This window comes from Balaenoptera acutorostrata, chromosome 8 (genome assembly GCF_949987535.1).
Source record: "Balaenoptera acutorostrata chromosome 8, mBalAcu1.1, whole genome shotgun sequence".
Taxonomy (NCBI): domain Eukaryota; kingdom Metazoa; phylum Chordata; class Mammalia; order Artiodactyla; family Balaenopteridae; genus Balaenoptera; species Balaenoptera acutorostrata.
This window is the reverse complement of record NC_080071.1, coordinates 66955400-67077295: the sequence shown is the minus strand read 5'-3', so window position 1 is coordinate 67077295 and position 121896 is coordinate 66955400. Positions and strand designations below refer to the sequence as shown.

General features: G+C 37.8%; 1 protein-coding gene and 2 long non-coding RNA genes across 6 annotated transcripts; 1 reads left to right on the top strand and 2 right to left on the bottom strand.

Moving 5' to 3' along the window:
* Positions 1–2215: 2215 nt before the first annotated feature.
* Positions 2216–4608, bottom strand: LOC103018436 (gamma-crystallin F-like). Its single transcript, XM_007188011.2, has 3 exons — positions 4600–4608; positions 4277–4519; positions 2216–2493 (listed from the first exon to the last, which is right to left on the bottom strand). The coding sequence occupies exons 1-3, from the start codon at positions 4606–4608 to the stop codon at positions 2221–2223; spliced, it is 525 nt and encodes a 174-aa protein (XP_007188073.2). The 3' UTR covers positions 2216–2220.
* An 18276-nt stretch (positions 4609–22884) lies between these two features.
* LOC102997451 (uncharacterized) lies at positions 22885–80122 on the bottom strand. Of its 3 annotated transcripts, XR_009009115.1 has the most exons (6): positions 79869–80122; positions 77061–77183; positions 76090–76244; positions 35750–35858; positions 27885–27985; positions 22885–24897 (listed from the first exon to the last, which is right to left on the bottom strand). It is a non-coding gene; the product is annotated as an uncharacterized LOC102997451 (long non-coding RNA). The 3 variants fall into 3 exon arrangements; XR_451502.2 differs by lacking the exon at positions 27885–27985; XR_009009116.1 differs by lacking the exon at positions 27885–27985 and having other exon boundaries at positions 22885–24242.
* Positions 80123–80272: 150 nt separating this feature from the next.
* Positions 80273–82942, top strand: LOC130708730 (uncharacterized). 2 transcript variants are annotated; one of them, XR_009009086.1, is made up of 4 exons: positions 80273–80452; positions 81094–81199; positions 81989–82128; positions 82774–82942. It is a non-coding gene; the product is annotated as an uncharacterized LOC130708730 (long non-coding RNA). The 2 variants fall into 2 exon arrangements; XR_009009085.1 differs by having other exon boundaries at positions 82696–82942.
* The last annotated feature ends 38954 nt before the right edge of the window (positions 82943–121896 follow it).

Genomic DNA, 121896 nt, shown 5'->3' with positions numbered 1-121896 from the left:
TTCTAAATACTAGCATGTGATGTTGCTCAACAGTGGTTAATATATTGATTTGGCCAGAGTAGTTAAAGAGTCAAAGATGATTATTTTTAGCCAGTTATTTTTCAAGCTCTTTATAAAATCTATAGCAATGACAACAGTGTTTGAAAAGTTAGGGGAGGGAAACATGGCAGCTTCCAGAATGAAAATGCTATAAATGAAGGGCCATCCCTGGACAGGGAGAGGGAGAGGAGGGGAAATTAGCTGAGGAAAGAAGGGACTTGTATCTGTAGAAGGGAGAGTAACTCACATGTGTTGTTGAAACTTCAAATTCAGTGTAGTTAATGGAACACCCATATGATGAGACAAGATGGGGACCCACTCCCCCACTACCTCAGTCAGTGATAAGTGAAAATTATAATTTCACTGAGTATCTCCTCATAAGGCAATGGATGTTCAATGACTATGAAACACTTAAACATGTTCTCTGCCATCTCCTAATTTTTAGGATTTCATATAAGTCAAGTTTCAGACTGAGCTGTATCTGCATACAAATTACAACTCACCTTTTTAGTCTGGGGGTCCGATCAATAGAATTATAAAAAGAGGCATAAATGTAATCTTAATTTTTCTAGTAACCAAATTAAAATAGGTAAAAGAAACAAGTAAAATCAACTTTAATAACAGATTTTATTAAACCTAATATATCCAATATATTATCAGTTCAACATTAAATTAATTTGAAAAATATTCAGATATTTTGCTTTCTACTTTTCATACTAAGTCTTTGAAATCTGGTGTGTATTTTACACTTATGACACATCTTCATTTGGACTTAGCCAAATGGAGTCTAGCCAAATAGAGTCATGTGATAGTCACTACTGTATTAGCACAGATCTAAATGTCCTTAGAGCTTCTTCAAATATTTTGTAATGTGCATGTGTGTTAGGGAAGTAAAATGTTAAATAATTTGACTACTTTATTCCTTTAATATTTAGGATTTAGGGAACAACTTATTTCTTAGCTGCTAGTTATGTATATATTTTCAAGTAGAAAATAATTTGCAGTGGTTCTTTCCTAATCATGGCCATTCAGTTCACCAAGAACTTATTTCAACAAGAGGTTGCCATTTTCACAATTAACTCAAACCCCTCAGCTGGGAAGTAATTTGTTTTTTCTCAACTATGTGTAAACATCTGAAATCGAGAAGTCTAGTCAATTAAAGAAAATCCAGTAGGGTAATAGAATACCTACTTAGATTTCATTTGATAAACTTCATCTTCCTGCAAAGAAATTTTGAATTCAATTACATGATTAGTTCCCACGTTACCTTTTTCTTTCTTGGTGCTATGATTACTATCAAATGTTGATTAATGAGCTAGAGGTAATAAAAATTGATCCAAGTCTGGTGATAGTATCAGCATAGCCAATAGTAGATTTAAGAACTTTGCATGATTGTATGTTATTTTCCTGATCACGTACCTTATGTCTTTACTTCTGTCCCACTGTGCTCATTTTTATCAGTGCACGCTACCTGAATGCTTTGTACCTCCCTTAAGTAGAAAAATGTTTGGAAGAGTCCTTTGGGCTGTTCATTAAGGTGGCACTTGATTCTTATACTTGTGCTCTGGATATGCATATATTAGTAAATCGATTCAGGCAGTCACATGTATTTACACCGAAGATGTGTCAGACACACCTGTCTCTATCTAACTCTGTCTCCCTCTGCAATTTCACTTAGCCATCTTACTGAATGCAAACTCCAAAAGGGAATTCTCCTAAGAAAAGGGTACTAAAAAGGTGACCAGCTGTTTCACCAGCAAGCTTACAGAACAGTTTCCTAGAAACTATTATACGATATGCAAAGCTAAAATGTGTAAGTGATTTAAAAATAATAACTCATTTAATCCACACCACAAACTTACAAAATGAAGAGTATTACTACACCGAGTTTTACAAATTAGGAAACTGAGGCACAGAAATGCTAAGTAACTTGCCGACCACCTAAAGCTAGTAAGTGGATGTGGACCCAGGCATTCTGGCTCCAGAGCCTGTCCTCTCAACTGCTACCCCACACCACCCTTTCCACTGACACTTGTAAGAAAATCCACATTATTCCCAGTTTTATTTTTTCTGAGCCCTTCCAATGAGTCTGAAAGGAAAAGAGGACCACGTTACTGCATCAAACACACAGGAAATATTTTATTCGCTTTCAGATGGAGAAAACGGTAGAGTAAAAATATTTCAATAGAAATCCACGGCCCTCCTCAAGGAGCCCACTCTGGCATCCAGGGCCCCCCAGTCGTGGTAGTGCCTGTAGTCTCCCGGCCTCAGTAGGTACTGCCGCCCCCGGTAGTTGGGCATCTCGTAGAGGACCCACCAGCCCTCCAGCACGTGGAGGGAGTGGATCTCACTGAAGTGGAAGCGGTCGCGGAGCGAGGAGCAGTCTTCCGTGAGCTCCACCATCTGGCCTCGGTAGTCCTCCCGCTCGTAGATCCTCAGCCGGTGGGAGCTGGTCTGGGTTCAGCAATCAGCAGATGGGAAGAGTCGGAAAACCTAGCCTTTAGCAACCAGTCACTCACACCGCTGGGGGAATGGGCATCTTTTTAAATCTTTTCTATATCAAAGATGACAAATTAAAAAGACAGCCAACAACAGGGCCACTGGGTATAGTTGGGTAGATTGTACACTGCCAAACTGAAGAGGGGGCCATTCACATAGATCAAGATATGCATGGTGCTCCATAGTTTTCTAGGGCCACAACCTACATGAATCATATTCAGTACCTACTTAGTACCATTCTTAAGTGACAATTTTTATATATAATTTGTGCTCTCCCCTTTATAGACTTAAACGGTGGTCTGGAGCTCTCCTTGGAGGATATAAAAATAATTAGATATTAAAATAAAAAGACAAATCTATCCCTGGCAAAAGGCATTATTTTCAATCTCGATAGCATTAGAAGAGGCTGGGGAGAGAGGAAGTGGAATTGCTTTCCCCAAAGTGAAGCACAGATGGTGGCAGTCCAGCCCAGGCAACTCCTTAATCCCTTCCTTTCTGCTTTGAGTCCTGCTGTTCTAAAATCCTGAAAAGCAGGAGCCATCGTAACGATTAGCTTTCAGTTCTCACCTCTAATATATGGTCTGGCAAAACACTTTTAGGTAATTAATAAAAATAGAAGCTCAAGATCATGCAGGAGGCTTGTCTAGATCAATAGATTATAAAACCTTTAGAAAAATGGAAGGGCACGCTGTCAGTCCTGGGCAAATCCTGTCTGTCTCTTCCAGAGCACTTGTTCTTTTATCTGCTTGTTCCTTCCCAGCAGGTATGCACTCAAGTCCTTCTTCCTTCTTCCACCATTAAATCCTCGTTAGGAAAGGTTCTCATAAGCAATTCATTCTGAGGTATAAAAAACTGCTAATAAGGTATCTTCCATGGTTTGCAGAGGACGCACATGTGCGTTATCTAATTTGATCTTCACAACAGCCTGACACACGTGGAGCAACCATTCTAAGTCTTTCCTCCTTTTATGAGAAACTAATGGCTAGAGCTTTCAGGCTGTAATCAAAGAGTCAGGGCTGGAAAGTGGAGGCCCAGATTTCCAGGCTCCTAATGCCAGTCTGGGTCCTATCAAGGCTTCAACCCTCTGAGGGGGTTTCAAACTTCCCCAGAGTGGTACATTTTCCACAGGACTCTGTCATAGGCAAATTAAAGCATCCCTAACTGGAATTCCAGGCTACTCGGGCTTTACTTGGGTAGCAGTGAGCTTTGCAGGTGCTACTGGAATCACATTGTTAGTTATTTGTTTTGCCTAATCAAAAAGCAGAACTTGAGGGACCCTTGATGTTCATAATGGTTAATATTTGGAGGAGGGCATAGTTTGCCAGGTGCTGGGCAATCTCCTTTTGACCTCATCACAGCTCGATGAACCAACTGCCCTTATTAACCCCGCTTTACAGATGAGGAAGGAGAGAAGTAGCCCAATAACTAGCCTAAGGCCACCTGAGTGTGAGGAGTTCACCTGTTGCTTATTCCTCAGCGGTGGCACAGACACTCTAACACCGTGCACCACTTTTGCCCAGTAGAGGTGAGTTTAATTTTAGCAAAGGCGAATGCAATTTCAATTAAGAGCATTGCATCACTCAATTTTTCAGTGGAAAGAAACCTTAAAGATATTAATAAAGGGAAAGAGAACCGGTTAGAGCCAGCAAAAGAAGGCCACCGTCCTGCAGCCTGACCACTGCGTCTGGAGCACTGGTGTGACCCGAGGGCACGGCAGGCCCAGGGGAACCGGACTCACCTGGGGGATGAGGCGGCAGGAGCGGACGGAGTCGTTGAGGCCCATCCACTGCTGGTAGTCGGGGTAGTCGCCGCGCCGCAGGAAGTACTGGCTGCCCGAGTAGTTGGGCTGCTCGTAGAGCATCCAGCAGCCGCTGTCCACCCGGATGGAGTTGCAGCGGCTGAAGCAGGGCTGCAGGTTGGAGTGGTCGCTGCTGCACTCGTAGTGGCGGCCCTGGAAGCCCCGGTCCTCGTAGAAGGTGATCTGCAGGGAAGGGAAGGACAGGGCTCAGAGGCCTGGCCTCCAGCCCGGCTGCGGGCCCCTCCCGCCGGCGCGGGGCTCACCTTCCCCATGGCTGCTGGATGCGGGGACGCGAGTTCAGTGCGGAGGGGCGGGCGCGCGGGTCTATATAGCAGGAGGGCTGCTGCGTTGGCAGGAACGACACAAAAGGGGCCCCCGGGTGAGGAGGATTTCCTCTCTCTCTTCTATATAATGACGGCGGGGGTGGGCGGGGGAATTATTGTATGTTTTCTCTTAGACTCTCCAGAGCTTTCGAACTGATGACCCGCGTAAAACTGTCACTTGGTGCCTCTGGGGCCTTTAAATGAAGTCTATTCAGGAGATTGGAAGCGAGCAAAAGCGCCTAACCGGGTTAATACTTGCAATGAAATATTTTTTAACCTTACTGAATTTCGAAATGATCTCTTTTTGGGGAACAACACCGGGTAGTGACCGGGTCAGAGGTCAGGATGGGCTCCAGCGGGAGGCGTTTAGATGAGAGAGCATTTCCCTGGTGTGAGGATGTGGGACGTGGGATGCACCTGCCTTCTCCGCAGGACGTCTGAAGGAGGATGGGATTCTCCTCTAAGAGGACCTCCTACCAGCCTCCCCGCTGCTGAGCGGGTGCAGCAGACAGCACACCCGAGGAAAGGTGATGGGGGTTGGACCCCAGGAATCCCTGTGTAAGCACCTGGCTCGGCTCTGCTCCCTGGAGACTGGACCAGGGCCACCTCCCGACTCAGCCGCTACCTCTAGCCCACTGGCAGGAAGCCCGCAACTTTGGAGTTCATGAGGGGACCAACGGGTGGTTGTTAGTCACAGGTAAATTTTTATTTAATATTTTTGCTGAGTGCTAAGCTTATTTGTTTGGATCTAGCTACTGACAAATGCAAGTTAACCTGCAGATGTAACAAACTTTTAAATGCCACCACTTTGCAAAGCTTCTGCCTTCTCTACCTTCCCCAGCCCTGGGCAAGCCCTGGGCACTCGCTAGTTAAGGCTCTGACTCCAGGGGCTGCAGGCTTCCTCCCTCCCCTCAAAGTCCCCCTTTCCTCCCCTCACCCCCAGCAGCTCCTGGTGCCCTCCTTTCTTTAGAGCAGGCTTTCTCAACCTCAGTTCTACTGTGACGTTTCAGGCTGAAAAACTCTCTCTTGTGGGGGGCCGTTCTGTACATTGTAGGATATTTAACAACATCCTGTCCACTACCCACTAGATGCCAGCAGCACCTGCTTCCTTCCTCCCCAAGTTATGACAACCGAAAGTGTGTTCAGTTATTTCCAAAAGCCTCCACGGGGCACAAAATCAATCCCTGTTGAAAACCACTGATCTAAAAGTGCTGGCCGTATACCTGGCATTCTCACCAGCAGTTACCCCACTGCATTAATGAGATCATTTGCAGGCTGTGTTTGTGGAACTGCAGAAATTCCTCAGAGATGCTCTGGGGCCACTCAAAAGAGCAAGGAGGAGGGAAAAAGGGAGTGTGCCTATCTTATCCCCTACTTTAACCAGAGCGTTTTCACTTGTACCTGTTTTATATAAAACCTTGTTTGAAAACAGGGTTTTATCACTAGATGATGATAATTTAAAAAAAAATAAATTTGAAGACCATTGGTTTAAGGTATTGTGATTCTCATAATGCCCTTCAAAATACAAATATTTTACCTACTAACCACAGTACATAATGAAATTGTTTTCCCTTTACAGATCAGTATAGATGAGTTTCCCAGGACAGCTTGCTAATTTCTTGTGAAAAGATCTTGAGAGAACAAAACACAGCCCTGATAAATCCTGATGTGATAGAGTCTGGAAACATTGGATCATGGCACTAGGCCAAAGAGAAAAAGAATGAGATGGCTATCACATGGATAGTTCTGGACGACCAGAGATTAGCCTGTGAACAGTGCACTGGGGAAGCGGGTCTGTGAAGGGCTGGCAAAGAGAATGCACTAAAACTGGGCTTTGACAAATTCACAAATTCACAATCTGGTCTAGAAGCTGCAGTTTGGGGCTCTAATCTTCATCTGAAGATTAACTTAGGGTTTTATTGGTTTGTTTGTTCTTTAGATCGTTGACGATTAGTACAGTTATTCATGATCCTTTTTTAATTTCACCATTACCCTCCATCTTCTAACCTGCTGAGTTTAGTGCTGAGTAGATTTCTTCTTAAGTAACACTTTTCAGGAGACCGAAAATGGATAGCATCAATTTATATTAGTTAGGAAATCATGGGGAAAGATTTTAGTACTGTATGAACAGAAAAAGACAGGTAGTATAGAGACACTGGGCACAGAGGTTAGCTAGAATATAGTCTGTTCTTATCCTGTGTACTCCAAATGTGCTACTAAGGCATTTAAGATTTTCGTCGAAGCTCTTGGGGAAAAACAACATCAGTCTTTTAGAAAATAATGCAGGGTAAAGTGGGGGAATTGAAGGACTGTCAAATAAGGCATGTAATACTAAGTATGTTGGCAAGAAAATGTGAAAAACTTGAATCACCAGAGTCTGTCTTCTAAAGGTTTTCCCAAAAGAATGTGGCAAACTTTCTTCCAGCTGAGTTATTATTTGAACCTTTTGATCAATGTTTATTTTCCCAAGATATGTGTATCAAATAATGAATTTCCTAGTAATTGTATTCTTTCTTGAAGTATTTTTAAGGCATCCTGAGAGTAAAATATTATTACTTAAAGCCAACAAATTATATTTTTACTCTAAATCATATACTATACCATGAAGTTCTGCAATTGAGTTTGTTTCAATCAAAAGCAGCTGCAATTCCCTAACACTGGTCACAGAAAGGTACCAAGGTTCTCAAGGGAGCTAAGTATATACATACAAAGCCTGAGATATTAATCAGTTGAGACAAAGGAAACTCTTTCCATCACAATTGTCTTCTATCAAGGCCTTACAAACCAGCTGCATATTTAGTATGAGAATATTTGATTTTTAAAAAATATCTTTATTGGAGTATAATTGCTTTACAATGGTGTGTTAGTTTCTGCTTTGTAACAAAGTGAATCAGCTATACACATATCCCCATATCTCCTCCCTCTTGCGTCTCCCCCCTACCCTCCCTATCCCACCCCTCTAGGTGATCACAAAGCACCTGATCTCCATGTGCTATGCGGCTGCTTCCCACTAGCTATCTATTTTACATTTGGTAGTGTATATATGTCCATGCCACTCTCTCACTTTGTCACAACTTACCCTTCCCCCTTCCCGTGTACTCAAGTCCATTCTCTACGTCTGTGTCTTTATTCCTGTCCTGCCCCTAGGTTCTTCAGAACGTTTTTTTTTTTTTTTTAGATTCCATATATATGTGTTAGCATACAGTATTTGTTTTTCTGTTTCTGACTTACTTCACTCTGTATGACAGACTATAGGTCCATCTAACCTCACTACAAATAACTCAATTCCGTTTCGTTTTATGGCTGAGTAATATTCCATTGTATATATGGGCCACATCTTCTTTATCCATTCATCCGATGATGGACACTTAGGTTGCTTCCATGTCCTGACTATTGTAAATAGAGCTGCAATGAACATTGTGGTACATGACTCTTTTTAAATTATGGTTTTCTCAGGTTAATGCCCAGTAGTGGGATTGCTGGGTCATATGGTAGTTCTATTTTTAGTTTTTTAAGGAACCTCCATACTGTTCTCCGTAGTGGCTGTATCAATTTACATTCCCACGAGCAATGCAGGAGGGTTCACTTTTCTCCACACCCTCTCCAGCATTTAGAATATTTGCTTTGAATAAATTTATAGTATTCATGCTAAGAGCAGAAAATAATTTGAAAGCAATTCATGCTTGATCAATTTGTGAGAGCAGTTGTGAAATACAGACTGTAAAAAAACATGTATAAAATATCTGCCCTTTATGTCAGCATGCTAAGATAGATGCTAAAATGAAATAAAGTTTCCAATTTCAAGGCAATAAGAAGAGGAAAGAAGAAGTACATTGCATCATATGGATTTTAAGTTATTCAAATTCTACATACATCTGTGATAAAAAATATATTTACTAGAGCAACTTCCCCCATGGTCCAGTGGTTAAGATTCCACCTTCCAATGCAGGGGGCACGGGTTCAATCCCTGGTCAGGGAACTAAGACCCCACGTGCTGCACAGTGCTGGCCAAAAATTAAAAAATATATATATATATAAAATATATATATATTATATATTATTATTAAGTTTAACAGATAAATTTACTCTTCCCTCATATTATATATATATATATATATATATATATATATATACTGGAAAAGAATTCTACCCCAAAATGGCAGGGGAGAAAATAAAGTTAAATTTAAAGTGTAAGATTAAGAGAAGAAAAAGAAATAAAAGAAATCCAAATCAGAAAAGAAGTAAAGCTGTCACTGTTTGCAGATGGCATGATACTATACATAGAGAATCCTAAAGATGCTACCAGAAAACTACTAGAGCTAATCAAGGAATTTGGTAAAGTAGCAGGATACAGAATTAAAGCACAGAAATCTCTTGCATTCCTATACACTAATGATGAAAAATCTGAAAGTGAAATTAAGGAAACACTCCCATTTACCATTGCAACAAAAAGAATAAAATACCTAGGAATAAACCTACCTAGGGAGACAAAAGACCTGTATGCAGAGAACTATAAGACACTGATGAAAGAAATCAAAGATGATACAAACAGATGGAGAGGTATACCATGTTCTTGGATTGGAGGAATCAACATTGTGAAAATGACTATACTACCCAAAGCAATCTACAGGTTCAATGCAATCCCTATCAAACTACCACTGGCATTTTTCACAGAACTAGAACAAATAATTTCACAATTTGTATGGAAACACAAAAGACCCCGAATAGCCAAAGCAATCTGGAGAAAGAAAAACGGAGCTGGAGGAATCAGGTGCCCTGACTTCAGACTATACTACAAAGCTACAGTAATCAAGACAGTATGGTACTGGCACAAAAACAGAAATGTACATTAATGGAACAGGATAGAAAGCCCAGAGATAAACCCAAGCACATATGGTCACCTTATTTTTGATAAAGGAGGCAAGAATATACAATGGAGAAAAGACAGTCTCTTCAATAAGTGGTGCTGGGAAAACTGGACAGCTACATGTAAAAGAATGAAATTAGAACACTCCCTATCGTGATACACAAAAATAAACTCAAAATGGATTAAAGACCTAAATGTAAGGCCAGACACTATCAAACACTTAGAGGAAAACATAGGCAGAAAACTCTATGACATAAACCACAGCAAGATCCTTTTTGACCCAGCTCCTAGAGAAATGGAAATAAAACCAAAAATAAACAAATGAGACCTAATGAAACTTAAAAGCTTTTGCATAGCAAAGGAAACCATAAACAAGACCAAAAGACAACCCTCAGAATGGGAGAAAATATTTGCAAATGAAGCAACTGACAAAGGATTAGTATCCAAAATTTACAAGCAGCTCATGCAGCTCAATAACAAAAAAACAAACAACCCAATCCAAAAATGGGCAGAAGACCTAAATAGACATTTCTCCAAAGAAGATATACAGGTTGCCAACAAACACATGAAAGAATGCTCAACATCATTAATCATTAGAGCAGTGCAAATCAAAACTACAATGAGATATCATCTCATACTGGTCAGAATGACCATCATCAAAAAATCTACAAACAATAAATGCTGGAGAGGGTGTGGAGAAAAGGGAACCCTCTTGCACTGTTGGTGGGAATGTAAATTGATACAGCCACTATGGAGAACAGTATGGAGGTTCCTTAAAAAACTAAAAATAGAACTACCATACGACCCAGCAATCCCACTACTGGGCATATACCCTAAGAAAACCATAATTCAAAAAGAGTCATGTACCAAAATGTTCATTGCAGCTCTATTTACAATAGCCAGGACGTGGAAGCAACCTAAATGTCCATCTTCGGATGAATGGATAAAGAAGATGTGGCCCATATATACAATGGAATATTACTCAGCCATAAAAAGAAATGACATGGAGGTATTTGTAATGAGGTGGATGGAGGTAGAGTCTGTCATACAGAGTGAAGTAAGTCAGAAAGAGAAAAACAAATACAGTATGCTAACACATGTATATGGAATCTAAGGGGAAAAAAAAAAAAGGTCATGAAGAACCTAGTGGCAAGATGGGAATAAAGACACAGACCTACTAGAGAATGGACTTGAGGCTATGGGAAGGGGGAAGGGTAAGTTGTGACAAAGTGAGAGAGTGGCATGGACATATATACACTACCAAATGTAAAATAGATAGCTAGTGGGAAGCAACCGCATAGCACAGGGAGATCAGCTCTGTGCTTTGTGACCATATAGAGGGGTGGGATAGGGAGGGTGGGAGGGAGGGAGATGCAAGAGGGAAGAGATATGGGAACGTATGTATATGTATAACTGATTCACTTTGTTATAAAGCAGAAACTAACACACCATTGTAAAACAATTATACTCCAATAAAGATGTTAAAAAAAAAGATAAAGAACACTCCCTAACACCATACACAAAAATAAACTCAAAATGGATTAAAGACCTAAACGTTAGGCCAGACACTATCAAACTCTTAGAGGAAAACATAGGCAGAACACTCTACGACATAAATCACAGCAAGATCCTTTTTGACCCACCTCCTAGAGAAATGGAAATAAAAATAAACAAATGGGACCTAATGAAACTTAAAAGCTTTTGCACAGCAAAGGAGACGATAAACAAAATGAAAAGGCAACCCTCAGAATGGGAGAAGGTATTTGCAAATGAAGCAACTGACAAGGGATTAATCTCCAAAATTTACAAGCAGCTCATGCAGCTCAATATCAAAAAAACAAACAACCCAATTCAAAAATGGGCAGAAGACCTAAATAGACATTTCTCCAAAGAAGATATACAGATTGCCAACAAACACATCAAAGAATGCTCAACATCATTCATCATTAGAGAAATGCAAATCAAAACTACAATGAGGGCTTCCCTGGTGGCGCAGTGGTTGAGAATCTGCCTGCCAATGCAGGGGACATGGGTTCAAGCCCTGGTCTGGGGGATCCCACATGCCACAGAGCAACTAGGCCCGTGAGCCACAACTACTGAGCCTGCGCTCCACAACAAGAGAGGCTGCGATAGTGAGAGGCCCACGCACCGCAGTGAAGAGTGGCCCCCACTTGCCACAACTAGAGAAAGCCCTCGCAGAGAAACGAAGACACAACACAGCCAAAAATAAAATAAATAAATACAAAATAAATAAATAAAATTTTAAAAAATGTTAAAAAAAAAAACTACAAGGAGATATCATCTCACACCTGTCAGAATGGCCATCATCAAAAAATCTAGGCCACCACTAGGTGACCACCTAGAGGGGTGGGATAGGGAGGGTGGGAAGGAGGGAGACGCAAGAGGGAAGAGATATAGGGATATGTATATTTATAGCTGATTCACTTTGTTATAAAGCAGAAACTAAGACACCATTGTAAAGCAACAATACTCCAATAAAGATGTTAAAAAAATAAAATAAAGAAATAAAACTCATTCATCTGACCTTAAAAAAACAAAATGAATAAAATAAAGTGTAAGATTATTTTTTCTATGTTAAATTGCTAAATTATTTTTTTCCAAAAGGATTAAAGCATAATATATTTTAAATATCCTATGTCAAATAATTTAATAAAACCAAGAAAAAAGATATTAAAAATAGGGAGCGAAATTGGTGAATTTTTTTATTGGAAAATTTTAGCCATTATCTTTCTTTACCAAATAGTCATAAACAGTTTAACCAGAAATTATAGAAGACTTCTGAAAATGAAGTCATCTTAAAATATTAAGATCTAAGCAAAATAAAAACATAAGCCAAGAAACACTGCAAAGAAATCATGAGTCATATTTCACCTTTCATTTCTTTGTGCTGTTTTCACTCATGTCCTAAAAAGCATCATCCTTTTGACAAAATATAAATAAGAAAGTCTAATCATATTATAGCCTAGAGAAAATTTTTGTCAATTGTTTATTCTTTTTTTCTCTAAGAGCTTTTTTGTATGTCATTATTAAATAAATAGTTATGTAAATCAACCTCGACAAAATGAAATCTACATTTTTTTCTGAGAAAGAAAATGAAAAAATACTAATATAATTGGCCTAGATATCAAAAAATACCAGAAGTTTTTCATTTATAATAGGAAAATTTTTTAAAAATTGGCTGCCACAACAGAAAATAATACTGAATTCTAACATTAAACAATATTGCTTACTAAAACACTGCAACAGAATATATGATAATATATTTTAAAACATTTGAGTTGTGATATATATTAATATGATGTATGATGAAAATACATTTAGTATTATAATTAGCTCTACATTAGTAAATAACTCACAAAACCTCTCTGGTTTACTTTTTCTACGAAATGAGGGTGTTCAGTTTAGAGATATCAGAAGCTTTAAAGGTTATCTTTATCACATAAAATTCTATTCATCACTAGTAAAAGAGAAACAAGTGTCAGCTAGTACAAAAATAGCCAGACATGTTTCATGATCCTTTTTTTTAAACTGAAAATTAGGATACGAAAAAATTGTACTTTCTGTTGTTCTGTCAGATTATTATTTAGTTTAACAGATAAATTAACTCTTCCCTCATATGCAAATTACCTTAACAGAGAACTACTGCATCTTAGAGAAATTTATTTCAGACTCCTATCATCTTAGTGCTGAGACAATCAAATTACCTTATCTTAGAGAACAAGAACATAAAGCAGCAGCTAAAATAATTGAATGATTCTTCTGACAGTCCCACCCTAGTTAATATCTAATTTCTAAAATTCTTCTCAGACTTCTTCCTATTAAATTGTTTCCATCAGAACAAAGTATACCTCATCTATCCAAACTTGAATTAAATCTCCATGATTATAAAACCCACCTCAAAAGAGGAGCTAAACTTTATCCTTTTACTATTATGATTTGGAAAGAAAAGTTTATTCTTACTGAACGTTTGTACTACTGTCCTAGATGTTTGGAATAATTGTTGTGCAAAATAGGTGGAGATCCCCACCCTCTTGAATTTTATTCTAGCCAGTGAAGATGGATGTTAAAAGTAGACAAAATAACTAAATTATAATTTTAATGTAATAAGTCATGTGAAAGCTAGAAAAAGAAGGTTTTCCCACAATGGATGGTGAGATAATGAACTAATATTGGCCCTATGGGAGCTCCTAGAATCATTTAACCTGCTTCTTTCTGGTATTTATTTCTCTACGTTTGATTCAGCATTATGAAATATTCTTACTTTTTCCTTTTCAAATAACTATTTACCAGTGTAACAATCAACCCTCCTTCCTTACTAACCTTATCCAATGAAGAAGAATGTCATGGCTGTGTTCATTCAATATATGTCCATTCACAAAATGGATCTTTTGAAACTTCCTTTACCAAATTCTAGATTAATATTGTTTATTGATAGGACTTATCATGAAAATGAAATAATAAGCAATGAGTTAATATGCAAAAAAAAGAGTTAATATACAATAACTATTCTAGACTTTCTTATAGTATCCAATTCTTTATGAAAAGCATATTTTGTTTAATTTGGCCAAACATGTGTCACTCTACAAAGCATGTTAATGTGTTAAATAGTAAGACTAAACATATACACTGATAGCTAGTATGATTTTGGAGTAGTTCATGACTTTGGAATGCTAAGGAATCAATGAGCTTTTCATTTCTAACTCCTCTGTTGACTCTTTAAAAAGTAAATAACAAATTCATGAATTTAAAAGTTACTTTAAGAGCTACAGGAAATTCTTTAGTAGATCAAAAGCTAAATATGCTGGTTAATTAAAATGTTTGTAAAACTGGAAGACAAATCCATGGAAAGCTTATTATTTCCTTTGTAAGTGCACAAAATATCACAAAATAACAGTGGGAGTAATCAGTTTAAAAAGTTTATGATGATGAGATTGAGAAAAACCAGAACAGTCAACAGATGGCCCCAGATAAGCTCAAATAGACACTTGCCAAAACCCTCCATGAAATATCTCCATTGGCTGGGCTATCAAACACTAAAAGTTTTCTAGGAAAACAGAGAATATGGCAATCCATTCTGCATTTCTAGCTTACATAATTTTGGAAGAACTTTAACTGTGGTTGGTAATAGAATGATGTCCTATTGTAGAATTTGAGCATCTCCAAACAGATTTTATGCAATCGTCTCCTTCTGTGGGTTATCAAATCAATATATACTTGTCATCCTATGTTTATTTTCTGGGTGGATATCTAAACTCCATTGTTGATCTGTTAAGAGAAAGCAAGATTGAATAGTTGCTGGTTTATGTCTAAGTGTGGTTATGCCCATTACAAGGAAAGAGAGTTAATAACATTTGTGGATATTTTAGAAAACATTGATAAATTTAATTTGACTCTTCCTTGAGCTGTTCCTTGGCAGTAGTTCAATTAACATATTAAAGAAATATTATCCTTTCAAAAATATAATTTTACACTTAAATCTTTTAAATGTCAACCTCCCACACAATGACAGTTACTTATTGTTCCATTGTCTTTTCGCCCAGTATTAATTAATTATTTTTAAAATTTATTTGTTCTGGGTGAAAACGTTGTACAGATCATAACCTATAATTTTTAATTTGAAAATATAAAAGTAGAATTCATGATTTTTGTTTTTTTCCAAAGTTGCTTCCCCTTGTCAAGCTTAATTGAAAATCTAATAAGAATAAGGGAAAATAAAGTTAACTAAAAGACAGGGACAAAATACTATGAAGGTAAACCTTCAGATTAGCTGCAGTTATGCACATAATTTCTGATTAGGGTAGGGTACTGCTGAAATCGATTAGAAAACATTATGCTCATTCTTGATTTAGTTGTTTTCCTTGAAAAATTGTCAAAAATATTATTCATGTAAGTTTGGAAAATATGTTTGCCGCCTATGAAAAGCACATATTGAATAGCTGAAGAAGTTAATTCTGTTTTGCTTCTCTTGACTTGTGCAAAATAGGTCAGACCTCTCAGTTATCCTGACCCACCTAAAAAGGTGATCTTCCTGGGCACATGCATGGCCTCGTAGCACAGTGGCTGGGAGGAGAGAGGTCTTCGTGGGCAGCCCAGTACTTCAAGGCTGTATGGATCCGCCAGGATAGGGTCAAATTCAGACCTGCTTTTGTAAATAGAGTTTTGTAAAGATGTTTTTGTGACTAAACTTTTACAGGTACTTTCCTTTGTTTCCATATTGCCTTTGGCTGCCTTCATCCCACTATGGCATAGTTGCATAGTTGCAACAGAGATCATGTGGCCACGAAGCCTAAATTATTGGGTTGGCCCTTTAGAGAAAAAGTTTGAAGACTCCTGATCTGGGGTGAGAAATTTCACTGAGTGTTTTGTTTGTTTGTTTTTGTTTTCCCTTGAGGCATGCCATAATGCTTCATTTTTCGTTATATAAAGGACATGTTCTTAGAAAAACAGGATTCATAGTAATTTAGTGCAATTTAAAAGAAAAACATAGCTTTCCAGGTAGGTGGAACATCACCCCATGAGAGCACCATTCTTAATAACCTTAGTAGCTATAATATTCTGAGTAATTTTTTTAGTCTCTCTGAACTTCAGTTACCTGATCTATAAAATGAGACTAACAATAACTGCTTTGCAGGTCTTTTGTGAAGATGAAATGAGATAATCTGTGAACAGGCTAGAAGGAGCCTTGTGGGGAGTGAACACATGTTAATCCCCCCTCACCTGTTCCAGATGCACCAAAGGCCCCCAGAATCCAAATCTGACAAATTCTCATTTTTTGATGGCACAGGCTTTTGTGTGTTTGTGTGTGTGAATTTCTAAATTTTTGCAATTTCTAAGGCAACATTGGTGACACAGAGATGAAGATCCTTTCCCACAGCATGACTGGCGGGCCCTAATGAGCTGGTGGGGGAAGCGGAGTACTAGCATTTCTGGAAATGTTTGGGGGGGGGGGAATGGGGGCAGGGCGGGGGAGGGGGGAAAAGTCATTTCTTCAGGGCCTAACCTGATTAATAAGGTGATGAGTTTGAGATCATATGGGGGTGGATTTCTCTGCTTTCTCTTTGCTTCCTGAGGATTCTGGGTTTCCTGGGTTATTTTTTTTTTTTATTAAGGAATATATTCTGTATATACTATTGGCAAATGATCACCACACTGTCTAGTTAACATCTGTTACCATACATAGTTACAATTGTTTTTTTCTTGTGAGTGGTGTGAACCTGCAGAGCATGAACTCTCCCATGTCTCCTTGGTGCAGCCCACCCTGCACTCCACCAGCTTCACACTTATGGTTGTGACTGCAACCTGGCTGTGGGCATGAACCAGAAGACTTTGCTCTGAACAAGAACCCAAGTTAGCCTAGAAAAACCTAGTCAGCTGTCTCTGCATACAACTGCTGTGGGCTAGTCTGGGAGGATGGGATTAAAATGAGCAGAAAATGGAGATGACATTCATATAAAATACTAGAATAGAATAGATGATGATAATGAAAACATTTCTGCAGATATAAATATCTGCAACAACACACACACAAAGAAAACTGAATATATTGCTCAAATCTAAATTAAATATTGACAAAGAAATTGCAGATATAAAAAAATTGAATAAAAAATTTTTAACCTGGAACATAAATGAACCAAATTTTCATTATCTTTTTGTTAATAGTTATGTTCAGTTTTTAAGAGTTGGGAAAGAGATATAAATCTCAGGTAAGTTTCTCCAGGAAGGAAACTTTTAGCAGCTGTGTCCTGCTTCATTAATCCCCCCAATGAAGCCAACTTTTCTGTTTCACAGAACAGTTGAGGATGGGTCATTGCCCAGAAAGCTGATTTAGATACTAGTACATCCAGGACTGAGCTGGAATTTCTGCCCAGGAACTAAAGAAGCTGTAGAAAGTCTTCTGTTCTGAGCTGGGCATTACCCTTCAGCAAAAATTGATCGGACCAAATTTACTAAAGAACCATCAGACTGGTAAAGCAATGGTTGAAGGGCTTAGAAACTTCTAGGATGCAGAAAAAAGACAGCAATGCAGGGACATCATAGTTGTGTTGAAATGTGTTAAGAAATGTCACTGTTAGGCACGTTCCGAAGTGTAGAACTGACAACATGAGTAGAAAACAAAGAGTGATGTTAGCTCATAGTAGAACTTTTAACAAGGCTGCCCAGAGCTGGTGTGGCATACTTTATGAGGGAGTGAGTTATTTTTCAGTAGAGATAAATCAACATGCTATATCTTAACAATCAACATGAGAGGGTAGATGGGATTTAAGTGTCTGATGAATGGTTAGACTACATGACCTTTAAGAAATCTTTCTACTCTGAGATGCTAGGATTCCAAAAATAGTTAATTAACCCAAGAAAACCTTTGAACTGCTCTGTAATGGTTCCTCAGGAAGGAGGGAATTAACCCCTAAAGATATCTAAATCCAGAAATCTGCACAGATACAAGCTTATAATGAACAATTGGAATCAAGTAAAGGAGCTAAGGCAGTTCTAATGTGTACAGGATTTGGAGTAATTCAATTCATAGAATAAGGTTCTCTGTGAGCAGGATACTCTGAGAATTATGAAGTGGGAGTGAAGGTTGGAAATTAGGGAGAAACAATTAAAAGGGCCATGACTACACGTCTGCTCAGTGAAGAGCGTAATGTCACGATTCCAGGCCAGAAGGTGACTTTGGTGACTCAGAAGCTGCAGAAAGATTTTGTTCTCCACCAAATAACAGTCTCCGTCCCATGCTCCCCATCTTTGCATGTAAAGGTAAAATACGATTTTGTTCATCAAAAGAACAAAAACGTACATATGTGCTAAAAATTGAGATTCTTTTCCAGATTTTTCTAATTGTAAAACTCTATAACTTAATCAAAGTTGAATTATTCTTGCATGTGTGTGTGTCTCTGTGTGTGTGTGTCCCTTCTTAGTGGCTTCCCTAAGCACTTATGATTCCTTGAGGTTTTGTGGGAGAAAGGAAAAATACTAATTATTTAAAAATAATTTAAAAAAATATTCTGTGCATCAGTCTACTTTTCCTGACTTCTGTAAAAGCAAAGCTTATCTCACTGCAAGGGATGAAAACTCAGGTCTACAGTGGTCAAGTATGAAACATCAAGTGGGCAGCTGCCTGCACTACAAAGCACCTGCCTAGTGACATTGCCTTTCAATCAGTGTGCAGGTCTGTAGGACCAAACAAAACACCTCAGAAGGCTGGTTGACCTAAGAGTCATTGGTTTGCAGCAAAAAGGTTTCTAATGTTTAGTTCTTCTTAGAAATAAAACGAGGAACTGCCTAGCAAGAAAAATTGGCTAAGGCTCACAAAGGTGGATGAGTAGCAAAAACTCCTCAACAAAAATGGCGAGAATTAAAAGGCTAAATGAGCTAGTGTTGCTTTTCCCAGTTAGCTGTTCCACCAGTTCATGGTCATGTACTCTAGACTGTATGGTGATGGTCTTGAAGTGTTGCAGCTGAAGGGATAGGGTGATCGGTAGAAGGGAGAGCTCCACACGTGAGGTTCTCACTTTTACAGACGCTGCTGGAACCCAAAGAGCTTAAGTGACATGTGCCAGGAGAACCAGGTCTAGAACCCAGTTACCATGTGTCTCAGAGTAGCTTATTATTTGATACTAGAGACTGGAATAGAAATTTGCTCTTCCTTTTGTTTCTATGAAGAAGAATCTCACTTTAGGTGAGTGTCTATGATAATCAGTCATTGGCTTGGGTCTTCTCCTTTTTGGTCACCTTCTTCCTTACTGCCCGGTTGCTTGGAATTAGAACTATATTAGGTCTATCAGTAACAGGACCAGGACAGATAAGAACCAGGTGACAATTTTGGCGAGTGTCGAAAAACAGGTAGATGTCCTTTTGTTTTGTTTTAACTTTTTCTTAATTGCTTTGGATTCATTAGAGAAATATCATACCACTGACATTTCAGCCAGTTACAGGAGAACTTTGGCAATGCCTTCAGACCCTTCTGTGGTCTTTTAGTCAAATTCTATTCAATCTAATTCCTGTTAAGATTTTCAGCAGTATTAAATTTATCTCAGGCATGTTCCCCATTATCTTTGTTGCCTTAATGAATAATGTTTTATCATAGAAACTGACTTAACTAAATGTTATTCTTTATTTTCTTTATTACTTGCAGAATTGCAAGATACATCAAAAATACTTTATGACTTACTGTCCCCATTTAATTGAGCTAATTCCTCCTCTAATTCATAATGAAGTTATGTTTTAGTGTCATTATGAATATTGACTAGATTTCCCATACCATATATCAGTAAGTTATATTATGAGATTTGTGCCTAAAACTTTTAGGTACTATGATCTCAGAGCATGTAAATCTTCTAAGAATAAAGCTTTAGCCATTATTTAGGTCTGTTATTTCTGGTTGCCACCATTCATGCATTAGTTCTCCTCTGAAGAATTTAATTCTCTGAGAATTTACGTTATGCTGATTTCTAACATGTAAAACCAGAATTGTAAATGTGTTTTGATTTAATTAAGGCCTACAGCATTTTGATCAAATTTGTTGAATTAAAATAGCTATAGACCTTCAAATGTGGATTCAGGATGATTTTATAAAAGTTTCTTTACCCAAAAAAACTTCTTGGCACCTAAAATTCTTCTATCTCCAGCCAGTTAATCCATGGAAGAAGCCAGAATAGCCCCAGAACCAACTACCCATATTAGACTCAAAATGTATCAGGCAAAAGTCCTCAAATGTGAGGGATATTTTTAAAATTTCTTCCATTAAAAACAACAAAACACTGTTTCTATTAGTGATGTGGTCAATGGTCATGCTTCTTGTGCTGAGAAAGGTAATTTTTAGGAATAAAACTAGCAAATCAGAGATTGAAGGCCACAGTGTGGCCTGCACACATCCAGCAAGATGCTCAGCAGGTGGGAATTTGTGGTTCCTTGCTGTGTGGCTCAGGGCTGGGACAGCCTTAACTCAGTGGAATATATTTGAGCTATTTGCGGTAATCTCTATGTCTGCTTTCCTCTCCAGACCCTACGCAATCATGTGGGTTTCATGGATCATCAAAGCAACATGCTTAATTTCCTCCACATATTTTAACAAAATGTTTGGTGCCTCTCCAAATTATAAGTAAAATTAATCCGTATTAATTTGTTGAGCTATTGTTTGATATTCAAATGGAGAGCATTCAAAATTCAACATTTTTGAGCTGAAAGATATCTCAAAGATAATCTAATCCAGCCCCAGCATTTCATTAAGGAGAAACCCAAAGCCCAGATGATGTAACTTTTCCATTATCTCACCGCTAGTGTGTGACAGAAGCAGGAACACTGATCAACATTTTTTCATTCTCTCTTTGGTTGGTCTGTGACAAATCATGCAGACTCAGGCATGAGCCCTGTCCTTCTGGATATCACTATTTAAGAAAAGAAAAACAAGAGTAGCCACTCTGCATATATATTATTTAGTATTTAGTCACATGCCCTACACAATTTTTTATTATTATAGTTTCTTCAGTGCAGTATTGCCAGGGACTTATTTCTCTTTTCCTTCCCTCCTGAAAAACATCAGAAATGCAGGAAATATGTTGTTGCCATAAAGTATATGAGGCATAATTCTCAAAAAAATACATACCTTAAATATCAAATGTGTAAACTTCATAGGAATCCTATGGCTGTCATGAGAATATGCCTTGCAGACCACCAACTACTGAAACAGTCATTGCCCATGGGCCCAGCTGCTACACTGAAGTTCATCACTACGTTCTGATGACTGACAGCAGCAGGGGTACTCAGGCAGGCCCATTGATAGAGACATGGGACTCGTCTGATGACTGAATTTGGCTCATGGACTCCCCGATGGCCTTGTTGAACCTTCCTTAGATTTCACCACTGTGGAGAGGGCTGCATGCTAGTGTGGGGTACTTCCTCCCATCCTGCCCTCTTCATTTCCTTCACTCAGGTTCACACTTGCTCACAGTCTGACAGCTCTCCCAGTCCTTTCTCAGCACCTTCTCTATCTTCTTTCCCATTGGAATTTCCTCCAGTAAAATCTTTACACATATAACTCTCTGGGCTGGAGAGTTTAAGCATCCTCTCCAGGGTTGCCAGAAAAAAGCTATTCAACCCCATTGCTGTTATTCAACCTCTTAGTTCTTCTTCTTCTTTCTACATTTTTACCTCTGTTGACCAGATAGCAACTTCTGTCCCATTGGCTTACAGCCCAATAGCCATCCTGCCCACATCGAACATACCTCTGCAATATATACATCATTAGATTTCAATTTTACTACACAAATCTGTTTACCTAGCGGGGCTCTGTAGGCAATCCATCTGCCTCCAGGATAGGATTAGAAGGCTTTTAATGGCAGCAGAAGGAAATACTTTTAGTCTGTTCTAAAGTAGCAGTTATCTTTAGCCATAATTTAGAAAAGCAACAATATTTAATAAATAGGAGCTTTAAACAGATCCATCTCCATAGACCTTTTGGATTTGAAATTATAATAAAAATCTTTAAAGTCAAATAATACGCAAGCAGAGTAGAATGCACAGAGCTCAGAAGCATTAAAAATATTGTATGAATACAAAGGTCTATTATTTACTGAATAACAGGAATAAGAATGAGTCTCTAAGAGTAGGAAATGTATTACAATTAGGGTCCGCTGGGTGGCTACCCAGAGATGGCCACTAGAGGAACCACCGGGGAAATAACATCACTGGGGTCCAGCAAAAAGATGGACGTGAGAAGTAATGAGCAGACTGTGCAATATCAGAACAACCACAGTGGGAAAATAATAGCACTCACATCTAATGCCCTAAGTTATTACTTGGAAAAAGGGAAAATGAAAGGCTCGTCTGTGAGATTAAGGGAGGTGCATAATGTTAACAGCCTGCTATCAAAGCATGGGGGAAATCACCTCTGTAATTCCAGCTTTCTGTCTGATACTGAAAACATTAATGGCATCAGGTCCCTTTGCACTGCCTTTCGTGTGAGATGCTCTGTATTTTAAAGATCATTAAAGCCATAGGATAATTACTGAATCTGAATTAAAAGAAGCGAAATAGTTATGAAAGGAAGGAAATCATTCCATGCAGTCATCAATTCCAAAATCTATTCAACTTTACAGTGAAGGGAAGGACATTCTTCCCTTTTCACAGGCACTTGGATTTTCCACTGGCCTGGCTTCGACTCTCATTTACTCACTAACCAGATTCAATTTATGGGAGCTCCAGCTACACCAGTTTTCTTTTCAGAAAAATCTTCTTAGAAATAGTGTGGATATTTTTTAGGTGTGATTTTCTATGGAGGTAAAAGCTAGTATGGGTCAAAGATATAAGTAATAATAACAACAAACTGATACAGCTGCACACCGCTTTAAAGTATTTATTTGTATTTACTCTTGTATTCTTCACAATAACCCTTTAAGATATTATTCTTATGCCCATTTTATAGAAGCAAAATTGACACATAGGGAGGTGAAGGAATTTAATCATAATCACACATTTTGATCACAGAAAATCACATCCTATGTGGCATTCGCAAAATGTAGTCAAGCTGAGCAATCTGATTCTGAATCTTGCACTCTTTCCTCTGGGACCCTAAAGTTCATGCTTTCTCAGCACTGTCACGTCTCAAAATAGCCCTTTGCTCTACATTATTTCTCAAGCTCTCTTTCCAAGGGCTGCTTCCCACCTGCTCTCAAATACTCTGTTCTCTTCACTTCTAAAAAAATATTCATTTGAATCCACCACCTATATGTGGGCTGGCCTGTACTACCCACTTTCCTTCAAGTGTATAACTCGCTGAAGATGTTCTCTTTACCTGATATGTCCACCCTCCCCCTACGCCATCTCTTTCTTAACGGACCCTGCCTATGCCATCCCTGAATCTCCCCATCCACACCTAAATAGCTTCTTCTGTCTGAAACCACCTGTGACCTTCTGCTAACCAAATCCAGGGGATTTATCCTTGAGTTAACTCCCAAAAGCATCTGACACTATGCCCTTCTCATTACTTTCGATTCTTCATCTGGAAGTTATATCATAAGCTATCCTCTCCCAGATTTGTTTCTTTCTTTTCTAATTTTAGTTTTTCTGTTTCCTTTTCTGTTTTCTCACTGTGGGTATTTTCAAATGCTCTCTCCTTTGTTCTGGGTATTTCTCTCTATAGTTTTGCTTTCTCTTCATGTTCTGACTTGGTCTTCCCAAAATCTACATCTCCACAAGGTGTGACTAAATCAGTTACAAAGCAACTAAATGAGGAACTTTGGGTAAGGACTGAGCATCATATATTTTAAAATCTACCCAAGTGATTGGAATGTACAGGCAGAGTTGAGAAACACTGACAGAGGTCTACCTCTTGAGATTTTAAATCTATTTTATTTATTTATTTTTAAAAATAAATTTATTTATTTATTTATGACTGTGCTGGGTCTTCACTGCTGTGCGCAGGCTTTCTCTCGTTGCGGTGAGCGGGGGCTACTCTTCGTTGCGGTGTGCAGGCTTTTCATTGCAGTGGCTTCTCATGTTGCAGAGCACAGGCTCTAGGCGTGCAGGCTTCAGTAGTTGTGGCATGCGGGCTCAGTAGTTGTGGCTTGCGGGTTCTAGAGCACAGGCTCAGTAGTTGTGGCACACGGGCTTAGTTGCTCTGCGGCATGTGGGATCTTCCAGACCAGGGCACAAACCCGTGTCCCCTGAATTGGCAGGCGGATTCTTAACCACTGCACCACTAGGGAAGTCCCATAAATTTTATTGTTAAGGGAATAAGTCATTAGATAATTTACAGTGTAATCACCTATTATAACCAGCAGTAGGGCATAGGGAGAAAGAGCTTCTGGGGGAGGCAATGGTTCCTGTTGTTAAAGGTTCTTCCCATGTATAAGCCACAGCATTCATTATTTTAGTTCAGTAAATGGATTAGATCATCATCCAATGAACAGGGTCCCTCTTGTATGCCATGTTACCAGAGATAGGAAAAATCATCTCTTTACTAGATTTCCATGGACATAGACTCCAGAATATATACTCTGCTGAAAATTAGGGGAGATGGGTGTGTTTGGTAATGCCCAATAGAAACAATTGTAAAGAGAATGTTAGATAAAATATATCATTATATATATTTTGGCCCATCCTATAATCATGTTTCATTGCTTTCTAAAGACTTTCACTTATCTCTTTTGAGAGCCTCCTTCCTTTGGCTTCATCCAAATGCCATCTTTCCCACTTTATTTTATTGGGCTGTTTAGCTCTGAAATCTCTTCTCAGCTACAAGCCCAACATTGCATACTAAAAGATTCTGCTATGCCCTGCCACATGAGAACAGCAACAGCAAAAATAAATAAACTGGAAGATGCTTTGAAATTTTCATATTGTCGCACCAGTGCCTGTAAGAAACAGACTTATATTATCCATTAATACAAATCATGAGATATCCTTTAGAATATAAAAGGAGTCACAATCAAGTTTGGTTTAAAAAACTAATTGTTCTCTGACTTACAAAGATTTGTTTTTAATTATAGATATAGAAAATGTTAATAATGTTTATCTCTAGGTAAGGCAGTAGGGATTTTTATGCTTTATTACATTTTCATGTATTTTTGGAATATTTTACAATAAATGTATGTAAATTTTATAACCAGAAAAACCATGACTGTGAAAAACACTCTAGTCCTATTTTTTCAACTGCGCTTCAGTTCTCTATTTCCAAATTACTGCAGGATACTTCCACAAGAGTGATCAGAATTAATGAATCCCCCTGACCTTTCAGATCAGCCCCCTTTCCTAGTACTTCATGTAGTCTCCTTTAAATTTTTCTCCCTTTCATCTTTCATTCATGCCCCCATCCATTCACCCATTCAATAGGGATTTATTGAACTTCATTACAAAAAACACTGGGCTCAGTGTTTAGGCAGTCTATAAAAATCTTAACTGTGGAAGCGACCTTCAAGATGGCGGAGGAGTAAGACCTGGAGATCACCTTCCTCCCCACAAATACAACAAAAATACATCGACATGTGGAAAAACTCCTACAGAACACCTACTGAACGCTGGCAGAAGACCTCAGACTTCCCAAAAGGCAAGAAACTCCCCACGTACCTGGGTAGGGCAAAAGAAAAAAGAAAAAACAGAGACAAAAGAATAGGGACAGGACCTGCACCTTGGGGAGGGAGCTGTGAAGGAGGAAAGGTTTCCACACACTAGGAAGCCCCTTCACTGGAGGAGATGGGGGGCGGTGGGCAGGGGGGAAGCTTCGGAGCCACAGAGGAGAGCGCAGCAACAGCGGTGCGGAGGGCAAAGGGGAGAGATTCCTGCACAGAGGATCAGGCCGACCAGCCCTCACCAGCCTGAGAGGCTTGTCTGCTCACCCGCCGGGGCAGGCGGGGTCTGGGAGCTGAGGGTTGGGCTTTGGAGGTCGGATCCCAGGGAGAGGACTGGGGTTGGCTGCGTGAACACAGCCTGAAGGGGCTACTGTGCCACAGCTAGCCGGGAGGGAGTCTGGAAAAAAGTCTGGACCTCCCTAAGAGGCAAGAGACCATTGTTTCGGGGTGCGTGAGGAGAGGGGATTAAGAGCACCACTCAAAGGAGCTCCAGAGACAGGTGCAAGCTGCAGCTATCAGCGCGGGCACCAGAGACAGGCATGAGATGCTAAGGCTACTGCTGCCGCCACCAAGAAGCCTGTGTGCAAGCACAGGTCACTATCCACACCTTGCCTCCCAGGGAGCCTGTACAGCCCGCCACTGCCAGGGTCCCGTGATCCAGGGACAACTTCCCCGGGAGAACACACGGCGCACCTCAGGCTGGTGCAACATCACACCAGCCTCTGCCACCGCAGGCTGGCCCCGCATTCCGTACCCTGTCCTCCCACTGGCCTGAGTGACCCAGAGCCCCCTAGTCAGCTGCTTCTTTAACCCCGTCCTGTCTGAGGGAAGAACAGACACCAGGGGGTGGCCTACATGCAGAGGTGGGGCCAAATCCAAAGCTGAACCCCAGGAGCGGTGCGAACAAAGAAGAGAAAGGGAAATTTCTCCCAGCAGCCTCAGGAGCAGCAGATTAAATTTCCACAATTAACTTGATATACCCTGCGTCTGTGGAATACCTGAAGAGACAACGAGTCATCCCAAATTTGAGGCCATGGACTTTGGGAGCAACTGTAGACTTCGGGTTTGCTGTCTGCAACTGACTAGTTTCTGATTTTTATGTTTATCTTACTATAGTTTTTAGCACTTGTTATCATTGGTGGATTTGTTTATTGATTTTGTTGCTCTCTTCTTTTTTTTAAGTTTTTAATTTTTTTATTTTACTAATTATTTTTATTTTAATAACTTTATTTTATTTTATATTATTTATTTTTTTTTCTTTCTTTCTTTTTTTTCTCTCTTTTCTGCTGAGCTGTGTGGCTGACAGGGTCCTGATGCTGGGTGGCTGAGTGTCAGGCCTGAGCCTCTGAGGTGGGAGAGCCAAATTCAAGACATTGGACCACCAGAGGCCTCCTGCCCCAAGTAATATCAATCAGCGAGAGCTCTCACAGAGATCTCCGTCTCAACACTAAGACCCAGCTCCACTCAACGACCAGCAAGCTCCAGTGCTGGACACCCCATGCCAAACAACTAGCAAGACAGGAACACAACCGAACCCATTAGCAGAGACGCTGCCTAAAATCATGATAAGTTCACAGACAAACCTAAAAAAAACCACTGGATGCGGTCCTGCCCACCAGAAAGACCAGATCCAGCCTCATCCACCAGAACACAGGCACCAGTCCCCTCCACTAGGAAGCCTACACAACCCACTGAACCAACCTTACCCACTGGGGGCAGACACCAAAAACAACGGGAACTACAAACCTGCAGCTTGCAAAAAGGAGACCCCAAACACAGTAAGTTAAGCAAAATGAGAAGACAGAGAAATATGCAGCAGATGAAGGAGGAAAGTAAAAACCCACCAGAACAAACAAATGAAGAGGAAATAGGCAATCTACCTGAAAAAGAATTCAGAGTAATGATAGTAAAGATGATCCAAAATCTTGGAACCAGAATGGAGAAAATACCAGAAACGTTTAACAAGGACCTAGAAGAACTAAAGAGCAAACAATGATGAACAACAAAATAAATGAAATTAAAAATTCTCTAGAGGAATCAATAGCAGAATAACTGAGGCAGAAGAACGGATGAGTGACCTAGAAGATAAAATAGTGGAAATAACTACTGCAGAGTAGAATAAAGAAAAAAGAATGAAAAGAATTGAGGACAGTCTCAGAGACCTCTGGGGAAACATTAAACACACCAACATTCGAATTATAGGGGTCCCAGAAGAAGAAGAGCAAAAAAAAGGACTGAGGAAATACTTGAAGAGATTATAGTTGAAAACTTACCTAATATGGGAAAGGAAGTAGTCGATCAAATCCAGGAAGCACACAGAATCCCACACAGGAAAAATCCAAGGAGAAACATGCCAAGACACATATTAATCAACCTATCAAAAGTTAAATGCAAAGAAAAAAATATTAAAAGCACCAAGGGAAAAGCAACAAATAACATACAAGGGAATCCCCATAGATCTGCTGATCATTCAGCAGAAACTCTGGAAGCCAGAAGGGAGTAGGAAGACATATTTAAAGTGACTAAAGGGAAAATACTACAACCAAGATTACTCTACTCAGCAAGGATCTCATTCAGATTTGATGGAAAAATTAAAAACTGTACAGACAAGCAAAAGCTAAGAGAATTCAGCACCACCAAACCAGCTTTACAACAAATGCTAAAGGAACTTCTCTAGGCAGGAAACACAAGAGAAGGAAAAGACCTACAAAAACAAACCCAAAACAATTAAGAAAATGGTAATAGGAACATACATATTGATAACTACCTTAAATGTAAATGGATTAAATGCTCCAACCAAAAGACATAGACTGGCTGAATGGATACAAAAATAAGACCCATACATATGCTGTCTACAAGAGACCCACTTCAGACCTAGGAACACAAACAGACTGAAATTGAGGGTATGGAAAAAGATATTCCATGCAAATGGAAATCAAAAGAAAGCTGGAGTAGCAATTCTCATATCAGACAAAATAGACTTTAAAATAAAGTCTATTACAAGTGACAAAGAAGGACACTACATAATGATCAAGGGATCAATCCAAGAAGAAGATATAACAATTGTTAATATTTATGCACATAACATAGGAGCACCTCAATACATAAGGCAAATGCTAACAGCCATAAAAGGAGAGATTGACAGTAACAATAATTGTAGGGGTGTTTAACATCCCACTTTCACCAATGGACAGATCATCAAAAATGAAAATAAATAACGAAAAACAAGCTTTAAATGACACATTAAACAAGATGGACTTAATTAACATTTATAGGACAGTCCATCCAAAAACCACAGAATACACTTTCTTCTCAAGTGCTCATGGAACATTTTCCAGGAGAGATCATATTTGGGTCACAAATCAAGCCTTGGTAAATTTAAGAAAATTGAAATCATATCAAGTATCTTTTCTGACCACAATGTTATGAGACTAGATAACAATTACAGGAAAAAAATGTAAAAAATACAAACACATTGAGGCTAACCAATACACTACTAAATACCCAAGAGATCACTGAAGTAATCAAAGAGGAAATCAAAAAATACCGAGAAACAAATGACAATGAAAACACGATGACCCAAAACCTATGGGATGCAGCAAAAGCAGTTCTAAGAGGGAAGTTTATAGCAACACAATCCTACCTCAAGATACAAGAAATATTTCAAATAAACAACCTAACCTTACACCTAAAGCAATTAGTGAAAGAAGAACAAAAAAACCCCCAAAGTTAGCAGAGGAAAAGAAATCATAAAGATCAGATCAGAAATAAATGGAAAAGAAATGAAGGAAACAATAGCAAAGATCAATAAAACTAAAAGCAGGTTCTTTGAGAAGATAAACAAAATTGATAAACCATTAGCTAGACTCATCAAGAAAAAAAGGGAGAAGACTCAGATCAACAGAATTAGAAATGAAAAAGGAAAAGTAACAACTGACACTGCAGAAATATGAAGGATCATAAGAGATTACTACAAGCCACTCTATGCCTATAAAATGGACAACCTGGAAGAAATGGACACATTCTTAGAAAACCACAGCCTTCCAAGACTGAACCAGGAAAAATAGAAAATATAAACAGACCAATCACAAGCACTGAAATTGAAACTGTGATTAAAAATCTTCCAACAAGCAAAAGCCCAGGACCAGATGGCTTCACAGGTGAATTCTATAAAACATTTAGAGAAGAGCTAACACCTATCCTTCTCAAACTCTTCCAAAATATAGCAGAGGGAGAAACACTCCCAAACTCATTTTACGAGACCACCATCACCCTGATACCAAAACCAGACAAAGATGTCACAAAAAAGAAAACTACAGGCCAATATCACTGAAGAACATAGATGCAAAAATGCTCAACAAAATACTAGCAAACAGAATCCAACAGCACACATGAAGGATCATACACTGTAATCAAGTGGGGTTTATCCCAGGAATGCAAGGATTCTTCAATATATGCAAATCAATCAATGTGATACACCATATTAACAAATTGAAGGATAAAAACCATGTAATCATCTTAATAGTTGCAGAAAAAGCTTTCGAGAAAATGTAACACCCATTTATGATAAAAACCCTCCAGAATGTAGGCACACAGGGAACTTACCTCAACATAATAAAGGCCGTATATGACAAACCCACAGCCAACATCGTTCTCAATGGTGAAAACCTGAAACCATTTCCACTAAGATCAGGAAGAAAAGGTTGCCCACTCTCACCGCTATTAGTCAACATAGTTTTGCAACTTTTAGCCACAGCAATCAGAGAATAAAATAAATAAAAGGAATACAAATCAGAAAGAAAAACTGAAACTGTCACTGTTTGCAGATGACATAATACTACGCATAGAGGATCCTAAAGTTGCTACCAGAAAACTACTAGAGCTAATCAAGGAATTTGGTAAAGTAGCAGGATACAAAATTAATGCACAGAAATCTCTTGCGTTCCTATACACTAATGATGAAAAATCTGAAAGTGAAATTAAGGAAACACTCCCATTTACCACTGCAACAAAAAGAATAAATACCTCGGAATAAACCTACCTAAGGAGACCAAAGACCTGTATGCAGAAAACTATAAGATACTGATGAAAGAAATCAAAGATGATACAAAAAGATGGAGAGATGTACCATGTTCTTGGATTGGAAGAATCAACATTGTGAAAATGACTATACTACCCAAAGCAATCTACAGATTGAATGCAATCCCTATCAAACTATCAATGGCATTTTTCACAGAACTAGAACAAAAAAGTTCACAATTTATATGGAAACACAAAAGACCCTGTATAGCCAAAGCAATATTGAGAAATAAAAATGGAGTTGGAGGAATCAGGCTCCCTGACTTCACACTATACTACAAAGTTACAGTAATCAAGACAGTATGGTACTGGCACAAAAACAGAAATATAGATCAATGAAACAGGATAGAAAGCCCAGAGATAAACCCACACTCATTTGGTCACCTTATCTTTGATAACGAAGGTAGGAATATACAATGGAGAAAAGATAGCCTCTTCAATAACTGGAGCTGGGAAAACTGGACAGCTACATGTAAAAGAATGAAATTAGAGTACTCCCTAACACCATACACAAAAATAAACTCAAAATGGATTAAAAACCTAAATGTAAGGCCAGACACTGTAAAACTCTTACAGGAAAACATAGGCAGAACACTCTATGACATAAATCACAGCAAGATCCTTTTTGACCCGCCTCCTAGAGAAATGGAAATAAAAACAAAAAAATCCCAATGGGACCTAATGAATCTTTAAAGCTTTTGCACAGCAAAGGAAACCATAAACAAGACGAAATGACAACCCTCAGAATGGGAGAAAATATTTACAAGTGAAGCAACTGACAAAGGATTAATATCCAAAATTTACAAGCAGCTCATTCAGCTCAATATCAAAAAAACAAGCAACCCAATCAAAAAATGGGCCGAAGACCTAAATAGACATTTCTCCAAAGAAGATATACAGAGTGCTAACAAACCCATGAAAGGATGCTCGACATCATTAATCATTAGAGAAATGCAAATTAAGACTACAATGAGGTATCATCTCACACAGAATGGCCATTATCAAAAAATCTACAAACAATAAATGCTGGAGAGGGTGTGGAGAAAAGCGAACCCTTTTGCACTGTTGGTGGGAATGTAAATTGATACAGCCACTATGGGAAACAGTATGGAGGTTCCTTAAAAAACTAAAAATAGAACTACCATATGACCCAGCAATCCCACTACTGGGCATATTCCCTGAGAAAACCATAATTCTAAAAGAGTCATGTACCACAATTTTTATTGCAGAACTATTTACAATAGCCAGGACATGGAAGCAACCTAAGTGTCCATCAACAGATGAATGGATAAAGAAGATGTGGCATGTATACACAATGGAGTATTACTCAGCCATAAAAAGAAACAAAATAGAGTTATTTGTAGTGAGGTGGATGGACCTAGAGTATGTCATACAGAGTGAAATACGTGAGAAAGAGAAAAACAAATACTGTTTGCTAACATATATGTATGGAATCTAAAAAAAAAAAAATGGTTCTGAAGAACCTTGGGGCAGGACAGGAATGAAGACGCAGATGTAGAAAATGGACTTTAGGACACGGGGAGGGGAAAGGGTAAGCTGGCATGAAGTGAGAAAGTGGCATTGACATATATACACTACCAAATGTAAAATAGATAGCTAGTGGGAAGCAGCAGCATAGCACAGGGAGATCAGCTCGGTGCTTTGTGACCACCTAGAGGGGTGGGATAGGGAGGGTGGCAGGGAGACGCAAGGGGGGGGGATATGGGGATATATGTATACTTATAGCTGATTCACTTTGTTATACAGCAGAAACTAACACAACATTGTAAAGCAATTATACTCCAGTAAAGATGTTAAAAAAGTAAAATAAAATAAAAATAAAAATCTTAATTATTTCTTTCTTTTTAAGTGTCTACCTCCAAGAAAAAACAAGAGTCTCTATGTTCAAATCTCAGCTCCTCCACAAACTCTAAAGACTGAGTAAGGAACAAGTGGGAAAGTTTTAAATCACCCACATTTTCTAAAGTGTAGACAAAACGTGAGCTACTGGAGAGGTAAAATCCTAAGGAAGGTTTCTTGCTAGAGGAAAGTAAGAAAATCCAGTTTCAACTCTCAGGTAGATGTCAATAGAAACCTGGCGTCTTTAGAAAATATCTCCGTGCTTCTAATGCAGAGGGCGCGGGTTCTATCCCCGGTTGGGAAGCTAGGATCCCAGGATCCCACATGCCTAGCAGCCAAAAAAAAAGCCCTCATGCCCATTCCCACCCCCAGACCCAGGCAACCACTAATCTACTTTAGAAAAAAAAAAAAAGGTTTTTTTTTGTTTGCTATTTTTTTCTCCAATTTTATGGTTCTCTTCCTAAAGAAAAATAAAAACAGAGACTTGAGGATGGATTTTTTTTTTCTAAAAATTCAGATTCAGCAAGTGAGTCTTTAAAAATAAAGATGGCTAACAGACTCAATCATTTTTCCATACATAGCGGTTCCTGTGTTCTATTCAACACCTCAGGTCACATGATGGGCTGAGGCTTGAGATTTCTAGAGTTCACAATCCTCATCACAGAGAAACACATATGCCCCTCAATATCCAAATGCTGAGGACATTTTCTAACTTATCTTATCTCTAGGGTGCTTTCACAGACCATCTGAAGGTCTGCTCTGAGACAGTGGTCTTTTAATCCAGCTAACAAATTGCTTAGTTCTTAGAGGGAATGCTTCAATATGAATAAGCAAATGATACTTTTTGTGCAAATTAAATATCATTTCAAACCCCTTTTCATACTTTCACTTTATTAAACCCATTCAAATGATCTCCTCACTGGATATTTTTATTTGGCACTATCAGTGTAAACAAAATGTGTTACAGTAAATATTTGTTAACCAAATTTGCTATCACCCCACAATGGAAGAAAGAACTGCTCTTAGAGTATTTTGATTTGTGAATCTGGCTTGTTTTCATATGAGGCCATTTGCTGCCTTTAGTGGTCACTGATGATTCACTGATTCATGGTTCTACACCAGATAGAACTTATTTATCTCCACACGTAGACAGACCCAGTCATTCCTGTTATGTCTTCACGTGTACAATGACATTTGAAAAATAATTTAACAAAAGCTTAGCATCAAAATGTTAATTCAAAAAACATTTTTTATTGTTTGTTCAACTCATGTTCAATAAACAGAAAGGAGTAAGATAAAAAGAGAAAGGAGGAAAGAGCGCATCATGTGAAAATGTGAAGGAGCTTTCCATCACATTACCCACCAAAATCTCTCTCTCTCACACATACACATACACACAACACACACACACACACACACACTCAAGCTCACACTTCTTAGGGGCTCCATCACTCTTTTGTTCTCTCACACTCTTTAAGAATGACACAGTCATTATAAAATAAAGACACAGTCATAGTAAAAAAAAAAAAAAAAAAAAAGAGCCACATCACAGTTTTCTCTAATAAAAATCTAATTAATAAAAAACCAAGTTTCCAAACAATTATGAAGGGCTGTAACACTCCATAGTTCCTCTATACACCCTTAAATCAGGATACCTTGTATGCAGGTATGACCACATCAGGATATTGGGAGCAAAGAGAAAAATTAAACCTACTTTTCCTTGACCGTATTTCCTGTTCAGAAGCCCTCTTAGAAATTCTTAAAAATATATTGATATAAAATATTTACCAAAGAATAGTTTTTCTTTTCTTATCAAATTAATTCCCACTTCATCACTGATGGGTAAGGAAGAAGATGAGGCAAAGGGCATGACAAAGTCAATGCCGGAGCACATGTGCCTGATACACAGGGGCAGAGCTGGTTTGAGGTTATCGAAGGCCTACACAGTCTTCTGGAATAACAGTGTGATTATGAAATCCCAGTCTTTCTACCATGCCTAAACCAGGATGAATACGACAAGTTTTCTGAAATGTATGGATTACCTGAAAAGATATTTTGTTGATCCTACTTTGCTTCCAAATAAAGTATAACAAGGAGAAAATAAAGTCATTCAGACAGAAAAGCATTGGTCACTGTTTACTTCCAGGGTTGTTCCCCAGACTGTGATTTCAAGAGTTCTGACCTGGACATCACGTTGTCTCAAGGCCTTTTTTTCAGCTCTCTGTCCAGCCTGCCCTCTCTCTCCTCACTGACCTCACAGGTTGATAACAGCAGCCCTTGCCTCTGGTTCTGTGACTCTCAGGAAGTGAGTCCTCTCTTGCCGTCTCAGCCTGTAGCTATTCTCTGCTGGCACACCAGTCAACCACTCATTTAGGAGATCATTTATTTTTACTTTTGCATTGTCTTCCTGATCAGTGAAAAAGAAGCTTTCTTGGTGGTAAGACAAATATGATGCAGTAAATGTTTTAAAGTATATTTTGCTTATTTCAGGAAAATATGGATCGACAACAATGTTAAGGACCTCTGCCCTGATGGTAACCCCAAATGACCACACCATCCCCGAGTGCAGTAACTGTCATCATATCTTCTGTACTGTTTAGAAAGAAAAGGAGAGGCCAACATTCACCCCAATGGGAATGTGGGCAAGGAGCTCTCCAAGGTCATGCCCATTATGAACTCGCAGCAGCATAGGTCATGGTTTGTCTATTAAAGTGTTAATATTAAATAAGTATTTTGCCAAGTCAGTGATTTTTTTTCCAAATCCTCTGGCCACTATGCAATAAGCATGACATTAATATTTTTTAAGCAATCCAAATCATAATAAATCTCTTTAAAAAAGAGAGACAAATCACAAACCCTTAACAGATAGGCAGCTATTTCTTTGATTCATGTATCTGATAATCCATTCTAAAAATGGCTCTGAAGTTGCCAATAATTTTGTTTTATGCTCATGGAAGAGATCATGGATTGAGAATTGTGGCTTCTTCCCTTGAATGGAGGAACAAAGGTCAACCATTTAATTACAGTGCCATTGCCTAGGCTAGGGTATTATGGTGTGGTTGAAAAAGCAGTTCTAAAGAACTAACTATATGTATCTCAACTCTATTTCAGTTATAGTCAAATATCTCTGCTATGATAATAAAATGAAGGTTTACAAGTTCCCTTAAGGAAAAGCAATGGTTTTGCTTATTAAAATTACCGTTGTTGGGGATTTGCACAACAGGAAGCACTGGGTAGCTGCTCACAGCCAAGTTCACACTCTTCTTAGACATCACCTTGTACATTACTTCTTGGCATATTTATTTCTCCTGAAATAGAAAAAAAGTGAACACAGTTTGTGAGTCAGCTGAGAAATTCAATGAAACAAACAAGCCAACAGCCAACAGCAGCCACAACCACAAAGGCTCATGCTGCAAGGCTAGGTGATGTCAAGCCCAGGTGATTGCAGAGGTCTCCTAGCACTCTGTCATCCTCTTTGGCTCCCTCAGAGCTGTTCCCAGCATGGCCACTAGGAGGAGATAGCTGTTCCCAGCTTTGTCTAACTTAAAGCTCTTCAGTAGCTAGCTTCTCATCTCCTTTAGGACAAAGACCAAGTTCTTTCAGAGAGCCGCTAGGCTTTCTGCAGGTCAGGTGCTCTCTCTCTCTCTCTCTCTTCTTGGCTTATTGCAGCCTTCTGAACTCTTTGCTTTGTGGGTTCTAGTCACATGCCTTCTCTCAGCATCTTGATCTCATGGCCCTCCTGCTGCAGGGCTATTGCACACACATCTGCACAACCCCTATGCACCCCCATATAGAACATTCCCCAATCAACCCTGTTCCCCATCCTCCTCTGTTTATTCTTTTGATCTCAACTGACATTGTTTCTCAGGGAAGCCCTCTGTGACATCCCATTCCAGATCAGTCTTTTGTATTAAACTGTCAGAGAATGACCAGGCTCTCCTTTATAACACTCATTTCAGGTATGATAAACTTATTCTTTTCATTATTTGATAAATTCTCTGCCCCCCAATAAATATATGAGTTCCATGAATCCCCATTATATAAGAGAGTGACTGACACATTAGTGGCACTAAATAAATATTGGATGAAAGAACATGGAAAGTAATAATTGGCAAATATCATAGCAAGACATTTTCTCTAGATTTATACTATAGTCTGAATTAACCAGCCTTCCTTCTTGGCACAAAATGCCTCTTGGCAAAGGTAAGATTTTCCTCAGGAAGTTTCCAGCAAGACTTCAGTTGGCAGAATGATGGAGTTAACAGGTTAATGCCATGCAGTTCATTAAATTCTTAGCACAGGACACAGCCACAAATTTCAGAGAAACTAGAAGAAAGATATTTTGTTTTTATTCATTACACGCATAATGTAAATTCAGAAATTTTCCACCTTCTCTTCCCATAGAAGCTAATACCACATTTTAGATTACCTAGTTTTAGAGATTATAGAATTCCACACTTTCAGTGACCCCAGAGGCAAAGAAACTGTCCATTGACAAAGAGTCATTTTTGTACCACAAGGGAGGAAAATAGGGGAGAAGATTCTTGGCCAAATTTTAGGACACTTTTGCAGCAGCTCTTGTTCCCCTCTCCTAAGTCTGCACCCTGAATGAAGGACGTTTTTCAGGGTTCCAGCTAATCAGGGACCACTTGCACACTCCCATTATAGTTTCAGTCACCATAGGATCCGTTGTCTCCCACCGTCACACACCAGGCCACCAGCTTAACTATTCTAACTGAATTCTTCTTGCCCTGTCTAGCTTCACCTGGGATTGCCCCCTTCATCCGCCTGCAGGCTTCTGCCTCTCTGATTTTGGTCCGGTTGGTTGCCCTACAACCTCAGATCTCAGATGAGTTCAAGAAAAATCACAACCTCTCAGGTTGTTCAGATTTTTGCTGTTGTTTTTATAAGGATGGGAGTGACATTCTTTCTTGTTCCCTGCTTTCCCATGTGGACACTGGAATTCAATAATTGATGTTTGAATGCAAAGTCAAACTAATTCCAGGAAAATCCCTAATGTTACATTATTATTTTTATATATTACCCTATTTGGTTTGCTTATATCTTGTTGAGCATTTTGTGTGTCAATATTCCTGGCATTGGTTTATATTTTGCTTTCCTAGAAATGTTCTTTATTGATTTGGTCACAAGTTTATGATGCTCTTATAAAGTGAATAAAGATGTCCCTCCTCTTCTATATTCTAAAGGAGTTATAACTTGGGTATTTATACTTCAAAAGTTTTATAGAATTCACCAGTGAAGTAATCTAAGTCTAAAGTTTTTTTGTGGGAAGATTTCTAATTACAATTCAATTTCTTTCTTTCTTTCTTTTTTTACAACTTTCTTTTTTTTATTTTATTTTATTTATTTATTTATTTATTTATTATTTTTTATTTTTGGCTGTGTTGGGTCTTCGTTTCTGTGCGAGGGCTTTCTCTAGTTGCGGCAAGTGGGGGCCACTCTTCATCGCGGTGCGCGGGCCTCTCACTATCGCGGCCTCTCTTGTTGCGGAGCACAGGCTCCAGATGCGCAGGCTCAGTAATTGTGGCTCACGGGCCTAGTTGCTCCGCGGCATGTGGGATCTTCCCAGACCAGGGCTCGAACCCGTGTCCCCTGCATTGGCAGGCAGATTCTCAACCACTGCACCACCAGGGAAGCCCCAATTTCTTTCTTGATACAAGAATTGTTGTGTCAATTTTGGTAAATTGTGTCTCACACTCTGGGCTTCCCTGTGCTCCAGGATCTTTCCTTCTCAAGTCTTGGCTTAATTCCAAACAGGTTTTTTTTTTGACATTTTGCCCTAAATTCTTAATTGTTCTTGGAGGGAAAATCGGTCTTAACAAGATAGTTCACTGTTGTTGGAATTTCAAAATCATAAAATCTTAATATGTTGAGCTATGTTACAAGCACCACTGTGAGGGTATGTGTGTGTGTATTAAAAGATTCATTCAGAGATAAATTAAAAGACTCATTCAGGGAAGTCCCTGGAAACAGCCTGAGGGAAAGTGTGGCCTTTATGTGACCACCTTAGTGGCTCTACAGGAGTGGCTGATGGATGCTGTCAGTCAGCTCTGTTCCCTGTAGAATGTTCTAGATGGGAGAAGTAGGTGGCTCAGCTCCTTGGTCACCATGGAAAGGGGACCAGGATTAAGATCACTTTTTTTTGTATGCCTGGTAACTTTTTATTGAATGCCACATAAAGTTTATGAAAAGTTGTGGAGATAAACAGAGGCTAGGGGTATTATCTTCCTTCAAATAGGAGTTCCCTTTGTTTCTGAAAACAAAGTAGGATAAAGGTATCAAATCAACTTAACCCAATCGATGACTGAAGAGAGTTGAACATTAACTTCAGTCTTGAGGGCTGGTCTATTTCTGTTTTTCAGTTATTCTTAGCACACAACCCCTTGGGAGTCCTAAAGCCGACATTTACCATGGCACTTCCTGCTTAGCAATTTTGGACCTCCTATTTTTCCCACTAACCCCATAAGGCTGCTAAAGTCCTATTCACATTCTCTGTCTCTTGGTTGCTCATTTCACAACAAATTCCTCAAGAAGAAAAACAGTGTCGAATACTGCACTTACCCTCTGGGTTTCCTTTCACTGCAGGATTTTGGCCCCTAAAGGTTTCCCTTGACTTTAAACATTTCTTTTGAAGTTTTCTCCTAGATTTTCTAATTGTTCTTGGTTGGAAAAATTGGTCTTAAACATGTTAGTTAACTATTTCTGAAATGATATGTTACTTTGTTTTTGTATTAAAACTGATAATATTTTATGTTGGAATGAATATATGCATTTGCACAGAAATATGTATGTTGTAAAGAAAACATGCATATAGTATACATATATATATGCTCTCTATATAGAGTATATATTCCAAGTGTGTGTGTATGTGTGTTTATATATATTGTTGCATATATACTCTATACTTGTATATATAGACTAACATACTAAGTATATACACTTGGTTTATAACATTATATATACTTAGTATATATGCTTGATTTATAACATTCCATGTTGTGCTTTCTTTGTCAGATCTTGGTATTCAGTTATAGTCATTTACTATACTTTCCTCTATATAAATATACTTATGCCTTAAAAATGAATTTAAACTACATCTTGAAATCAAGACATTTTAAACTTTACAATAATTATAATAATTATGGGGGACAGAGGAAACTTCCCACTAATTTATCCATAAATTATAAAAAATTTCTCTGCTTCTGTAACATTTTTCTCTGATATTTATCGAAGACCAATTATATCTATGTTGTTGCTATTCCATTATTTGCTCTCCATAACTAGTGTTTTTCTATTTTTATTCCTTTGACCTTAACCTGACATATTTTTAAGTATATGTTCTATATCACTATTGAAATTTCTATACTACATTATCGGCACATTTTTTTCCTTTTTCAAACTAGGTAGACTCAATGACACTGAATTACTTAAAATCTGTACTTATTTCATCCATGTCCCATTTCATTTGCTTTTGCTTCCCTTGCTCCTATCCCATGGAGTCTTAATTTCATCCGGTTTCCTTCCATGCCATCTTTTCCCCTCACCTTAGTATTATTGTACTCTTTATTTTTTTTTTGCATGTCTGAAAAGTTGTGTACTTTTTTGAAGATGCTAAAGAATTATGTAAATTGTCTTTTGGTTTTAACATTTTCAGTCTCCTTTTCATATCCTCACTTCCCACCCCCCCACCTTTTCCCTATGTATTTCCTCTTGGACTCTGTTTTTTCCCCTTTACTCATTTTCTAGCATGATAATACTTTCTTGATCCTGGTGTTGACCAAAAGATAAGGTAAACAAATATCATTCTGACTTGTTTATTTTGCCTACAGCTTTAATAGCATCTTTAGATGTAAGAGAGTATAGGTTGCTGTCCACAGCTCTCAGTAAAATTATCCATTTTTAATTGTTAACTCTACTTAGGGTATTTCTCCCAAATTCATATTTTAATTCTTTGGTACTCTGTTTCTAAAATCTAATTCTTAGCTAAATTTATATCAATCAACATGATTTCTTCATTTTTCATCCATAAGAAAAATCACAATATTTTTCATAGCTCCTCTTCTTAACTGAATCTTAGGGCTAATTTGAATTCTGAATACAGAAGAAGTCAATCTTTGTTGATTCTAAATTGGTTCACCCACCTGTATTGCTTAGATATTTTTCCTTTTTTCTCTCCGTGCAGAATTACACTTTATTTAATTCTTGTTCTTAGAATAATTCTAGAAAGTAATTGTCAGGGTACTGCATTTTAATATGACAAATAACATACTCAGCAGAATTCAAGGGAAAAGTAATTTCTTTTACTGAATGACTCACGTGGCAAGTGATCATTCTAACCTTGGTCATTTTTGAGTCTTATTTTTAAATAAATTTTAAATTTTAGAATAGCTTTAGATTTCCAGAAAGGTTGTGATATAGTACAGACAGTCCTATCCACTATACAGCATACCAAGTTTCTCTTATTATTAACAGCTTACATTAGTATGGTACATTTGTCACAATTAAGTAATATTTTTGACCCCCTTCACCCATGAAGTAATATTAATATATTATTATTAACTAAAGCCCAGACCCTATTCTGATTTTCTTAATTTATATCTGTGCTTTTTCTATTCCAAGATTCCATTCAGGATACTATCTTACAATTAGTCTTCATATCTCCTTGGCTTCCTCTTGGCTGTGACAGGTCCTCAGCTTTTCCTTTTGATTGAAGACCTCAACAGTTCTGAGGAACACTGGCTAGGTATTTTGTAGATTGTCCCTCAACTGGGAATTCATGTAATTAAATTGGGTTTACAGGCTTTTGGAAGGAAGACCACAGAGATATCATCATCTCAAGAGTATATACAATTAACATGACTTACCACTGTTCATGTTAACCTTGATCCTCTGGCTGAGTCAGTGTTCACCAAGATTCTCTACTATAATGTTACTCTTTCTTTGTTTCTTCCTTTCCATACTAGACTTTTTGGAAGGAAGGCACTATGTGCAGCCCACACTTAGGCAGCAGGGAATTATGCTCATCTCCTTGAGGGTGGAGTATCTACATGGATTATCTGAAATACCTCTGTATAGGAGATTTGTCTAATTTTCTCTGTTTATTTATTCAATCATGTATTTATATAAGTATGCACTCATGGATATTTATTTTATATTTGGATTATAATCCAATACTATTTTACATATTTTGTTGCTTAACTGTTCTAGTTTTGGCCATTGGATACTCTTTCAGGTGGCTCCTGAGTCCTTTTGGCATACCATCAGTATTGTGCTTTTTTCTTTTTCCTTTTAAAGCACTTCCTTTCTTTCAGGATAGAAGATGTTCCAGGATTATCTTGCATATTCCTTATCCTGCCCTAGAATCACCATTTTCTGCAAGGAACGTTGGTTCATTTGATTGCAAAATGTTATTAGAAACCAAGATCTGGATTCTAGATACAGTTACTGTACTGGTGTATTTTGTTTCTCAGCCTATCATCTGACATTGAAAGTCAGCGTATATTTCTATACTAACCCCCATATAAATACATAGCTCTAAATATTTCTAGATAGATATTCACCTGTATCTATGTTATGCTGAACATGAGTTCATACTGATATTTCCAACCCTAAGCCTCCTCCCTTTGCTCATCTATGACCTCCCAGTCTAACAGTAGGAAACCTGTCTCCCACCCACCTCCATTCATTTACCTAATTGTTCAGTGCCAGTCTGTATGTAGTGCATTATCAGAATTATTAATCTGAACCCCGTGTGACACACCTTTAGAAAACCTTATGTATTGTGCCTTCTGCTTTTAGTCTGACATTGTTTCTAGTAAAAGATACTCAGGTAAATAGATCTTTAGTGTGAGGATTTCTGATAATCCTGCTGGTGGTTGGGCTGTGCTTAATATTTGCTGCAGCTGTAGGTGGTAAAGGCTTCAAACTCCTTTAGTGTCTGTTTTTGTCACCCTTCTTGACTTTGGACTTCCTCAGATACTCTCCCTCAGAACAAGTCTGTGATTTGCAAACCTTTCAGCTATAATCCACTCTTCTTAGACTAGAGCCTTGTTGGTATGGTGTTAAGGTGGGCGATGGGGAGGAGTGTTCTATAATCTTCTGTGCAAATCTCAGTCTTCTAGTGGGCCAGGATCGCAGGGCTGTGACCTTCATCAGGCTTACTCGTTGTTATAGCTTTTTCCCTCTGTCCCCTACATCTTTCCTAGCTGCTCTGGATCCCTGTTGACCATTCTTGTTTTCACTCAGGTGAGAGGTGAGGGTTGCAGGGGGTTGGAGTGAGAGGAATTTCTTTCCACCAGCTTGATAAGGCTCTGGCAAAGTCCTTTTCCCTGCAGAGCAGGACTTTGTTCTAGAGAGCCTCTGAATGTATTTTTAAAATATTACTCTCCCTTCCTCTTCTCAGGGACATGAGGGAATCTTTTTCTGGGATCTTCATTATAAGAACGTGGTATGGTTCCTTGATATAAAGCCCACAGAACTGTGGGGTGCCTTGAAGACTGCTGCCCTCAGGAGCTTCTCACACTAGTCTACACTCAACCACCAGAAAATTGGCAAAATCGTCACTTATGTGGTTTTACTTATTTATAGCTCTATTGGCCCCAGCTCCAGGTAAGATATTGGCTGTATCTCTCTGGATGGCATTTGTTTCTCCAAATTTCAGGTTGGTGGTTTGCCTTGTGACCTTATGTCTCTGAGGGGTCCAAGAAAAGTCAATGATTTTCAGTTTCTGTATTTTTTTTCTTATTATAAGGATGGGAAGGAATGTTGGAGCTGAAATGAGAAGTTCTCGTATTGATTGTTTTTTAAGAAATAAACCCTCATGTATTTTTATTGTTTCCAGATGCATATTAATTATACTATCTTATAGCTCCAAAAAGGTCACCTGTCTGAGATGAATGGATAAAGAAGATGTGGCACATATATACAGTGGAATATTACTCAGCCATAAAAAGAAATGAAATTGAGCTATTTGTAGTGAGGTGGACGGACCTAGTCTGTCATACAGACTGAAGTAAGTCAGAAAGAGAAAAACAAATACCGTATGCTAACACATATATATGGAATCAAAAAAAAAATTGGTCACAAAGAACCTAGGGGCAAGACGGGAATAAAGACGCAGACCTACTAGAGAATGGACTTGAGGACACAGGGAGGGGGAAGGGTAAGCTGGGACAAAGTGAGAGAGTGGCATGGACATATATATACTACCAAATGTAAAATAGATAGCTAGTGGGAAGCAGCCGCATAGCACAGGGAGATCAGCTCGGTGCTTTGTGACCACCTAGAGCCGTGGAACAGGGAGGGTGAGAGGGAGGGAGATGCAAGAGGGAAGAGATATGGGGACATATGTATATGTATAGCTGATTCACTTTGTTATAAAGCAGAAACTAACACACCATTGTAAAGCAATTATACTCCAATAAAGATGTTAAAAAATAAAAGTCACCTGTCTGAATTTATATTAATATCAATGTGAAAAATCTGCAAAATCTTAGTATACATTATTGTGCCTTAAGTATTTTGTACTTGAAAGTGTAGTATTTATGTGCTATTTCTATAAATAATAATTATCTGCTGACAAAGATTAGCCGGGTTACCTCAAGATTTCATAGCATACATCGAGTTCTCTATGACAGTCATTTTAACAGTGAAAAGAACCTGTTTTTAAATAATAATGAGAGCAGGATGACTACGGTATGGCATTTTGAGTCCTAACTCATAAAGGATTTGTAATTTAATATTCCTCCAAGGTATATATCTATAGAGTACATTTATATACTTCTGCTCATATTGTAATTATGTTGTAAGCTCAGATTTTGGGGATTCTTGTCATCCCTTAGACTGCATTACACTCATCTGATTAGTTAATATTTCTATTTTTCTTAGAAACACCAAATCTTCAATTAAAGGAGTAATCGGGTGATTAATATTAAGTGGAACTGGAATAGAAAATGTAACAAAAATATTCTATTTTCTATGTTTACACTTTACATTTTCTATGTTTAAAACATCTGCACATCTTGTATTATCTGTTGGGAAGATCATTCTCAACTCCAATCTTATTAAAAAAAAAAAAAGAAGAAGAGAGCAAGGAAAGAAGATAGAAAGAAGGGAGAGAGGGAGGGAGGGAGGAAGGAAGAAAACCCTTAGATTATAAGCAGGAGTGCAGACATTATTATCTTTCTGTGGTCCTCTCTGACCAGCCTGCACAAATGCAAACATACGTGTTCTGTCTTCTATACTCCCACCAACTATTTCACTTTACCCTTTACCACGTTGTATGGAAACCACTGTTTGCATCAACTTTCTACTGACTGAGCTGTTTGAGAGCAGAAAGCATGTGTTTTCTCCAAGACCTCTAATAAATATGATGGTGACATCTGTTAACACCAAATGAATAGCTTTGAGATGAAAGAATGAACTTAGACTGAAAACTATCAAGGGACTGTAACTAAACTTTTTGGAGAATCTTTAGACAAATTTAAAGAAATTAAATTCTTGTCTCTGCCTTATAACATTGATTTTGAAAGAGTTAAACATTTGTATTCCAAGTTTATCTGGAATGAAAAGGTGAACATTTGTTGTTGGAATACTTGGATTTCCGATATAGACTCAAGCTTTCACAATGACTTGGAGAATTGCAAATATATTGTTCCCCATCATCTCTTGAGCTACAAAATTGAATTAAAAGTACAATTGAATATAATGAAGATATGTAGTCTTGCCAGTCATTTCCAAAACTTTAGTAGCTTATAGCTTTTACATCCTCATCTTTCTTTCTGTGATTCCTTTACTTGTAATGTTTCTTCCCCACCAGATCATACACGGTATCCTCAAAACATCTTGCTTTCCGCGTCTCTTTGAAGGTTGGGTTTTTCTTTTTTTATTTAAGTTGATTTAAGTTGATTGTTTCTAACATTTCTACATAAAATGTTATATGACAAGGGGTCACAATAAACTGAAAGTGGCATGAGGAACGAGATTTCCCAAAACACTTTATTTTACCATAGACACTGAATTAAATCCATACTAAGTACTTCCAAGGGCAACTACCCAGGTAAAGGGAGACAAAATATGACACTGTACCTGTGTCTCCAGAACCCAGTAATTGAAGACAACTTGCCATGGATATGAGTTTAATAGAAGTAAACATTAGGTGGAAAGAGCCTAACAGAGAAGAAGGACTCAGTGAGACTAATTGGGAAGCCACATATTTAGGCTAATTAATGGGCTTGGTATTTTATTGCTGGTAAGTGTTAAAGAAGAAGATTCCTAGTTTTCTGATTAGAGAATTTTTGAGAAAAAGTTGATGTTTACGAACTTTCTCATCAGGAAACACTGTCCATTCCCTTGTATTCAATAAATTGCTCACAGATTGTGACTAGAGATTCTTAGAGTTGTTAAAAACCAAGTCACTGCTAACATGGTGGGAACAGATGTCTCTGGGGTGAGAACAATTTCTGCACTCGCAGGTGGTGTTCATATTTGTGGCAACACTGGCAACAGGAAGTGTGTGAAGGATGATGATACAGGAGACAGAAGGTTCACATGACAAATAAAAGTGATGCCGAATAATAAATGTGTCTACACATTTTTAGACAGTGATGTTTGCTCCAAAAATCTGAGAATAAGTCAATCATCAAGACTAAGCAGGTTAACGAGCTTGATACACAGATTCAAATGCTTTTGAGGTATTGCTTATGGATCATGAATTTCTTTTAACCCTAAATAGATATTTATTACTTGCTACTGAACTGCCAAATGTCATAAGCAGGTGGATTATGCTAGTGAGTCACATTATGCACACCTGTGAATGTGTCTCTGAAAAATATGTTAATTTATCATTTTGAGGTGAATGGGATTTCTAAGTGTGTGAGTAAAAGATGAAGTCTGGATGATTAGTCTTTAGAGAAAAGATGAGGATAAATTGATTGGTATGATCTCAGAAACCTTTTTAGAAGAAAATAATCTGATTTAAGGAAGAGAATTTAAATAATTTATTTCTTGTAATTAATTCTTCCTTTACCTTTGTGTTTGAATGATGACCATTTTGTATCTTCTAATTTCTTTAGTAGGCAAAAGGTAAATTGAAAGCTGTTTATTTTTTTCTTTTTAAATGTTGGGGTTAATGCTCTTAGAAAAACAAGCTTGCTATTATCAGCTTAAATTTTTCATATTTTGTCATAAATTTGTCTTAAGGAAATGATATTTCTGGCAAAATTGAGTTACAAAACTTAAACAGAAGTAATTGAGGATTTGATTCAGAGGTAAATGCATGATTCATTTAACTACTCAATAATTCACTTCAATTTAACCATATTATGTGGATAGTAGCAGAGTGTAGAAGTGAATCAGATAACCTTAGTTATTTTACTTTGGGAGCAGTTTTATTGACTTTATCTGTTGCTAACAACACTTTTATTACATTCATGACTGCTCAACTTCAATTTAAGAGAAAATATAACATGAAAGTTTTGATACAAAAGATCTATGAAATACAAAGGTGTCTTGTCAGTGCTTCATCTAAGAGAGTTTTGCTAAATACCAGCAAGGTGGGAAATGAAATTACCTCTTAAAACAAAGTAGTCTGCCTTTATATCAATTAATAATTGATTACATTTTTCATTCACCCAGTGAAGAAGAAACAGGCCATCTGCACTTATAACCATAAAACAAACTTGGCAAGTTCTCAAGGAAAAAGAAAGTCTTGCCTTTTAATTTGGGATTTTATATTCTATTTTTGTGAAATTATTAAAAAAAAAAAAAAACCTTTAGGGAACGTCACCAAGATGGTGGACATAGGAGGCTGCTGAATTTCCCTTCTCCCACAGATGCACCGAATATACAGCTACATACAAACCAATTCCCTCTGACAGAAATCCAGAGACTAGCTGAGTAACTCCTGGGTATCAAGCAAATGAGAAACTACCCGCATCAAAACTGGTAGGAAAGGCTGAGACACACTCTCGCTGTAAACCTCACCCACGGCCCAGCGCCTTACAACCTGGAGGGAACCCCAGCTCACGGCTCCTCCCTGAGAAGCTGAAGGTTTGGACCACACCTATGGCACCTCGACTTTAAAGGCTGCTACCTGAGGGACAGGGCCCCAGATCTCCTGGGTGCGTTCCCAAGTCCCACAGGACTACAGCAAACAAAGAAGCAGTTGTTGTTCAGGCCCCCAAGCACTCTCCTCAGCTATCTCCCCTCCAAAGCCCCCCAACTCCTAACCCCTCAATCCCCCACCCACCGACCCCCACCTCAGTGCAGAAGGAACAGCAAGAACACCCATCTCCCAGTTTTTTTTCCTGGAGGAATTTATATGCTCTCCTATCTTCTAATCAGCCTGCATTTTAGAGCTGACTAGTCTCCTCCCAAGAGCCTGCAAAAACTGTTGGGCAATTCCCCCTCCTTTCTCCCTTTGGCTGACTCTAATGATATAACCAAGTAGCCAGAACTCCTGGGAAAGAGTTTGTCCACACCACTAGCACACCAAATTTTACGTCTGCCACCCCAGGGACGGGCCCCCAAATCACCAACTCTGAGAGCCAGTGGGGCTTGTATTCATGAGTCCGAAGGACTATAGCAAAGAAACAGTTTTCCAACAGGCACACAAGCACTCTGCACAGCTACACACCCAGGTTCAGCCCAGAAGGAGCAGGCAAAAATCACTTCTCTCCCAGTTTCTCTCTCAAAGGATTTTGACCGCCTTTCCCAGCTATTGCCAGAGGATCCAGCTTCTAATTAACCTGCATCTAGGTGCTGACTGTTGTGCTTCTGAGAGCCTACAAGAGCCAGTGGGCACTTCCCCGGCTGTCTTCCCTGGCTCACTCCAACATTAAAACCAAATCTCCAGCATCAACCTGGAAGGAGCTTGTCCACACATCTAGCACCCTAACTTTTGTGGATTCCGCCAGAGAGAAGGACCCTCCAATTACCTAGCTCTGATAGCCAATGAGGCTCAGCATACATGAATCCCACAGAATCATATCAAACAAAAAGGAGTTTTCAAATGGGTACACAAGCCCCTTCTGCAGCTGTCCCCCCGGCCCAGGGCAGAGGGAGAAAGTGAAAATGTTCATCTCCCAGTTTCTCCTTGGAAGGAATTTGACTACATACTTTACTAGCCGCTGCCTGAGATTCTGGTTTCTCATCAGCCTGCATGTAGGAGCTGACTAGGATTCTCCCAGGATCCTGATAGAGCTGGTGAACACAACCTCCACTAAGCCCCCAAGCTCACTCCAACAGTAAAACCACATCTCCATGGGCTTCTCCCTGAAGCAGATTGCTTCCACATCTAGCACCCCAACTGTTACAGCTGCCACCTCGTTCTGGTTGCTGATGGGGCTTGGCATTCACGAGTCCCTGGGGACCGTGCAAAATAAAAAGGTGGCTTTAATTATGTGCACAAGCACTCTGAGCAACACTTCCCTCTGGCTCAGCGCAGAGTGAATAAGCAAAAACACCCAGCTCTCAGGTTTGGTCTGTCCCCTGTGAGGGACTAGACTGCATATCTAACATCCTGACTTTCCCAGCTGCTGCCTGAAGGTCGGGCTCCCTCCCCACAACATCCTATTGATGTAACTTTATTTTTGATAATATTTGTTTTGTGAATGATTTGATAAATCATATCGTTCAGAGAACTTTGGATTTGACTAGTTGTAAGCCATTTTGTCATTCTTTGTCTGACCAATATACCACTTCCATTTCTATATGGAGGAATTTCCCAGTTATGTGTTTAGACCGTGTGAACGTGTCCTGAATTGCTGCTTGCGCTGAGATACATCTTTTCCCACTTCTAGGCTCTCCATTTATTACAAGGGCTGGATGTTTGGGAACTACATTTCCCAGAACCCCTTTCCAGCAGAGTTCTGCCTGTATTTAAACAATAAGGCATTACACAAAATTTAGAAAGTTGAAAGAACACAGAAGCTCTTTTTTCTCTTCCAGCAGCAATGAGCTTCAGGAGACACTGTTTTAAGAGCATCATCTAAGAATTCCACCACAAATTGCCTACCCAAATACTCAGGCAGCTGCCCTTCTGGACCCTAAAACATATTGGTACATCTTGAGTGTCTGAAGGATAGAAGGAAAATGTGAAACTGGAGGTAGTGCCCCTTACTCTCTAATCTCATGCTCTCCAGTTGTTTTCTAAGCACCTAAATTCCTGTCCTAAACACTATCCTATCTGAAATACCTAGATTCAGTACTCCTCTGTTGACTATAAACTGGCTGATACAAAGGAATTCCCCACTTTGCCTTGTAGAAGTACTGTAGGCAAATCCTACTTTTCCTTACCATTTTAGACAGGGCTTAAGCACTTTAACTATCCTACTCTCATCTCCTTCCTGGGAGGCAAGGATAAAGAAGCAGTATCCATCAGTTGATGTGGTATCCAGGCTAACAAATTACTGATAGGTTTCTAAATGAAAAGTATTGCTGTGCTTTTTTAACTTTTTATATCTACCCAAGTTTGGCCAATTTTCCAAGCCTGGTTTTCTACTCCATTATCAATGTTATATATTTCTAGTACATTTCCTTTTCTTTTCCTTAAGAAAATCAGGGCCAGTTTCTGTTGCTTGCAACCAAGTTTGTTGATGATACAAAAGGAGAAAAAAAAGTCAGATCAATAGACCCATTGTTTTACTTATATATTTATTTATTTATTTTTGGCTGCGTTGGCTCTTCGTTGCTGCGCGCGGGCTTTCTCTAGTTGCGGCGAGTGTGGGCTACTCTTCATTGTGGTGCACGGGCTTCTCATGGCGGTGGCTTTTCTTGTTGCAGAGCACGGGCTCTAGGCGCGCGGGCTTCAGTAGCTGTGGCACGTGGGCTCAGTAGTTGTGGCTTGCAGGCTCTAGAGCGCAGGTCAGTAATTGTGGTGCATGGGCTTAGTTGCTCCGCGGCATGTGGGATCTTCCCGGACCAGGGCTCGAACCCGGGACCCCTGCATTGGCAGGCGGATTCTCAACCACTGTGCCACCAGGGAAGCCCAGATCCATTGTTAATTTTGGAATTCCTTGCAGCAAACTTTAATTTGGAAGTATTGTGCTCAGGGGAACTGAAATATGAAAGTGGTTTGTTCCATAAATGGTTTTTGTAAATTACGTCATATGAATATGGGCTTACTATCTACCCTGCTTATATGAAAGGTGGTCTCTGTTTCCAAGATATTAACATCATAATGTCAGTGTTACTTTTTCTCCTAGAGAGAGGAAAACCACAGGTCTTTAGAATCTAGCCTGGGAATATTATTAAAGGATAACAGGCAAACCTATTTTGGATGACAATAGTAAATCTTGTGCGATTGATTTATTTTCAAGTTTTCAGGGGGCTTCCTTGGTGGCGCAGTGGTTGAGAATCTGCCTGCCGATGTCAGGGGACACGGGTTCGAGCCCTGGTCTGGGAGGATCCCGCATGCTGCGGAGCAACTGGGCCCGTGAGCCACAACTACTGAGCCTGCGCGTCTGGAGCCTGTGCTCCGCAACAAGAGAGGCCGCGGTAGTGAGAGGCCCGCGCACTGCGATGAGGAGTGGCCCCCGCTCGCCGCAACTGGAGAGGGCCCTCGCACAGAGATGAAGACCCAACACAGCCAAAAATAAAATAAAAATTTATAAAGTTTTCAAAGCACTGGAAAGTAGATGATGAAATGTGTCATTTGAAAGTTCTCTAATTCAAACTTCACAATATTATTCAATATGTTTGCTTTTGACTTTTAATTCAGAACCCACCTATTACTTAATGATGATAGGCAGTTTTGAAAAATGCTTTTCAGAGTTTCAGAGTTAATTGGCTATATCTTTACTTCTGTTACTAAAACATGCTATTTGTTTTTTTTTTTTAAAGATTTATTTATTGATTGTTTGATTGATTGCTATGTTGGGTCTTTGCTTCTGTGCTAGGGCTTTCTCTAGCTGTGGCAAGTGGGGGCCACTCTTCATCGCGGTGCACGGGCCTCTCACTATTGCGGCCTCTCTTGTTCCGGAGCACAGGCTCCAGACGCGCAGGCTCAGCAGTTGTGGTTCACGGGCCCAGTTGCTCCACGGCATGTGGGATCCTCCCAGACCAGGGCTCGAACCCGTGTCCCCTGCATTGGCAGGCAGATTCTCAACCACTGCGCCACCAGGGAAGCCCCCTATTTATGTTTTTAATATTTCCTTAAAGAAAAGAAATCGCACCAATTTCTTTCCATGCTTATTGTAAGCTATATAATTTAAAATGTTACTTTTCTTTTGAGATTTTAAAGCTTTCTCAAACTGAATTCCCTATAATATAATGCCACTTAGACTTTGTCTTACTTCAAAGTACGACAAAAATCATTCTTAATGAAATCTACTTTGTATTACCATATGTCTTCATTTAAGTTTGTTTGATTTTTATTTTTCTAATTATCAATCTAATAATTTCTTTCATTTTTCTTGAGTTTATTCTTCCATTTTTACCATTTCTTCAGTTTATCTTTTAATCCACTGAATACACAACTTTTCGTATTCTCCCTATGCATGCTATTGCTTTTGTTTCAAGTTCAACACCTTTTGGTTTACAGAGAGCTGTAGCTAAACTTCCCCCCTGCCCACAAAAGAATAGGAAACTATGCTGATGTCACTTTTTTCTGTTTGTCTTTAAGTAATGTTACATTTTATCCAGCCCCATTTTTATTGAAGAAACTTTAAAAACTTGTGTCAAGGAATAATGGTATACAGCTAACTATGTTTTTGATTGACATGGGCACAGAATTATAATATGTTTAGCTTTGTGATTTTAAATCCAGGCGGATGAAGAAACAAATCAGTGAGCTCCAGACTTTACACTGCTTTTCCATATTTAACCTTTATATTTTGTTTAAAAATCTTAAAATTTTTTATATTTATTTTTATAAAAGAACACTGAGTGCGTTTCTGAATTTCCAGCTTTCATTAAGAAAAACTGAAAGTGACCCACGTGCTTCACATTATACACCGGACAGGGTTTGCAAATAGATTCCTATATATCATGAAGCCGGGCATTAACACTTAACTAGAAAATGGATGTTAGTCAGGAGTCACACGGAAACTTCAAGATGACAAATGCTCAGCCAATCAATATACAAAATTATGCATTCAGTAAATCTTTAGCTTTAGATAGAAAAAAACACAGACTAGAATAAACAGATTGGTAAGTAATTAGCAGTTGTGTTTAAATTATGAAAATATGGGTAATATGTGACCTTTGCTTTTCATGTCTTATTTTATTTTTTCAAGTTATTGAATAGTCTGTATTAACTTACACAGGAATTAGCAGGAAAGAAAGGAAAGATTCACAGTGCTCAGAATGCTGGTGGAACAGATGGCATTATTAGTCAGGTGTCAGGCAAGGATTGGAAAAACAGGCGAGTAAAAGAGGTAAGAAATAAACAGGAGAGCAGGAACTAGAATAAGAAGGAGTTGGAGAAGTTGGAGGTCTGGCATCTTCCCAGACTGATCATTTATTCAGAACCCCTAAATCAAGCCTGTTTGGTTCATAATATAATTCCTGTCCATTTAGAAACTGTATTGAGACACAGACAAGCTTGTCTCTAAGCTGGCTGCACTGTTTTGCAGAAGGAGGAAACTGTGATAAGAACACAGAGATTTCCACTATTGAGATATAGGCTGCAGATATGAACCCTGAAGTGTGGGCTACGGTGGTAATTTCGAAGAAACCGCAGGAATAAGTCAGTGCAAAGAGAAGTCCATGATATCATGTTTGACATACTAAAGAGATTTACCAAATGTCCCCAATCCTATCTGTTTGAATTCTGCTCTTTCCTCCTATACACTCCCCACCCACTGCTCACCTGTTTACTAACCTCTCATTGTTCTTTTCTCCCCCTAGTTTTATTGAGATGTAATTGACATATAACATTGTGTAAGTCTAAGGTGTATAACATGGTGATCTGATACATGTATATACTGTGAAATGATTACCACAGTAAGATTAGTTACCACATCCATCACCTCACATAGTTTTTGTTTGTTTTTGGTGGTAAGAACATTTAAGATCTACTCTGGTAGCGACATTCAACTATACAATACAGTGTTGTTTATGATAGTCACCATGCTGTATATTAGATCCCAGAATTTACTCATGTTGTAAGTAAAAATTTGTACCTTTGACCAATAGCTCCTCCATTTCCTCCACCCCCTAGCCCCTGGCAATGACCAATCTTCTCTTTGTTTTATGATTTCAGCATTTATTCACAATAGCCAAGACATGGAAACACCCGGAGTGTCTGTCGACAGATGGAGGGATAAGATATTTATATAAATAAAATGGTTAATGGTTAGTGGTTAAGTAACACCAGTGCCTTCAGAGTCAGGATATGATCTAGGATTCAAACATAGGAAATTTCCATCCAGGGACCACAGTAACCATTATGCCACTAACCATTGTGCCATCTCACCTCCTACCCATCTTCCTTCTCTCCTTTGCTGAGCTTCTCCACAGTTTGAACCTAAGTTCACAGATACTCCTACATCATGACAGCAGTTCTTATTGTAATAAATGTTAAAGAGCCTCTGGTGGAAATTTTATAGCATCAGAATCTCATCTTCATGATTGATGATGTCGTTGCTTAATTGTCTCATTTTCCAGGGTCACTGAACGCTGTCAGGCTCTATCTGCAGGAATCTGTTTGCTAAAAGGCTCAGCAAAGAACTTGATATACTGCTATTGCATCAACATAGAACTGAAAAGAACATGCAATTTTAGAGTTTTCACTTTTAAATCTTTATGTAGTTAGCTTGATACATAAAATTTATATTTGGACATTGTCCTAATAACTTTCTGTAAGAAAAACTAATTGCATTCTGAGAGATCAATTACATAAGCCTTAAATAACCAACTTGCCATGGTGAAAACCACTTATTTCATTTTCCCATAGTCATTTTTTTTTACATTATATAAAATGCGCTTAGCTCTTAATGGCAATACTTTTACTTCTTTCTATGGTAATTCACATATATTACTTAATTTTTCACATGCCATTTTTATGAGAGCTGCAGATCTCATTCCCAGATAAGAAGAAAGCATTATTATATGAAAATAAGAAAATATAAGTGAACCTAAACAAAAACGCAGTTTCTGGGCTCAGTGTCAGGGAACATGGAATAGACCTAATTTTCCCTATTCTTCCTATTAAGTACAACTAACAACCCTGGACATTATACATAAAACAAACATAAGAAGACTCTGAAAGGTTAAAAACAAGAAGACAGACCATCTAGGGACCTAAAAACCTAAATGGCATGCTGGTGAGTTCCATGGGTTTTCTTTTTGCCTTGTGTATCCCAGCCCAAGTGCTAGAGAATCTGGCAGCATGGAATTGCCGATGGGCTCAGACAAAAAAAAGTCTCAAGAAAAGAAAAGCCTGCTTTCCCTAGAAAAGAACCAGGAAAAGGGCAGCCTAGAAAGACAGAAAACTTTCAAACACAAAGAAAAACTACAGCCCCACGCCCACCTCCACCAGCAAAGGCTGAGAGGAGAGACTAGACTTCCACCCTTGCTAGGCTTTGCTGAGGTGCCTCAATCCCCGACCAAAATGGTACCAGTCAGAGAGGGTAAAGTGGGAAGCCAGGTGGTAAGCAGGCCTCCCTAACTCCCATGGCATCAGTGGAAGGAAGGAAGGAAGGAAGGCAGGAAGACAGGAAGGCAGACCTGAATAAATATAGAGTTTCTCTAGAATATACTAACTACAGCTTAATTTCTTAGTTTCACTGCAGGTCCTCAGTTATTTTCTGTTTTTAAAAAATGATCCTTAATTGACGTGTGTGTGTGAGGGAGAATGAATATATATGTATGCAAATTCAAAGAAAAAAATCATAAATATGATGCATACATCTTGCTGATTTTTTTCTAATCAAGATTCATTAAGCAGAAAGAAAAACTGTATATGAAAGAAGTTATTTCTGACCAAAACATATTCATTTATATATGAATATGAATAAACTACTAATTTGAAATTTGCATACTTTAATTATCTAATCAAATTTATATATGTTACTGTAGCACTCTCTAATTTTGCATAATAAAAATTTTGTTTCATCGTATTGGACAAAAATATTCTATATCTAAATTTTTACCATCTATCTATCTACCTATCTATCTATCATCTATCTATCTATAAATTTGACGGTTATTAGGAAGACAAAAAATATATTCAGAATAAGATGCTTCCTGTTAGATTATTGTAACTATAATTGTGCAATTTCATGAGAATTTTCATGACTCTTTCTAATAGTGAATGTATAATATAATATAATATATAACAATGTAATATACATCCATTGTAATAACTGGATTCACTTTGTCTGTATTTACTATAGCTATGAACTGAATTGTGTCTCCCTAAAATTCATATATGAAAGCCCTAATCCCCAATGTGATGGTATTAGGAGGTAGGCCCTTTGCAAGGTGATTAAGTTTAGATGAGGTCATGAAGATGGGGCCCTCTTGATGGGATTAGGGCCCTTAAAAGAGAGACACCAGAGTGCTCTCTTTCTGTTTCTCTCTCTCTCCCTTTCTCCATCTATTTCTATTTCTGTCTCTCCAATCCAGGAAAAGAGCTCTTACCAGAAACTGAATTGGCTCACCTTCAGACAATGAGAACATAAATTTCTGTGACTTAAGCCACATAGCCTGTGATATTTTGTCACAGTATCCCGAGCAGACTAAGACATTTATCATTAATCTTATGTCCACCAATTCTTTTCTTCCTTGCTTTCTAAATTAACTGCTCCCTCATCTGTGCTCCTCATTCCTCTCATTTCTGTCTCTGGATGAATATTTCTCTGAAAGTTAGTGTTTAGGAAGTATAATTAAAAACATATCTCCTTTCAGCCCTCTATAAATGTAGAAGAAAGAAAAACAGTTTCATTATTGAAAAAGCATTAAACCAGAATGTGAGGCACATCGCAGGCAGCCCACTAAAGAGGCTGCAGAGTCATAAATCTCACCTTTTTACAGCCAAGCAGTTACAACCCATTACACACATGTTCTCAAGAGAGACGACAGATAATCCTCAGGAAACGGGACTTGACAGCATCCTTTGTCACACATAGTTCATCCTAAATTCACCTGCTACCTGTGATGACCTTCTGTGTTGGTTAATTGGCTTTATTCAAAGGAAAAATAAACTTGTCACGTCTTTATGACAGGAAGCAGTTTTGCAACTTGGAACAAGGTGCCCACTGAGGTGAGGCTCCTACCTTCCCACCGAGACTGGGAGACAGGGGTGCTGTCTTCCTTGATGATTACATTTCAAAGACACAGTTTCCAGATTCTTGAGAAAGACATTCCTGGTTTGTAAAGCTGCTAAGAGGCTTATTTGGTTTTTAAAATGACTCAGATACTTTTTCAAAGAGACAGAGAAAGAACTTAAAATGACCAAGTTTTCTAAAGTAAATGCACGATGAAAAAGGAGTAAGGAAAGCTCTGTCCTTATTTTCAACGGGGAGAATTAAGCCTCTTATTTTTAATTTGTATTTGCTTACATAGTAGCATCTATCTTTTTTTTTCACCTTCAGTTTCTCCAGCTTTATTTGCCCTTACTCCTCAACATGTTTAAGTTCCATGCTTTAACTCATGAACAAAACACAAAAAAGGAGAAGGTCTTCTTCCTAAATCTGCCCCTAAAACATTCATTCCCTCTTTCACCAAGGATGTTTAATTTAGAAAACTTGCACAATTTAATAGTCTAGATGCATAATAATGACTTTGTACAGTTGAAAAGTAATTTTTCTCAAGTCAGGTTTAGAGGAATATTTAACCTACAGTAAAATTCATACTCTTTAGGTATACCTTTATATGAATTTTGGTAAGCACATGTAGTTGTGTAACCACTACCAAAATCGAGCTATAAGACGCTTCCATCACTACAAAGCCTTCCCTCTTTTCCACTTTTAGTCAATCTCCTTAATATAAGCAACAGTGTTTCCTGATTCTGTCCAGTGGCTTACGGTTTTAACTCTGTAAGAAAGAAAAGAGGGGACGGGGTGGGTTGGTGGCTCTCAGCGTCCCTTGGTCCTCCTGCCAGCCCCGGTCTTACTCTTTAGCACCTGGTGGACCATGGACAATGGTCCTCAAATAAGATTTTCTCTTCTTGTTTGGGCCACCCAGGGGTCCTATTCTATTATGTCACAGTAGCCCACACTCAGCCTTTAGCCATGTATTAACTTTATAGGCTTTCTGCTTATCTACTAATATGCCTGCTGGAAATTTTTTCTCCAGTTTCGCTACAGGGCAGGGAATTTGCTTAGCTCCTCATTCAGCGGTGCCAGAAGCCCCGCTTAGCATCAGCTTTTATGTATTCTGCTCACACATCAATCCACCTAAACATCAACTAAGCATTTCTGTCTATTATATGTCAAGAAATGTTGTAGACTACCAAGACACAGCTGTGAAAAATAGTTTTCCAGTTCTCATGAAACTTGTGGAAGGAAAATTAATTAGTTAATTTCTGGTAGCAATAAGTGCATTGAAGAAAGTAAACCAGAATGATTTGTTATGATTATGATTACAATTGATACTACAGAGAATGACAGGAGGAACATGTGTGTTTCCATATGACACAGTGTTTAAAATAGTCCTACCAAAGGTACATTTGTTCTTTTATAGGTGTCTTAGGTATCCTTTTGCTTAACATCAATTTATTCTGTTTTCTGAACAGGCTACAAACTTTTCTCACTTGCAGGACTCTTATCTTCTTTTTCTTTTATAATTCCTTGATCAGGCAATTATTTCTGTGATGTGTCTTTAAACACGTAGTTTCTTTTAATAAACATTATCTGATTTAGTGATATTTTCAAGTAATTTGATTTATTAAAATAAACAACTTTGGAGAGAAGTGAAGATGGCAGATTAGAAGGATGCAGAATTCGCGTCTCTGCACAACTAGGGCACCTACCAGGCACCGGTGGGGGACCACGGACACCAAAGGGGATGGGAGGAACCCCCAGCGAGCGGGTAGGGTGTGGGGAGTGGTGGGGAGTGAGGGGGGAGGAGAAGTGGAGGCGGGATGGGACTGGTGCCCCTGAGGGGCAGCTGGGGGAGGGGAAGGGATCCCACACCTGAAGGGGGAAATTGGGGAACCACTGGGAGGGCAGAGGATCAAAAGAGAGCATGGCCAGGCTTCCCTTCCCCACTTGGCCCCCCAGGAACCTGCTGAGATCTCGGGCCTGATCCTCTGCCCACCGAGGCCCCCTCCAGCTGCGTGGATCCTGAGGGAGTGGGAGGGAGGGAAGGGGGAGCAAAAGTAAAGGCTGGACGTCTGGGACCGGCACCCCTGAGGAGTAGCTGGGGGTGGGGAGGAGTTCCACACCCAGCAGGACCCACCCACGGTTAGGGGTCCAGGGGTAATGGGGGAGACCCTGGGGGAGACGTGGGGGGATGCGGAGGAATGGAAGGGAATGCAGCTAGTGACTTCCCTGTCCACTTAGGCACCAGGGACCCTGTTGGGCTCCCGGGCCTAAACCTCTGCCTTTGGAACCTCTCTCCTGCTGTGCAGAGCCCAAGCCCCACCCCTACACCCCACCCAGGGCCCCACCTCTACACTCAGAGACCCCCTCAGGGACACCCTCCAACCGTGCTGGGCCTAAACCTCACCCACACACCCTCACTCAGGGCCCTACTTCCAAACTCAGGAACTCCACATTCCAGAGGCAGCCCTTTGGATGTGCTGCCTCTCCGCTTCTGGGGGTGGGGGGTGGTCCTAAGCAGAGGCCCTGCCTCTGCCTAAGTTCCACTTCTGCCTAAACTCCACCCCCCCCATAGCCTAGGTGTTTTTTTTTTTTTTTCTTTTTTCCTCTTTTAGATTGGGGTTCTGTTTTGCCTTGTTGATTCATTGTTGTTGATTCATTTATATTTTTATTTTTTCTAATAAATCTTAATTTTTCTAATTTTATGTTATTCTTTATACTTTATTATTGTTCTGCTCCTTTTGGCTTGTTCCACTTTTTTTTTTTCTTCTTTCTGTTGTGGTTTTGTTTTACCTTATTTCAGTTGTTGCAATTATGTTTTTATTTTTCCTAATATATTTTTACCTTTCTAATTTTATTTTGTTTTTTATTCTTTGTTATTGTACTGCTCTTTTTTTTTTTCTTTTTTCTTTTTTCTTTTTTTATTTTTTTGCCCTACCATGTGGCTTGCAGGATCTTGGTTCCCAGGATGGAGGTCGGGCCTGAGCTCCTATGGTGGGAGCTCTGAATCCAAACCGCTGGACTAAAAGAGAACTTCAGACCCCAGGGACTATTAATCAGAGTGAGGCCTCCCAGAGGTCCCCAACTACCTGCAAACTACAGTGCTGGATGCCTCAGGCCAAATAACCAGTAAAACAGGAATACAGCCCCACACATCAAAAAAAAAAAAAAAAGAAAAAAGAAACGACAAAAAAATATGTTACAGATGAAGAAGCAAGACAGAAACCTACAAGACCAAATAAATGAGGATGAAATAAGCAACCTACCTGAAAAGGAATTCAGAGTAATGATAGTAAAGATGATCCAAAATCTCAGAAACAGAATGGAGAAAATACAAGAAACATTTAACAAGGACCTAGAAGAACTAAAGAGCAAACAAACAATGATGAACAACACAGTAACTGAAATTAAAAATACTCTAGAAGGAACCAATAACAGAATAACTGAGGCAGAAGAATGGATAAGTGACCTGGAAGTTAAAATAGTGCAAATAACTGCCACAGAGCAGAATAAAGAAAAAAGAATGAAAAGAATTGGGGACAGTCTCAGAGACCTCTGGGACAACATTAAACGCACCAATATTCAAATTATAGGGGCCCCAGAAGAAGAGGAGAAAAAGAAAGGGCCTGAGAAAATATTTGAAGAGATTATAGTTGAAAACTTCCCTAACATGGAAAAGGAAATAGTCAATCACGTCCAGGAAGTTCAGAGAATCCCATACAGGATAAACCCAAAGAGAAACACGCTGAGACACATACTAATCAAACTATCAAAAATTAAATACAAAGAAAAAATATTAAAAGCAGTAAGGGAAAACCAACAAATAACATACAAGGGAAACCCCAAAAAGTTAACAGCTGATCTTTCAGCAGAAACTCTGCAAGCCAGAAGGGAGTGGCAGGACATATTTAAAATGATGAAAGGGAAAAACCTACAATCAAGATTACTCTACCAAGTAAGGATCTCATTCAGATTTTATGGAGAAATCAAAAGCTTTATAGACAAGCAAAAACTAAGAGAATTCAGCACTACCAAACCAGCTTTACAACAAATGCTAAAGGAACTTCTCTAAAGCGGGAAACACAAGAGAAGAAAAAGACCCACAAAAATACACCCAATCAATTAAGAAAATAGTAATAGGAACATACATATCAATAATCACCTTGAATGTAAATGGATTAAATGCTCCAACCAAAAGACACAGACTGGCTGAATGGATATGAAAACAAGACCCTCATATGTGCTGTCTACAAGAAATCCACTTCAGATTAGGGACACAAGCAGACTGAAAGTGAGGGGATGGAAAAAGTTATTGCATGTAAATGGAAAACAAAAGAAAGCTGGAGTAGCAATACTCATATCAGATAAAATAGACTTTAGAATAAAGACTGTTACAAGAGATAAGGAAGGGCACTACATAATGATCAAGGGATCAATCCAAGAAGAAAACATAACAATTATAAATATTTATGCACCCAACAGATGAGCACCTCAATATATAAGGCAAATGCTAACAGCAATAAAAGGGGAAATCAACAGTAATGCAATAATAGTGGGGGACTTTAACACCCCACTTACACCAATAGACAGATCATCCAGACAGAAAATAAATAAGGAAACACAAGCTTTAAATGACACAATAGAGCAGATAGAATTAATTGATATTTTTAGGACATTCCACCCGAAAGCAGAAGAATACACTTTCTTCTCAAGTGCACATGGAATGCTCTCCAGAATAGATCACACCTTCGGTCACAAATCAAGCCCTGAAACATTTAAGAAAATTGCCATCATATCAAGCATCTTTTCCAATGAAAACGCTATGAGACGAGATATCAATTACAGGAAAAAAATCTGTAAAAAATACAAACACATGGAGGTTACTACTAAATACTAAATACACTACTAAATAACCAAGAGATCACTGAAGAAATTGAAGAGGAAAGCAAAAAAAAACCAGAAGCAAATGACAATGAAAACTTGATGACCCAAACCTATGGGATACAGCAAAAGCAGTTCTAACAGGGAAGTTTATAGCAATACAATCCTACCTCAAGAAACAAGAAACATCTCAAATAAGCAACCTAACCTTACACTTAAAGCAATTAGAAAAGGAAGAACAAAAAAACTTCAAAGTTAGCAGAAGGAAAGAAATCATAAAGATCAGATCAGAAATAAATGAAAAAGAAATGAAGGAAACTATAGCTAAGATTAATAAAACTAAAAGCTGGTTCTTTAAGAAGATAAACAAAATTGATAAACCACTAGCTAGACTCATCAAGAAAAAAAGGGAGAAGACTCAAATTAATAGAATTAGAAATGAAAAAGGAGAAGTAACAACTGACACTGCAGAAATACAAAGGATCATGAGAGATTACACCAAGCAACTCTATGCCAATAAAATGGACAACCTGGAAGAAATGGACAAATTCTTAGAAATGCACAACCTTCTGAGACTGAACCAGGAAGAAATAGAAAATATGAACAGACCAATCACAAGCACTGAAATTGAAACTGTGATTAAAAATCTTCCAACAAAGAAAAGCCCAGGACCAGATGGCTTCACAGGCGAATTCTATCAAACATTTAGAGAAGAGCTAACACCTATCCTTCTCAAACTCTTCCAAAATATTGCAGAGGGAGGAACACTCCCAAACTCATTCTACGAGGCCACCATCACCCTGATACCAAAACCAGACAAAGATGTCACAAAGAAAGAAAACTACAGGCCAATATCACTGATGAACATAGATGTAAAAATCCTCAACAAAATACTAGCAAACAGAATCCAACAGCACATTAAAAGGATCATACACCATGACCAAGTGGGGTTTATCCCAGGAATGCAAGGATTCTTCAATATACGCAAATCAATCAATGTGATACACCATATTAACAAATTGAAGGAGAAAAACCATATGATCATCTCAATAGATGCAGAGAAAGCTTTTGACAAAATTCAACACCCATTTATGATAAAAACCCTCCAGAAGGTAGGCATAGAGGGAACTTACCTCAACATAATAAAGGCCATATATGACAAACCCATAGCCAACATTGTTCTCAGTGGTGAAAAACTGAAACCATTTCCTCTAAGATCAGGAACAAGACAAGGTTGTCCACTCTCACCACTATTATTCAACATAGTTTTGGAAGTTTTACCCACAGCAATCAGAGAAGAAAAAGAAATAAAAGGAATCCAAATAGGAAAAGAAGAAGTAAAGCTGTTACTGTTTGCAGATGACATGATACTACACACAGAGGATCCTAAAGTTCCTAGCAGAAAACTACTACAGCTAATCAATGAATTTGGTAAAGTAGCAGGATACAGAATTAATGCACAGAAATCTCTTGCATTCCTATACACTAATGATGAAAAATCTGAAAGAGAAATTAAGGAAACACTCCCATTTACCATTGCAACAAAAAGAATAAAGTATCTAAGAATAAACCTACCTAAGGAGACAAAAGACCTGTATGCAGAAAACTGTAAGACACTGCTGAAAGAAATTAAAGATGATACAAACAGATGGAGAGATATACCATGTTATTGGATTGGAAGAATCAACATTGTGAAAATGACTATACTACCCAAAGCAATCTACAGATTCAATGCAATCCCTATCAAACTACCACTGGCATTTTTCACAGAACTAGAACAAAAATTTCACAATTTGTATGGAAACACAAAAGACCCCGAATAGCCAAAGCAATCTTGAGAAAGAAAAACAGAGCTGGAGGAATTAGGCTTCCTGACTTCAGACTATATTACAAAGCTACAGTAATCAAGACATTATGGTACTGGCACAAAAACAGAAATATAGATCAATGGAGCAGGATAGAAAGCCCAGAGATAAACCCACGCACCTATGGTCAACTAATCTATGACAAAGGAGACAAGAATATACAATGGAGAAAAGACAGCCTCTTCAATAAGTGGTGCTGGGAAAACTGGACAGCTACATGTAAAAGAATGAAATTAGAACATTCCCTAACACCATACACAAAAATAAACTCAAAACGGATTAAAGACCTGAATGTAAGGCCAGACACTGTAAAACTTTTAGAGAAAAACATAGGCAGAACACTCTATGACATAAATCACAGCAAGATCCTTTTTGACCCACCTCTAGAGAAATGGAAATGAAAACAAAAATAAACAAATGAGTCCTAATGAAACTTAAAAGCTTTTGCACAGCAAAGGAAACCATAAACAAGATGAAAAGACCACCCTCAGAATGGGAGAAAATATTTGCAAATGAAGCAACTGACAAAGGATTAATCTCCAAAATTTACAAGCAGCTTGTGCATCTCAATATCAAAAAAACAAACAACCGAATCCAAAAATGGGCAGAAGACCTAAATAGACATTTCTCCAAAGAAGATATATAGATTGCCAACAAACACATCAAAGGATGCTCAACATCACTAATCATTAGAGAAATGCAAATCAAAACTACAATGAGGTATCACCTTACACCAGTCAGAATGGCCATCATCAAAAAATCTACAAACAATAAATGCTGGAGAGGGTGTAGAGAAAAGGGAACCCTCTTGCACTGTTGGGGGAATGTAAATTGATATAGCCACTATGGAGAACAGTATGGAGGTTCCTTAAAAAACTAAAAATAGAACTACCATACGACCTAGTAATCCCATTCCTGGGCATATACCCTGAGAAAACCATAATTCAAAAAGAGTCATGTACCACAGTGTTCATATTGCAGCACTATTTACAATAGCCAGGACATGGAAGCAACCTAAGTGTCCATCGACAGATGAATGGGTAAAGAAGATGTGGCACATATATACAATGGAATATTACTCAGCCATAAAAAGAAACGAAATTGGGTTATCTGTAGTGAGGTGGATGGACCTAGGGTCTGTCTTACAGAGTGAAGTCAGAAAGAGAAAAACAAATACCATATGCTAACACATATATATGGAATCTAAAAAAAAAAAAATGGTTCTGAAGAATCTAGGGGCAGGACAGGAATAAAGTCCATTCTCTACGTCTCTACGCAGACGTAGAGAATGGACTTGAGGACACGGGGAGGGGGAAGGGTAAGCTGGGACAATGTGAGAGAGTGGCATGGACATATTTACACTACCAAGTGTGAAATAGCTAGCTAGTGGGAAGCAGCTGCATAGCACTGGGAAATCAGCTCGGTGCTTTGTGACCACCTAGAGAAGTGGGATAGGGACGGTGGGAGGGAGACACAAAAGGGAGGAGATATGGGGATATATGTATATGTATAGCTGATTCGCTTTGTTATAAAGCAGAAACTAACACACCATTGTAAAGCAATTATACTCCAATAAAAGATGTTAAAAAAATTTTAATACATGTATATACACATACTTTATAACACCACAGTAAACCAATCCCTACATTTGCCCCACAGACAATATGTAACCACTGTTGATAACTGTACTCCATCCATAAATGTGTGAGAATTTTTTCCATCACTTGAATTCTAGTTTGACTGCATACAATTATTATAGAAAATCACATTTAGTCAGGACTGTGAAGACACAGCTCCACTGTCTACCTATATCCAAACCTGGTGATAAGAAACCTGATGTCAACAGAATTCTAAATTACTCTGTGCCAAATATTTTTCTACATTTTCCTCAAATGCAGAAACATTTATAACTTTCTGTTTATCCATGTTTTTCTGAAGTTTCACCATGTTGGTCTTTTAAATGTATCTTTCTAAGTGCTAAGTAATTTCTTTCAACTTGAAGGTCAGCGTCCTTCTTATGCTTGAGTAAGTTCCTTCTACACTTTACTCTCCATCTTAGATCTATAATTGCATGCATATTGTAACTTTAAAATTTTACCTCAATAGCTCCTAATTTTGTTCTTTGCACTCTGTATCATATTCTTACAGAATCCTCCATTCTGTGTCTTCTTTCAGCTCTCTAATTCACTCTTAAGCAGTGTACATTTTACTATTCAACTCCACTTTCAAGTATTTAAAATATACATATGATATGTATAATATATAAAATTTTATGACATTTTATATTTTTCTACATAAATATTTCTATGGCATTTATATTTTTATGACATTCTGTTCTTCTTAATAAATACATCCTGAAGTATTTGTTTAAAGATATAAATTATACTTATTTTAACAGCTTTCTGTGTGCTCTTATTTAGTTAGTTTGTTTATTCCTTCTTTTGGCTGTTGGTTTTCCTCAAATATTCAATGATTCTTTATGTCCATTTCAGTGTTTGGAGTTTTCTATCTGCCCAGTTATGGATACTGTTTAGGTTTACAGTTTCTATACTCCAGTGATTACTATTTGATAGAAAGAAGACCAGAAGACATGCTGATAGGCACAGTTTGCCAATGGATATTTTCTTCCAAATTTTTCCTGGGTTTTGCCAGCAACTTGGATCATTACCCTGTTTCTTCAGCTTAAGTGTTCATCTGCAATTCTCCAGCTATTGGCAAATACATATACTAATTGCTGTTTAGCACTTCTGTATGTGGTTCATGAGTCAATATTTCTAATAAGTGCTACAGTGCTTCTCTCCCTCTCCCAACATAGGAAACATAAAAATCTGGGTATTACCTAGAGTTGCTCCTGCTTTTAACAGTGCTACTTTTATTTTGTGTGCAATTTCTTCTTTTAATCCAAATCAGTTCATTTTCTAATTTTCAGGGTTCCCCAAATGTTTAGTTTATCACTGATGGCCTTTCTCATTTTCTATGGAGTCACAGATTTTATATATATTATAGTTTTAAAGATTTTTCACAGAGCGGAGAAAAGAAGAATAACTCAGTCTGTTATTTTTATCCTGATATAATGAACTTTGAAAACTGTATTAAATAATTTTTCATGAAATTTGTATATTGTAGTATATTTTTAGTTAAAATAAAATTAATGTGCAGCCATATTTATCTAAGGTCTCGATAAATTTTTATTGTGCCATACATCAATCTTCAGACTCTGTGTGTAGTGTAGGATGCAAGGACTCTAAAATCAGAAAAGAGTCAGCTCTACATTTTATCAGGTGTGTGAATTTGAACAAGCCACCTTAATTTCCTAAGCCTGCTTTTTCCTTTAAAATGTAATGAGCAGATTTTTTGAATTTTAAGTGAATAATATATAGGATTTTTTGAATTTTAAGTGAATAATATATAGGATAGTATTTAACATAATTTCTGAGCCATGACACTCTCTCCCTCTCTCTTTCTTTCTTTTCTTTCCCCCCTCTCCTTTATTTGCTTCTTTTTTTCTACTGCTGTATGTGACATATGCCAGAATTCTCCGCAGCTAAAGTATGCATCATTTGCTCTCAAAAAGACAGTACAATGAAAACAGGGTTTATTTTAACTTTCACTATTGTTCTGAGTTCTATAAAATGTCAAAGTGGTATTATAAAAGAAAATAACTTTGAAACCAGCATGGCATGTATGAATAATTCCTTCTTGGATCTACTGAAATATCTAAATAACTATAACTCCATTGCTGCTTCTGGAACAATGTGTTTGCTTCTGTAGTTCCTTGGGATTGTACAAGATAGTTAAACAAGTCAGCACATTACTCTCTTAATTCAACATTATACTTACTTCAACATCCCCTTGTAGTTTTTTTGACATTTAGAGTCAATATGTTGTGTTTTATGAAATAACTTAGATGCATACTGAAGTACATAGAAACAGACACACATAGACACAGACACACACACACACACAAAATCATGATAGCTTGCTTAGACTACAAACTAATAAATATGAGAGCACCGTTTCAAGTCATGAAAAAGTCTTTTTGTTTTGTTAATTATCATAGACTGAGATTACACCCAAATGTGGCCAACAGCGATCAAAATTTATAAGTATCATTATTGAATGAGAAATATCAAATTGAATGAGACGCTGCTGAAACAATGCATATTATAGATGTTTAGCAATTTTTGTGAACCCAATAATTCAGAATTGTTTTAGCACCTATAATCAGTTAAGCTTGGAAAATGTGGTCAACTTTATACATCATGTTTTTAGTAAATTATACAATATCTAATGGAAATGCTTTGGGAAAGTTCTAAAATTCCAGCTTGAGAAAAACATACTAACTGCATTGTAAAAGGGAATTCAAAAGGAATGTAGCTGGATATTTACTAACATCATTAATGGGAAGAAAAAAACTAAAAGGGCATTTATTACAAAGTATACCCATGTTACTTTGATTTTTAAAAATAACCACAATATCATCCAGACAGAAAATCAATAAGGAAACACAGACCTTAAATGACACATTGCACCAGATGGTCTTAATTGATATTTATAGAGCATTCCATCCAAAACAGCAAAATACACAGTCTTTTCAAGTGCACAGGGACCATTCTCCAGGATAGATCACATGCTGGGCCACAAAGAAAGCCTTGGTAAATTTAAGGAAACTGAAATCATATCAAGCATCTTTTCTGACCACAATGCTGTGAGGCTAGAAATCAACTACAAGAAAAAACTGCAAAAGACAGAAACATGAGGAGGCTAAACAATATCCTACTAAACAACCATTGGGTCACTGAAGAAATTAAAGAGGAAATAAAAAAACACCTAGAGACAAATGAAAATGAAAACATGACAATCCAAAACCTATGGGATGCAGCAAAAGCATTTCTGAGAGGGAAGTTTTTAGTGATGCAAGCTTACCTCAGGAAACAAGAAAAATCTCAAATAAACAACCTAAACTTACACCTAAAGCAACTAGAGAAACAAGAACAAACAGAACCCAAAGTTAGTAGAAGGAAAGAAATCATAAAGATCAGAGCAGAAATAAATGAAATAGAGACAAAAAAATAAATAGAAAAGATCAATGAAACTAACATCTGGTTCTTTGAAAAGATAAAGAAAATTGATAAACCTTTAGCCAGACCCATCAAGAAGAAAAGGGAGAGGGCCCAAAACAATAAAATCAGAAATGAAAAAGGAGAAGTTACAACTGACACCATAGGAATATATAGCATCATAAGAGACTACTATGAGCAACTATACACCAATAAAATGGACAACCTAGAAGAAATGGACAAATTCTTAGAAAGGTACAATCTCCCAAGACTGAACCAGGAAGAAATAGAAAATATGAGCAGACCAACTACCAGTACCAAAATTGAATCAGTAATTTTAAAACTCCCAACAAACAAAAGTCCGGGATCAGATGGCTACACAGGTGAATTCTGCCAAACATTTAGAGAAGAGTTAGCACCTATCCTGAAACTATTCTAAAAAACTGCAGAGGGAAAAACACTTCCAAACTCATTCTGTGAGGTCACCATCACCCTGATACCAAAACCAGACAGACGTCACAAAAAAAGAAAATTATAGGCCAGTATCACTGATAATCATAAATGCAAAAATCCTCAGCAAAATCCTAGCAAACTGAATCCAACAGTACATTAAAAGGATTATACACTATGATCAAGTGGAATTTATCCCAGGGATGCCAGGATTTATCAATATCCACAGAAAAATTGGTGTGATACACCACATTAACAAATTAAAAAACAGAAACCATATCATCACCTCAATAGATGCAGAAAAAGCTTTTGACTAAATTCAACACCTATTTATGATAAAAATTCTCCAGAAAGCAGGCATAGAGGGAACCCACCTCAACATAATAAAAGTCATATATGACAAACCCACAGCTAACATCATACTCAATGGTGAAAAGCTGAAAGTGTTTCCTCTAAGATCAGGAACAAGACAAAAATGCCCATTCTCACCACTTTTATTCAAAGTAGTTTTGTAAGTCCTAGCCACAGCCACCAGAGAAGGAAAAGAAATAAAAGGAATCCAAATTGGAAAAGAAGCAGTAAAACTGTCACTGTTTGCAGATGACGTGATACTGTACATAGAAAATCCTAAAGATGCTACCAGAAAACTACTAGGGCTCATCAACAAATTTGGTAAAGTTGCAAGACACAAAATTAATACACAGAAATCTACTGCATTTCTGTACACTAATAATGAAATATAAGAAAGAGAAATTAAGGAAACAGCCACACTTACTATCATATCACAAAGAATAAAATACCTAGGAATAAACCTACCTAAGGAGGCAAAAGGCCTGAACTCTGAAAACTATAAGATGTTGGTGAAAGAAACTGAAGACCACACAAACAGACAGAAAGATATACCGTGTTCCTGGATTGGAAGAAGCAATATTGTTAAAATGACCATACTACCCGAGGCAATGTACAGATTCAACCCAATCCCTATCAAGTTACCAAAGGCATTTTTTCAGATATAGAACAAAAAATTTTTAAACTTATATGGAAACACGAAGGACCCCAAATAGACAAAACAATCTTGAGAAAGAAGAATGGAGCTGGAGGGATCATGCTCCCTGACTTCAGACTATACTACAAAGCCACAGTAATCAAAATGGTATAGTACTGGCTAAAAGCAGACACATAGATCAATGGAACAGGATAGAAAGCCCAGTAATAACTCCACGCACTTATGGTCAATTAATCTGTGACAAAAAAGCCAAGAATATATAATGGAGAAAAGACAGTCTCTTCAATAAGTGGTGCTGGGAAAAAGGGACAGCTACATGTAAAAGAATGAAATTAGAACATTCTTTAACACCATATACAAAAATAAACTCAAAATGGATTAAAGATCTAAATGTAAGACCATATACTCTAAAACTCCTAGAGGGAAACATAGGGAGAGCACTCTTTGACATAAATCACAGCAATATTTTTTTGGATCAATCCCCTAGAGTAATGGAATAAAAACAAAAATAAACAAAGGGAACCTAATTAAACTTAAAAGCTTTTGCACAGCAAAGGAAACCACAAACAAAACCAAAGACAACCTACAGACTGGGAGAAAAATATTTGCAAATGATTTGATCTATAAGGGATTAATTTCCAAAATAAACAGCTCATACAGTTCAATATCGAAAAACCCAAACAACTCAATCAAAAAATGGGCAGAAGACGTAAATAGACATTTCTCCAAAGAAGACATACAGATGGCCAACAGTTATAGGAAAAGATGCTCAATATCACTAATTATTAGAGAAATGCAAATCAAAACTACAATGAGATAACTATCACCTCACACCAGTAAGAATGGCCATCATTAAAAAGTCTATAAAAAAATAAATACTGGAGAGGGTGTGGAGGAAAAGGAACTCTCCTACACTGTTGGTGGGAATGTAAATTGGTACAGCCACTATGGAGAACAGTATGGAGGTTCCTCAAAAAACTAAAAATAGAACTATCATATGATCCTTCAATCCCACTCCTGGGAATATATCCCAAGAAAATTCTAATTCGAAAAGATACATGCACCCCAATGTTCACTGCAGCACTATTTATAAGAGCCAAGCCATGGAAGCAACATAAATGTCCATTGACAGATGAATGGATAAAGAAGGTGTGGTTTATATATACAACGGAATATTACTCAGCCATAAAAAAGAATGAAATAATGCCATTTGCGGCAACATGGATGGATTTAGAAATCATAATAGTAAGTGAAGGAAGTCAGAGAAATACAAATATCATATGATATCACTTATATGTGGAATCTAAAAAATGATACAAATGAACTTATTTACAAAACAGAAATAGACTCACAGACATAGAAAACAAACTTATGGTTACCAAAGGGGATAGCAGGGCGGGGGGGGCGGGGGAGGGGGGAGATAAATTACGAGTTTGGGATTAACACATACATACTACTATATATATAACAGATAAACAACAAGGACCTACTGTATAGCACAGGGAGGTATATTCAATATCTTGTAATAACTTATAATGGTTATTAATCTGAAAATCTGAAAAATAATACATATATGTATAACTGAATCACTTCGCTGTACAACTGAAAGTAACACAACATTGTAAATTAAATATACTTCAATTAAGTATATTTACTTTACTTAATTCTTTAATAAGAATTTAAAAACTCACGATAACTAATTATAAAATTATTAAAGACCTTAACATTGATCTCCTGAATTATATGAAGACCACACCTAGTCCCAATCAAAACATCTTAAAACCTCCCCACTTTTTCGTCTCTTACCCATTTTTCTTCCCACCAATTGATCTTAAGATTCTCTGCTCTAGCGACACCCATATGCCTCCAAACTCCTCACTCCTCATACCCTGACTTCCCTGTCTCTCTACACTTACTCTCCCCTTTTGCGCCTGATCTACTATCATAAATAGTTTATCAGGCAAGGCATAACTTTTTCTTGCAGGAAAGGGAAGACACTAGGAACATGCCTGTTTTAGTGTTCTATGCCATTGCACAAGTATATGAGTAAGACCAGTCTGTCAATTATGAGGTTCTTCCTATGGAACTATAATGGAACTACAGTAGACATATGCATCTATACAATGCTATTGCATCCTCACAGCAAACTTAAGGTGTTGGTAACAGTTCCATCTTACAGATGAGAAACTGAGGCCCAGAGGAATTAGTTACTTGTCAAAGTGACAGAAGGACATCTAGAATTGTAGCCTGACTTCTCAGCCTATATGCTATGCTTCCTTCCTGTTAAATACAAAGCAAAAACTATGTAACTATTCACACAGTTTCAAAACATGCTTCCCATTATAAGTGCCTTTAATTGAGACAAAAATGTGTTCATTTGATGGTAGATCTGATTCTTATAAAAGACTAAACTTTTTTTGAACCACTCGTATGAAATAAAGTAGTTTATTACACTGGACAAAATAGATTTGGATAAACAGGGGGGTATAGATACAAAATATAATAGAAAAGATTTTCTGTGTGATTCATAAGCTAATTCTAAAGGCAAGTCACAAATGATGTCATATGCTAAGCAAAGGGATATTATTGGAATAGCCATATAACTTCCTAAGGTGACTCTTTCAAGAACATACATATCTAAATGTATGCATGCTAGTATTTGCCATTGTACTGTAGAGGCAGTAAAGCAATAGTCAAATGCTTGGCATTTACAAATATGTAAATTAAAGATATGTATATATCAATAAATATATATGTATCAATATATGTGTGTGTATATATATATGCAGGTACATATATATTTAGAAGATATATATACGTACACATAAAGGCATATATTAACATGTATATGTTAATAGCATATAACATTTTAGTTGTCTTTATCAGTGATCAAAGGATTATGAGGTTAAAATAGATAAACCACATAAAGTGCTTAGCAGAGGATTATAGTATTAGGCACATATTAAACATGTTTATTTCTTTATAGTCATAAATTTTATATATTGTTTGTGCCACTACAGATGATTTGGGATTGTGAATTATTTTAATAAGAAAGGTAAAAATTTTAAACATATTTATTTAAAGTAAATGCCTTATTAAATGGCCAAATGAATGCAGATATAAAAGTATGTAAACTTCTCAAGAGACTTTAAAAAATAATCACTAATCAGGCAAAAACATAAGTTTAAAATCATCAACAAATCTAGAGCATTTGCACAAAATCTCTGAAGTTTAATAGAATAACGATTTATCTTTCAGGAAGTAATTTGACATAATTTATGAGAACTGCCATTAGCTAAATTGACAGGCAATTAGATGAAAGAAACTAATTTTAGTGGAAAGAAAATAGACACGGTTTGTGTAAATATGGATGACCTAATGGGCTGCTAACAAACTCATATTTCAAAGGTTTTCTACTAATTAAAATTTTCATAAAGTTAACTAAATGAAATGTATGATATTTGGAAGTCATCTTTCAAAATTGCTTCAAAAATGCTAAATTACTATTGGAAACATTCCCAACTGTAACAAATTTGAGAGGAGGCAAGAGAAGCATTTCCTTTTTCTATTAGCTCAAAAGGATGGCTGTTTATTTACTTGGAAATAGAATACATATGTTCAAGGGCAAGAATCAGAAAAGATATCTCCTCAAAAGCAGATGTGGGATTCACAACAGTCGGGTGGAAAATGTTGATGGAACATTTCTAACAATATTCTTTTCAGCTTTGATGCTTAATTTAAATTTCTCTCTAACCAAAACTCATAGTGCTTTTGTGCTAACATTCAGAAATAATTTAACTTGGTTTAATACCATGTTCAAATAATTGATAATTATCAATTATCTTTCATAAAATGAAAAAATGTTGTCTTTAATTCAATATTTTAATATAATTGAGAGAGACTTCAATTATATTGAATTAGAACCTCTTTTTTACTTTTAGGTTTTAAGTTCACTTCTTAACTTGAGATTAGTGGAGACAAGTGAGTCTCAGAACACTTTAAAAATTCAAATTACTTTTTTTTTTAAAGATTTTGTGTGTGTGTGGACCATTTTTTTAAAGTCTTTATTGAATTTGTTACAGTACTGCTCCTGTTTTCTTTCTTTCTTTCTTTCTTTTTTGGCCACGAGGCATGTGGAATCTTAGCTCCCCGACCAGGTATCAAACCCACACCCCCTACATTGGAAGGCAAAGTCTTAACTGCTGGACCACCAACGAAGTCCCTCAAATTACTTTTAAAGAATGTATAAATGTATAAGAACGTGTAAGTTATAAAAGGTAGCAAGATGACAATCTGTTTTTTACAATTCTTAGTCTGTCCTCTGGAGCAAGTATCGCATTGAAAGCTCAAGAATAAGAATAATATAAACACTACTTTATGGAATAAAGCATCACTATTCCTAGCAGAAGACAAGAATCCATTTACTTTTTTTGGCTCCAGCACTCTTAAGTTCCTGGTTTAGAAACATTGATTTTTGTGAACAAAACTGGTGTGTTATAGAACGGCTTCAAGATTTCTTTTTCAAATCCTTTCTCATCTCAGCCTGGTTCAGGAGATTTGAGCATTTCTCAACACAAAGTTGAAAGGGAAAAACAAGGTTTGTAAGGAGTACTAAGGACAAGGAAGAAATGAAGATGCCCTCTGCTTTAATTGTTTTCACTGAGGTGAGGATATCTGCCTGGCCCAGATACTCCTTTTTCAAGGTAAATATGACTGGAGTTAGATGGGAGATCAATGGTGTTCTTAGATTATGACATGGATGCTTCAGCGGAATCACAGAGGAGGTGTAGCTAGTTGTTAGAGCGTTGCCTGCATAGGCACACTTTGAAAGCCCACCATTCGCAGGTTAGGGGGCCCACTCCTATACACCCACATTTGTCCGTCAGAAACGGGCCATCTCATAAACAGTTCCACTTCCCCAAGGTAATTACATCAGAAACAGAAGCTTGTCCCTCATTAACTTGCTTCTTAAGTCCCTGTAAGTCCAGAATTATTGTCATAACTATCTTATTTTACTTGAAGGGTCAACACGGTTGACAGCCAGATCTCCTCGTTCATTTTTTAAATAGAATATACTCAGTAATTAAACTTGAAATATTCAATACTTGATTTTACTTCTCTTTTTGCAAAGGCAGGTAAGAATACCAACATTCTTTGGGAAATCCCTCATACTCATAGGCTACTACATTCTCTTCCCTTTTCTTCATCTCATCAAAATAAAATAATCACAATCCAAATTTTTAAGAATTCTTTTTTACGTAACACATGTTCAAAAGCAGGAAACATAACCAAACTAACTATATTTCTTACCCACTGCCAAAATACTTCTTAAAACTCTCGCCTGCTTTTTTTGGAGTATTTCCCTTGAATTTTGTTTATAAAACCATATAAAAAGTGTGAATTATTAAAGGATATAACAGAATCTCTACATACAGCATATATATGTATATGCATGTATGTGTAAATACATGTGTGATTATATCTTTTTATATGTGCATATACATATTATATATACACACATAATGTTTAATTTCTACCTGCAATGCATGATTCTTCTACCTTGCTCTTTGGAGACAGCCTAGAAGCCTTTTAATTCCTAGAAGATGACCCAAGTTATCTTTTTACTGACACAACATTAACTTTGTTATTTAGCTAACACCAGAATTTATTGAACACTTAGGATCATATTAAATTTTATTCTAACAACAATCCCATGAGGTAAGTTTTATTACATAAATATATTTTATTCATGATAATTTTGAGAAATTATTCAAAGTTACACAGCTATTAAGAAATTCAAACTCAGCTCTTTCTGACTCTAAATGGATGCTTATAAATACCACATAATGTGACTGACTTCTGATGGGTACTTCAGAGCTAATTTTGCATGGCAACCTAGGCAGTCACTTTTATAGGTAATATCTCTTAAAATAGGTCCCCTGTCCTAAAATATCTCCCCTGGTTATGGTTATACCTAAAATCCCACAGTATGTCATACTCCTTAAAGCAATGTATTCAATTACATATGTGAATGCACGTTCTATTCTCACCTCTCTATCTTCTTTTACTCTTGTCTCAGATGAATAAATATTTCTTCCTCTTGCCTAGGTAACACTTCCACCTGTATTTTCGCATCCATCATTTCCTGCTTCCTGTAGGACAGTAGCTCTCGGACTGTGCCACACGGAGCCTGCAAATATTTTTGCTGAAAACAAAAACAATTAATTGCAATATATTTTTATCAAGTCCATGACATTTCTGTACATAAAATGGTCCAGTGTTAACATCCCAGGCGATAACACACAAGCAAGATACATATACACACCTAATCTCTTATTTATTCACACTGATAATAAGTGTTTGCATCAGGTGACCATGTTTATTTTTAACCCATTTGTCAACTTGTAAGCAGCAGCCTTATTCACTTTGATAATGCTTCTTCCAAGAAGAAGCAGTGTCTTTGTCACACATTTTGTCTCCAAATAACTGGTTATACTTATTGAAATAGTTCTCTGTATACTGTGCTGTGGGATATTCACATGCTGCTAATTTAGAATGAATCCATTCTACCTCTGACTTTCCTGGAAAAAAATGTAAGTGGATTTCACTAACATTTCTCAACTATAGAAACTAAAAAACTGCAATTACTAAAGGAACGTCTGCTGAAATGAAAGAAGCAGGCAGATCAGACAGGCAATTTCACTGGTGGCATGCAGCCATTCAGTGTAGGGCACACAGGTCTTCAATTTCATATATACGGAGGTAAACATAATGCAAGCATTTTCACTTTTGTGTGCATATCTGCATAAAACATCCATAGCAGGTGGATCATTATATTTCCATTTCAAAGTTTGCAATAACTTTGATACACTCTTGCTTTTACAAATAAGTACTGATGTTTATCTCAGCTGAATTCCTTAAGAAAAAGGAACTAGAAATTATATTAAAACAAAGTGGCATATCCAGCTTGCCACTGAGAAGACTTTTCATGTGTCAGAAAGAATCTAGTTTTGTACTTCACCTTTTAACTATCTGTACTGTCTTTCATCCAGAACATTCTTGATCAAGGTTTAACCTGGCACACACAGAGGAGTACATGTTACTTTTGTGATCATCTGTTTGCTGCTTTGGTCTGCTTCTGGATCTAGAGGAAAAAATAAATAAACAGAAATTAGTGTCCTTTTTATCACACATCTCTGACCTTGGAAGAAGATCCAAGGGCTCCTTATTTCCAGTAAATCCAGTAAAGATACTCTGGCTGACAGTAAACCTATTGGTTTTGTCAGGGTTCTCCAGAGAAACAGAACCAATAGGATATGTACACACACATGCATATGTGTACATATATATATACACGTGTATATGGAGAGAGACAGAAAAGAAAAAGAGATTTCTTGATATTTATTATGAGGAATTGGCTAACATGATTATGGAGGCTGAGAAGTTCCAAGATCTGCAGTCTGCAAGCTGGAGAACCAGGAGATCTCATAGTATAGTATCAGTCTGAGTCTGAGTCCAGCTTGAAGACAGTCAGGCAGTGAGAGCAAATTCTCCCTTAGCCTTTTGTTCTAGTCAGGTCTTCAACAGATTAGGCCCACCCATAATGGGAACAGCAATCTGCTTAACCCAGTCTACCAATGCAAATGTTAATTTATCTAGAAACATCCTCACAAACACACCCAGAATAATGTTTAACCAGATATCTGGGTAACCTATGGTCCAGTCAAGTTAACATATAAAATTAACCATCACAGGTTTGTCATCATTTTAGTTTTTGCTGGGAGGCAATGTAGCCTAATGGTTAAGAGCCTATTCTCTGAATTTAGTCTAACTGGGCCCAAAACCCACTTCTCATGGATGGACCTAGAGTCTGTCATACAGAGTGAAATAAGTCAGAAAGAGAAAAACAAATACCGTATGCTAATACATATATATGGAATCAAAAAAAAAAATGGTTCTGATGAACCTAGGGGCAGGACAGGAATAAGGACACAGACGTAGAGAATGGACTTGAGGACACAGGGAGGGGGAAGGGGACGAAGTGAGAGAGTGGCATGGACATATATACACTACCAAATGTAAAATAGATAGCTAGTGGGAAGCAGCTGCATAGCACAGGGAGATCAGCTCAGTGCTTTGTGACCACCTAGAGGAGTGGGATAGGGAGGGTGGGAGGGAGACGCAATAGGGAGGGGATATGGTGGTATGTGTATACATATAGCTGATTCACTTTGTTATACAGCAGCGACTAACACAACAATGTAAAGCAATTATACTCCAATAAAGATGTTAAAAAAAAAACAAACACCTCTCTGATCCATCTATCTCATGGGGTTATTGTAAGCATTCAATGAAAGTGTATAAACAATATAGGATAGTTTGCCATTATTATTGAATTACTACAGTAGTCTTTGTAGGAGTCACCAGGGTACCTGACTTTAATCCCCTACTTTCCAAATTCTTCTCTTTTGACAGGCATAAAACTGTAAATTTGGGAGAGAAATAGAGCAAGTGGAAGGGAGTGCAGAACCTCATTGTAATTTTGAAGCTGACTGAACTTTGATAGAAGCCTCAGTCTCCGGAGGCCTGACTTAAAACACTGTGTGACTACCACACACGGAGAGCAACATGTGGCCAAGAATGCTGTCCAGAGGCTGCTGTCCTGATGGTCACTGTCATCTTAACCTCTCTTACACCGAGACTTTATGGGCCATAATTCCAGGATAGCTCTAATGGTCAGTTTGAAAGTTGATTATGAGTTATTTTGAAGGGGATTTTAGCAGTTTTAACTGCTCCAAGATCTTATAAACACCATCATATGTGAAGTAAAGTAGATGATGGGGCGTATAGTTAATATAACCAAATTCTAAAATCGACAAATTTCTTTTGTACTCCTTGAAGTAATCCAGCTTTGCAACTCTCTGTGAAGTCATGATATTGGTTACAAAAATCTTTCACCATCCAAACAAGGTCACCATTGTTTATTTGCTGTCATTTTTCACCACCAAGGAGAGTGGGATACCTCAACTCAGGAGAGCCAAAGTGAAGGCAATTCCAGGGCGCTCTCAGATTGCCTTCTGTATGTGAACAGGAGAGAAATCCAATAACTCAAAATTTAAAATAAAATCTAAGAATTTCACTTTTTACTGGTTAGGTTTTCTAACTGATCAAAGTGCCAGATGCTGTCACATATTGTCCATTTTTTCTCAGTTGGACTTTGAACTCAGAAAATGGTTAGGACGTAATTTTTCTTTTTCAGTGCAGCTTAATGGGTTACATTTATAGAGTTCTTTATAGTGTTCAAAGAGCCTTCTGTGTTCTTACGTATTCTCTCATTATCTTCATAAATTTAGTATATAAGGTGTGTGGGACAAGGCATTATTTTCACAACTAAGAGAGGGAGGGTGAGGGTAGAGAGAGAGGTTGATTGGGATTGAGTGACGTGTCCCTGAATCCCTAACCTGGCTCAGTCATGAAAACTCCATAAGGAAAGGTAATTGGGTAAGTTGGTCACTCATGCATGCCCTGCCCTGAACAATACCTGGCACAGAGTAGGTGCCAGAAACTTTACGTGGGATGATCAACGAATCTGATTAGAAGAACTGGGAATAGAATTTAGTTCTGCAAACTTTTATGTTGCACCTTTTACACTGGCAAGAGTCCTTCTCTGTCCTCACACTCCCCCAATTTTCCTCCGTCTATTCTCGATGCAGCCGTTGTTGGGTTTGCGGAGGCAAGGCCAGTGAGCTCTGTCCACTGCGGGGTACCGGAACCCCAGCCTCACAGTGATGGAGCACGGAAAGGAGGGGCGTCTATGGGGGACTCCTACCTGAGAGACTAAAGCTGACGCCCCCTGAGATGCCCAAGGACGTCAGAAAAGAAGGTCCGCTGGGTCCCTCTGTCCTGAAGGCGCTGGTCTCACTTTGTTGCTGGTCACGGTGGTGGAGCGGGATTCTCTAGTGGAGGCCCCGCATCCCCTGGCCCGCATGTGGCCGGCCTAGGCTAGCGCTCTGAGGCGGCCACACTCGCGGTCTCCGCCGTGCGTCGGAGCTGCCCTCCGCTCCCGGACGCTCCCGGACGCTGACGCTGTGCCCACCCATAGGGCCAGGGAGTCGGGCGGGGCTTCTATGGGGCGGAGCCTGCGAGGTGCAGGAGGCGGGCCTGCTGGGGGCGTGGCGGCCGCGCGAGAGGTCTGCTTCCCAGGCTGCGCTCAGACTGGGCGGGGCTGTTGGCGGCCGCGGCCACAGCCTGGGCACCTTCCGCTCTTCCTTGTCTTCTCCACCTCTCTCTTCTCTTCCACCTCTCCCTCTCTCTCCATTCCCGGCCTCCCTTTCTCTCGTTTGTTTTTTTTCTTTTCCTTAACTTTACAGCATTTGTTCTCCAAGTCACAGATTCCAACCGATTTGCGCCCAGGTAAGATATCGGTCACTACTTCTGCTACTGTGTAGGGAGCTTTGCACATCCCTCTCCCGGGTGTCTCTTGTGCAGCGGAAGCCTCAGCTGGGAAAAGGTGGGGGAGGGGTCTCCATGCCTTGGCAACTGGCCAGGTGGACCGAGCCGTCTGGGCCCCCACCTGGCAGAAGCATCAGTCTCGGCCTCTCCACGTGTCATCATAGACGTTGGTACTGGGCTCTAGAAAAAGAGGGTGCCACCTTGTTAAGGACCACTTTAAAGCGCCAGGGATTACTGTTACCTGAGGTAAGAATGTAGAGTTATGCACGGATAATGGGGGTGGGAATTCGAGATGCAGCAAACTGTGGCAGTGACCTGCTTGTTGTGGAGTGAGGGGAGCTTCGGCACTTACAAATAATTTTCCCTGCAAGTGCTCTAGAAACAACTTGAAAGCTAAGATAGATAAATATTCAGATTCCTAAAATTCAAGAAAAATCAAGGTTAATGCAAGTGGAGGGTGGGGCATGAAGTAATGAGAATGGATGAGTTTTACCCTTTTCCGAATTTTAGTCTTTTCTCCTTTATTTCTCCTCGTTTATTAAAATGAGAGAAACAAATATCCATGCCTTATATAATCCATTTTTTCTTTCTTCTTTTTAAAGGTTGTTTCAGAGCTGCTGTGATGGCTGACTTCTTTCTCCTTTTCTTTTGTTGGGAAATTTGATAGAAATTTTGAGAAAGTGTGTATAAGAGGGCAAGAGTTTGGAGGTGTGTGTCCTGGGAAGGGAAAATGTAAAGTGACCCAACTCAGAAAGACCATCCTTGAAAATTGGAAAATTAGTATCATTCTGCCTGGTACTACCAGGCTTTAGGATTATGTCAGCAAATAAAAACCTTTCAGTTGCAACAAGCCCACAGCCAACTGCTGTGAACCCCCTTATTATAGTGCTTCCAGGACATAGACCCCAAGGTTGAGGCATACATCCATGTATACACACAGACATATGTAATGTTACAAAACAGCAATGAACTTTTTAAAGAAAAATAATTTGAGAGTTTAGAGATTGAACTATGCATGACAATTATAAAACAAACCAAAAGGATGTTGTGGATGTTGGTAAGGGTATGTGAAATTAATTTTAAATGTACACTAGATTTTAAAAAGACCAGCCAGGATTGAAAGTAGTTGCAATCTCAAATGGACGGTTGAATTTAAGTGATATTACCAGGAGTTTATTATATTTGAGAAAAAAATCAAGCTTTCTGGTAGAAGAATCTCTTCTCCTACTAAAAATACCAATTTAAGTTTATTTTTAAATTACTTAAAGTCTCTTTTGCTTCACACACTTGATGACTTTGTCTCTCTCCATCCAACAAAGATAAAATTAAATTCCATTGTCATGTGAGGTAGTTCTCCTCCAAATCCACATAGGTTCTTGAAGATGCAGTGTGCAATGGAAATGGATCCAATAAGTAGGCAATTTGCCAATTCACTGCTCTTAACTCTTCTGAAAGCAGAGGGGGTGAGGTTGTGTTAAAGCCTTTTCTCCATTCCAGTTCCTCCATGAGTTCCAAATCTCAAACAAGCACAGATCTGAGACTGGCTCAACAAGATTGGCACAGCAGAGTGTCCTCTGACCTCATCTAGGATCTCCCAAGGATCAGGCTATCCTGCATTTACAGCATACATGATATGGGTAAAAGCAATATCAATGTGAAAAGTCTGAACATTGGAAGGGATCTGATAGGGAATTAGATCAAGTAAAGGATATACTGATTTAAACAATTAGTCCAGGGAACTATACTAGGCATCATAGAGATGTTTATATGATAACAAGGAAAAAGGAACTTATACGTCAGAGAGCCTCACAATGGAATGGGAAAGACACACACACACACACACACACACACACACACACACACACACACACATTATACCTGAACAGTTCTTTGTGCTTTGTTTCCCATATATGTGAAATGGGGATGATGATAATGAAGATGATGATAATACAAATAGTAATAAAATAATATCTGTCACTTAGTATTTTCTATATGCCAGGCATTGTTCTCAATGCTTTACTTGTATTAATTTCATTCATATCTCACAATAGCATTATAAGGTAGCTACTATTTTATCATTACCCCAGTTTACAGTTAACGCATGAAGAGACTGAGTAACTTACACCCAAGATCACTCAGCTGGGAAGTGACATCGTAATTAGTGGTCCACACAAATCACAGATTTTTTTTACTTCATTTGGAAGATTCCTTTGGATCAAGTTATTATCATTGCTGGGGCTTCCTTGGTGGCGCAGTGGTTGAGAATCTGCCTGCCAATGCAGGGGACACGGGTTCGAGCCCTGGTCTGGGAAGATCCCACATGCCGCGGAGCAACTGGGCCCGTGAGCCACAACTACTGAGCCTGCGCATCTGGAGCCTGTGCTCCGCGCACCGCGACGAAGAGTGGCCCCCGCTTGCCGCAACTGGAGAAAGCCCTCGCACAGAAATGAAGACCCAACACAGCCAAAAATAAATAAATAATAATTAAAAAAAAAAGTTATTATCATTGCTATACCATTCATATGGAATCATTCTACTACTCCTTGTGGTGCACGGTTCTGAGGTGCCACGGGGGGTGGCTAGTCCCTACAGAGCTGAAAGGAAGGACCAATATGTGAAGAGTGTTAAGAATAGTGCCAGGTGTTTTAATTAAATGTGACAAGCAGTTGAGAGTCACCAAGCAAAGGTGACTATCTATATTTAAAGAATCAGGTGACTGTAATAGTATAAAAACGAAGGAAAATTAAGGGAGTACAGTGAAGATAGCATATTAGTTCAGGTGTTAATAGATTAGAGCCGAGAAATAAGGAGAAAAGGTCAATCCAAGATTATAATGCGTAAGAATATCTGTATCAAAACATGGAAGGTAAGTAAGAAGGAGGGAGCAAAAAACAAAGCTGTCTACAAAGCTACAAACCTTGTATGCAGGAAATTGTATGCTAGAGAAGGAAGACCTTTTGATTTAAAAGAGAAACTCACTGTGTGATAGGCAATGATATGTCCATGTAGAAACGTCCTGTAGAAGTGTTGTCCCATTATGTAAGTATTGAAGATTGGTTTAAGTAATACATGGTGTCAGTGATCTTTAACCAAAACCAACCAAACATGCCTGTATTTGAACAAATGAACAGAGTTAAATTAATGACCTTGTTGAAATGATAGAAAATATATACCACGGGAAACCATGGATGGTTTCAGTTAGAGGGTGTTAGAAAGGATATATAGGATTCAGACATGAGTTAGGTGACTGGGGGAGGGTTTAAGGAAGCAGGACTTTGCTTGGGTTGAATGATGTCAGGAAGCGAAGGCAATTCTGTGATTGAGGATCGTAACAATTCTTATCTAGATGAGAAGGATGGAGCAAGACTGGAGCTTAGTTGGATTAAAAAAAAAATCAGCATTTTCTTATAGTACGAGCCAGAATGTGAGAATAAGAGAACGTTGGTCATATTTTTAATTTGCACAGTGTTCATGCTTTTGTTATTCTCATACTTGATTTTAGAACAGCTTTATTTTGTCTTAATCCATCTCAGTTACAAAATCGCTTTGTCCGACACGGGAGTTCTGAGAAATTGTTTGTAAGGCCAGGCTAGCCGTGAGGAAAGGCCAACTCCCGGCACACTGATGCCTGACGGATAGCACCAACCAGTAATCAGTTTGACCATCTAGTCATGGCTGCTTTTCTTTTCTTTTTATAATGGGCATTCTACACTGTTACAGTTATGTCATTATTTTAATTAACTAGTACAGCATACCTGTGGTTTTATGGTAGTAACATAAAAGTGAATTGAAAAATTGTAAGCCATTATTAGAACAGATGTTAGGTTGAAATGGTAAAGGGTTGAGTATGATATGTAAAGCAGGGACATTTGGGAGACACTGCCCTATAGGATGCTGTGATGGTTAATTTTATGTGTCAACTTGACTGGGCCATGGATGTCCAGATATCTGGTTAAACATTGTTTCTGAGTGTGTCCATGAGAGTGTCTCCAGAAGACATTAGCATTTGAATCAGTAGACTGGATAAAGCAGATTGTCCTCCCAAACGTGGGTGGTATCATCTAATCCACGGAAGGCCTGAATAGAACAGAAAGGTAGAAGAAGGGAAAATTCTCTTTCTCTGCTTGACTGTTTCAGCTGAGACATTAGTCTTCTCCTGCCCTAGGACTGGGACTTACACCATTGGCCCTCCAGTTCTCAGGCCCTCTAACTTGGGCTAGAACTCACCCCATTGGATCTCCTGGTTCTCAGACATTCAGACTCCAACTGGAACTAAAGCACCAGATTTCCTGGGTCTTCAGCTGACAGATGGCAGACCGTGGGACCTCTCAACCTCAGCCGCCATAATCACATAAGCCAGTTCCTCATAATAAATCTCTTTCCATTCATATATACATCCTAATGGATCTGTTTCTCTGGAGAACCATGAATACAGATGCTGTGCTAGATTGCATGTGATCAACTCGACACCACCATTGCTCCATTCTAAGTCTTGGAGTTGTGTCTCTCAGAATCTCTTCCCCATATGACTCTGGATTGTAGTTTGCCAGTGAGAGAAACTCCTGCAAGATTTGGAATGCAGAGGTAAAGAAGAAGCAACTATTCTCAGGAGGCTGTGGTGCCCAAACATGGTGGCTTCACAGATGTCCGGCAGAGTAGTAGAGCTGTGTGGCCAGGGCCTCTGGACTTCCCCAAGAGCAGTGACTCTACTACTCAGTGCAGTGCTTCCGCCTGAGGGTGTTGGTGACTGATTTTCCAACCATCCAGCCTCAGCATTCCAAACCTTTACTGCCTCAGCAACTTCATCCTTTAATTAAGCACTAATTCCTATATTAAACCCCTTCCTTGTTATACTTACAGTGTGTCTGTTCTGCTGAAACCCAGAGTGTACATATTTGGAATATAGGGGATTGAGTAACAGTGTTTGAAAAGCTAGGCTGAAGAGTACTAGGTACCTCCAAATATTGGCAGAATATCTCTAACAGTGACTTCCTTTGACATCTGAATTTCTCCACTGTCACCTTTGTGACATATATGTGTGTATTCTGCCCCTGACATTCTGCTCATCAGTAATCGCTGAACATCTAAAATATGATGAGATACATTGCTCACAATGATGATTCTTAATTAGTGAGGAGCCATATGAATCATCACAAAATCAAGTAATATTCTGTACAATTTTATTAAGTATTTATTTTTGTACTTGATTTCCTCAAAGTTAATAATCCAAATCTAAACCTAGGCATTTTGGTCGCTTTTTAAAAAATGATAGTATTTTTTTAGACCATCTCATTTTCCAAACACACTAAATAATAAAAAAGAATTACTGAATAGTTTTTGTGTTTCCAGATATTTATGGATCCAGATACTTATGATCAAGTATATATAGTTCTCTCATATAGAGAATAATTTTAATTTGCTGGGTTGCATATAGAAAATTGCATTTTTTTCTCTTAAGACTGAATCAAATTTGCACGATTTCTCATTTCATATTTCAGGGAGACTTGCTCTGGGAAGGAAGCCTGTAGTAGAGCAGGAAGAGTTTATACTCATTCCCAACAGATGACCTTGTTACTCAAGGTATTTCTGCAATTGACAGTTTCTGTGGTAGAAATACTTTTGCCATGACCCATTCCAAGAAGACAATATTTTAATAACCAGCTCACAGATTCCTAAAATTTTATCAATCAGTCTCCTGATGCTGTATGAGTCAGCTCCAACACATCACTGTTACTTCTGACACCCTGCAGAATAATTGGAAGGGGCAGAGGCACAAATACAATAGAGGAATGTTTGCCACAGGAAAAACGAAAACAAAAAATGTTTCAGAAGTCTCCCAGGGTCCCCAGACTCTCAGTTGTAGAAATTTAGAACAAAGAGTAGAAAAACAATTCAAAACCACTTCTGGCATAAGGAGGTCCTTTGGTTTCCAACATTGGAGGCTGACACTTCAAAGGGTGGGTCTGAGGATTGCAGTTTACAAAGAAGAGAGAACCCTAGCTCTTTCCACGTTCCTTACGCACTCTTGAAGCCAGTGAAGCCTAAGCATGGAAAGACTGTCATGTGTATTGGAAATGTGGTTTCATAACTAAGATCAAAGCTTTAATTTAGGGGAAAATTAAAATTCACTCAAGCAAAGAGCCCAAGATCTAGAAGTTGTAGCGTCTGCTTAGAAGTCTCTTAATTGTGTTCAGCTCCGCTTAGCCATTGGGTCTAAAAATAAAACAAGACTAGAGTCTCTTTTTTTAGCATTTCCTTTTAGTTTTATTTTATTTGGGTCTGTAAAGTTATCTGCACATTTAGAATTAGTAAAGGAGCATTGAATTGAAAACTGTTTCTTCGGCAGAGCCAAGTTAGAAATGTTATTTTTCTCTTTGGGACAGAATGTTGCATATTCACTAATCATTTTTGCTTACTTAATGATTATGTTTTGGGGTTTTTTGTTGTGTTCTGTTTTATTTAGTTCTTATTGAACCCAGAGCATTTCCATCATCTTCTCCACAGATCATGGAAATGGAAGCAAAGGAAGACATGTCCATTCTGGCCTAGAGCCACCACTGTATGGTGACAAATAATCTGGAACCTTCTTTGTAGTAAAGCTGTGAAGAGAGATGCTTCCAAATGCACTGACCAGGACATGGCCTCTCTTCAAGGAACCTCTGGCTGAAGCAGAACTTTCTTAATTTTCCTAATAGCCATTCTCCTATAGAGAAATTAAGCTTATATTTCTACTTATTTTGTTTGATTTAAACACTGTTCTTTCAAAGACATTGGGTATGAGTGCCCTCTGCTGTAGAGAAGTCTAAGGAAATTGGCAGAAAAGAGCTTCAGGGGATAGAGACTTGTTTGCTGAGCAGTGATGTTGTTGGTAAATACTTAAAGCTTTGTGTCCAAAGCTATTGGTTTCTTTTATAGAAATATTCAGAAAGCATTGCCATTGTAATTTGGTAACATTTCAAGACATTTCTGGAATATATTTCCTTGTTTTCTTTTATCTAATTTTCCAAACGAACAACTTGCTACTGTCCCTTTCGTTGGCACAAAGAGCTAATGAACTCTACAGAGCCCCTAATCCTATGCTCAGGCTGGGAGTTCTGTGGGAGGGAGTAAACAAAATGAGAGAAATCTGTCAGAAGAAATGAAACAAATATGGCAACATGTTTTAAAAAAATATATTATAAAAGACTCTTTTCTAAGGCAAAGCCTCACATTTTAATAGAGATTTACATAAATATTGACAACCATGGGGAAAAAGACATATAGAGGGTGCAGCACACTCCTATCAGGAAAACGTATTGATTTCTTTTACGTAGTGTTGATAGGTAGTTCCAACTACAGTGTTAAAAAAAAGAAAACCAAAAAAAAAAAAAACTGAATGAAACCATGAAGGGCATGGAAGCTCTCTTTGAACAAAGCCAAACTTTATATTTCCATGATGGTGGAAGAGGCAGCATTTACATTAGAAACGTGCCACGTATACTCTTCTGATTTTGGTGTACCTGCTAACTGTGTCTTGGGTTGCCATTATATATGTACGTGATTATTGCTCTTTGCCAGGACTGTGTGGTAAACGTACTTTTGATTGCCTATACAGCCCCAACATCAGTCTTTCCTTCCCTTTCCTCACAGTGCCCAGATACTCCTAGTGTTTGAGTGTTTGCATTCAGAACTCCAGGAATGAACCTGAACTAGTTTAAACCAGTTAAGATAATCCCATACTTTTCTCCCCCAGTGATTGGTTCAGAGATAGGCATGTGATCTAAAATAATCCAATACCAATGAAAACCAGGTCTTTTGTTCAGATGGTTTGGAGAAGGACGCTATCTAATCTCCCTGAAGGTGAAGGAGGAAACATGGTGCCCTGGATACTGTTAGCGTCAATCATGTGTTTAGGAAAGGAGGTATCCTTAAGATGAAGCTGACACTGGAAAGGAAGAATTAAGGGACAAAATGGAAAACAGAAAATAGATCCCAGATTCTTGGCGAGTCCGCTGAGTCTCTGAATTAAACCACCAGCAGGCCTGTCTTCACACTGTGCCTTCCAATCACATACGGTAATAAATTACCTTTTGGTTTAAGACCCATGCTTTGGATTTGCAGGTATTTGCACCACAGTAAGCCCTAAGTGATAATAGGTTACTTTTTTCTGAGAACTGTTCTCAGAAATAGACTGAGACTCATTCTTTTCTCAACCCCCCACATTATTGGGGCTTTGTAAAGAGAACGTTCACAAGTAGGCACTCAATATTGCTTCTAGGATCGCTGCATGCTGGTTTTTTTTTTCTTTCCCACCTTTAAAACACCTTTACTGTTTCAAAATATAATCCTCCAATCCAACCCAACTGTTTTTTTAAATTTTAAATCTCCATTATTTTCTCACTCTTATTTGTATCTAGTGTCACAGTTTGACTTGTTTTTGTCATTAGCTTTGATCCCTTTGTTCCTTCTTCAGGTTCCTCATTCAGTATTGTTTTTTAAAAAGTACTTCAATTCACTTTGTAGTTAGAATGAGAAGCTTTTTCCTAGCTGCCAGAATTTGTTTCTACAGCTTGGTGTTATGACTCGGAGGCAGAGTTCCTGGGGAGCAGTGAACACAGAACAATCTATTCGTCAGTTCATTGCTCCCTGTGAGTTCCCTCCTCCCTTCTTCATTGTGTGTTTATATTCTTTCATTAAATTATAAATCCTCCTATAGAGTAGCTCTAGCTTGGTCTTTGAGCTGGAACTCGATAGGTGTCAGATAAGCCACACTGTCCCTAAGTAAGACAGCCCCAGTAAGAGGCTGACTCTGCTGAAGCCCATCCCTTCAACCTTTTAAGGGACAAGAGTCTCTCAAACAAACCAATCTGAAGTAAAGCACGAGTACTATAAATGTTAGTAAATTAGAACCTTATTGTGCAGCGATTCAAAAATATCTGTGTAGGGCTTTCCTGGTGGTGCAGTGGTTGAGAATCTGCCTACCAATGCAGGGGACACGGGTTTGAGCCCTGGTCTGGGAAGATCCCTCATGCCGCGGAGCAACTAGGCCCATGAGCCACAACTACTGAGCCTGCGCGTCTGCAGCCTGTGCTCCCAACAAGAGAGGCCGCGATAGTGAGAGGCCCACGCACCGCGATGAAGAGTGGCCTCCGCTTGCTGCAACTAGAGAAAGCCCTCGCACAGAAACGAAGACCCAACACAGCCAAAAATAAATAAATAAATTAAAAATATCTGTGGAGGGGCTTCCCTGGTGGTGCAGTGGTTGAGAATCTGCCTGCTAAAGCAGGGGACACGGGTTCGAGCCCTGGTCTGGGAGGATCCCACATGCCGCAGAGCAACTAGGCCCGTGAGCCACAACTACTGAGCCTGCGCGTCTGCAGCCTGTGCTCCCAACAAGAGAGGCCGCGATAGTGAGAGGCCCGCGCACCGCGATGAAGAGTGGCCCCCGCTTGCCGCAACTGGAGAAAGCCCTAGCACAGAAACGAAGACCCAACATAGCAATCAATCAATCAATCAATAAATCTTTAAAAAAAAAAATCTGTGGAATTTTTTGAAATACGCTTTGATAAAAAAATTTCCATTCTTGGAATCCATCCTGAGAAATCATTCCACTATTTGTCATAGAAGAAAACACATATATATCGACCAATATGGGATGAAAATACTCTGTAATCTTTAAAAATAGTGATTAATATCAGAACATGTTTGTGATCATTTTATGGTAAAAGTAAGTTATAAAAATGTGAGCCCAAACACTATTATTGGAAATTACAGTTGGCACAACCATTTTGGAAAAAATATTGCAGTTTATATTAAAAGCTGTAGATGTACCTATCTTACGACCCAATAATTCCCTTACTACGTATAAACTCTAAAGATATTCTTGAACAGGAACACCAAAAATGTAAAAGAATATTCAAAACAACTTTATTCATAATAGTGAAAAACAAGAAGGAATCAAAATGTCCATTAAACAGAATAAATAATTGTGATATAGTCATAGAATGGGGCACAATAAAACAGGAAGAGTTAATGAATAGCTACATATGTTAATAAAGATATAATCTTAAACAAGAAAAAAATACACACAGGACTTCCCTGGTGGCGCAGTGGATAAGAATCTGCCTGCCAATGCAGGGGACACAGGTTCGATCCCTGGCCTGGGAAGATCGCACATGCCACGGAGCAACTAAGCCCGTGTGCCACAACTACTGAGTCTGTGCTCTAGAGCCCGTGAGCCACAACTACTGAGCCTGCATGCCACAACTACTGAAGCCCACGTGCCTAGAGCCTGTGCTCCACCACAAGAGAAGCCACCGCAATGAGAAGCCCGCGCACTGCAATGAAGAGTAGCCCCCGCTCTCCACAACTAGAGAAAGCCCACACGCAGCGATGAAGACCCAACGCAACCAAAAATAAATTTTTAAAAAATACATACAAAAAATGATTTTATTTAATTAAAAACCAAAAAATGGGCAAATCTAAACAACATATAATATGTAAAGACATGTAAATTATAAATCAAGGGAATAATAAAATAGAAAAACTATAGTAAAATAGTAAAACTATAAAGCAAGGGAGTGATGAGCACAACATTTAGGATTGTGATGGAGAGGAAGATGTGATTAGAAAAGCCCTCCAGTAGATTCACAGGTGTGACTAATTTATATAATATTATGTATAAATGCATTTGTATATAATTGTATATGCATGCCTTGGTCCTAGCAATCTTGCTTCTAAGAATTTGTACTAAAGGAATAATTGTATGTATGCAAAGATGTATGTAGCCTTAATTTTCAAAGCTTTATGGGCCTATGAATATAGATTTGATCACTATAATTGTGTTGACTAAGAAATGTTCACAACCTCAAAGTTGAGTTATGTTTTATTCGGCAGACATATACTGAGGACTTCAAACCTGGGAGGCGGCATCTCAAGTAACCCTGAGAAAACTGCTCCAAGGAGGTATGGGGGTAGCTAGGATATATAGGAGTTTTGTGACAAAGGGTATGAGCATACTACCTCGCAGAGTGTATTATGCAATATAATATGTTCTGAAAATAACAATATAAATGTAATTCACCTATGTTTGTTCATAAAAGTTTGGGTTTTTATTTATACATTAGTATGCTTATATAATTGTATTGTTGATAAAACATTAAGAAGGTATCCTAAGTTCTTTTAAAATTATTATTACATTTAAGGTAAAACCATTCTTTTCATTATGTCAGCTTGCTTTCTCCTATACTGTATTGAATTGGAATTTGATTATAGGATATTTCTTTTTACCCCATCCTTTACTCTGAAAAATTGCACCTTTGTAAAAAACGAATTAATAAATTACTTTTACAAATCACACATGTTGTTTACCTAAGACTTATAGCAGTATTTGAATTGGGCCTATGATTTGGTGCAGCACTTTGTTCCTGCACCTAATTACAGCAGGACTGAACTTCACAAGTAATCAGATGATCAAAAACCTCTCCAGCAATGTGATTAGGTGGAATACGTACAATTTAAGCCTATTTAACAAAATACCTATCCTCAAATTTTAATTCTCCAAAATGCTGTGAAAAATAAATTGTTGACAGTACCATATGTTACATTAGTATAATATTTATAAAAGAACTATGAAAGAAATCTGAGTTCATGAAGAAAGATAAACAATACAAATTTTCCTATTTTGCTAAAGAAAAATATGCTCATGTATTTTTCAAATACATGAAAAGTGTATTGGTCATATCTCAGATTTTTAGGAAAACCTTCATATTTATAAGAAATCAGAAATGAAATCTTTTCAAATATTTAAACATATAATGAAAAAATTTTAAACATCAAAGTAAAATGTGCTTGGTTAGTTTTTCAAAATAATTTCAAAGTTCATCAATTATCTCTTGCTGTGTAACAAATCATTCCATATTTAGTGGCATAAAACAATATTTTCATTATACTCATGGATTCTGTGGGTCAAGAATAAGTATAGCACACATCAGGAACAACTTGTCTCTGGGGCCCTAGCTGGGAAGACTCAAAGGCTGAGCTAACTTGATGGATGGTGACTGGAAGGATATGGTGATGCTTTCACTCACATGTCAGAGTGTTACTGTCAAGTATATCATGGATCTCAGGTGGGCTTTCAGATAGAGTATCTGCATGTGACCTTTCTCTGTGATCTCTCTGAGTGGCTAGTTTGGTCTTCCTCAGTATGCAAATGGTTGCTAAGAAACAAGGTTCTCAAAAAGCAAACCTGGATGCATGACATTTTTATGATCAACCCCCAGAAATCACATAGTGTTTCTTCTCCCCTCTGCTATTGGCTGAGGAGCTCACAAAGGTCCAACAGGTTCAGCGTGGTTGGACATAGAGCCAGCCTTTCATAGAGGAGTGGCACAGTCCCACTCTAAGAATAGCATATTGGGTAGAGTACAGATCAACATGACCATCTTTTGGAAATACAACCTACTGCAGTCTTTCCATAGCGACATAACAATTCACCTCTCTCCCACATAAAAGACACTTATATTCTCCCACAATGTCCCGAAGACTCATCAAATTGTGAGAATGAGTTTTATTTTCATATCCCATAAGTCCTGACTCCTTTGTTTTCAAGTCACTTTCTTAGCTTATCACTTTCTTCTCTCATTTTCTAGTAAGAAGCTGATAGCCAGATGTCTTTTCAACATTGCTTGTTATTCTTAGCTAGATCTTCATATTTATTAGTTACATTTTCTTTTTTCATGTTATTGCAGAAAATAATTTTTCTAAACTTCTACCTCTACATAACCACTCCAACTTTGACTAACAATCTCCTTAAGGCTCTTGCAGCTTCTTCCTAGTCCCAAAGCCAATGCTACCTACATATTTTAGGTTTCTGCTATATTAGCACCCTGCTCCTGGTACTAAAACCAATATCTATTGCTATCATAATAAACCACCTCTAAAACTTAGTGATGTAAACCAGCCATCTTATGCTCAAGGATCCTGTGGGTCAGGAATTTGAGTAAGGAATGGCATGGATGGTTTGCCTGGACCCCGTGGTATCAGGGTTCTCAGCTAGTAAGATCCAAAATCTAAGAGTGAGTGATAAATAAAAATATGAAACTGCAAGAGTGTAAAATAAAACTGTCTCTCAGAAAGGAAGATGTTACCAAATAAGGCTGATTCTGAGTTCACATCTCTCTTTGACTCACAAAGTAGATTGCATGTGTTCTTTGTTTTTGCTTTTGTTTTATGATTGGTTGCTTTCAAATATTGTACTTAAACAGCACAGGAACCATTTTTAAAGAATTGTAAGATGTGTTGCATAATATCTTGGAAGATTCAGGTCAGATGACAGGTAGTATCATGTGTGCATGTCCCAATGATATGTTTATTCTGTTAAGAAAAAAAATGCCTTTATTCTGCTCCTATCACATTCTACCTGCACATGTTGTAAATTATAAACATGACAGAAAATCTCTCATCAAACTAAGTATAGGAAGGAAGCCTATTAAACTAATTAAAACATTTGTGCAAAATCTATAGGTAAAAATTATACTTAGTGATGAAATACTAAAATCTTTACCCTTAAGATCAAGAACAAGGCAAGTGTTATCTGCTGTCACCACTTCTATTCAACATTTTACTAGAGGTTCTACCTTATGCAGTAAGGAAAGAACAAGAAATAAATTAATCCAGACTAGAAAAGAAGATACAGAATGTTCTTTATTCACAAACACCTTGATCGTCTACACACACACACAAAAATGTATGAAATCTACAAAAAAATTACAATAATTAATGATTGAGTTTATTAATACACAAAAATCAGTTGCATTTCTACACTCTAGAAATATACAATTGGAAATCGGAAATTGTAACTAAAATATAATATCATTTAAAATAGCATCAAAAATGTGAAACATTTAGGGATAAATCTGACAAAAAAATTGTCATTATATAAACTGAAAACTACAAAACATCATTGATATAAATTAGAGAACAATATTCATAGATCAGAAAACTCAACATAGTTAAAATGTAACTTCTTCCCAAGTTGATCTATAGATTCAATACAATCTCAGTCTAAATCCCATTAGGCTTCTAAAAACAGAAATGATTAGCCTATTCTAAAATTCACTTGTTTATTTTTGTTTTTATTTTCATTACTCTAGTAGGGGTGTCAAAAAAGATCTTGCTGTGGTTTATGTCAAAGAGTGTTCTGCCTATGCTTTCCTCTGAGACTTTTATAGTGTCTGGTCTTACATTTAGGTCTTTAATCCATTTGGAGTTTATTTTTGTTTATGGTGTTAGGGAGTGTTCTAATTTCATTCTTTTACATGTAGCTGTCCAGTTTTCCCAGCACCACTTATTGAAGAGGCTGTCTTTTCTCCATTGTATATTCTTGCCTCCTTTACCAAAAATAAGGTGACCATATGTGCATGGGTTTATCTCTGGGCTTTCTATCCTGTACGATTAATCTATATTTCTGTTTTTGTGGCAGTACCATACTGCCTTGATTACTGTAGCTTTGTAGTATACTTTGAAGTCGGGGAGCCTGATTCCTCCAGCTCCATTTTTCTTTCTCAAGATTGCTTTGGCTGGGGCTTCCCTGGTGGCGCAGTGGTTGAGAATCTGCCTGCCAATGCAGGAGACACGGGTTCGAGCCCTGGTCTGGGAAGATCCCACATACCATGGAGCAACTGGGCCCATGAGCCACAATTACTGAGCCTGCGCGTCTGGAACCTGTGTTCCGCAACAAGAGAGGCCACGATAGTGGGAGGCCCGCGCACCGCAATGAAGAGTGGCCCCTACTTGCCGCAACTAGAGAAAGCCCTCACACAGAAACGAAGACCCAACACAGCCAAAAATAAATAAATAAATAAATAAAATTGAAAGAAGTTACTTTAGAATTTAAAAAGAAAAAGATTGCTTTGGCTATTCAGGGTCTTTTGTGTTTCCATTTTGCACAGCAAAGGAAACCATAAACAAGATGAAATGACAGCCCTCAAAATGGGAGAAAATATTTGCACATGAAACAATGGACAAAGGGTTAATCTCCAAAATGTACAAACAGCTCATGGAGCTCAATATCAAAAAAAAATAAACAACCCAATTAAAAAATGGGTAGAAAACCTAAATAGACATTTCACCAAAGAAGACATACAGATGGCCAAGAGGCACATGAAAAGATGCTCAACATCACTAATTATTAGAGAAATGCAAACCAAAACTACAGTGAGGTATCACCTCACACCAGTCAGAGTGGCTATTATCAAAAAATCTAGAAACAATAAATGCTGGAGAGGGTGTGGTGAAAAGGGAACCCTTCTTCACTGTTGGTGGGAATGTAAATTGATAGAGCCACTATGGAGAGCAGTATGGAGGTTCCTTAAAAAGCTAAAAATTGAACTACCATATGACCCAGCAATCCCACTACTGGGCATATACCCTGAGAAAACCATAATTCAAAAAGAGACATGTACCACAATGTTCATTGCAGCACTATTTATAATAGCCAGGACATGGAAACAACCTAAATGTCCATTCACAGATGAATGGATAAAGAAGATGTGGCACATATATACAATGGAATATCACTCAGCCATAAAAAGAAATGAAATTGAGTTATTTGTAGTGAGGTGGATGGACCTAGAGTCTGTTATACAGAGTGAAGTAAGTCAGAAAGAGAAAAACAAATACCATATACTAATGCATATATATGGAATCTAAAAAAAAAAAAATGGTACTGATATGGCAGGACAGGAATAAGGACACAGACATAGAGAACGGACTTGAGGACATGGGCAGGGAGAGAGGAAGCTGGGGCGAAGTGAGAGTAGCACTGACATGCATACACTACCAAATGTAAAATAGTTAGCTAGTGGGAAGCAGCTGCAGAGCACAGGGAGATAGCTCTGTGCTTTGTGACCGCCTAGAGGGGTGAGATAGGGAGGGTGGGAGGGAGGCTCAAGAGGGAGGGGATATGGGGATATATGTATGCACATGGCTGATTCATTTTGTTGTACAACAGAAATTAACACAGCATTGTGAAGCAACTATACTCCAATAAAGATGTATAAAAAAAATTCACATAGAAATACAAATGACCTAGATTAGAAAAAAAATAAACTTTCATAAAGAAGAATAAAGCTGTAGGACTTACATTACCTGATTTCAGAACTTATTATATAGCTGCAGTCATCAACACAGTATGGTACTTGTATCGATATAAAGGTAGACATGAATTAGTGGACCAGCATATAGAGTCCGGGTATAGACCCACACATATATAATCAATCAATTGACAGAGAAGCATAGTCAGTTCTGTTCATAATGAGGGTCATTTCAAAAAATATTGTTAGAACAACTGGTCATATGCAAAAACAAACAAAACTTTGATGCATACTTTACAACATATAAAAAATTAACTCAAAATGGATCATATGTACATGTGGGATACTTTACCTTTCGGTAAATCAGGCTTATTTAAATTTAGTATTTAAATTTAAATACTGGATTTTAGAGAGAAAGCTGAGTCCCAGCACTCATGGACGTAGATACAGCATCCTAGACAGCACTCCTTTTCTCCGCCCATGATGCTACTGGTGGTGGTGGTGCTACCATTTGCTCTCCCACTCCTGTTCTGCACACTTGGTCCTCAATGCTGCAGGGGAAGCCCCAGTGGGCTCCTCTCAGACGTGTGTCCTCTCTCTCCGTAGCCCACTGCCTCCTTCGGTTCTCCCTCTATAGCACCAGGGCTTTGGCAGGACTCTTACCTCCCCAGCAACCCCCCCACTTAAAGATTTCCCTTTAGTTTAATCCAAAGTTAAATCTTAAAATTACAAAACTTCTAGAAGAAAACAGGAGAAAAGATTTAGTGAGCCTGAGTTAGACAAATATTTCTTTCATACTTCTGTTATTTCTAAATATTTCTATTATTTCTTCGATACAGCAGCAAATCAGGATCCTTAAAAGAAAAAAAAATGATAAAATGAACTTCATTAAAATTAAGAACTTCTGTTCTTCAAAAGACACCATTCTTAAGGAAAAGACAAATTACAGACTGTCAGAAAATATCTGCAATCTCATATGTGATAAATTTTTTTTGTCCAAAATATTAGAGAACATTCAAACCTCAATAATATGAAAACAAAAGCCCACCCCCCCAAAAAATGGAAAAAATATTTGAACAGACACTTCACCTAAGAAGAAATATAGATGGCAACTAAGTACATAGGAAGATCCTCAACATCTTGTTACTCAGGGAAATGCAACTTAAAACCACAATGAGATACTACTACACACGTATTAGGATGTCTGAACTTAAAGAGATTGACCATACAAAGTACTGCTGATCATGAAGAGAAACTGGAACTCACATACACTGCTGATGGGAATGTGAAATTATACAACCACCTTGGAAAACAGCTTGGCAGTTTTTTTTTTTTTAGCTTAAACACACACCTACCATATGATCCTCCCTTCCACTCTACTCAGGAAAAATGAAAGTATATGTTCATACAAAGATATGAATATTTGTATGCAAATATCCATGTCAGTTATATTTGCAAAAGTCAAAAACTGTAAACAATAAATGTTCATCAATAAGGATTTACTTTATGTGCCCAATCTTTTTAATTGTACACATTGTAATAGAAATATAATGAATATATAGTGGTTGCTTGCTGTTTATCTCAGTTGTGAATCAGACTAAGCCAATTTTATCTTTCATAATTGTCTATTTTTCATGAATATCGGAAGCCTTTTAGGTAAGAAAAAGATGAGAAATCAATACCTTACACCTGGTGGTAGGTTACTACGAAAGTAAGTCCTAAGATCAAAGTATGCCATACATCAAAAAAATCTACTAGGAAAGGGTTTCAAAAGGAGTTTAACTGTTACTGTAAACTTGAACTCCCCTCTCTCTTTCCTTTTATGCTTTCTGAGTAGCATCGTGCTAGTTTATTCAGAAGCCAAAATGACAATATTCTTTCGCTGTCATCTATTAACATTCTGATTGGATCATACAACATAATCTATTGTCACATGATGGATGACAATAGCAAAAAAGGGAATTCTGAACTGCATGTGCTACTCCAAAGGTAGGTATAAAACCTAACCACCAGCCTCACTTGGTTCATAAACCCCATTCATACAGTAGGGTAAAGATGCCTGTACCACATGTAGCCAATTTACATGTTCTGAAAATTACTCAACTCGTGAATAATTTGATTAATATTCCTCATATTTACTAATGAATTTCTTAGTGTACAGATTTGAAATGTAAGCCAAAGCAGCTAGAGATTTTTGGTTGTTTCCTGGTCTTAAAGTGTGTTTTTCTAATTGAGGCACTTCAAATTTAACTAACTTCTCCTTTAATGTAGATGAAAATTACTCTACATATATACATGCCACACTGTAAATGCCGAATTATTTTTTAAAAATTTATAACTAAATTTTTATGCTAATAATGCTTTTCTAGACAAAACAAAGCATCGTTTTGAATCCTTGTATGCTTTGCATATTTATTTACCCCTCACTTCGTTGCAGAGCCTATAGGTTCCAGACATTTAGAGACTTATCTTCATCAAAATATATTTATTTGTGCTCTAATTTCTTTCAAAACACTCTATTCCTACTGGTACCAATCTGTTGCATTATCTGTTGTTCAAATAGCTAGCTTAGTCATATCACTCCCTCACTGGTAACAGTTTTACTTTGATGGGCTTAGTGAAATGGACACTTTAGTGACCTCACTGTGTTAATGTAAAAATATCATTGGCAACAAGAACGTTTCCTAGTACTTCTCAGCACTACCTACAACTGATTGAATATGGCATGTTGAAAGACTGAAAATTAAAGTAATCAGCAGTTAGTTTCACGGGCCTGATTAAGATGTACATCATAGATTGGTGATTAGGGGGATAAACAAGTGAATGTGACTGACAAGTGTAGTGGGAAGAACTCTAAGATGGTCTCCAAGATTCCTATCCCCTGAGGTACACACTCTGTGTAATGCCCTCCCTTTGGGTATAGACTGATGAGATAGTTACTTCCTTGATTAGGGTATGTTAATATGACAAAGGTAGGGTGATTGTGCAGATGTTATTAGTGCTCTAAATCAGCTGGCTTTCAGTTAATCAAAAGGGAGATTACCTTGGGTGGACCTGATCTAATCAGGTGAGCCCTTAGAAAGGGAGTCCAGGCCTTCTGTAAAGAGATTTAAAGTAGAGACATTCTTCCGCTTGCCTTAGAGAATAAAAAAGCCCATGTTGAGAACTGCCTATGGAGCGGGCCAGGTGGCAAATACCTGAGAGTACTCTCGAGGAGTTGGGAGTGCTCCCCAGCCAATAGCTAGCAAGAAAAGAGGGCCCTCAAGCACATGGTCCCAGGTAAATGAATCTTGCCAACAACCTGAGGGATTTGGAAGCACATATTTCCTTAATAGAGCTTCAAGATGAAGACATAGCCAGCGGACACACTGATTTCAGCCTGGTGAGAATCTGAAAGAAAGCCTCTGCCAACATTGCCAACTCCTGATCCATAGAAACTGAGATCATAGACATATGTTGTTGAAAGGCATGGATTCTCTGGTAATTTAATTCATAGCAGTAGAAAACCCATACACTAGTACAGAGATGAAAGCACAATCCCTGGTAGGGCTCTTTGCTTCCTCAAGATGGAATACTCCAATTTGGGAATTACTGCTCTGGCAGTATATGCTCTTACGCCAGGTGACATAAAAAGCTGCCAGCGTGAACAGATATTCCAACTTTCCATGTCATCCATGACTGTTACATCAGCAGCTCTCTCTCAGCTCACACCTAGAGCTGTGTGGGAAGTCACTTCTGATCAGCTGTTGGAGAAGGAAGTGACCCAATGGCCCAAGCTTTTTACGTCATGGATAGGTCAGCTTGGTATGTGGGTACAAACTGAAAATAGATAGTGGCAGTTGCATTATACCCTCACTAATGAATGGCCTGGAAAGATAGTGACAGATGAAATCCTCCTACTGAGCAGTATTTTGGGCAACGTACCTGTGTATCCATTTTCTATGGGCAGATAAGTGACCAAAAGTTAGAATGTACAGGAACATGTGGTCAGTAGCAAGTGGTCTGTCCAGCTAATTAGTAGTAACAAAGGAAAGACGTGGAAATTTGGGGGCAGAGGCATGTGGATGAATGTATAAGAATGTATATGAAGTGTAGAAGTCTTTATATCACATGTAAATGCCCAACACTGTAAAAGGGCATTTACAATAAAGGGCACAAGAATAAATATATAGATAAAATACCTTGTTGAGTTGATACAAAACAGCATTTGCCACCTTAGGGCTGGCACGATAGGCATATGAATGAAGTGGCCATGGTGACAGAGATGGAGACCATGCATAGGCTCAGCAACATGCCCTGTCCCCTTCCAAAAGCCATCTAGCTACTGCCTCTGCCAACTGCCCCCAACGTGCCAACAACAGAGGCCAATGTTGAGCCCCCGATATGGCACATTTCCCTTGAGGAGACTGCTAGTCACTTGGTGGCAAGTTGACTGCCTTAAGCCAGTGATTCACTATGCCTGGAAGGATATGCAAGTTGGGTATGAATTTGCCTTTTCTGTATGTAGGGCCTTGGCTAGTCCCACTACCCAAGGGTTTATGGAGCATTTGATCCATTGTCACAGGATGTTGTAAGACATCGTATCAACCAAAAGTACCGCTGCACAGTAAAAAAAGGTGTGGGAAAGGGTCTGTGATCATGGACCCACTGGTCATAGTCATGAGTCACCACCCAGGAGTTCTTCTGGAATCAAAGAACTTTATATGATGCCAAGTCCCCAACAGTAAAATACATGGTTCCGGAAGCAAAGGGGTGGAAAGGAGTGACTCCACTTACCTCTCCTTTCAAAGACCAACTTAGGAAATTTGTGCTTATTGTCTCCACATTCCTGTCTCCGGGGTTAGATGCCCTGGTTCCCAAAGAATGAACCCTTTTACCAGGGTTTGCAACATGCGTCTTGTTGAATGATCAGCCCGTGTCCATGGACCAGCAGTCAAGAAGACAGCATAGGATGTTTGGCATCCAGGTGATCCTCTGTCAACTCTTGGTACTCCCCTCTGTTCAATTCTGGCAGTAAATAGAGAAATGCAGCATCTGGAATCGAGAAGGCCATGTTGATCAGGGGCTCAGATCCTATTGAATGAAAAAGCTATCATGAATATTTTCCATTCCCCTCTTCTAGCAAGGTCACTTTCTTTACGAATCTTAATGTTACAGAGTATAACATCTTAACTTCTGTTTTGACTTTTATTTTATTTTATATTACGTTAGGAGTTACTAACAATGGTTATTTAACTCCAGCTCAGAGAGATGAGGTACATTATTTCCACGTAGAAAAAATAATGAAAAATGGGAGCAAGATGTTACTTGAAAATCATTTTAGAAATTAAATATTTATTATGCTGCAATTTGGGAGGGAAATATTCTCCAAGAGTAAAATTTTGACCATGACTGCTGATTGACTTCCTTGATCTTTAAGAGTAGACAGTTTGTTATGACACTTACGAAGATGATAAAAGGCTTTTGAAGTAATTTTCTCTAAAGAATAATAGTACTTTGTTACATAATCCCAGGGTCAGTAGTAGATTTTTATCTGTTAAAATTAGATGTAATCTAAAAATATTAGAAGCAGTCTAATAAAATTGATTTTTTAAACCATATTTCCTACAAAAAATAAAAATGAAAGGGAGGATTTTAAAGCCATTTGGAATGTTTATTTCTGAGTTTTCCTTTTCCTCCCCCTTGTTGTAAAGTAAAACAGTAGAATGTTATGATTTGAAAGTGATTTTCAAATCTTTTGGTTAAACTCCCTCACTTTTTAGAGAAAGAAACTAGAAAGGTTATTTGAGTTACCTAAGGTCATGATGGTTATTGCCAGAACTCCCAACTATAATGTGTCAAAATCTATTGTAAAATATTCTCTGTCACTGTGTTTTTGGAATAATTATGGTAGATGTTTATTTTTTCCATATTTCTTGATGACAAATTTCTTGCCTTTTTAATTTGTGTGCTTGTTTTTTTCAATATCTAAATAAACTTTAGCCTGTAGTCTACATTTCTATTTCCTTTCCTGAAAAAAGATATAATATTTAGAGAGGCTTGCTTTACATGTGCCTATATAATATTAAAATATGAAAGAATCACACATAAAAAAGACCATTCACTCAATATATTCTTTTTTCTAATTCACAGGAGGTTTAAAATTTCCTACCCATGCCTCTGACACAAAGATGCTGCTCCAAAGGATACCAGCGCCCGCAGCTCAAAGAAGAAAAGTAGGAATATAAACATATTTCTACTAAAATTCTTATTTTGCTTAGATCTTGATATCTCTCAGCTCTTGGGTAGTTTCTTGCTAGACACAGGTGTTTTTTTGTCTGTTTTTTGTTTTTAATTCTTACTTGAACTATTAGTGATTCAATGAAGCTTGCTAATGTTTAGAATTTCTAATAACCTACTATAGCTATTTTTCCCCTACGTTTTGTTTGTACTTTCCTCTTTTTCTTTAAAATTACATGAAATCTAATAGTTTAAATTTATTACTGTTTGATATCTTTAAAAATAACTTAGTAGCTATAAAAGAGATCACATGAACTTTATTTAATTTTTGCTTTTTCTTCATTTCACCCCTTTTTATCAGAATCCCTCTCCTTTATACTTTCTTTACAGATGTAGTCCACACTTTGGAAAATTTGAGGTGCTTGTAATGCAGTGCTTCTATTTGACATCTCTTTTTCAGTGCTTTACAATTCAATTTTATTTTTATTATCTTTTTTAGCATGCTGCTACAAATGGGATTTTATATAATTATTGCTTACTGTATAATATGCATTTCATAATGTCACTGACGGATGAAGTCAAAAAGTGAATGGCCCTCGTATGATTTCCTGCTTTGAATATGTGTGCTACAAACTTCAAAAATAAGCACAGTTCTATTTACATTTGCAAAATGATTGGTACTTCCTTTATAGGAGAGGTTTCTATGTGGATGATAAGAGGTATTCTCTCTGCTGCAGCTTATTAATTTACATACTAATAATAACACTTTGCCTTTATGTGTCGTATTTCTGTTGGGAACTTCAGCACTTTCCTGTGACTGGTGTCAGGGAATTACAGCTGCCTCTATCTGGGAACACTTCAATTACTTAATTATAGATGATTTTGTGTAGGGCATCATATATTTTATGCTCGGCATGCTTTAAGAACTCTTCAATAAGGAATATAGTTACTAGAAAATGTATTGTTTGAATCTTGGGCATAAACAGCTTCAGTGTTAATCAAATAGATTGAAGTAATAAAACAATATCTGCTACTTATTGATTAGAGAATTAAGTTTGTCACATTCTTTGAGAAAACATGCTAAAAAACTTTAGCTGAAAGTAATTTGGGGTCTCATTTGTTTATTTTCTCTGCCAAGTCACTTAGGAATATGTTCATTTTCTTAACTTTTTGCAGGTCTCCATTTACATCATTTTGCATCATTGCCTTTTAAAATGCCTCCCAACTCAATCATAAGCTTGACTATCAAAAAGGGCCTTAGGGAGCAAAAATAGATTTTGTGCCCGTTAAACTTTGTAAAATGACTCATTCTATCTGTCTTTATATGTCAGCATGAAAAGTAAAAGAATTTCATCAAGATTTTTCTACTTCATAAAAGGATTGATACTGTTTATTTTTAATTTCATGGAAACCTATATTCAGCTAAAAACTTTGCATATTATAAGCTTGATGTTACGTTCAGAAATGAAAAGTATCATGGATGGCTAAAATAATCTATAGTGAGAGGAAAAGTCTTAAGCGCATTCTCATATATCACTAAAAGAATCGTTAAAAAAACCTTGAAAATAGAGTCCAAACTGAAGTCATCATCTACAACCAATTGTAAATTTGTAAAAGCCCATTTGCAGCACATTCTTTCTCCCATACCTTCAGAATCCCTGACCCTGGTGTTCTGTATCCTTAGCTGAAATCTGGTTGCCAGGATCTTCAATGTGGGTGCCCCAGTCATTCTTGATGGTTTTAGAATTGTGCCATGAGCCAAATGTTTTCCAATTTCTGCACATCAAAATGTCTCATCTGGGGACTTCCCTGGCGGTCCAGTGGTTAAGACCTCTTGCTTCCAATGCAGGTGGCACAAGTTCGATCCCTGGTGGGAAACTAAGATCCCGTATGCCCGTGCTGTGTGGCCAAAAAAAAAAAAAAGCTCTCATATGTATGCTTAATTTTCTAAATAGCTGTCTTCTTGTTTGTAAATGGTATGCCAACTAGATAAACTTGTTTTCTAGTTATAAACTAGTATATCTATTCTTGATTTATTTTTTTAGATGTTCATTTCTCTCTATATTGTGGTTTATAGGAAATACATTTATATTTAAAGGTGATTAGTGTCTGCACAATACATTAACCTAATGGTTTCCAAATTTTTCTTTTAACAAAATATTATTTTTAGCCACTTTCAAAGAAAATCCTATGTTTCCTCTACTATATAAAGCAGGTAAAAGTACTCTACTCTGGAGCATGGAGGGCAGTGGCAACTCCTCTCTCTGACTCTTGCTGAGATGGCACAGAGGCACTTTGGAGAAATTCTAGGGCTCTACAGAAAACAGATGTTCAATCTTCCTTGAGTTTCTCCATGTTGTAGGGATGGAGGAAATCTGTATTGGGAAGGGGCTGATAAACTCATCCAAGCATCAAGAAAGACCAGCCAAGTCAATTACACAGGAAAAGGAGAATCTAGATTTAGAAAATGGGAGTCTAGGTTTAGAAAAAAAATTGGCAATTCTTTAGATGTGTATATCGTTGACCCTGAAGAATTCCATTTTCATTATCAAAAAGTGGTCATGAACGCTCAAAGGGCCTTTGAAACATGTTTGTCTGTTGCAAGTGTTTAATGAGTTTGATTAAAAAAACAAAAATAGAACAATTGCAAACTGGAAAACAAAAGAGAAAACAGTATTCAAACCATCTCCTTAATTTAATATATTAACTAATGTGGGGGAATTTTAGAAATAGACAGACAACCTCTTTTTAAGTACACATTGAGCACATGCCATGACTATAAAGATGAATAAGATGAACATATATGTGATTATTTCATGAAGAGCCTGAACCTAAATAATTACACACAGATATTTTCTGAAATGATTTCCTCATTTAAATCCTCAAAAAGATTGTAAACTAGAGAATTTGTTGTAGTAAAATTTGATTAATAAAATCAACATTAAAAGAGTGCTGATCCTTACATCTTGGAAAATTATAAAACGCCTCCTTATTTTTCTATTTCTATACCTCTTCCCATTGTCTGTTGCACTGGTAAAACCTTATCATGAAGAACTGATTAAAAATTTTAAAACAACTTAATTTTGCTTAACATACAATTTGTCACTTAGAGTTTAATAGAAAGTAAAAATATAAAAGGAGTTAGAAGACAAAGCAAAATCAGAGTGTTACTAGAAACTTTGAAATCTCCTCAAGTATTCATGACAGAATATCTGGATTTCATTTTTCTTTCTTTTTTTTTTTTTTTTTTTGCTTTTGCTATTTATAGCTGAATGCCATCCTTAGAATAACACAGCTGCCAGCTATTTCGAAGAATGAAAAGTGAAAGCAGGATGCATTAGAGAGATGTACCAATGTTGCTCTGAGGCAACAGTGCTGATGTGTTTGTGAGCCCAGGCCTCTATAAAAAGTGTTGGATGTTAATAATCTTACTAACCCTGCAAGAGTTTTCGAGTTTCTTTTCTATACTAATCCTCCACAATTTCCCCAGAGATAGTTAACATATAAAACTTGGTTCCATTTTAGTTTTACATATGGTGGCTTCCAAGAAACTAGTCTATAAGCTTGCTCTAAAAATCTTATGGTTATATCCTGTGTATTATTTTTTTTAATAAGCTTTTTTTTTTTTTTTGGAATTGTATTAAGTGGAACTTCCAGGTGAAATTGAATCAGAAGATAGAGTTGATACTAATGGCTTAGAGTACAGTGCCTAGTGCCTGGTAGGGCCTGGTGTCTGTTAACTGGTTGAATAATATGTTAATATATACGTTTTCCAAGGATTAGGTGTATAAAAGCAAGTATAACATAAAGAGGTCACCCAGACATCTTTCAAGTTGAGAGTTACAGAGCAACCAGTTATTGCATACTGATAAAAATGAACATAATTATAAAGAAAAAGACATGCTAAAAGAAAAATGCAAAAATGCTGAGTTGTAAGCTCATTACTGGAAGTGCTAAAATTGTCCCTCACAAGGATAAAGGTTGACAACTTTTACAATATGTAGGGCACATAATGTTTGATAAAGATCACAACACAGAGGAAGAAAATAATAGGGAGTAGATCATTATCTGAATTTAATATCTCTTTGGGGAAGACAGAATAAGGACTTGGTGAGCCGAATGGCCATGATTAAGCAGAACTATTGTGAACTACCTTTCTTCTCAGTATTGGCTAGATGGAAACAATACTTGCTTAAAAGACTGGAAACCTGAAGACGTTTAAAAAGAAACCAGATTGTTTATGCTTACAAGTCTCCTCCCACAACACACAAGTACACGTACCACCTCCACACATACACCAACAGGTGCAAAGGGGCTCTGAAAATATTTCAGGTTGAAAGCAGAACATAAACTTACTTTTTAGATGCAGTGCCGCCCTCCAGCACTGTGTTTCCAAATACTTCAGACTGAAAAGTGACTCATATCAGACCCAGAAAATTAGGGCCAGGGAACGTGCTTGAGTAGTTTTTATATAGTTAATGCTTGTCCTTATTAAATTTCCATTCCTATTACTCATTGCCATCCCTCCTTCCTTGAAGTGTTTGTTTCAAACTACATAACAAGATAACGTAATTGCAGCTTGGATCCTAAGGAGGAGAGAGTCAATTAAACTGGCACATTCCCCAGATACCACGATTGCCATGGGGGAGAAGTGGGTGCCCAAGCTGTCACACTGAATGTCTGCCAACTTAGCTACACTGGAGTGAGGACCCTTCACGCTGCAGGCACAGACTCCTGCCTCGGGTCCTCCTCTTCCTATCCCATGATTATCCCTCTATTGTAGCAGTTTTTTATTCTGGACATGAACATAAGCATTCACATGTTTATCTCTTCTAATATTTTTAACTCCCTCATATGGAGATCAAGTTTTAAACACATCTGTATCCTCTGAAAGGATTAGCAGAGTATGTCTGATGCAGAGCAGGCCCAGTAAAAGTGTGGTGATTGGATAGTGACTGAATGAGTGAATGAATGCAGTGAAAGAATAGTGACTGGATAAGGGAGGGAGAGAAGGAGTGTGTTGGGACAGGAGAGTTACATTTAGAATATCCTTTTCTGCAGACAGTGTCTTGACTTAATTAAGATCATAGTAGAGGGTATTAGCAAATGCCTTCTGAGCCCAGAAAGATAAGGCGAATGTGCAAAATTTCTGGGGGTAAACCCATTAGTAAACCAGTAGGGAGTGTTGGGGCCTGTGACACACACCATCTAAAAACATTCTAACTCAAAAAATTTATATATATGTGTGTGTGTATATATATATATATATATATATATATATATATATATATATATATACACACACACATATATATAACCTCTAGCTAAATCTGAAGGCAGGCTGCTTTGTCACGTTAAGGATGAACTCTAATGATAGATATTTTTGGCAAAGGAGTAGCCCCTGGAATCCGTGTTACAGGAGAATGCCTTTTACCGTCTATTATTTTGTCTATGGAATGCCCATAACTATTGCTGAGCTAAAGTGGCAGGGCTTATATTGCATTTAATTTTATTTTTCCATCTTCGGTAGAAATAAGAGAGGAGGAGAAACTAGTCCCGCATTTTAAAAACATTTTTACTATTGAAGATATCAAGCATGTACAAAAATAAAGAGAAGAGTTTAATAAACTTTCAATATCTCCATCACCCAGCTTCAAAAATTTTCAACTCATGGCCACCTACTCCCCACAGGGGTATTTTAACACAAACCCTATATATTATACAATTGTACCCATAAATATTTCATATACCTAAATATATATGTATGTATATATGTAAACATAAACTACAATGCTATTGTTACATCTAAAATTTAATAATTTCTTAATATTATTAAATGTATAATCCTTATTTGAATTTCCCTGATAGTTTTGGAGAAGCTTTCTATACTTCATTTGTTTAAATCAGAATCCAAGTAAGGTTTACAAATTACATTTGTTTGAATTGCCCCTTAAATATATTTTATTCTATAAGCTACCCCTCTTTCTTATTTTTTCCAATTTATTTGTTGAAGATATTAAGTAATGTGTCTGGAAATTTTGGTCTGGTTTTGCTTTTTGCATTCATAGAGTGTCATTTAATATTCTTCTCTGCCATTTCTAACCTGACATTTAAATGATAATTGATCTGATTCAGGTTCAATTATTTTAAAGTAAGCTTCTTGGGCTTCCCTGGTGGTGCAGTGGTTAAGAATCCTCCTGCCAATGCAGGAGACACGGGTTCGAGCCCTGGTCCGGGAAGATCCCACATGCCACGGAGCAACTAAGCCCATGCACCACAACTACGGAGCCTCCATGCTGCAGCTACCGAAGCCCATGCACCTAGAGCCCGTGCTCCACAACAAGAGAAGCCGCTGCAATGAGAAGCCTGCGCACCGCAAGGAAGGGTAGCCCCCGCTTGCTGCAACTAGAGAAAGCCTGCATGCAGCAACGAAGACCCAACACAGACAAAAATAAATGAATGAATGAATGAACGAATGAATGAAACTTCTTATCAATGTTCATAGCTACTGATTTGAACATGATTTCTTCAGCTTTTTAATGGATAGGCTTTAAACATCTGAATTTTTTTGAATTTTATTTGTTTATTTTTTATACAGCAGGTTCTTATTAGTTATCTATTTTATACATATTAGTGTATTTATGTCAATCCCAATATCCCAATTCGTCCCACCACATCACCCCCTCGACCCACTTTCCCCCCTTTGTGTCCTTACGTTTGTTCTCGACATCTGTGTCTCTGTTTCTGCCTTGCAAACTGGTTCATCTGTACCATTTTTCTAGATTCCACATATATGCCTTAATATACGATACTTGTTTTTCTCTTTCTGACTTACATCACTCTGTATGACAGTCTCTAAGTCCATCCACGTCTCTACAACTGACCCAATTTAGTTCCTATTTATTCCTGAGTAATATTCCACTGTATATATGTACCACTTCTTCCTTATCCATCCATCTGTCAATGGGCATTTAGGTTGCTTTCATGACCTGACTATTGTAAATAGTGCTGCAATGAACATTGGGGTGCATGTGTCTTTTTGAATTATGGTTTTCATAGGGTATACGCCCAGTAGTGGGATTGCTGGGTCATATGGTAATTCTATTTTTAGTTTTTTAAGGAACCTCCATACTATTCTCCATAGTGGCTGTATCAATTTACATTCCCACCAACAGTGCAAGAGGGTTCCCTTTTCTCCACACTCTCTCCAGCATTTGTTTTTTTTTTTTTTTTTTTTAATGAGGATCTTGAATCAGATGCGTATGTTTGATTGATTGATTGATTGATTGATTTTGGCTGTGTTGGGTCTTCGTTTCTGTGCGAGGGCTTTCTCCAGTTGTGGCAAGCGGGGGCCACTCTTCATCGCGATGCGCGGGCCTCTCTCGTTGCGGAGCACAGGCTCCAGACGCGCAGGCTCAGCAGTTGTGGCTCACGGGCCCAGCCGCTCTGCGGCATGTGGGATCTTCCCAGGCCAGGGCTCGAACCCGTGTCCCCTGCATTAGCAGGCAGATTCTCAACCACTGCGCCACCAGGGAAGCCCCAGCATTTGTTGTTTGTAGATTTTTTGATGATACCCATTCTGACCGGTGTGAGGTGATACCTCATTGTAGTTTTGATTTGCATTTCTCTAATAATTAGTGTTGTTGAGCAGCTTTTCATGTGCCTCTTGGCCATCTGTATGTCTTCCTTGGAGAAATGTCTACTTAGGTCTTCTGCCCATTTTTTTAATTGGGTTGTTTGTTTTTTTATATATTGAGCTGCATGAGCTGTTCATATATTTTGGAGATTAATCCTTTGTCTGTTGACTCATTTGCAAATATTTTCTCCCATTCTGAAGGTTGTCTTTTCATATGGTTTATAGTTTCCCTTGCTGTGCCAAAGCTTTTAAGTTTCATTAGGTCCCATTTTTTTATTTTTGTTTTTATTCTCATTATTCTAGGAGGTGGGTCAAAAAGGAGCTTGCTGTGATTTATGTCATAGAGTGTTCTTCCTATGTTTTCCTCTAAGAGTTTTATCGTGTCTGGTCTTACATTTAGGTCTTCAATCCATTTTGAGTTTATTTTTTGTGTATGGTGTTAGGGAGTGTTCTAATTTCATTCTTTTACATGTAGCTGTCCATTTTTCCCAGCACCACTTACTGAAGAGATGGTCTTTTCTCCATTGTATATCTTTGCCTCCTTTATCATGATTAGTTGACCATAGGTGCATGGGTTTATCTCTGGGCTTTCTATCCTGTTCCATTGATCTATATTTCTGTTTTTGTGCCAGTACCATATTGTCTTGATTACTGTAGCTTTGTAGTATAGTCTGAAGTCAGGGAGTCTGATTCCTTCAGCTCAGTTTTTTTCCCTCAAGATTGCTTTGGCTATTCAGGGTCTTTTGTGTCCCCATACAAATTTTAAGATTTTTTGTTCTATTTCTGTAAAAAATGCCATTGGTAATTTGATACGGATTGCATTGAATCTGTAGATTTCTTTGGGTAGTAGAGTCATTTTCACTATATTGATTCTTCCAATCCAAGAATATTGTATATCTCTCAATCTGTTTGTATCATCTTTTTTTTTTTAACTTAACATTTTATTGTGAAGATTTTCCCATTATTCAACTAATTTTGAAAACTTTTTTTTTTTTTAACATCTTTACTGGAGTATAATTGCTTTACAGTGGTGTGTTAGTTTCTGCTTTATAACAAAGTGAATCAGTTATACATATACATATGTTCCCATATCTCTTCCCTCTTGCATCTCCCTCCCTCCCACCCTCCCTATCCCACCCCTCTAGGTGGTCACAAAGCACAGAGCTGATCTCCCTGTGCTATGCGGTTGCTTCCCACTAGCTATCTATTTTACGTTTGGTAGTGTATATATGTTCATGCCACTCTCACTTTGTCACAGCTTACACTTCCCCCTCCCCATAGCCTCAAGTCCATTCTCTAGTAGGTCTGTGTCTTTATTCCCATCTTGCCACTAGGTTCTTCATGACATTTTTCCACACATATATACAATGGAATAAAAAGAAATGAAATTGAGTTATTTGTAGTGAGGTGGATGGAGTTAGAGTCTGTCATACAGAGTGATGTTTGTATCATCTTTGATTTCTTTCATTAGTGGCTTATAGTTTTCTGCATACAGGTCTTTTGTCTCCTTAGGTAGGTTTATTCCTAGGTATTTTACTCTTTTTGTTGCAATGGTAAATGGGAGTGTTTCCTTAATTTCTGTTTCAGATTTTTCAACATTAGTGTATAGGAATGCAAGAGATTTCTGTGCATTAATTTTGTATCCTGCTACTTTACCAAATTCATTGATTAGCTCTAGTAGTTTTCTGGTAGCATCTTTAGGATTCTCTATGTATAGTATCATGTCATCTGCAAACAGTGACAGTTTTACTTCTTCTTTTCCAATTTGTATTCCTTTTATTTATTTTTCTTCTCTGATTGCCATGGCTAGGACTTCCAAAACTATGTTGAATAAGAGTGCAGAGAGTGGATATCCTTGTCTTGTTCCTGGTCTTAGAGGAAATACTTTCCGTTTTTCACCATTGAGAATGATGTTTGCTGTGGGTTTGTTGTATATGGCCTCTATTATGTTGAGGTAGGTTCCTTCTATGCCCACTTTCTGGAGGGTTTTTTTTTAATCATAAATGGGTGTTGAATTTTGTCAAAAGCTTTTTCTGCATCTATTGAGATGATCATATGGTTTTTATTCTTCAATTTGTTAATATGGTGTATCACATTGATTGATTTGGGTATATTGAAGAATCCTTGCATTCCTGGGATAAATCCCACTTCATCATGGTGTATGATCCTTTTAATGTGTTGTTGGATTCTGTTTGCTAGTATTTTGTTGAGGATTTTTGCATCTATATTCATCAGTGATATTGGTTTGTAGTTTCTTTTTTTTGTAGTATATTTGTCTGGTTTTGGTAACAGGGTGATGGTGGCCTCATAGGATGAGTTTAGGAGTGTTCCTTCATCTGCAATTTTTTGGAAGACTTTGAGAAGGATGGGTGTTAGCTCTTCTCTAAATGTTTGATAGAAATTGCCTGTGAAGTCATCTGGCCCTGGACTTTTTTTTGTTGGAAGATTTTAATCACAGTTTCAATTTTGTTACTTGTGATTGGTCTGTCCATATTTTCTATTTCTTCCTGGTTCAGTCTTGGAAAGTTATACCTCTCTAAGAATTTGTCCATTTCTTACAGGTTGTCCATTTTATTGGCATAGAGTTGCTTGTAGTAGTCTCTTATGATACTTTGTATTTCTGTGGTGTCCATTGTAACTTCTCCTTTTTCATTTCTAATTTTATTGATTTGAGTCCTGTCTCTCTTTTTCTTGATGAGTCTGGCTAAAGGTTTGTCCATTTTGTTTATCTTCTCAAAGAACCAGCTTTTAGTTTTATTGACCTTTGCTATTGCTTTCTTTGTTTCTATTTTATTTATTTTTGCTCTGATCTTATGATTTCTTTCCTTCTACTAACTTTGGGTTTTGTTCATTCCTCTTTCTCTAGTCCCTTTAAGTGTAAGGTTAGATTGTTTATTTAAGATTTTTCTTTTTTCTTGAGGTAGGATTGTATTGCTATAAACTGCTTTTGCTGCATCCCATAGGTTTTGCATCGTCATGTTTTTCTTGTCATTTGTCTCTAGGTATTTTTTGATTTCCTCTTTGATTTCTCCAGTGATCTTTTGGTTATTTAGTAACGTATTGTTCAGCCTCCATGTGTTTGTGCTTTTTACGTTTTCTTCCCTGTAATTTCTTTCTACTCTCATAGCATTGTTGTCAGAAAAGATTCTTGATATGATTTCAATTTTCTTAAATTTACTGAGTCTTGATTTGTGACCCAAGATGTGATCTATCCTGGAGAATGTTCCATGTGCACTTGAGAAGAAAGTGTAATCTGCTGTTTTCGGATGGAATGTCCTATAAATATCAATTAAATCTCTCTAGTCCATTGTGTCATTTAAAGCTTTTGTTTCCTTAGTAATTTTCTGTCTGGATGATCTGACCATTGGTGTAAATGAGGTGTTAAAGTCCCCCACTATTATTGTGTTACTGTCAATTTCCTCTTTTATAGCTGTTAGCATTTGCCGTATATATTGAGGTGCTCCTATGTTGGGTGCATATATATTTACAATTGTTTTATCTTCTCCTTAGATTGATCCCTTGATCATTATGTAGTGTCCTTCCTTGTCTCTTGTAACATTCTTTATTTTAAAGTCTATTTTATCTGATATGAGTAATGTTACTCCAGCTTCCTTTTGATTTCCATTTGCATGGAATATCTTTTTCCATCCCCTCACTTTCAGTCTGTATGTGTTGCTAGGTCTGAAGTGGGTCTCTTGCAGACAGCATATATATGGGTCTTGTTTTTGTATCCATTCAGCAAGCCTGTGTCTTTTGGTTGGGGCATTGAATCCATTTACATTTAAGGTAATTATCGATATGTATGTTCCTATTACCATTTTCTTAATTGTTTTGGGTTTGTTTTTGTAGGTCCTTTTCTTCTCTTGTGTTTCCCACTTAGAGAAGTTCCTTTAGCATTTGTCATAGAGCTGGTTTGGTGGTGCTGATTTCTCTTAGCTTTTGCTTCTCTGTAAAGCTTTTGATTTCTATGTAAAATCCTTGCCAGGTAGAGTAATCTTTGTTGTAGGTTCGTCCCTTTCATCACTTTAAATATATCATGCCACTCCCTTCTGGCTTGTAGAGTTTCTGCTGAGAAATCAGCTGTTAACGTTATGGGAGTTCCCTTGTATGTTATTTGTCATTTATCCCTTGTTGCTTTTAATAATTTTTCTTTGTCTTTAATTTTTGTCAGTTTGATTACTATTTGTCTCAGCATGTTTCTCCTTGGGTTTATCCTGCTTGGAACTCTCTGCACTCCTGGACTTGGATGGCTATTTCCTTTCCCATGTTAGGGAAGTTTTCAACTATAATCTCTTCAAATATTTTCTCAGTCCCTTTTTCTCTCTCTTCTCCTTCTGTGACCCCTATAATGCAAATGCTGGTGTGTTTAATGTTGTCCCAGAGGTCTCTTAGGCTGTCTTCATTTCTTTTCATTCTTGTTTCTTTAGTCTGTTCTGCAGCAGAGAATTCCACCATTCTGTCTTCCAGGTCACTCATCCGTTCTTCTGCCTCAGTTATTCTGCTACTGATTCCTTCTAGTGTATTTTTCATTTCAGTTATTGTATTGTACATCTCTGTTTTGTTCTTTAATTATTCTAGGTGCTTGTTCTTTAATTCTTCTAGGTCTTTGTTAAACATTTCTTGCATCTTCTCGAACTTTGCCTCCATTCTTTTTCCGAGGTCCTGGATCATCTTCATTAACATTATTCTGAATTCTTTAGCTGGAAGGTTGCCTATCTCCACTTCATTTAATTGTTTTTCTGGGGTTTTATCTTGTTCCTTCATCTGGTACATAGTCCTCTGCCTTTTCATTTTGTCTATCTTTTTGTGAATGCGGTTTATGTTCCATGGGCTGCAGGACTGTAGTTCTTCTTGCTTCTGCTCCATGTGAATTTTTAAGAAAAAATATATTATGTACTCATATTGATATTTCCAGTTCAAATTTAGAGCTGGGATGAGTCTCCTGGAGGCAGAATATAGCTGTTTTGTTTTTAAAATCTTTCCAGCCCCTGTGTCTTTTGATTGGAGAATTCAATTCATTTTCTTTTGGAGAATTATTAATAAATGAAGACTTAGTACTGACATTTTATCTTTTGTTTTCTTGCTGCTCCACATCACCATTGTTTCCTTTTCCTTCTGTTTAGGTCTGACATTTTGTTTTGCGGTTTTCGCTGATGTTTTCCTCAGTTTCCTTTCTTTTTTGTATTTCGGATCTCTGTTCCAGATTTGTGTTTTGTGGTTACAATGAGTTTTGGATAAAATGTCTCATAGATAAAATATACTTTTTTCTGCTGATAGCATCTTATCTTCATTTGCCTCTATGGGTTGTGTCATTTTCCTCTTCCACTTTTGTGCTTTTGTTGTCTCGAATTATCCCATTTTATTTTGAGTTTGTTATCAAATTGAAAAGTCTATAGTTATTTTTCCTGCTTTTTTCCTCTTTAAGCTTTGTAATATAATTGTTTAACAACCTGTTCTGATATAAAGTTGCAATTTTCTGATTCTATTTATCACCTTACTCAAAATTTTGTGTACTTCTGCCTTTTTGTTTCAGGTAGCAGAGCTCCTTTCTCTTATCCTTTTCTCAGAAAAGGATAACTTTTCTGGATAGAATATTCTTATTGACAGTTTTTATCTTTCAGTATTTTGAGTATGTCATTCCACTGTCTCCTGGCTTGTAGAGTTTCTGCTGAGACATCTGCTGATAACCCAGTGGAGATTCCTTTGTAGGTTACCGTCCTTTTTTCTCTGGCTGTCTTTAAAATTGTTTCTTTGTCATTGACATTTTTAAAATTTAATTTAATTTAATTTTTTTATACAGCAGGTTCTTACTAGTTATCTATTTTATACATATTAGTGTGTATATATGTCAATCTTAATCTCCCAATCCATCCCACACCCAACCCCACCCCCCCTTCCCCCCTTAGTGTCCATATGTTTGTTCTCTACACCTGTGTCTCTATTTCTGCCTTGCAAACTGGTTCATCTGTACTGTTTTTCTAGATTCCACATATATGCATTAACATATGATATTACAATGGAATATTAACCATAAAAAGGAACAAAATTGGGTCATTTGTAGAGATGTTGATGGACCTAGGGACTGTGATACAGAGTGAAGTATGTCATTGACTTTTGACGGTTTTAATGTAATGTGTATTGGAGAAGGTCTTTTGGGTTGAGATAATTATATGTTCTTTTAACTTCATGGATTTGCATAATCTTTTCTTTCCCCAGGTTGGTAATTAGAGGCCTTTCTTTTGTTTTTCAGTAGGTGGCGCTATAGCACAAGTTTTGGGTTTCCCTTATTGCTCTGCCTCTGGCTATATTTGAGAACCTGCATTTTACCCACTCCATCACTGCCGCTGGAAAGGTCGCCTGGTGCCCTCCTTGTCACTGCCTGTGCCTCTAGGGTTGCTGGTGCCTTGTTGCTGTCCCTGTCACTGCTGTAGTTGGTGTCGCTGCATGGGGCACCAGAAAGGTAGGCACCTCTGCTGCATCTGGGGTCGCCTTTGTTTGGTGGTACCACCAACATGGGGGGAGGGGGTGGGTAGTGGGGAGAGCCAGGATTGCAGGCACCTCCACTGTGTTCAGGGTTGAGGAGTTCACGGGAGCTGCTGCTGCAGGTGGTGGTGGGGGGTGGGCGGCTGGAGTCACATGAGCCTCTGAAGCTAGAAGGAGGCCCAGGGCCCATTGGCAATGCTGCTCGGTTCCCTATGGCCACCAGCACCACTGCGGCCAGGAGGCCAGATTTGTATGCACTGCCTCTCCTGCTACTACTGGGTTTTCTGGGTCTGTGGTCTCAGCTATGGAGGCAGGAAGGCCAGGATTGCAAGCACCACCTCTGTTGTTTCCTCAGTTCCACCTCCCCTATGTGTTCTACTCCACCACTTTTAGATGTCCAGATGTGGGAACTCTTCAGCATCCTGGTGTGCTGGGAAGAGCAACCTTTGATGAGTTATAGGTGTTTTACTGGTTGTAGATTGAAAGGGAGAGACAAAGGGAGCATCTCATGTCTTCATGATGCTGATATCACTCTTCTTTTCATATTTTAATCATCTCTACAATTTTGATGCCATGAAAAGCTACATTTATCTGTAATTAATATGTGGGAATTTCCAACAGACATAAAGCCAATATTGTATTATGCTGACTTAGTTAACTTGCACAAATTTGATCTAACCAGTAAATTCCTTGGGATTTTGCTGTGCAATTCACTGAACTGTTTTACTAAGAGCTTATGGATACTGATTAACTTAATTAAAAAAAAAAAAACCTTGTTCTAGCTAATAGAGGAGTTGAGTGGTAAAATTAAATAATTGGAATGAAATTAACTAAATTGGTTGACTCTTCAGATATAGTATTCTGAAAAGCGTCCTTACTGATAATAATGTGCCATCTTCAGCTTAAATTTAACATAGCACGTTTCATAAAAGTGTGTAGTTTGTGGTACACATATGTCAGTTATGCTCACTCATAAAATAATGTAAGGAATCATCCTAGCATGCTTTCTTTTTTTTGGCCGCACCACACAGCATGTGGGATCTTAGTTCCCTGACCAGGGATCGAACCCGTGCCCCCTGCAATGGAAGCATGTAGTCTTAACCACTGGACCATCAGGGAAGTCCCATAGGATGCTTTCTATTGTTTTAAATAAACTAAATGAATGAACAACTTCTTAGGTGCTCACTTTTAATTTACCAAAGTATCTGGAAAGATATAATAATGGGAATAATAAACAAATACATGCAAGCAAAGTGTGTTGACTATTTATCTGGCTTTACAAAGGATGAGTAGTGGTAGAGGGTGTTGATCATTGACAAATCCATAAATGAATATTCTGAATCACTTGCTCCAAAAATATCAGCTCTGACACATATGTTGTTCATAAGTACCCAAATGTTCCGAAATTGTTTTATCTCTTATCGTGCCACGTATGAACCTCTGGTTACCTGCCTGACTCCTGAAGGACAGCTAAATGGATTCAGTAATTGTTTCTTGAGCTGAAATAAACTGAAGGGTATCTTAACTATTAGCATAAGTAATACATTCTACCTTAAAACAGCTGTTAATAGAAAAATACTCACCCAAATTTTGAATATTGCTGTCAAAAACAAGATATCCAATTAGCATGTACTTAAGAAATTAAAGATTATAATCTTTCTTATATTATTTACATGGTATGGTAGACAGAAAAATGGCCACTCAAAGATGTTCACATCCTAATCCCTGAGATGTATGAATATGTTACTTTACATGGCAAAAGGGAATTTGAAGATAGGATTGAGTTAACGATCTTGAGATGGGGAGATTACACTGGATTATCTGGATGGACTTAATGTAATCACAAGTCCTTATAAGGGTGAGGCAGGAGGGTCAGAGAAGGAGATGGGATGATGGAAACAAAGTTCAGAGTGATGCGAGAATGAGGGCCACACGCCAAGGAAGCAGTCATCCTCTACAAACTGGAAAAGACAAGGAAATGAATTCTCCGCTAGAGCCTTCAGAAGGAACTTAGCTCTGGGAACACCTTGATTTTAGGACTGTGACCTCCAGACTCTAAAATAACAAATTTTTGTTTTTTTAAGCCACTGAGTTTGTGGTAATTTGTTACAGCAGCAGCAGCAAACTAGTAACTAGGCTGCTGAAAGCAGAGCAAATTAACACAGCACAAGAAAACAAAATCTGGTAAGTTCTTTTTAAATTGATTTTATCCTAAAAGTTGACCTGACTTGGTTAACAATTAAGGCATAAAGAAGAAGAAAACTGAAAGGAGAATGGATTCACCAGAAGGATATGACTTTCTTTACATCTGTGCTAATGAAAGCTGTGGAACATTCCTAGACCTACACTGCTCTCCGTGCACTTGTTGGTGGCAAAAGAAGGACATCAGAAGCTCCTCAGGCTATGTCCTCACACATGCCTGTCTCACACCCATCTCATTCATTGTTTTCATGGCTTTTCTGCTTTTGCATATAATAAAAGGGATAACCAAGTTACTAATATTTGAGGTCCACTAGCAATATCTAAACTGTAGTTTTGATTGTCCTAAGTCAAATTTTTGCAATTTTTCCCAGTTTATTGAAAATTTAGGTCATGAAGAGCTCGGTTGGAAGCCTGCCTTTTCTACTCACAACGATGTATCTTACCTATATTGTTTAACCCTCCTAAACCTTAGCATCCTCATCTGTAATATGGGAAAGGAGAGCTATTGTATGCTTGATAGAAAGTAGTTCAAAATATGTGTTCAGTAATGTAGAGGGATTCTTTTCCTTTCATCACTGAAATCAATTACCCTATTATCCCATTAATTTAAAGCTCTGAACCTTACTGTAGTAAAAACATTAGAATATTTAGCTCAGCTTGCTAGTGTAGAACACTTTGGATATAAAAATAAATATCTGTTTAACCTTAAGAAGCTTCCTTAAGCATTTTGAGCCTCACTTCTCCCAGCAGTAATATGGAGATGATGAGAAATGTGAAAATATGATGAGTCCTTTCTGGCGTATCATAGGTGTTCAATAAATGTTATTTTATTTTCTTCTCCTTCTTTAAAATAATTTATTTTAAAATTATGGAAGCATATATTACTTTGAAAGGACAAAGGAATACTAAATATTGTGGTTTGTTTCACTTAATGAACAGCCATCACTATCTAATAAAATAAAGAAAAAATATCTTAGAACAGATATTTTTGGTTCTTTGAATTCTGATAATGACCATGGCAGATAGACAGGATTTTGCCCAATGTATTCCCACTTTAAATTCATAAGCAAGTTATTTCACAGTTTATCAAATGCAGTCATTAAAAAAATCCTAATATTCACTTAGGAATAATCCTAGCATTCACTTACAATATTTAATCTATGATAGCCCTCTTCATCCCCCTTTCACCGACAAATATAATAAGCAGAACAGGAGATGGGATGATGATCTGAACTGAAATCTGGTCTGATCTGAAAAACAAATTCTTGGCTTGGTTTATTTCCTCTGATAAACTCTGCCCAATCCTATAACATCTCCACATTGAAACTAATCTTAAATACTTGAGCCCAGACACCAAAACCTCCTAAATAGTTAGTTACTACAAATAAGAGAAACATAATGGGCTGTAGAGCTTTTATTTTCAGTCAAAAATAAGACATATTCATACTTAGAGATAGACTTTTTTTTACATGAGTCTCAAGCAAGAGTTTGATATAAGGTCCTTGTTTACAAAGGAAGAACACTGAGCTATGTATAAATAGCCTGGTGAACATGGAATGAAGAAAGTGTTGGGCAATCAAATAAAACACTATTCAGTGACTTAAAATACTAAGAAACATGATTCAAAGACAAAAGAACATGTCTGTATATTTTGATTGCATTTATTTTTGTTTCTTTCTTTTATTTATTTATTTTTTATACAGCAGGTTCTTATTGGTTATCCATTTTATACATATTAGTGTATATATGTCAATCCCAATCTCCCAATTCATCCCACCACCACCAACCCCACCGCCCTTGATTGAATTGCTAAGACATAATGAGCTTGAGTTTGTGGTTAATCAAACACAGCGTTTTTCTAGCTAGCCACTTTATCTTATTCTTTGTTCTCCAATTACTTCTTAAGTTTGATCATTTGATCATGAGGCTGAAAAAGAAGAACTTCATTACTAATGAATGGAGATATAGAACATACAAGTGGCTTGCACATGGACTGCTCGTGGTTAGATGAAGGCAAAGTCAGATTTTCTAATTTCCAATGTAGGACTTGGTCCTTTAGCAACACTTCCTTTCTGGGCACTGGTTCAAATCTCCAGTTCCTTTCCTAGGAGTAATATTACTTTTAGACGCACAGTCCTTGATACCAAATTAAGATTTGTCAAGCAGAAGTTTTACAAGATCCCCTTACCAGATGCAAAAGAGATTAAAAAACAAAAATTGCTTTTGGCATTTCTTGACAAAGAATCAAGGATTACCAATGTCTTTTCTCTTCCCACCACCCACCCAAAGAAGTCTTTTTTGGGAGTGGAAACCTATTAAATATGTAAGAGAGAGCTAGAGATTGAGAGGGGAAGACTAGTTAAGAGCACAGTCCCAACAGCTCTGGAGGATTTGGACCTGATGTAACTGTTTAAAAAAGAAAGACAGATATACAATAGTGTTTGACAACTATATAAAACCACCAATATATATATATTAATTTATTTTAATATTTGATTACATATAAATATTTAAATATTGATAAATACATAAATATTCAGGAAATAGTAATTTATAAAATAGTTTTTGATATCTGATGTTCAGTAGTATTAGAAATATATATTACCCATGTGTATCCTGGTCTGATCTAAGATTGAAATTATTGATCTTTTTTTCTGTATGTGGTGCTTTATTCATTATCTCAGATTGATATAGTCTTTGCTGCCCTTAATTATACTTAAGTTATAAAAAAATTAGTCTTATAGGATATTAATCTAAAATTTCTTTATTTTTAGCATCAGAAATATATTATA

Coding starts and splice junctions, on each gene's coding strand:
- LOC103018436 (XM_007188011.2), bottom strand. Junction 2,494..4,276: donor CCTGCCGCCTCATCCCCCAG/GTGAGTCCGGTT, acceptor TGCTGAACCCAG/ACCAGCTCCCACCGGCTGAG.